The 108,605-nt window shown below is 44.4% G+C and overlaps 1 protein-coding gene across 3 annotated transcripts; it reads left to right on the top strand.

Moving 5' to 3' along the window:
* Positions 1-29,872: 29,872 nt before the first annotated feature.
* Positions 29,873-91,518, top strand: LOC140467976 (sterile alpha motif domain-containing protein 1-like). Of its 3 annotated transcripts, XM_072564075.1 has the most exons (8): positions 29,883-30,389; positions 43,744-44,191; positions 47,967-48,052; positions 48,697-48,757; positions 71,073-71,222; positions 85,201-85,294; positions 88,201-88,312; positions 89,883-91,518. In XM_072564075.1, exons 1-8 carry the CDS (start codon positions 29,964-29,966, stop codon positions 90,030-90,032), a joined length of 1,527 nt encoding a protein of 508 aa, XP_072420176.1. In that variant the 5' UTR covers positions 29,883-29,963; the 3' UTR covers positions 90,033-91,518. The 3 variants fall into 3 exon arrangements, with proteins under 3 accessions (XP_072420178.1, XP_072420177.1, XP_072420176.1); XM_072564077.1 differs by lacking the exon at positions 89,883-91,518 and having other exon boundaries at positions 29,873-30,389; positions 88,165-88,278; XM_072564076.1 differs by lacking the exon at positions 71,073-71,222 and having other exon boundaries at positions 29,877-30,389.
* The last annotated feature ends 17,087 nt before the right edge of the window (positions 91,519-108,605 follow it).

The raw sequence follows: 108,605 nt of genomic DNA, 5'->3' as shown, positions 1-108,605 counted from the left end.
TCTCCCATCCACCGCCTCCAACCTCATAGTCCCACAACTCTGCACCGCCCATTCCTACCTCCTGCCCAAAATCCACAAACCTGACTGCCCCGGCTGACCCATTGTCTCAGCCTGCTCCTGCCCCACCGAATTCATCTCTGCATACCATGACACTGTCCTGTCTCCCTTAGTCCAAGAGCTCCCCACCTACGTTCGGGACACCACCATGCCCTCCACCTCCTCCATGATTTTCGCTTCCCCGGTCCCCAACGCCTTATCTTCACGAAGGACATCCAGTCCCTATACACCTCCAACCCCCATCACGAAGGCCTCCAAACCCTCCGTTTCTTCCTCTCCCGCCAGCCTAACCAGTACCCTTCCACTCACACCCTCCTTCGAGTGACTGAACTGGTCCTCACTCTGAACAACTTCTCCTTCCAATCCTTCCACTTCCTCCAAACCAAAGGAGTAGCCATGGGCACCCGCATGGGCCCCAGCTATGCCTGCCTCTTCGTCGGATATGTGGAACAGACCATCTTCCGCAGCTACACTGGCACCACCCCCCACCTTTTCCTCCACTACATCGATGATTGTATTGGCCCTACCTCATGCTCCCACGAGGAGGTTGAACAGTTCATCCACTTCCCTAACACCTTCCACCCTGACCTCAAATTTACCTGGACCGTCTCAGACTCCTCCCTCCCCTTCCTAGACCTCTCCATTTCTATCTCGGGCGACCGACTCAACACAGACATTTATTACAAACCGACCGACTCCCACAGCTACCTAGACTACACCTCCTCCCACCCTGCCTCCTGTAAAAACACCATCCCATATTCCCAATCCCTTTGCCTTTGCCGCATCTGCACCCAGGAGGACCAATTCCAATACCGAACAGCTCAAATGGCCTCCTTCTTCAAAGACCGCAATTTTCCCTCCAACGTGGTCGACTATGCTCTCCACTGCATCTCTTCCACTTCCCGCACCTCTGCCCTTGAGCCCCGCCCCTCCAATTGCCACCAGGACAGAACCCCACTGGTCCTCACCTTCCACCTCACCAACTTCCAGATACATCGTATCATCTTCCGTCATTTCCACCACCTCCAACCAGATGCCACCACCAGAGATATATTTCCCTCCCCTATCAGAGTTCCGGAGAGACCACTCCCTCCACGACTCCCTTGTCAGGTCCACACCCCCCACCAACCCAACCTCCACTCCCGGCACCTTCCCCTGCAACCGCAAGAAATGCAAAACTTGCGCCCACATCTCCCCCCTCACCTCCCTCCAAGGCCCGAATGGATCCTTCCATATCTGTCACAAATTCACCTGCACCTTCACCTCCACACACATCATTTACTGTATCCACTGCACCCGATATGGTCTCCTCTACATTGGGGAGACAGGCCGCCTACTTGTGGAACATTTCAGAGAACACCTCTGGGACACCCGCACCAACCAACCCAACCACCCCGTGGCTGAACACTTTAACTCCCCCTCCCACTCCGCCAAGGACATGGCCGCCTCCATCGCCAGACCCTGGCTACACGATGCCAGGAGGAAGAGCGCCTCATCTTCCGCCTAGGAACCCTCTAACCACACGGGATGAATGTAGATTTCTCCAGTTTCCTCATTTCCCCTCCCCCCACCTTATCTCAGTCCCAACCCCCGGATTCAGCACCGCCCTCTTGACCTGCAATCTTCTTCCCGACCTCTCTGCCCCCACCCCCTCTCTGCCTATCACCCTCACCCTCACCTCTTTCCACCTATCGTATTCCCAGCACCCCCCTCCCCACAAATTCCCCTCCCCCACCACCTTTTATCTCAGCCCTCTTGGCACACCAACCTATTTCCTGAAGAAGGGCTTATGCCCGAAACGTCGATTCTCCTGCTCCTCGGTTGCTGCCTGGCCTGCTGCGCTTTTCCAGCACCACACCCTTCAACTCTGGTCTCCAACACCTGCAGTCCTCACTTTCTCTAAAGAAAAATGTCCTACCCTGTCCAACCTCTCCCTCTAATTCAGAACCTCGAGTCCTGGCAACATCCTTGTAAATTTCTTCTGCACTTTTTCCAGTTTAATAACATCCTTCTTTTAGCAAAGTGACCAAAACTGAAAACAATACTCCAAGTGCAGTCTCACCAATGTCCTGTACAACTGCAACATATCTCCCCAACTTATATAATCAATGCCCTGACTGATGAAGGCCAAAAACCTTTTTCACTGCCCTTTCTACCTGTGACTGCACTTTCAGAGAACCATGCACCTGAACTCCAAAATCCCTCTGTTCCACTACACTCCTTAAGGCCCAACCATTCACCATGAAATTCCTACCTTGATTTGACTTTCCAAAATGCAAGACCTCACACTTATCTATATTAAACTCCATTTGCCATTTCTCGGCCCACTCCCACAGCTGATTAAGGTCCTGCTGCAATTCCTGAGAACCTTCTTCACTGTTCACAACACCACCTATTTTAGTGTCATCAGCATAACTACTAATCATGCCTTGTACATTCTCATCCAAATCATTGATATAGATAACAAACAGCAATGGCCCAGCTCCGATCCCTGAGGTACACCACTAGTCACAGGCCTCCAGTCTGACAAGCATCCTTCCTCTACTGCTTCCTATCATCAGGTCAATTGTGTATCCAATTTGCCAGCTCCCCTTGGATTCCAGAGCAGCCTACCCATGTGGAACCTTATCACAGGCCTGACTGAAATCCATATAGACAACATCTACTGCCCCTGCCTTCATCTATCCTCTGGGTCACTTTATCGAAGAACTCTAACAAATTTGTGAGGCTTGATTTCCCATGCATAAAGCCCCATGCTGACTATTCCTGATGAAGGGATTTTGCCCGAAACGTCGATTTCGCTGCTCGTTGGATGCTGCCTGAACTGCTGTGCTCTTCCAGCACCACTAATCCAGTATTCCTATTCAAACCCTGTCTTTCCAAATGAATGAGTATCTTACCTCTCAGAATCTTCTCAAGTAAACTTACCTACCACAGATGTCAAGGTTACTGATCTAACCAGAAGGACCTCAATTTTCCAAATATCGATTATCCGAATTTCGGATTATCTGAAGAAGATTTCAAGGTCCCGCAAAAATGTCACATCAAAGAGGTAAGTGTAATCGACTTGCCTGTATTGAAGGAGATGTGAAAACACTGGCAAAGACAAAGAAACACAAGCAGCTCAAGCATCAGCAACTGGATATTATTTAGGTACGGGTTAGTTACACAGTCCTTTGCAAAAGTGTTTGACAGTACAGGGTATTCCCGTCACTTTACCGGGTCATTCATGAAAAGAAATGGCCGAGAACCTAAACGCATGTGCAAGACTAAGTTCCCGGAAACTGACAAATGCTCTTGTGATCATAGAAGCTGTTCGGGACCTTGTTTAATGCCGTCTTCACCACTCCTTGCCAAATGCTAACTACTGCTGCATTTTTACAAAGTTTTCTTGTGTTACCATTGCTTTATTTTGTTCATCATGTGAAATCTGTGTCCTCTTGCACTCAATACAATAAAATTATAGATTTATACAATTCTCCAGGACAGTACAGCGTTAGATCCACATGGCTTCCCTTGTTTAAGGTAAAATCAATTATCTGAATAATTAGTTATCCAAACAAAATAGTGCCCACCCATCTCGTTCAGATAATCGAAATTCCTCTGTATAGTTCCCAGGTTTTTCTTTGCAGCCCTCCTTGAATAAATGCACAACATTCACTATCCTCCTGTCTTCCTGGAGCTCATCTGTGATTAACAATGATGAAAAATATCAGCCAGGGCCCCGGCATTTTCTTTTCTATCCTCTTGCAGGGTTCTTGGATATATCTGATCAGGACCAGGAGGTTTATCGACCTTCATACATTCTAATACTTCCAACACCTCCTCTACTGTGATATGGACTCTCCCCAAGATATCACCACTAACTTCCCCAAGTTCCCAAATCTTCATGTCTTTCTTGCAGTAAACAAAGAGAAGAAATATTCCTTTTTTTTAGTGTTCAGTCCAAAATAAGAGAAATATAAATAAAGTGATCTTTACATCTCCCTTCCTTGGTCTGGCTTACATATGACTCCAGACTCACAGCAATATTGTTGACCCTTAATTACCCTCGGAAATGGCTTAACGAGCGACTCTGCTCGAGGGCAGTTAAGGATGGGCCAAAAATCCTAGCCAGCGATGCCCACATCTCATGGAAGAATTTTAAAAAGATTGTTGTATCCTTCCACTGGGTGCACAGGCTTATTGCAATTGATTAGTAAGGTTGACGCTAAATCACCCAGCAATAATAAGCACCACAAACGCTCTTTTAAGGCCATCACCAAGCCGAAAAGGTAAAGATGCCATAGTTCTGCTGTCTCATAAGACAGCAATGATTGTGGGAGTTTATTCTGAGGGTCACCATGCCTCAGGCTAGGGGTAAGGTTGAGGAGGAAAATCCTTCATGGTAACCTCAGCTGATGCAGGAATTGAACCCACACTGTTGGACTCAAACCATGTTGTTGGCATCACTCTGCAACATGTTATGGACCAGATCAAACCCTCTCAATACATTACGATAGCCTAGACCCTATGTTTTCTTATTTTTTTAAAGGCAAGTGTTGTTGTTACATACCACATGCAATTACACTGGTCAAACTACCAGGTTTGAAGCAAAACACATTTTATTTCTACACTATAGTTAAAATACAACAAAGAAAGAAGAATTGGAAAAACATCCCATAAACACACCCTAGGCAAATGAAAATTCAGTAAAATGGATTGTCTCACAGGCAATTCTCCAGTCCAGGAGGACAAAACATCAAGAGAAAACATCTGGTGGTACAGTGGCTCAGTGGTTAGCCCTGCTACCTTACAGCGCCAGAGACCTGGGTTCAATTCCCACCTTGAGCATCTGTCTGTGTGTGTTTGCACATTCTTCCCGTGTCTGTGTGGGTTTCCTACCACAATCCAAAGATATGCAGGTTTGTTGAATTGGCCATGCTAAATTGCTCATAGTGTCCAGGAATGTGTATGTTGGGTGCATTAGTCAGGTTAAATGTAGAGTAATAGGGTAGCATAGGGGAATGGGTTTGGGTGAGATACTCTTCAAAAGATTGATGTAAACTTGTTGGGTTGAAGGGCCTGTTTGTACACCGTGGGATTCTATACCAAAACTCTGAGAAAGGGACACCGAGAAAGAGAGAACCCAAGTGTTTTGCTGTAGCAGGGAGAGATGCATAGCAGCTTGCAAACCCCAACAACTACTTAAAGTTAAACCAAAATCCTGGGTCTGTGGGAGTTTAACCCCACCCATTCGGGCTGCTTCTATTGTTCCAACTTTTAAAAATACCAAGCTGTTTACTTTATTGACTTGGAACTGACCAGTCAGTACCTCTGATCTCAACCTTTCCTCATTAAGAAACACAGGATAAAATACACCTCTAAAAGCCATAATACTGCCTCAATCACACGGCAGCCATCCAGTCAACTAACCAATCCCCTGCCAGCAGTCCTGCCAACCTACGAGGCGTATATTTATGATGCAATCAAGCTAAAAGTATGAAAATAAGCAACAAAGATCTACCAAAACTGAACCAACTGAATAATAATACTACCAACATCACAAAAAACCTCGAATAGAGAGAGATGTAGAGGAATACAGGCACATATTCCAGGCTACACTGCCATTCCCCCCAGCGAGAGAGAGAGAGAGACCCATCACAGACCTTTAAATCAATATCTTGGCAAAATTTAATCTGCTTTTTTTCAAAGTCAGATGAGATCAGGTGCTTTCAAGCAGAAACATGGAAGTCAGCACCAAGTAAACACTTAACACCAACTTTTCGGTATAGGAACAGAAAATGCCAGAAATACTCAGCTGATCTGGCAGCAACCAAGGAGAGAGAAAGGAAGTTAATGTTCGGAGTCTGATGTGACTTTTGCAACAGCAAAAGACAAAGCTGAAACATTTGCAACCAGCTTCAGCCAGAAGTGGATACTCCATCTTGGCCTCCTCTGCAGGTGCCCGGCTTCACAAATGCTTCAGCCGATCATCTTCATTCCAAGTGATATCAGTAAATGGCTTAATACACTGGAAGTTGCCTCGGTTATGAGCTCTGATAACATTCCGGACAATTGTATGGAAGATTTGTCCTCCAGAATTAGCTAAGCTGCTAGTCAAGCTACAACGTCGCTCCCCTGGCCAATGATCATCTTATCAGTCTCCTCATTTCATCAGTGAAGCAATAGAAGGGGTCATCAACAGTACCATCAAGCAGCACTTGTTTAACAATAATCTACTGACTGACATTCAATATGGGCTTTGGATGGACCATTCAGCTGCTGACCTCATTGTCACCTTGGTCCAGACATGGACAAAAGAGCTCAATACCCAGCCAACAGCACTTCATTGGTGTTTGCCTTCCTAACCCCTAGGCCACCTCCTCATCTCCCTGTCAGCCAGGGTCCAACCAATCAGCACCCTCTTCCCATGCTGTATAAGTTGGTTTTCCCTTTCAAAGTTTCGTTTCTTGTGTCCCTGTACTGCTGAGTACTGAATGAAAAGCTTGGACTTTGAGTCTCTTTTTAGTGATCTATTTAGCGATTAGTTTGTCAAGCAATCGTCCTCAAAATGGCACAAAACACAGCCTGCAAAGAACACTGGATGCTGGAGATCTGAAACAAAAACGGAAATCTTTAAAAGCTTACCTCAAACATCAGAGCCCTCCATTTCTGTTTTTAGCAGCAGAAAGAGTGGGAACTTGGACCGGGGGCCTGCTGGGAAAAGTGAGTCACTAATTTAAATCTTTAAGAGCTTACCTCAGAGAGCAGAGGTTTCTGGGAAAGAAGGGACTTTGTTTTTCCCCTCAACTGAGTGTTTTCTAAACCAGAGACCCTACCCTTGTAGGGCCTCCCACCCAACCACCTCCTCTAACCTTATACACAAGGGACACATCAGGCAAATTTCTCTTCTTTTTTTTAACTTTCTGATAAGGGGACTAGCAGGGATGGCAGTCCAGGGAGAGAAATGTTCCTCCTGCAAGATGTTTGAGGTGAGGGATGTTTGAGTGCCCCATCCAAGTACATCTGCAGGTAGTGCACTGAACTCTCGCTCCCCCAAGACCGCGTTAGGAAACTGTAGCGAAAGCTGGATGAACTTCGGATCATTCGGGAGGCAGAGGCTGTGATAGATAAGAGTTACAGGGAAGTAGTTACTCCAAGGCAATGAAGAAAGCTGGATAACTATTCAAAGGGGGAAAAACAGTCAGTGCAGGGATCCTCTGTGGTCATTCCCTTGGAAAACAAGTATACTGTATTGGATACTGTTGGGGGGGATGACTTACCTGGGGTATGCAGTGGGGTGCAGGTCTCTGGCACAGAGTCTATCCCTGTTGCACAGAAGGGAGGGGGGTAAGGAGGAGAGTGTTAGTCATTGGGGACTTAATGGTTAGAGGGTCAGATAGAAGGGTTGTTGGGAACGTAAGAGACTCATAGTTAGTGTGTTCCCTCCCAGGTGCCAGGGTCCATGATGTCTCGGATCGTGTCTTTGGAGTCCTGAAAGGAGAGGGTGACCAGCCTCAAGTTGTGGTCATAGGTACCAATGGTCATAGGTAGAAAGAGGGATAGGGATGTAGGGCAGGATTTCAGGGAGCTAGGGTGGAAGCTGAGAGCTAGAACAAACAGAGCTGTTATCTCTGGTTTGTTACCCGTACCATGTGATAGCGAGACGAGGAACAGGGAGAGATATCAACTGAACACATGGCTGCAGGGATGGTGCAGGAGGGAGGGTTTCAGGTACATAGATAATTGGGGCTCATTTTTGGGAAGGTGGGACCTCTACAAACAGGATGGTCTTCACTTGAACCAGAAAAGTACTAATATCCTGGGTGGGAAATTTGTTAGTGCTATTCGGGTGGGTTTAAACTAGCTCAGCTGGGGGATGGGAACCTGTGGTGTATTACCAGTACGCAGCAGGATGGGAGTAGGGAGGACATGGATAGGATTTCATGGGCACAGGAGTGTGCTGGCACCCAGCAAGTTGGTTTGAAGTGTATCTGCTTGAACGCCAGCAGTATCCAGAATCTAGCTTGCAACATGGATAGTTACCTGGGACTTTGATGTTGTGGCCGTTTCTGAGACATAGATAGAGCAGGGTCAGGAATGGATGTTGCAGCTTCCAGGGTTTAGACCTTTCATTCAGATAAGGGAAGCAAGTTTGTAGAAGATTTGTCTGGGCATCCAATGAACACAGTCTGCCAGTTTCTCAGCAGCAAACCCAAACAAGCAGACAAAACCTGTCCAAAATCCTGAGCCAGTCTCCCCTACATCAAAGACATCTCGGAAATGACTGCTGGCCTACTCAGACCCCTTAGCATCATGCTAGCGCACAAACCCACCAACACACTAAAACAGCAGCTAATGAACTTGAAAGATCCTATACAGACAACGGGCAAAACTAATGTCATTTACAAAATACCATGCAAGGACTGTAACAAACACAACATTGGACAAACAGGCAGAAAACTAGCCACCAGGATACATGAACACCAACTAGCCACAAAACAACATGACCCTCTCTCACTAGTATCCTCACATACAGATAAGGAAGAACACCACTTCAACTGGGACAACACATCCATCCTAGGACAAGCCAAACAGAGACATGCACGAGAATTCCTAGAAACATGGCATTCCAACCAGAACTTTATCAACAAACACATTGACTTGTACCCCATTTACCACCCCCTGAGAAAAAGAACAGGAAATGACATCGCCATAGGAAATGACATCATCAACCCAAGGAAATCCAAACAAATAAATAGAAAGCAGGAAACAATAGCAGTGTTTTGTCCGGAGGCTCACATGAAATGTTACCGAGTATGGAGATGAAATGTCTGAAAATGAACCTTCCAGCTCAGTGAACAAACCTACATCAAGATCAGGGAAGGCAGTAAAAGAGGGGGTGGTGTGGCTTTATTAGTCAAGGACAGGAGAACAGTATCTGAAAGAACCTTCAATGAGGACTAATCTACTGAGGTGGTATGGGCTGAGGTTAGAAACAGGAGAGGAGAGGTCACACTGCTGGGAGTTTTTTATAGGCCTCCGCAAAATTCCAGGAATGTGGAGGAGAGGATTAGCAAAACGATTCTGGGCAGGAGTGAAAGGAACAAGGTGGTCATTATGGGGGACTTCCCTAACATTGACTGAAAATGCTCTAACTCTAGTCATAGAGATGTACAGCATGGAAACAGACCCTTCGGTCCAACCTATCCATGCTGACCAGATATCCCAACCCAATCTAGTCCCACCTGCCAGCACCTGGCCCATATCCCTCCAAACCCTTCCTATTCATATACCCATCCAAATGCCTCTTAAATGTTGCAATTGTACCAGCCTCCACCACATCCTCTAACAGCTCATTCCATACACGTACCACCCTCTGCATGAAAAAATTGCCCCTTAGGTCTCTTTTATATCTTTCCCCTCTCACCCTAAACCTATGCCCTCTAGTTCTGGACTCCCTGACCCCAGGAAAAATACATTGTTTATTTATCCTATCCATGCCCCTCATAATTTTGTAAACCTCTATAAGGTCACCTGGATCAGTTTTTGTCCAATGTGTGCAGGAGGGTTTCCTGCCACAATATGTCAAAGGGCTGACAAGAGGGGAGGCCACACTGCATCTGGTGCTTGGTTATGAACCAGGTCAGGTGTTTGATTTAATGATAGGTGAGCACTTTGGGGAGAGTGACCATAATTCAGTTATGTTTAGTTTAGCAAAAAAAAAGGGTTAGATGCCACAGGGCAAGTGTTAGAGATGGGGGAAGGGCAATTATAATGCAATGAGCAAGACCTAGGAGGCATAGGATGGGGTAGCAAAATTCAGGGGGTGGGGACAATCAAAATGTAGAGCTGGTTTAAGAAACAGATGTTGCATGTCTTTGATAGGTTTGTTCCTGTCAGGCAAGGAGGAAGGGATAAGGTGAGGGAACCATGGTTTACTAAAGAAATTGTATCTCTTGTTAAGCAGAAGATGGAGGCTTATGTGACGTTGAGACGAGATGGTCCAGGCGAGGCGATGGAGAGTTATAGATTAGCTAGGATGAGTTTAAAGAAGACAGTTAAGAAGAGTAAGGAAGGGACATGAGTAGTCTTTAGCAGGTAGAATAAAGGAGAACCCTAAAGCTTTCTATCGGTATATGAGGAATATGATGAGGATAGGAATAGAGCCAATCAAAAGACAGAAATGGGAAGTTGTGTTTACACCCTATGGAGATCGGAGAGATGCTAAACGAATATTTATCACCAGTTTTCACTCAGGAAAAGGAGAATATTGTAGAGGAGAAGACTGAGATATGGATTATTAGACTTAAAAGGATTGAGGTTAGTAAAGAGGAGGTGTTATCAATTCCAGAAGGTGTGAAAGTAGAGAAGTCCCCTGGGCCTGATGGGATTTATCCGAGGATTCTCTGGGAAGCTAGGGAAGAGATGGCAGTCTCTTTGGCCTTGATCTTTGAGTTGTCATTGTCTGCAGGTTTAGTACCAGAGGACTGGAGGATTGCAAATGTTGTGCCCTTCTTCAAGAAGGGCAGTAGAGATGACCCAGGTAATTATAGACCAGTGAGCCTTACGTCTGTTGTAGGAAAAGTTTTGGAAAGGATTATAAGAAATAGGATTTATAATCATCTCGCCAGCAACAATTTGATTGGAGATAGTCAACATGGTTTCGTCAAGGGCAAGTCATGCCTGACAAACCTCATTGAGTTTTTTGAGAAGGTGACCAAACATGTGGATAAGGATAGGGCAGTTGACGTGGTGTACATGGATTTCAGTAAAGCCTTTAGTAAGATTCCACATGGTAGGCTTTTGGAGAAAATGCAAAGGCATGGGATTGAGGGAGATTTAGTGGTTTGGACTAGAAACTGGCTTTCTGTAAGAAGGGAACGAGTGGTGATTGATGGAAAATATTCAACCTGGAGTCTGGTTACTAGGATCTGTTTTGGGATCACTGCTGTTTGTCATTTTTATAAATGACTTGGACACAGGCATAGGTGGATGGATTAATAAATTTGCAGATGACACTAAAATCAGTGGAGTGGTGGACAATATGGAAGGATGTTGCAGGGAGACTTGGATAAACTGCAAAATTGGGCTGCGAGGTGGCAAAAGGAGTTCAATGCAAATAAATGTGAGGTGATTCACTTTGGGAAGAATAACAGGAAGGCAAAATACTGGGTCAATGGAAAGATTCTTGCTCGTGTGGATGTGCAGAGGGATCTTGGAGTCCATGTTCAAGGATCCCTGAAAGTTGCCACCCAGGTTGGCAGTGCTGTTAAGAATGTATACGGTGTGAAGGTTTCATTGGTAGAGGGATTGAGTTCCGGAGCTGTGATGTCATGCTGCAACTATACAAAACGCTAGTGCAGCCTCACTTGGAATATTGTGTACAGTTCTGGTCACCATATTTTGGGAAGGATGTGGAAGCATTGGAAAAGATGCAGAGGAGACTTACCAGGATGTTTCCTGGTCTGGAGGGAAGGTCTTATGAGGAAAGGCTGAGAGACTTGGGTCTGTTCTCATTGGAGTGAAGGCGGCTAAGAGGGGATTTAATAGAGACATATAAGATGATTCCGAGGATTAGATAGGGTGGACAGTGGAAGTTTTTCTCCTAGATGATGATGTCAGCTTGTACAAGGGGCCATAGCTGCAAATTGAGGGGTGATAGATTTAAGCCAGATGTCAGAGGCAGGTTCTCTACTCAGAGAGTGGTAAGGGTCTGGAATGCCCTGCCTCCAATGTAGTCAACTCAGTCACGTTAAGGGCATTTCAACAGTTCTTGGATTATCACACGGATGACGATGGAATAGTGTAGGGGATGGGCTTAGATTAGTTCACAGGTCGGCGCAACATCGAGGGCCAAAGGGCCTGTTCTGCGCTGTATTGTTCTGTGGGACAAAAACAGAGTTAACATTTGGAGTCTGGTGACTTCATCAGAACTTAGCAGCTGGGAAAAAGTGGTATTTATGCTGCAGCCAGTTAGAGAGGGAAGGGCAGAGGTGAGCAGTGTGGTGGAGATGGAACCCAGAGAGAGAGAGAGAGAGAGAGAGATGAAAGGAGTAAGTAAATAATGGATAACAAGCCAGCTAGAATAAAAGCTGAATAAGTGATAATAACCAAAGAAGTGTTTTGATGTGTAGGCACTGTCAGAATGTAGGTGGAAAATATACAGCAGCCAATTTAAACACAGTAAGCTGTCATAAAGAGCAATGTGCTAGCCTGATAACCTGTTTCTGCCTATATGTAAAAGTCAGGACATAAGGGAGAAATCGTAACATCTTTTACCTCCACTGAATCATAGAGTCATAGGGTCATACAGCATGGAAACAGGCCCTTTGGTCCAATGAGTCTTGTGCCTACTATAATCCTGAACTAAACTAGTCCAATCTGCCTGCGCTTGGCCCACATCCCATCTTAAGCATGACCTTAGCCAAAAGTCTTTTAAATGATGTAACTGTATCCACATCCACCTCTTCCTCAGGCAGTTCATTCCACACATGAACAACTCTCAGTGTAAAAAATTGCCCCTCATGGTTTTTTTAAATCTTTCTCATCTCACCTTAAAAAATATGCCCCCTAGTCTTGACATCCACTCCCCTCTCCCCCACACCCCGGGGAAAAGACACCTGCCATTCACCTTACCAATACCCCTCATGATTTTATAAACCTCTATAAGGTAACCCCTCAACGTCTTACACTCCAGTGAAAAAGCTCCGTGCCTACCAAGCCTCTCCTTATCCTCAAACCTTCCATTCCAGGCAACGTCGGGAACACTCTTCACTCTTCTGAACACTCTCTAGCTTAATAATATCCTTCCTATTGCAGGCCAACCAGAATGGGACATAGAACTCCAGAAGAGGCCTTACAAACATCCTGCACTTGATGTTCATCTGATAGAAATTCCCTTCATAGTTCACTGTTGTGTCAGCTTCAATGTTTGTGCTGAATTACTGGAGTGGCATTAGAAGCCCACAAGTTACTACCTTGCAGCCATTGTTCCATAAGCAGCAGGCCTCATCCAGAATGTCTCCTCTTTTCCAAGGTCCCTTCTCTTCAAGGGAGTATAGTACTATTCTGGTTGTGTTACTGAACCAGTAATTCAGAGCTCTGGACTAATGATCCTGAGACGTGAGTTCAAGTCCAACCACAGTACCTGGAGAATTTAAATTCTGTTCATGTGCAATTAAAAAAAATGTATCAGTCATGGAGGCCATTAACTTACCAGATTGCCATAAAAATCCTAGCTAGTTCACAATGCCCTTAAGGGAAGAAAAACTGGCCATCTTTACCTGACCTGGCATAAACGTGTGTCCAGAGTTCATGTTGTGCTGCATGGGATTCCACCAAACTGTTCCATAAAACCTTCCTTACTCTCCTGTTTTGACACCATCACCTTGATAACGTGTTATGATCTCTCTAATTTATTAATTTGTACAGTTTTGGATTACTTGTTACTTTGGTTAGACCCTTGGCATGTGACTCTTACACCCAGCATATCGTTCTAGTCATTTAGTTTGCCTCCAGCACCACCTTATTCTTAATTCTTTGTAATTATCTCTCTGCCTCAATTAATCGGAATTTGGGTCATTCCTTCACTTGTTATTCGGCTGTTGACATTTTACTCACGCTGTCTGACACTTTTGATCACCTACAGAGTCCTATCAATATTCCATTCACACCATTTGTATGATCTTCTGATCTCTCTGATTATAAAGGCTGGGTGCTTCTCTTTATTTCACCTGATGAAGGGGGAATACTCTGAAAGCTTGTGATTTCAAATAAACCTGTTGGACTATAACCTGGTGTGATGTGACTTTTGACCTTGTCCATCACAGCCCGACACTGGCACCTCCACATTAAAGCTGTAATGGTGTTGCTGCCTCTCGACTATTTTCTGAAAGCTCTTGATTATATTGAAGAAGGCATCTCCTTCCTGCTTTCCAAGGGCAATAAACATTGGTCTTGCCAGCGATGCCAACATCATAATCATAAAAAACGTTGTCCACCTAACATATTCATAACTGCTGACATGATCACCATTTCAATTGTTAACTTCGATCATGCATTCACAATCCTTTCACCTGCTGTCAGACTTATTGTCTTATATAAATATTCCTGCCTCAACTTGCTTTAATCATCTAAGATGCCAATCTTTCCCTCTCATTTCATACTTTGAAATGCCTTTCTTAAAACACCCCCATTAACAAAAACTGTCCCAAATTTTCACATCTCTTTATATTTATACCACAATGTGGAGGAGCCAAGGTTGGACTGGGATGTACAAAGTTAAAAATCACACAACACCAGGTTATAGTCCAACAGGTTTATTTGGAAACATTAGCTTTCAAAGCGCTGCTTCTTCATCAGGTGGTTGTGGAGCAGGACCATAAGACACAGAATTTATAGCTAAAGATTACAGTGTCATATAGCTGAAATGATATATTGAACAAACCTAGATTACTGTTAAGTCTTTCATCTTTTAGAATGGGTTGCAGGTTTTTGTTCATTAATATGTAAATCCCAGATTCAAAGTTTGTGAGAAGATTTGTAGCTCGGGTGCTCGTTGTTGTGGTTCTGTTCGCCGAGCTGGGAATTTGTGTTGCAGGTGTTTCGTCCCCTGTCTAGGTGACATCCTCAGTGCTTGGGAGCCTCCTGTGAAGCGCTTCTGTGATCTTTCCTCCGGCATTTGTAGTGGTTTGAATCTGCCGCTTCCGGTTGTCAGTTCCAGCTATCTGCTGCAGTGGTCGGTATATTGGTTCCAGGTCGATGTGCTTCTTGATTGAATGTGTGGATGAGTGCCATGCCTCTAGGAATTCCCTGGCTGTTCTTTGTTTGGCTTGTCCTATAATAGTAGTGTTATCCTAGTCAAACTCATGTTGCTTGTCATCTGCGTGTGTGGCTACTAAGGATAGTTGGTCGTGTCGTTTCATGGCTAGTTGGTGTTCATGGATGCGGATCATTAGCTGTCTTCCTGTTTGTCCTATGTAGTGTTTTGTGCAGTCCTTGCATGGGACTTTGTACACTACATTGGTTTTGCTCATGCTGGGTACTGGGTACTTCATCCTGGTGAGTTGTTGTCTGAGAGTGGCTGTTGGTTTGTGTGCTGTTATGAGTCCTAGTGGTCGCAGTAGTCTGGCTGTCAGTTCGGAAATGCTCTTGATGTATGGTAGTGTGGCTAGTCCTTTGGGTTGTGGCATGTCATCATTCCGTTGTCTTTTCCTTAGGCATCTGTTGATGAAATTGCGCAGGTATCTGTTTTTGGCGAATACATTGTATAGGTGTTCTTCTTCCTCTTTTTGCAGTTCTGGTGTGCTGCAGTGTGTTGTGGCCCTTTTGAACAGTGTCTTGATGCAACTTCTTTTGTGTATGTTGGGGTGGTTGCTTTTGTAGTTCAGGACTTGGTCTGTGTGCGTGACTTTCCTGTATACCTTGGTGGTGAATTCTCCGTTCGGTCTTCTCTGTACCATCACACCTAGGAATGGGAGTTGGTTGTCCTTTTCTTCCTCTCTAGTGAATCGGATTCCTGTGAACTTGTTTCAAGTCACATTCTCAAGATAACTTAAGGTTTTATAAAAAGCAAGAGACATCTCAGCTCAGACAATGTATTAAAGGTGTGAGGTCAGAGTCTGTCTGTATCCCAGTTTTGAGTCAGACTGGTTCTATTTCCAAAGTAGAAATTTATAAAATATTACATGGATTAACTGCCTGCATTGACTGCCTGCAGGTTGTGTGCTTTTTGAGCAAAATAGAATGTCTCTGCAAATATAATTCTGCACATGCAAATTCACCCCATAGACTTATATCTGTATGTGAGTGCATGAGTGTGAGTGTGTGAGTGTCTATAAGAGAGTGTGTGTCTACCTGTATGCATGCTTAGTAAAGTGTGTGTGAGTGTAATGGAGTATAAGCCTGTGAGAGGGTGTGTTGCAGGGGTGTAAGTGTGGGGGTGCATGTGTGTGTGTATGAGACACATTATGTGTATGAGAGAGAGTCTGTGTGAGTGAGAGTTTGTACAGTGTAGTAGGGTCACCTGTAGTGTAACATGAACTCAAGGTCCCAGTTGAGGCCATTCTCATGGGTTCCGAACTTGGCTGTCATCCTCTGTTCGGCCACTCTGCGTTGTTGCGTATCCTGAAAGTCCAGCTTGGAGGATGGACACCCGAAGATCCGTGGCCGAATGTCCCTGACTGCTGAAGTGTTCCCAGACTGGGAGGAAACACCCCTGCTCCACAGTTACCTGATGAAGGAGCAGTGCTCTAAAAACAAGTGCTTCCAAATAAATCTGGACTCTAACCTGGTGTTGTGCGATTTTTAAAAAAATATATTTTTGTTGAAAAATAGATTTTTTATGTTACAACAAATACAAAACAATACAATTCAAAACAATTCAAAGAAAGAACGCCAAAAAGTTAAAAAACCAAACCACCCTCATGTACAAACGTATAAACATATATATAAATGTGCGTAATAAAAAATCCAACTACTTAACTAAATAAATAATAACTAACAACTAACTAATAAATAATAACAACACAGCTAGCCAAACAAAACACGAACTCTCGAATATCGAGAGCATTAATTTTCATCTATTCATACGTTCACAGTTTCCCCTCTCTGGATATTGGACTAGTAAAGAACAGTTGTTATGGCTATATAAAAGCCCTTATTAGTGAGGCAGACAAATCTGTGTCCAGGTATTCCAAAAGGGGCTGCCATGTCTTATCGAAGTTCTCAGTTTTGTGGTGTACCATACTCGTGAGAGAAAATCCAAGGGGATATGCTCCCTAATAATTTTCCGCCAACCCGCCAGGCTTGGGGGATTTCCGGATATCCGACCTAATAAGATATTCTTTCTTCCACAGAAAGTAAGGATATTGAAAAGTTTTTTCTTATGTGCATCTACAAGGATCACAATGGGCAGGCCAAGAAGCAGAGAGATTGGGTCCTTCTCCACCCAAAATCCCCTCTATTGCACCCACCACAGCACTCCAGTATGTTTGAAGCCTATCACAGGACCAGGGACAATGATTAAGATTGCCTGTACCAACTTTACACTTGGGGCATGTTGAAGATACCCTTGGTTTAAGTTTTGACAAATGGTCCAGAGTCGAGTGGACCCTGTGGAGAATTTTCATCTGTAAAGCATGGGTCCCATTGCAAACTGATATCTTTTTTGCGTTTTCGCAAATATCTTCCCATGCCTCTGAGGAGACCTCAACACCTAGCTCTCTCTCCACACCCTGTAGAGTCAATCGAACTCATCTGAGGAGCTGCCCCCCTCAACTGATGATATAAAGTGCTGACAGAAAATGTAATCTTAGCACCGAGTACCCTCCTCTCTATGTCAGATTTGTAGGGATCAGTCAAAAGTGTAGTCTTTTTTTTTGAATAAAATCCCTAACTTGAAAAAAGTGAGAGAGATCCCTATTAGATAGCTCGTATGTCCGTGCTAACTGATCAAAGGAAATCATTGTGTCTCCTTCAAATAAATCACCCATGCAAGACACACCCCTTGCTGCCCAATGTTTGAATCCTGAATCCATTATCCCTGGTTGAAAACCAGGCATACCCACTATAGGTGTAAAAAAATGTTGCTTTCCCCCTGCCAAATTGCCCTCCATGCTTTAACAGTATTGATAACCATTGGGTTATGGCAATCTTCCTTAACTGCCCTCATTTTGTCCAAAAGCAGCAAGCCACTAAGGGGTCACCTTGCCTGAGAGGTTTTGATATCTAACCATATTGAAAGAGGGTCCCCCACAAGGCCAATCACTCACGTAAGATAAAAGTGAGCTTAGTTGATAGTTTTTAATGTCCAGGAGATCCCATCCTGCCAGTCTGTGAGGCAATTGCAGTTTAGCTAATTTAATAAGGGGCAGCTTGCGACTCCAGATAAAAGAGCTGAACCAGCCGTTCAGTCTCCTGAATGTTTGCTTATCGATAATCAGGGGGAGCATCCGTATAGAGTACAACAAACGGAGGAGAATATTCATCTTAATAAGCGCTATGTGACCTAACCATGAGACCGGAAGCGCCTCCCATCTTTTAAGGTCTTGTTTGATTTTGAAACAACTGATCAAGAACTGGAGTAATGAATAAGCCCAAATGCCCATAAAACCCGGCTGTGATCACTTAAATGGGAATCAATATACACCCTCACGACCAAGCACCTTCATTAGACCACCCATAGGCAATTAATCTTGTACCCCGAAAAGGTGCCAAACAAGTAGGTGCATTATATCAGGTGAGGAACCTGAAACTGTTAGATTTGACAAAAAAAATGAGGACATAGTATCTTATTTAATTTGAGCCCACTTTTGAAGTTAATCTATTAGGATCCCTACGAATGACCTCCGCCAATGGTTCAATCACCAACATTAAAAGCAATGGTGAAAGGGGACAGCCCTGTCGGCTACCCCTAAAAATATTAAAATTGCTTGATCATACTCCATTGGTGAATGACAGCAGTGAGAGGGTCACTGTAGAGAACCTTTACCCATCTTATAAAGGCTTCACCCTTCACTCTATGTTCTAGAGTATAGAAAAGGTACAGCCACTCAACTCAGTCAAATGCCTTCTCTGCACCGAAGGAAATCACCAATCCCTGTTGTTGGCACGCTTGAATTACATTAAGCAGCCTCCTAACATTATTGGAGGATTTATGGCCCTTTATGAAGCCCATCTAGTCCTCTTTAACAATAGAAGGTAAGACAGTCTCCAGCCTTAACTCAAGAGTCTGAGAGAGGATTTTGAAGTCCATATTTAAATGTGAAATGGGCCTGTAAGAAGCACAGTCCTTTAGGACCTTCCCTTTATTAAGAATAAGCAAAATATTGGCCTCTCTTAGAGATGGCAGGAGACAATGATGACTGTACGAGTCATTGAATGTGTTGAGCATCGGGCCTGACAACATGTTTATAAATTCCTTATAGAATTCGCTGGGAAATCCATCAGGACCAGGCGCCTTTCCACTCTGAAGCTGCTTCACAACCTCCTGAACCTCTTGCTCTGATAAGGGGACATTGCGAAAAGACTCTTGTTCGGGGGTCACACCCAGGAGCTCCAGATCCTTCAAAAAGGACTCCATCTTGGCCCACCCCTCCTCACAACCCTCAGATTAGTATAATTCAGAGTAAGATCTCTGGAATGCCACATTAATCTTTTTGGAATCACGTTAAGTTCCCAGACCCTTCCCTAATCGACGTAGTGGCTTGAGCGGTGCTCCCTTTCCTAGCAAGATATACTAAGTATTTGCCTGGCTTGTCACCATGCTCATATAACCTTTGCTTTGCAAAAGCAAGTTCCTTCTTCACTGTCTGCATGAGCATGGACTTCAATGCAGACCATAGCACCGTAATCCTCTGTAGTTTGACCAACGAGGGCCTGTCAAAGTAAGCCTTCTCAGCTGCCTTCGACCGTGCTTTGAGGAGACATTGCTGCTCACTCTTCTGCCTCTTCCAACTGGCAGAGTAGGCGATAACTAACCCCCCCACACAGGCTTTGGCAGTTTCCCAAAGGACAGATGGACTGCTAACTAAGCCTGAGTTAATGTCTAGGAACATCCTAAATTACTTAGAGAGGTACTCCATAAACTTGTTATTGTTAAGGATAAAGGATATCCAGTGCCTCAGGCCCACTTAGTGTCCTTAATCTTAACCAGTAGGTACACTGGAACATGGTCAGAGATGGTAAATTACCAATCATACAAGATGCCAACAGTTCCAGGGTTGCCACAGGAGTCAGAAAAAAATCGATCCTGGTGTGACATCTGTGCGGAGTTGAGAAAAACGTAAAATCCCTGTCTGTAGGGTGGAGACACCTCCAGACATCCACCAACCCTAGCTCCATACGCAGATCCACTAATTGCTTAGTTTGTACGGAGGGTAACAGGGTGCCTTTGGCAATCTGTCTACTGTGGGATCCATGAGACAGTTAAAATCTCCCCCCGATAATGATATGCCGGGATTCAAGACTGATCAATTTAGAGAACACATCTACCAGAAATTTGAGGGGATGGGCCAGAGGGTAAGAGACATTTAAAACACCATATTCTTCCCTGTTTATCAGAGCTTTGAGAATTACAAACCGTCCATATGTGTTTTTAACAGACTCTAGTAACCTAAATGGGAGATTCCTCCTGACCAATATAGCCACTCCCATACTTCTGGTGTTAAAAGATGAAAAGTAAACCCAAACAAAACCATTCTGCTATAATTTCAAACGCTCCTTATCATCCAAGTGTGTCTCCTGCAACAAAGCAATATCCATGTTTTCCTTTCTAAGACACAAAAGTACCTTCTTCCTCTTAATTGGTAAGTGACTCCCCTTGATGTTCCAGGTACACCATTTAATCAAGTCATTAGCCATAACCTTCTGCAGTAACATTTAGATTCCAGAGAGGAGGAACTCGAATTACATATCACTGAGCCTTAGTGTCACATGATCCATCGAATATTTTTTAAAGACTACATAAACTAAACCCACTACAGTTAACAAACCAATAAAGCTATCAAAGACTATACACAATAAAAAACAAAAGACAAACCAACCTATAAAGCACCAGTAGCGCTGAATAGGGGAACGCACCCCCTGCCCAAAGGGGGCATCTATACATCCCTGGACCCAACTTCCCATCCCGCTGCCAATACAGCAGCCAATGCATTTAAATACCTGAACCTGGCATAAACTGCCCGTAAGTAGGCAGGGAGCCATCCCAACCATTTTACTGTCTCTAGCTAGATCCGCACCACAAACGAAAGCAGAAAAGAAAGAATATACACCATGAAATAACCATGTGAACAAAACAATTTTGAAAAAAAAGGGTAAGTATGCCACCCATCCTTTGGTATAATTTAACTTAGAAATTGAAAGTACACATCCTAACTGTCCCTGAACATAGTTTAAACCGGATTATTACCAATAAAAGAAAAGGAAAAGAAAGCCCAGACTGGACTTCCTTTTTTTTTGTAAAGACAAACATAGACATCCACAAACAACATTACTGTTTGTACATACTAAATTGTTCAGATTAAGTTACTTTGTCCACAAAGTCTCTTGCCTTCTCTGACATGTCAAAGAGATGTACAGATCCACCTAAGGTGAATCGGAGCACCACTGGATACCTCGGAGAGCACTGGATCCCAAGCTCCCTCAGTCTTCTCTTTATGCCATCATAGGATTTTCTTTTCCGGATCACTGCCGCTGAAAAGTCCTGGAAGAACATGATCTTAGAGCCCTTCGTAAACTAGGGCCTTTGGATCATTCACCTGGATTTTGGAAGCTTCCATGATTCTCTCCTTATCTCTACAGTGATGAAACCGCACCAAGAGAGGGCAAGGACGCTGGTCCAGACCTGACCTCTGCGCCATGACCTGGTGAATCTTCTCAATCTTCGAGCCTCACATTCCAGCCTGCAAGTTAGGGAATTTCGGCAACCAGTCCTCAATAAGTTCCACCAGCCAGTCACTTTCCTTACCCTCTGGCAGATCGATGATGCAAATATTTTTTCTCCTGCCCTGTTCTTGAGGTCATCAAGCTGGTCAAGCAAATTACGGACCTTTGTTGCCAGGGCCTGGATCCTATCCTTGAACGAATCGATATCAGGTTCCACCACCGTGACTCTGTCTTCTACTTCATCCGTCCTTTTCTCCAGGTATCCCAACTGCTGTTCATGCTTCTGTAGCATGATAGAGATCAGGGCCAGCTTCCCCTCTACCTGTTTGACCAACATCTCGCGAGATTTTGCGAGCTCCTTCACCAGGACCAGGTAAGAAATCGAGTCTGAGGATCCTGCAGACTGGGCTGCAGGCCCGGCCTTGGACATACCTCCTCCCTTCTTCAGCATCCTTGGGTGGTGAAAACCAAGGTAAGTTGCTCTCTAACCATTTCCTGGGGCTCCAGAGTCCCAGGATATTCCAGTGGTCCGGGTACGGCAGGCTAGGACTTTGTCCTGCAGTGCAGAGCTCTGCAACGTGATCTTCCTAGATCGCTGCCATCTTGGATCCCCTGTTGTGTGGTTTTTAACTTGGTCATACCACAGGCAGCACCCTTGTGAATACAGACAATGTCCTTTGAGGTCTCAGCATCCTGTGCCTCACAGCGCCAGAGACCCAGGTTCGATTCCAGCCTCGGGCGACTATCTGTGTGGAGTTTGCACATTCTCCCTGTGTCTGTGTGGGTTTCCTCTGGGTGCTCTGGTTTCCTCCCACAGTCCAAAGATGTGCAGGTCAGGTGAATTGACCATGTTAAATTGCCCATAGTGTTAGGTGGATTTGTCAGAGGGATGTGGGTCTGGGTGGGTTGCTCTTCAGAGGGTCGGTGTGGACTAGTTGGGCCGAAGGGCCTGTTTCCACACAGTAGGAAATCTAACCTAATCTCATGTAAACTTAAAATAATAACTCACTGCTGTGTACAGATTTGGTCTCCTTACTTGAGAAAGGATGTACTGGCACTGGAGGGAGTGCAGAGGAGGTTCACTGGGTTGATGCTGGAGTTGAGAGGGTTGGCTTATGAGGAGAGTTTGGGTTGAGTGGGACTATACTCATTGGAATTTAGAAGAAGGGGGATATTATAGAAATATATAAAATTATGAATGGAATAGATAGGATAGAAGCAGGGAGGTTGTTTCTTCTGGTGGGTGAAATTAGAGCGAGGGGACACAGCCTCAAAATAAGGGGGAGCAGATTTAGGACTGAGCTGAGGAGGAACCTCTTCACCCAAAGGGTTGTGAATCGGTGGAATTCCCTGCCCAGTGAAGCAGCTGAGGCTACTTCATTGAATGTTTTTAAGGCAAAGATAGATAGATTTTTGAACAGTAAAGGAATTAAGGGTTATGGCGAGCGGACAGTAAGTGGAGCTGAGTCCATGAAAAGATCAGTCATGATCCTATTGAATGGCAGAGCATGCTCGAGGGGCCAGATGGCCTACTAGTTCTTATGTTCTTGTGTTAATCTCTAATTATGTCCTTCTATACTTGTTACAGTGTACCTTTGGTTCATTTAGAGTGTACGTTCTTGGCTCCTAAAGGGCCTTTTTATTGCTTGGTTATATTTTATGCATTTCCTATGATTCAGATCCTTATAATATTCTCAATGTAATGTTCCATTGAAGGAAAAAGCACCAATTTGCTCCACCCATGAATGTTCTCAGAATTGGGATGACACTGGCAAAGTGACATGAATTACCTGCCACTGAGATACTGGTGACTCCTTGAGTCTTTGAAGTGATGATATTAGGTTGAGAATTTTAGGATTTGATCCAGAAGTAATGACACAGCAGCTTGGTGGAGAAGCTAAAGGCAATAAAGTTCCGTCTCAGTGTTAGAAGATTGCACAGGACGGAGGTTCTATCCAAGTAACTACCGTGGGCGGTTTCACCTATGAGGTGGATTCCTTCAACAGTTGTCCCTTGTTGAGTTTCTAGTGTCTTAACTCAAGTAAGCGAAGGAGGCCAATCAGCCACTCAAGGTCATTCCACTCTTCTTTTAGATCATGGATAACCCATAGTCAACTCATCCTTTTCCCACCCTCAATCCTTATCCCTTTATAGCTTTAGTTAATAAAAATCATCTCAATCTCAGATTGAAATTTCAATTCAGTTAGCATTTACAGCAACTAGAGAGACAAGTGTTATCAATTCTAGAAGGAGTGAAAGTAGACAAATCCCCTGGGCCAGATGGGATCTATCAGAGGATTCTCTGGGAAGCTAGGGAGGAGATAGTAGAGCCTTTGGCTTTGATATTTGAGTCGTCATTGTCTACAGGTTTAGTACCCGAAGACTGGAGGATTGCAAAATGTTGTGCCCTTGTTCAAGAAGGGCAGTAGAGATGACCCAGGTAATTATAGACCAGATAGCCTTACTTCTGTTATAGGAAAGGTTTTGGAAAGGATTATTAGAGATGAGATTTATAATCATCTAGCAAGCAACAATTTGATTTCAGATAGTCAACATGGTTTCGTCAAGGGCAGGTCGTATCTCACAAACCTCATCGAATTTTTTGAGAAGGTTACCAAGCATGTAGATGAGGGTAGGGCAGTTGACATGGTATACATGGACTTCAGTAAAGCCTTTGATAAGGTTCAACATGGTAGGCTAATGGAGAAAATTCGGAGGCATAGAATTGAGGGTGATTTAGCAGTTTGGATTAGAAACTGGCTTTCTGAAAGAAGGCAGCGAGTGGTAGTTGATGGAAAATATACAGTCTGGAGTCCAGTTACTAGTGGTGTGCCACAAGGATCTGTTTGTCATTTCTATAAATGACTTAGATGCGGGCATAGGTGGATGGACTAGTAAATTTGCAGATGACACTAACGTCGGTGGATTAGTGGACAGTTTGGAAGAATGTTACAGGTTGCAGGGGAACTTGGATAAACTGCCAAATTGAGCTGAGAGGTGGCAAATGGAGTTCAATGGTGGGAAATGTGAGGTGATGCACTTTGGGAAGAATAACAGGAAGGCAGACTATTGGTTCAATGGAAAGATTCTTGGTAGCGTGGATATGCAAGGGATCTTGGAGTCCATGTACATAGGTCCCTGAAAGTTGTCATCCAGGTTGATAGTGTTGTTAAGGTGGCATATGGTGTGTTAGATTTCATTCGCAGAGGGATTCGCAGCCGCAATATCATGCTGCAACTATACAAAATGCTGGTGTGGCCATACTTGGAATATTGTTCTGGTCACCATATTTCGGGAAGGATGTGGAAGCATTGGAAAAGGTGCAGAGGAGATATACCAGGATGTTGCCTGGTCTGGAGGGAAGGTCTTATGAGGAAAGACCGAGAGACTTCGGTCTGTTCTCATTGGAGAGAAGAAGGCTAAGAGGGGATTTGATAGAGACATACAAGATGATCAGAGGATTAGATAGGGTAGACAGTGAAAGTCTTTTTCCTAGGATGATGATGTCAGCTTGTACAAGGGGGTATAACTACAAATTGAGGGGTGATAGATTTAAGACAGATGTCAGAGGCAGGTTCTTTACTCAGAGAGTGGTAAGGGAGTGAAATACCCTACCTGGCAATGTAGTCAACTCAGCCACGTTAGGGAGATTTAAACAATCCTTGGATTAAGCACATGGATGATGGTGGGTTAGTGTAGGGGGATGAGCTGAGAATAGTTCACAGGTCAGTGCAACACCAAGGGCCAAAGGGCCTGTGCTGCGCTGTATTGTTCTATGTTCTGTGTTCTATGAGACGATGAGAGATTTCATTATCCTTTGTGCAAAACCTTAATTTAACTCAGAAGTGCCTCCTCTTGCAGTTCCCAGCATTACAGGTACCAATCTTCAGTCAATTAGATTCACTCCCTGTTGATACCAAGCTGATGGCACTGGATGTGAAAAGGCTATGGGCCCTGACAACATCCTAACTGTATATGCTGGAAACATTGAAACAGATTTTTTTTTTAGATTAGATTACAGTGTGGAAACAGGCCCTTTGGCCCAACAAGTCCACACCGACCCGCCGAAGCGCAACCCACCCATACCCCGACATTTACCCCTTACCTAACATTTAGCATGGCCAATTCACCTGCCCTGCACATCTTTGGACTGTGGGAAGAAACCGGAGCACCCGGAGGAAACCCACGCAGACACGGGGAATAAATCTGCAATGAAATAATGGTGATCACGAATTGGTTACCATTAAATAAAACCCTACCTAATTCTTTAGGAAAGGAAATCAGCCATTTTTACCTGGTCTGGCTGACATTTAACGCCAAATCCAATGTAGTTGGCTTGTTAATTCTCATAGGAGAAAGTGAGGACTGCAGATGCTGGAGATCAGAGCTGAAAATGTGTTGCTGGAAAAGCGCAGCAGGTCAGGCAGCATCCAAGGAGCAGGAGAATCTCATAGTTCATTCTCATAGGAGAGTAAGAAGCCACATACTATGACAAAGTCTGATAAGAAGAGAGGAAATCCTCACCACTCGTCCATGCCAACCATACATCCTAAATTAATCTGGTTCCTTTTGCCAACGTCTGGCCCATGTCTGTCTAAACACTTCCTATTCATGTATCCACCAAGATGCCTTTTAAATGTTGTAATTGTACCAGCTTCCACCACTTCTTCTGGCAGCTTATTCCATACACCCTCCCACTTTCCAACTGTCTTTTTCATGCGAATAGCCTCTCCCAATCAATTTTGGAAAGTTCTTGGATAATAGCGTCAAAATTGGCCTTACTCCAATTTAAAATTTTAAGTTTTAGATCAGGTCTATCCATTTCTAGCACTATTTTAAAACTAACAGATTTATGGTCATTGGCTCCAAAGTGCTCCCCCACTGACATCTCAATCACTTGCCCTGCTTCATTTCCCAAGAGAAGGTCAAATTTTGTTCCTTCTCGAGTAGATACATCCACATTTGGAATAAGGAACTTTTCTTGTATACACTTACCAAATTCCTGTCCATCCAAGCCCTTAACACATTGGCAGTCCCAGTCTATGATTGGGAAGTTAAAATGACAGCCCTATCATTCTTACAGGTTTCTGAGATCTCCTTACAAATTTGCTTCTCAATTTCCTGCTGACTACTATAGCACAATCCCAATAAGGTGTTCATCCTTTTCATATTTCTCAGTTCCACCCAAATATCATCCCTGGGCATATCCCCAGGAATATCCTCCATAAGCACAGTCATAATGTTATCCCTAACCAAAGACATCACTCACCATCGTTTTTTCTATACCCTGGATCATTGGGCTGCCAGTCCTGCCCTTCCCCAAGCCACATTTCTGTAATAGCTACAATATCCCAGTTCCGTGTTCCCAACAATGGTCTCCATTCATCTGTCTTACCTGTCAGCCTCTTGCATTGAAATAAGCGCAGTTTAGTTTATCAGTCCTATCTCATTCTCTGCCTTGCTCTTGCCTGTCTTGACTGTTTGACTTGCTCTTTTTCACAACTACACCAGTCTCAGACTGATCTCTTTTCTCACTATCTCTTTGCGCCCCAACCATGCCCCCCTTTATCTAGTTTAAAGCCTCATTAGGAGCTCTAGTAAATCTCTCTGCCAGGATATTAGTCTGCTTGCAATTCAGGTGCAAACTGTCCTTCTTATATGGTGGTATGGGAGTCTTAACTAGTTACTGTTGGGCTAGTGTGTTTCGAACCACACTCTCCAGTTCATGTGCAAATGCTACCTAGTCAGTTTAGGACAGTACCCACTAATTAGTCTTTGAGCCTTCTAATTACCAATTTCACTTAGTTAATGTAAGACTTGCTTACTAGTTAATGTGGGATTGCAATCTGGCCAAATATTGGATCATGCGAACAGCTTGTGGGACTTCGGACCAGTTAATGGCCATGAGTTAGTTTTAGCCAGTTTTGTAGAACTGTGTTTACCAAGGTAGTGTTGGAATATACCCATCAGTTGGTTTAGATTAGGTTACTTACAGTGTGGAAACAGGCCCTTCGGCCCAACAAGTCCACACCGCCCCGCCGAAGCGTAACCCACCCATACCCCTACATCGACATCTACCCCTTACCTAACACTACGGGCAATTTAGCATGGCCAATTCACCTGACCTGCACATCTTTGGACTGTGGGAGGAAACCGGAGCACCCGGAGGAAACCCACGCAGACACGAGGAGAACGTGCAAACTCCACACAGTCAGTCACCTGAGGCGGGAAATGAACCCGGGTCTCTGGCGCTGTGAGGTAGCAGTGCTAACCACTGTGCCACCGTGCCGCCCACAAAGAGTGACAGTTAAGTGTCAGACTGTGCCTAATATTAGTGTTGGAGTGCCAATTGTCAACATCAGAACGCACCTACTTGTCTCATATTCACCAGCTAGTCAAGGAGTGACAAATAGTTAGTCAGTGTCATGCTCACTAGTATTGTACCAGCATTAGTCAGAGGTCACTAGTGGGTCTTAGGGTTCTAGCTGGAATCATCCAAGACATTGGAAACAACAGCAGCAGCACATACTGCTCTGTCATCCCTGCATACTATCATGAAGGTTTGTGCCAAAAAAGATGACCAATCTATTTAGTGATACATTAGGTGGAGGAAGGTTATAACTCATTCCTGAATTATTGCCAGACTGCACAGTGGTGGTCAGGGAATCACATGGTTTAACCTACCATTGACCTGGAACCTAGCCTCATTTCAATGGATACTGTTCCCAAGGTTTAAAGTGTGGGAATGGCCCAAGGACTGAGCTTAGGGGCATTTCTGAGATGACAAGTTGGAGGTTAAGTCATTACAGCAGGAGCACTGGCCAACAACAGGCAACTAGGAGTAGAATACTGAAAGGAAAGTGCTGTGGATGCTGGAAAAGTGAAATGGAGAAAGTTAGCAGCATCTGAGGACAGAGAAACTGAATTAATATTTTGGGATTGATAGCTTCCCCCTATTCGAGACTAATGTTTCTCCCATTTAGGTTCAATATTTGCAGTTAATGGTTCCTTTTTCTGAAACTAATGGTTCTTCTATTTGGAGGTCAGTAGTTGTGCTTGGGGTGCCGCCTTTAACATTTCATGTGTTTGGGGTTAATGTTCCCTCCTATTAAATATGGGGAGGGTGCTCCCCATGGTTAAGGGGTCTAGAAAAAGTGACGTAGTCTCGGGGAAGGCCATTTAGGACTGAGATGTGGAAACTTGTTTTCATTCGCAGGGTGGTGAACCTATGGAATTTTCTACTACACATGGCTGGGGAGGCCAAGTCATTGAATATATTCAAATAGAGATAAATAGATGTTATATTTTAAAGACATAAAGTGTTGTGGAGAGAAAGCGGGAATGTGACTGTGAGACAGAGGATCAGCCATGATCATACTGAATAGCCTACTCCTGGTCCTAATTTTTGTTTTGGATTCCTTACAGTATGGAAACAGGCCCTTCAGCCCAACAAGTCCACAGCGACCCTCTGATCAGTAACCCACCCAAACATATTTCCCTCTAACTAATGCACCTAACATTACGGGCAATTTAGAATGGACAATTCACATCTTTCGACTATGGGAGGTGACCAGACCACCTGGAGGAAACCCACGCAGACACGGGGAGAATGTCCAAACTCTACGCAGACAGTTGCCCAAGGCTGGAATCAAACCTGGGTCCATGGCACTGTGAGGCAGCAGTACTAATCACTGAGTCAATTTCTATTTGAAGTCAATGTTTCTGCTAGTTATCATTAATGTTTAGGGTTAACATTCCCAGTATTCGAGACTATGGGCCAAGAGCAGGTAGGTGGGTCTAGGTTAATATGGGATTATGATTGGAATGGACTGTTTGAACTGAAGGGTCTGTTTCTATGCCGAATGACTCTATGCCTATGTTTTCCTATGTAGAGTTAATATTGAAATTAATATTTTCTTATTTAGGGTTAATATTCCTCCTTTTAAGACTAATGTTTTATTATTTCGGTCAATATTTGGGATTAATATATCCCAGTTTGAGACTAATGTTTTCCTATTTAGGGTCTGTATTGGCGTTAACATTTCCCCTGTTTGATTCGAATGCTTTGTCATTTGTGGGGTCTGTATTTGGAGTTAATCACACCCCGGGCTGAGAGAATGGTTTCCCATTTAGGGTTAGTACTTCGCCTGTTTAGGGTCAATATTCGGAATTATTGTTTCTCCGATTTAGGATCGATATCAGGGGTTTTAGAGTTTTCTAGTTTCCGCTCAGTGTTTGGAGTCAGCGTCCCTCTGGTTTGAGGCGAATATTTTGCAATCTGCGGTTAATATTCCTCCTGTTTGGGATCAGTATCCCACTTGTTTGGGGTGAACCTTTGCCCAGCGCTGGGGGAGAAGAGGCTGGCTGCTGCCGGGGCTCCGGGACAGGATGTTATCTGTCCCCTCCACCCCCCTACCCCAGCGCAGGCTGTCCCATGCGGGGAGCTCCGCCCGCTCCAGGCTGTCAGGGAGCGGCGCTTCCGCCTTTAAGTGAGCGGCGGGTGAAGAGGGGGGTAGCTCCGTCTGTCCCCGGGGATGTCGGAGGCCGAGTGCAGGCAGTGGATCCTGGACACGATTGACTCTCTGCGGAGCCGGAAGGCTCGGCCGGACCTGGAACGGATCTGTAAGATGGTGCAGCGGAGACACGGGCTGGCCCCGAGCCGGACCCGGCGCCAGCTGGACCGGCTGCTCCGCTCCCGCACCGTGCTCCGAGTCAGCTACAAGGGCTCCCACTCTTACCGCATCGCCGCGCAGTGGCAGCCCGGGGCCGGGCACGGCCGGGAGCGGGAGCGGGAGCGGGAGCAGCCGCAGCCCCAGCCCCAGCCCCAGACCCGCACCGTGCTGACCCGAGCGCGGCTCCGGGGAGCCCGTGAGCAGCAGCAGCAGCAGCAGCAGCTCCTCCGCCGGCCCGCGGGCAGGAGGAGGGTGGTCCCGGAGACAGGCACCAGCTCCGAGCGCAAGGCGAGTTAGTGACAACCAGGGACTGTCAGAGCGTCTCCCTTACTTACTGAGGGAGATAATCACCAGTTACTGTCAGTGACCTAGTTACTGTGGGCCTGACAACTGGTTAATCACAGTAATGCCTCTTTACTAGTTACTACGGGCCTGACAGCTGGTTAATCGCAGTAATGACTAGTTACTGTGGGAGTGAGTTAATAACCACTTACTGTTGGGGTGATCTAGTTACTGTGGGCCTGACAACTGGCTAATCATGTTAGTGAGTGAGAGTCACTGGTTAATAACTAGTTCCAGTGGGAGTGACTTCATGCTGTGGGCCTGACAACTGGTTATTTATAGTAACGACTAGTTACTGTGACAAAGTTAATAACTACTTCCTGTCAGTGACAAGTGGTCAATCATGGAATAATGACTGGTTATTGTGAACCTGATAATTGGTTATTCTGAGTAATTACTAGATACTGTGATAGCAAGTTAACTGGTTACAATGGGAGTGACAACTGCTTAATCACTGAGTAATGACTAGTTACTGTGGGCCTTACAGCTGGTTATTCACTGAATAATAACTAGTCATGAGTGATAGAGATAATTATCTAGTTATGGGAGTGACATCTAGTTAGGTAGTAAGTTTCTATGAGAGTGACAACTAATTACTTGGGTGTGACACTTGATTAGGGGATAATTAGTTACTGTGAGAGTTAATCAGAATGACAACTAGTCATGGGTATAACAGGTTAATCAGCGAGCAATAAGTTACTATGGAGTGATAATGTCAGACTGCACTCGTTGGTTACTGGGTGAGTTAAACTTTCACACTAGAAGTGACAACTAGTTGATCAGGGAGTAATAACTCATTATTTTGGGTGTGACAGCTAGTTAATCAGTGAGGGGGAAAAAGCTAGTTACTTTGGAAGTCACAAAATACTGTGATTGTGCTCACTAGTTACTGTAATGTGATGTTTTGTGTTTAACTTCAGCTGTTAAAGTGGGAATGCCAGCTAGTTGATGATAGAACATGCCCTGTAGTTAACCAAAGAGTGACTGGTTGGTGTTGTTGGCTAAAGCAACAGGGCCAGCTGGTTAGTATCATATTGTGCACAGTAGTTAGAATGAGAATGCCCAGTTAGTGTCACTCCCTGACTTACTAGCTGGTATTATCTGAAGCGAAATAGACAGCATTCTCAAAGTAATGTGCATATGTTTGTATACTGTCTAACTAGAGAGGGGACAGTTCAACACCAGCGATCCAAACTAATTATTGAACATAGTGCCACACACTTCCACTAAAATTGGACTAAATACCTGGACAACCTCACTGTCAGACTGTCGAGTACTGTCTAGTTAGTGTTGAATTATTCTCACTCATTAGTGTGGGAGTCTTAACTAGTTACCGCTGGGTGGTTTGTATTAGATTGATTACTTAGTGTGGAAACAGGCCCTTCGGCCCAACAAGTCCACACCGACCCGCCGAAGCGCAACCCACCCAGACCCATTCCCCTACATTTACCCCTTCACCTAACACTGGCAATTTAGCATGGCTAATTCATCTGACCTGCATATTTTTGGACTGTGGGAGGAAACCGAAGCACCTGGAGGAAACCCATGCAGACACTGGGAAGACTCCACACAGTCAGTCACCTGAGGTGGGAATTGAACCCGGGTCTCTGGCGCTGTGAGGCAGCAGTGCTAGCCACTGTGCTGCCCACCGAACCACTCTTCAATTAATGTGCAAACGCTATTATTCAGTTTTGGATTGTGCCCGCAATGTAGTCTTTGAACCCTCGAATGACCAATTTCAGCAAGTTAATGTCAGATCTTGCTTACTAGTCAACATGGGATTGCAATCTACTGAATATTGGATCACGTCAATAGCTTGTTGGACAGCTGACTGGTTAATGGCCTTGAGTTAGTTTTAGCCAGTTAGTGTTGGGCTGTGCCAGTTTTGTAGAACTGTGTTCACTTGGGTAGTGTGAGAATGTACCCACCAGTTGGTGTAAGAGTGAAAGCGAAGTGTCAGACTGTGCCTAATATTAATGTTAAAAATCACACAACACCAGGTTATAGTCCAACAGGTTTAGTTGGAACCACGCTAGCTTTCTGAGCGTCGCTCCTTCATCAGGTGATAGTGGAGGGCTCAATCCTAACACATAGAATTTATAGCAAAAATTTACAGTGTGATGTAACTGAAATTATACATTGAAAAATTGATTGTCTGTTAAGCCTTTCATCTATTAGAATACTGTGATAGTTTCACTTCTTTCATGTGAAAATTACAAAACCCTTTTTAACAAGTTGCATTCTCAGGTTAGCTGTTAACAATGGTGATAGCTAGACAATATGTTGAAGGTGTTAGCCCCCTGTGTTCTCTGTCTATGCCATGATGTTTAGATTGATTCTAATCTAAAAAGTGAGATAACGGAGTTTTACATGAATGCATGCAGTTTTTGAGCAAAGTACAGTGTCAGCCTGCAAGTACAAATTCACCCCACAAAATATGTGTGTGCATGTGGGTCTTCGTCTGTGTGTGTGTGTGTCTGTCTGGGTTGGGGGTTGAGAGTGTGAGAAAGTGTGTTTAGTGAGTGCAGAGTGTCTTAAATCTGTAAGGGGGTGCATGTGTGACAGGCAGCAGCGAAAAGTGGGCGAGCAGAGGCTGATAGCTAAGTTCGGTACCCATAGGGAGGGCCTCAACTAGGACCTTGGGTTCATGTCACATTACAGGTGACCACCATTGCACTACACACACAGATACTCCTGCACGGACACGAACATGCACCCACACACACACACACACACACACACACACACACTCCCACACTCTCACATGCACCCCCTCACATACTTAAGACACCCTGCATTCACATGCATACATATATTTTGTGGGGTGAATTTGTACTTTCAGGGTTACATTGTACTTTGCTCAAAAACTGCATGCATTCATGTAAAACTCCGTTATCTCGCTTTTTGGATTAGAATCAATCTAAACATCATGGCATAGACAGAGAACACAGGGGGCTAACACCTTCAACATATTGTCTAGCTATCACCATTGTTAACAGCTAACCTGAGAATATAACTTTTTAAAAAAAGGTTTTGTGACTTACACATGAAAGAAGTGAAACTATCATGGTATTCTAACAGATGAAAGGCTTAACAGACAATCAATTTTTCAATGTATAATTTCAGTTACATCACTAAATTTTTGCTATAACTTCTGTTGGGATTGAGCCCTCCACTATCACCTGATGAAGGAGCGATGCTCCGAAAGCTAGTGTGGTTCCAATTAAACCTGTTGGACTATAACCTGGTGTTGTGACTTTTAACTTTGTACACCCCAGTCCAACACCGGCATCTCCAAATAATAATATTAATGTGGCAGTGCCAGTAGATAGCATCAGAGTACACCTACTTGTCTCATACTTGCCAGCTAGTCAAGGAGTGCCAAACAGTTAGGGTCAGTGCCATGCTCACCAATGTTGTACCAGGCCAGCTAGTGAGCATCAGTCAGCAGTCACTATTGGACTCCTATATGGATAGCTTAAGAGATAGTGTTGAAGGACCAGCTGGTTAGTGTCAAACATGCCCACAGGTTATTCAATGCCAGTTGGCATCAGACTATGCCCACTGATTGCTCAGGGAATGTCAGGTGGTTCAGGATATATTGAGTCCATTTTCCTTTTTACAGGAATGCTATCTGGCATGTGTTAAGCTGTTCCCAGCTGCTCCGTGTCATACCATTGACTGCTAGTTAGTGTGGGGCACCATTACTTTATTCCAAGCTAAGCCCTATGCTAGTGTGAGTGCCTTTTAGTCGGTTTTGTAACACGAATACTGGTTAGTCTGACAATGCCACCAAGGAGTGAAGGATTGTCTGACATTAACTAGTTGACAATGCCTACTAGTGTCAAACAGTGTCTGCCTGTTGTGTGACAGTTAACTAGTTAGATTAGGCCATTAGTTTGTTGGGGATTGTTCAGGCCATGCCCACTAGTTTAGAACCATAACCAGTAATATTAAATTCTGGCCTCCAGTTCCTTTTTAGAGTGGAGCTTGTTACTGATTTTGTGTGCAAGTGGGTACTGGAGCATGTTTCCTGGTGGCTGTTGATGCATACCCACCAGTTGGTCTGTGTTTTAACTGTTGGTTAGACTGGAACATTGATTTATTTGGTGCAGAAAAGGCCATTCAGCCCATCAAGTCTGCACCGGTATAACTACCATGAAAGGTGTGTTAATCCCAATTCCCTGCACTTATACATGGTCCGAATACAAAATAGTTAGTATAATAAATTGTTGGTTAATTTCTGGCTGTACTTACCTAATGGTTAGAGCAGGACTGTGCCTAATCAGTGGTTAGTGTTAGACTCTGTCCTATTAGATTTGGACACTGTCTAGCATTGGCCCAGTAATTAGTAAAGGACCACCTGTACCTATCCATTAGACCCAATAGTCTAATTCGTGCCAGTACATGCCTAAATAATGGTTCATAATCGTCCTGGCTCAGTAGTTCGTCAAAGACGTTGTCCATAGTCAGTGTCAGTCTATGTCCAAGTAATGTCTAGTACAGAACTGTATCTACTTTTATGGGTAGTGGTAAGACTGTAACTAGTGGTTGGTGCCATACTGGACCCAGATGGTTAATGTTGGTATATGTCTAACCAGTGGTTCAGTTGGACTTTGCCCATTAGCTAGTGTCAAATTGTGTCTGTTGTTCAGTATCAGACGCTGCCAATTAGTCAATATATAACGAATGGTTATTGTTGAACTTCACCTGATAGTTAGCATGTCACTGTGTCTAATCTAGCTAATGTCAGATTCTATGTGTTTGTATTAGTCCATATTTAATGAATCATTAATGTTGGATTCTAGCCAAACACTGGTTCCAGCTGGATTGTGGCACCAGTTAGTATCATGCTGCATCTGTTCAGAGCTTGGTGTTGGACTGTCAGCGATGGAGGGAACCTTACTATTAGAGTCATAGTCATAGAGATGTACAGCACGGAAACAGACCTTCGGTCTAACCCGTCCATGCCGACCAGATATTCCAACCCAATCTAGTCCCATCTGCCCATATCCCTCCAAACCCTTCCTATTATACCCATCCAAATGTCTCTTAAATGTTGCAATTGTACCAGCCTCCTCTGTTTCCTCTGGCAGCTTATTCCATACATGTACCACCCTCTGCGTGAAAAAGTTGTCCCATAGGTCTCTCTTATATCTTTCCCCTCTCACTCTTAAACCTATGTCCTCTAGTTCTGGACTTCCTCCCCCCACCCCTAGGGAAAAGACTTTGTCTATTTATCCTAATCATGCCCCTCATGACTTTATAAACTTCTGACGTCACCCCTCAGCCTCTGACGCTCCAGGGAAACCAGCCTAGCCTGTTGGGCTGCACGGTGGCACAGTGGTTAGTACTGCTGCCTCACAGCGCCAGAGACCTGGGTTCAATTCCTGCCTCAGGCGACTGACTGTGTGGAGTTTGCACATTCTCCCCGTGTCTGCGTGGGTTTCCTCCCACAATCCAAAAATGTGCAGGTTAGGTGAATTGGCCATGCTAAATTGCCCATAGTGTTGGGTAAAGGGGTAAACGTAGAAGAATGGGTCTGGTTGGTTAACGCTTCGGCGGGTCGGTGTGGACTTGTTGGGCCAAAGGACCTGTTTCCAGACTGTAAGTAATCTAATCTATTCGACCTCTCCCTATAGCTCAAATCCTCCAACCCTGACAACATCCTTGTAAGTCTCTTCTGAACCCTTTCAAGTTTCACAACATCTTTCCGATAGGAAGGAGACCAGAATTGCATGCAGTATTCCAACAGTGGCCTAACCAATGTCCTGTACAGCCGCAACATGACCTCCCAACTCCTGTACTCAATACTCTGACCAATAAAGGAAAGCATACCAAACACTGCCTTCACTATCCTATCTACCTGCGACTCCACTTTCAAGGATCTATGAACCTGCACTCCAAGGTCTCTCTGTTCAGCAACACTCCCAAGGACCTTACCATTAAGTGTATAAATCCTGCTAAGATTTGCTTTCCCAAAATGCAGCACCTCACATTTATCTAAATTAAACTCCATCTGCTACTTCTCAGCCCATTGGCCCATCTGATCAAGATCCCATTGTAATCTGAGGTAACCTTCTTCACTGTCCACTACGCCTCCAATTTTGGTGTCATCTGCAAATTTGCTAACTATACCTCTTATGTTCACATTCAAATCATTTATATAAATGATGGAAAGTAGTGGGCCCAGCACCTAGTCCATGTGGCACTCCACTGGTCACAGGACTCCAGTCAGAAAAACAGCCCTCTACCACCACCGTCTGAATTCTACCTTTTTTGAGCAAGTTCTGTATCCAAATGGCTAGTTCTCCCTGTATTCTGTGAGATCTAACCTTGCTAATCAGTCTCCCATGGGGAACCTTGTTGAATGCCTTACTGAAGTCCATATAGATCACATCTACTGCTCTGCCCTCATCAATTATCTTTGTTACGACTTCAAAAATCTCCATCCAGTTTGTGAGACATGATTTCCCACACACACAGCCATGTTGGCTATTCCTAATTAATCCTTGCCTTTCCAAATACATGTACATCTCATCCCTCAGGATGCCCTCCAACAACTTGCCCACCAGCAATGTTAGGCTCACTGGTCTATAGTTCCCTGACTTGTCCTTACCACCTTTTTTAAACAGTGGCACCATGTTAGCCAAACTCCAGTCCTCCAGCACCACACCTGGGACTATCGATGATATAAATATCTTAGTAAGAGGCCCAGCAATCCCTTCTCTAGCTTCCCACAGAGTTCTAGGGTACACCTGATCAGGTCCTGGGGATTTATCCACTCTTGTGTTTCATGACATCCAGCACTTCCTCTTCCATAATATGGACATTTTTCAAGATGTCACCATCTATTTCCCTACACTCTAATTCTTCTGTGTCCTTTTCCACAGAAAACACTGATGCAAAATACTCACATAAAATCTCCCCCCATCTCCTGCAGCTCCACACAAAGGCCACCTTGCTGATCTTTAAGGAGCCCTATTCTCTCCCCAGTTACCCTTTTGTCTTTAATGTATTTGTAAAAACCCTTTGGATTCTCCTTAATTCTATTTGCCAAAGCTATCGCATGTCCCCTTTTTGCCCTCCTGATTTCCCTCTTAAGTGTACTCCTCCTCCTCTCTTCTAAGGATTCACTCGATCCATCCTGTCTATACCTGACATATGCTTCCTTCTTTTTCTTAACCAAACCGTCCATTTCTTTAGTCATCCAGCCTTCCCTACACCTACCAGCCTTTCCTTTCACCCTGACAGGAATTTACTGTCTCTGGATTCTTGTTATCTCATTTCTGAAGGCTTCCCATTTTCAGCCGTCCCTTTACCTGCAAACATCTGCCCCCAGTCAGTTTTTGAAAGTTCTTGCCTAATATCATCAAAATTGGCCTTTCTCCAATTTAGAACTTCAACTTTTAGATCTGGTCTATCCTTTTCCATCACTATTTTAAAGCTAATAGAATTATGATCGCTGGCCCCAAAGTGCTCCCCCACTGACACCTCAGTCACCTGCCCTGCCTTATTTCCCAAGATTAGGTCAAGTTTTGCACCTTCTCTAGTAGGTACATCCACATACTGAATCAGAAAATTGTCTTGTACGCACTTAAGAAATTCCTCTCCATCTAAACCCTTGACACTATGGCAGTCACAGTTTATGTTTGGAAAGTTTAAAATCCCCTACCATAACTAGCCTATTATTCCTACAGATAACTGAGATCTCCTTACAAATTTCTTTCTCAATTTCCCTCTGACATTACTGGGATTGTATTATAGACCCCTTAAAGTGATCATCCCTTTCCTATTTCTCAATTCCACCCAAATAACTTCCCTGGATGCATTTCCGGGAATATCCTACCTCCGTATAGGTGTGATGCTATCCCTTCTCAAAACTTTCAAAGCCTCCCTATTGATTAACATCAAAATGTTACATTCATTAATGTGTGACCACATCGCATGATTTGTGCCAGTCTATATCATCTAGTCAACGTAGGACTATCTAACAGATAGCGGATGCCAAATCTGACGCTGAAAAGGAGGGACATTATGACATTGGCAGACTGTGTTTAAATATTTAGGCTCAACTAATGATTAGTGTTGGACTTTCTAGTGTAAGAACAATTCAGTTTGTCCTGTTTTAATCCCCTCCACCCATTCCCTAAAGTGGGGTTTTCCAAATTGCAGGTCCTTACTGCACTTACATTTTTAATAAATATTATCTCTTAAATGACCTCCAATCTGTGGCCTACAATGGAAGAAGCTGCTTTTTTTTTTTAAACCTAGCAAGCTAATGGTTATTTAAGTAATGGTTGATGCCAGACTATATTGAACAGATTTGATGTTGCATTGAGCATATTAGATATTGCAGTTCAACTAACTAGCTAGATCCCCATAGATAGTGTCTATTTTTAGCTAACTAAAGATTAGTGCCAGACAATGCTCGCTAGTAACGGAAGGCTGTATCTAACTAAAGATTTGACTTCAAATAGCCCACTAGTATCTGCAAGAATCTATCGAAGTCTTTGACAAACTATTAACTAACCAGTAATCCTACTATCACAGGAACGTTGGTACAAATACTCTGTGGTAGAATTTAAATTCAACTAATGAATTTGGAATGTAAAGGACTGGTAACCATTATGGAGACTTTATGTAGCAATTGTTGTAAAAACCCATTTGGTTCACTCAGAGTTGGGCATTTGCCATGTTTATCTGGATCTCTGGTACATGTGACTCCAGATCCCCATGAGTGTGCCATCCGAAATGGCCTAGAAGCCAATGAAGGAAGGACACCAGTGACTCCATCCACATCTGACGAAAGAATTTTTTAAAAAATATGCTTGTCCAATGAAAGATATTCCATTCAGTCCCCACCATTGAAGCAGAATAAGACTCTGTCTGCAAACTGGCATCCTTGTCTCTGTCTCTGAGTTGAGCTTATGATGAAATCACCACAAAGACTGAAAGAAATGTGGATGCTGGAAATCAGAAACCGAAACTGCTGCAAAATCTCAGCAGCTCGAGCAGCACCTGTGAAGAGAAATCAGAATTAATCTTTTGGGTCTGGTAATCCTTCCTCTGATCACTGGACCCAAAATGTTAACTCTTTTTGATTTCTCTGTGTGTGCTGCCAGATTAGCTGAGCATTTCCAGCAATTTGTTTTTGTTCCATCACAAAGACTGTCCTTTTCACTTGTGTGTCATTGCAGTTTGATACTCCACCTCAGCTTTCCTCCTGTTGAAACTCTTTCATGCTATTTTTAGCCTTCAATGTGTTTTATTCAAATTGTTTTCTTGCCAGCCTGCTATCCTGCACCCTTCATAAACTTGAACTCTCCCAAATCTCTCCTCTTTGCCCTTGCTTTCACTAAGTTCCATCCACTGGTTGTCCCTTTGCACAGCAACCAGCATTGGCTTCAGGCCATCAACGTCTTGTTTTTAAAATGCTCATCCTTGTTATCAAATGCCTTCCTAGCCTGGACTTTCACTGCCTTCGTAACTTTAGCCAAACACAACCCTCTTAGACACCATATCTTGATGGTGGCTGTATCTCAGGCTTTGAAATTGCTGCCCTAAGATCATCTTTCCCTTTCCTTCCTCCTTTTATGACTGTTCCTAAAACTGACCTGTTTCATCAAGCTTTTTGTCACGTGTTCCAGTATCATCATGTGTGGTTTGGTGTTGAATTTTGTTTGCTGATTGATTCCATGAAGCCTCATGATGTGTCCATCTAGTAAGACAATAAATTTGTCTGTCCCCTCAAGTGGATGTGGAAGTAACCAAAGACACTATTGCTCACCAAAGAGACCTAGGTTCATATTGCCTTGAAAGTTGAATTGTGGGTAGACAGGATACTGAAGGTGGTGTGTGGTACACTTGCCTTTATTGGCCGGTGCATTGAGTATTGCAGTTGGGATGTCATGCTCTGGTTGTGCAGAACATTGGTTAGGCCACTTTTGAAATATTGCATTCAATTGTGGTCTCCCTGTTGCAGAAAAGATGTTATGAAACTTAAAAGGGCTCAGAAAATATTTACTAGCATGTTGCAGAAGTTGGAGAGTTTAAGCTATAGGAAGAGGCTGAATAGGTTGGGGCTAGTTTCCCTGGAAGGTCAGAGACTGAGGGATGACCTTTTTTGAGGTTTCTAAAATCATGAGCGTGGATAAGGTAAATAGACATGTCTTTTTTTCCTCCAGGTAGGGGAACCCAAAACTAGTGGTCATGGGTTTAAGGTGAGGGGAAAGATTTAAAAGTGACCTGAGGGGCAACTTTTTCACGCAGAAGGTGGTGCATGTATGGAATGAGCTGCCAGAGGAAGTGGTGGAGGCTGGTACAATTGCAACATTTTAAAAGTTATCTGGATGGGTTTATGAATAAGAAGGTTTTAGAAGGATATGGGCCAAATGCTGGCCCGAATGGGACTAGATTAATTTAGAATATCTGGTCAGTACGGATGAATTGGACTGAAAGGTCTGTAGAAGAGGAGGGAAGTTAGACATACTTGACTTCAAATATTAAATTTGGCTCTTCTTTGGATTACTGGATTCGAAACATTAACTCTTTCGTTCTCCACAGAAGCCACCAGACCTGAGTTTCTCCAGTGCTTCCAGCTTTTATTTCAGGTCACCAGCATCTGCAATTTTTTTCTTTAATAGTGATTGGCTGGCAATGAGAAAAGTGATGTTTAACTAAGTTTGGATCAATTTGTTGTCAGTGGTCAGCTAAATTTTGTAAAGAAATCCTTCTCTGTATGAATGCAGTAACTATTGGCTATTCAAGCCTGTTTTAAGCCTGGAGTTTAAATCATGGCTATCTTTTATCTATCTACCTTCGTTGGGTTCACCACCTTACCCAATAAAACTGTATCTATCTACATCTGGAAATTTTCACTTGAGGCTCACTCAACCCGGTCCTTCACCATCACTGCCCAAGCAGGATTTTAGGAGAAAGAGTTCCAGAGTTCCATGATCCTTTGTAGGCAGAGAGCAGATGAACACAAACGAACTGATGGTCTGAAGTGCATATGCTTTAATGCGAGGAGTATAGTGGATAAGGCAGATGAACTTAGGGCTTGGATTGATGCCTCGGAGTATGATGTTATTGCAATCACAGAGACTTGGTTGAAGGGCATGATGCATGATTGGCAACTAAATGTTCCAGGATGTAGATGCTTCAGACAGGACAGGGAGGGAAGCAAAGGGCGGGGAAGAAGTGTGGGGGGAGGAGTTGCATTGCTGGTCAGGGATAATATTATGGCTGTGCTAAAGGAGGACACTATGGAGGGCTTGTGCAGTGAGGCATTATGGATGGAGCTGAGAAATAAGGGTGTAGTTAGTGTTGGGGCTGTACTACAGGCCTCCCAACAATGAATGCAAAGTAGAAGAACAAATAGAGAGAATGGGTGAGATTCTCAATGATTACTTTGCATCAGTGTTCATGGTGGAAAGGGATATGATGAATGTTGAGATTAGAGATAGAAGTTTGTTTAGTCTGGACCTTGTTGACATAGAGGGAGAATATGTTAGGTAGACTAAAGGATATTAAGGTGGACAAATCCCCAGGACTGGATGCGATCTATCATAAGTTGCTGAAGGAGGTGAGAGGAAATAGCTGAGGCCCTGACATATCTTTGTAGCATCCTTAAATACAGGTGAAGTGCTGGAGGACTGGAGAGTTGCGCATGTTGTCCCCCTTTTCAAGAAGTGTAGTAGGGATATTCCAGGTAAATACAGACCGGTAAGCCTGATATCAGTGGTGGGAAAGCTGCTGGAGAAGGTACTGAGGGATAGGATCTCTTTCCATTTGGAAGAGAATAGGCTTATCAGTGATAGGCAACATGGTTTTGTGTGGGCGAGATCGTGCCTTACCAACTTAATAAATGATTTTTGAGGAAATGACCAAGTTGATAGACCAAGGAAGGGCTGTAACTACATGGACTTTAGTAAGGTGTTTGATAAGGTTCCCCATGGTAAGCTAGTGGAGAAAGTGAAGTCACATGATGTGCAGGGTGTTCTAGTAGGTGGATATAGAACTGGTTGAGCAACAAGAGACCATAGTAGTTGAAGGGAGTTTCTCGATGGAGGAAAGGTGACCAGTGGTGTTCTACAGGGATCAGTGCTGGGGCCACTGTTGTTTGTGATATATCTAAATGATCTGGAAGAGGGCATTGGTTTTATCAGTTAGGTTTGCAGATGATACAAAGATTGGTGGAGTAGCGGAAAGCATAGGGGATTGTCAAAGAATACAGGAGAATATAGACTGGGGGGTTGGGCAGAGAAGTAGCAGATGGAGTTCAATCCAGGCAAATGTGAGGTGATGCATTTTGGAAGATCTAATTCTAGAGTGAACTATACTGTAAACAGAAGAGCCTTGGAAAAAGTTGATGGGCAGAGAGATCTGGGAGTTCAGGTACCCTGAAGGTTGCTGCACAGGTGGATGGAGTGGTCAAGAAGGCTTGCCTTCATCGAATGGGATCTTGAATATAAGAGCTGGAAGGTCATGTTAAAATTGTACAAGACACTGATTCAGCCACATTTAGAATACTGTGTACAGTTCTGGTCACCACATTACTTTAAAGGATGTGGGTGCAGAGAAGGTTTAAGAGGATGGAAGGTGCTAGCTACGAAAAGAGGTTGAGGAAGTTAGGATTGTTTTCATTCGAAAAAAAGGAGATTGAGGGGGGACCTGATTGAGGTCTATAAAAATCATGAAGGGTATAGACCGGGTGGATAGAGACAAGCTTTTTCCCAGGGTCAGGGATTCAATAATGAGAGGTCACATGTTCAAAGTGAGAGGCAAAATGTTTAAGGGGGATACATGCAGCAAGTACTTGACACAGGGTAGTAGGTGTCTGGAACGTATTGCCAGCAGAGGTGGTAGAGACCGGCACGGTAAATTCATTTAAGGTGCGTCTAGACAGATGCGTGAGTAGGGGGGGGAGCAGGGGGATACAGATGTTTAGGAATTGGGCGATAAGTTTAGACTGGGGAATTGGATCCGCACAGGCTTGGAGGGCCGAAGTGCTTGTTCCTAAGCTGTAAATGTTCTTTGTATGACAAGTGCTTGTTGACATACCCTCTTAGACTCTAATTTTAGCACTTATATCCTCTTATTCTGGACTCCCATTAGAGGAAATCATTTCACCCATCCGCCTTGTCAAATCCTTCAATCCTCTCTCTACCTCCAATTTAAATTACTCTTTAATTATTAGTCACTGAACCCACACCGGCTATTCAGTGACAGGCATTGAAGAGTGAATTGGGTGTCCTCACTGAATCCTCTGAGTGCTTGTTGCTTTGTATCTTAACAGAAGACCAGGAGATCAAAAGAAGCTGATTTGACAGATGAAGGGACCGATGACGATGCTTCCGTGGAGGATCAGGAACTCTGGGACCAAGCTTTTGATGGTCCCAACATGGAACAGTCTATTGCTGACTCTGTGAGCGAAGACCATAATACCAAAGAGACTCCTGACAAATTGCCTCAAGGTTGTCCCACTGAAGAGATTGCTGAGGAATTGTCCACTGGCAAACTGGCTGAAACCTCTTTGGATGTGGAGCGGAGCCCTTCGTATCATCCCACCATTGAGTGCAAGGATGTTATTGATGCTGAGATGATGCTCAATGCTGAGGATCTCAAGACTATGCAAGAGCGACTCTCTTCAGATGATGCCAGAGATACTGTCTCTTCTGAAGAGCCAGCTGCTATACAGGAGGACTACAGTGAAGAACGCTCCCAAGAAACTTGCACTATTCGAGGTAACTTGGGCTTAACGTTGTTCAGATGTAATATAACAATGCAATCTCTGAGTAAGAGGCAGACCACTTGGATTTTGAAGTTTGCATTACAGGTAGAAAGGGTGGTTAGCATGCTTGCCTTCATTGCTCAGATGCTTCAGTATAGGAGGGCCATTCCTGATGAAGGGCTGATGAAGCACTGCTCTAATCTTGACTCTGCCTCAGAGGAATTGGGATGTCATATTGAGGTTGTACAGGACATTGGATGAGGCCTTTTCTGGAGTTGTCTCCAATTTTGGTTGCCCTCTTAAGCTGGAGAGGGTTCAGAGGAGATGTTATCTGGAATGGAAGGTTTGAGTTATCGACAGAGGCTTTTTATTTTGCTGCTGAAGTGTAAGAGGTTGAGGAGTGACCTCATAAAGGTTTATAAAATCATGTGGAGTATAGATAAGATGAATAGCAATGGTCCTTTCCCTCGGATAGGGAGTTCAAAACTAGGGGGCATTTTTTTTTAAGGTGAGTGGAGAATTTTTTTTTTAAAAGTCATCGGCAATATTTAGTGGATTGACTGTGGAATGAACTTCCAGAGGAAGTGGTGGATCCAGTGCAGTTACAACATTTAAAAGATATTTGGGCAAGTACATGACTAAGAAATGTTTGGAGGGATATGGGCCAAGCCGAAGCTGGTGGGATGATGGCTGGTGTGGACTGGTTAGATTGAAAGGTTTGTTTCTGTGCTCTGACTAGATATGAGACTAACTTCACTCTGTGTGCTTCACTGGGCTGTGCAGCCTCAGTCACTGAATACTTTTAAGATTCAAAGTATATCAATTTCAAATATTAAAAATATCAAGAGAGCGGAGGGAAAGATTTGAAGTGGAAGATTCTGCATGATCTCATTGAAAGGTAGAGCAGGCTTGTAGGGCTAAATGGCCTACTCCTCCTAATTCTTAGGTCTTGAACCCAGCTCAACCTCATAGAAAGTTAAAATCCATTCCACAACTAGCGAATTCCATTTGAAGGTTAATACCAATATGCAAAGAGCAGGGACATGAGTTATGTTGGGTAAGGCCCTCTCAAATCTGAAGTGACGACATTCCCATTCCCACACTGGATCATGCTGGACTGGAATGTCCTGAGGTTGCTCGGAGTCAGTTATGGCTTTGTCTCAAAAATTAAAACCTATGTATTTATAGATTTTTATGAATAATGTATGTGTTCTAAATACTGTCTGTACAGTGTTTGCAGGAAAAAAAACCTAAACATTGGAATTTTGAAATTTCTCTAACTTCTCTACAGTTGCAAAAAACCAAAAGTATTTCCTACTTCTGTTGGTAACCTAATAATGTTCATTGTGAGGCACCAAGAGAGTCTGTCAACAGAATGGACCCCCATTATACTTTGGCAGAAGGATGTCGGACAGTGGTCTTTTCCCACTGTGCCTTGGCAGTAGCTGCCCCAAGCTTTAGTACATAGCCCTGAATCTTGGAATGTGCCAGTCTGCAAAACTCTGTTGGGGTCAACTCCTTGCTCTACAAGACCAAGTTTTGGGCAGATCAAAGAACGTCTTTTACTGGGTTAATGGTCTTTCATGCCTACAGTGTGGAAACAGGCCACTTGGCCCAACAAGTCCACACTGACCCTCCGAAGAATAACCCACCCAGACCCATTTCCCTACCCTGTTACATTAGTGTGGCTTAGTGGTTCTGCGATTAGCACTGCACCAGGGAACCAGGTTCAATTCCAGCCTTGGGCGACTGTCTGGAGTTTGCACATTCTCCCTGTGTCTGCGTGGGTTTCCTCCGGGTGCTCCAGTTTCCTCCCACAGTCCAAAGATGTGCAGGTTAGGTGAATTGGCCACACTAAAATTGCCCATATAGTTTTCAGGAATGTGTAGGTCGCTGCATTAGTCAGGGGAAATCTATCTTGAATCATAGAATCCCTATAGTGTGGAAACAGGTTATTTGGCGCAACAAATCCACACCGACCTTCTAAAGAGTAACCTGCACTGACTGACTCCTTTAGACTACAATTCCCCTGACTAATGCACCTAACCTACACGTCCCTGAACACTATGGGCAATTTAGCATAGCCAATTTACCTAACCTGTACATCTTTTGACTATGGCGGGGGCGGGGGGGGAAAAACCAGAGCACCCAGAGGAAACCCATGTAGACACAGAATGTGCAAACTCCACAGTGCCTCCCCCGAGCCCCTCACAGGCTTGGTGTCTGTGCAAAATTTAAGCTGATTGCTGAACTTGAACTCTAACATACCTTATAGTAGGGGTTACAATAGCTAAAGGCAGGATGGCCGGCAAAGTGAGTTAGTGCTGTCAAGCTTCGAAAAACCAGACAGGTTTTATTTTTAAATAACAGAACAAAGTTTACACCCTGTTGTTAAATCGGCTGTTTGGCTTACAACCTCCTAAACCCCAATTTCAGGTCAAGCTTTTAAATGAGTGAATTAACAGCAGATTGGATAGGTCAGGAACTCATTGATTCCAGACCCACGTGCCTCCACTGGGAAATACATTTGAAGTTCAGATTAATTATCCAGGAGTGTAGGGTAATTTCTCAGAACAACCTTTTGAGTTTTAAGGTCATTACTGAGGTTTTACAATCTTTATTATGTGACCTAGCAAGCTTAAAGAACTCTTGTCACCTGCTGCTGTTTGCTGTTTCTTATGAGAATGCTGCCCATTTTCCTGGCTGACGGCTTATCCCTTAAACAATAGTAAAACAGACTAGCTGTTGCCATTTGAGAGACCTTGTATGTAAATTGACTGCTGTTTGCCCTGTAACTTAATACATTTCAATCAAGTGCTGACTATGTAAAATAGTTTGTGGCATCCTGAGGTCAGGGGGTGGCAGAGTGGCTCAGTAGTTAGCACTGCTGCCTCACAGTGCCAGTGATCTGGGTTTGATTCCACCCTCCAGCAACGTTTTTAAAAAATGGCACAACACCAGGTTCTAATCAAACCGGTTTATTTGGAAGCACTAGCTTTCGGAGCACTGTTCCTTTTATCAGGGGACCATGACCCTCCAGCAACACTCCATGTGGAGATTGCACATTCTCTCCCAGTGTCTGTGTGGGTTTCTTCCAGGTGATCCAGTTTCCTCCCACTTTTCAAAGATGTGCAGATTAACCATAGGAAGTGCAGGGTTACAGGGCTAGGGTAGAGGTTTGGGTCTGGTTGAGATGCTCCATAGAGGGTCGAATGACTTCTTTCCATACTGTTGGGATTCTACATAGTTTCCCTCCCAGCCCTGCTCCTTACTGATCTGAAACTATATTGCTGAAGTCCATGTGCCATAGGGACACTGGGCTATTAAGAATGAAATTCTAGGATCTTGGCCTAGCAATACTGAAAAAAAAACTCAACTCCACACTATCACCTGAAGAGAAGCTAGGGATGGGAGATAAAATGATGCAACCCTTAACAATATTGGGGAAGGGGGAAACAATAGGATTTGTGGGAGAAGGTTAATGTGGGCTGAATGACCTGTCAATCTGGAAGTATTCTAACTCTCTAACCACCTCCTTACAAAATGAAGGGCAACAGTGTTCTGTGGAACTCCCCTGGAAGTTTTGAACAAAAGCGCTACGGTCCAAAGAATAAGATCCACCCTCCTCCCTCGCAGGCCTGAGCAGTCGAGATTTGATTCATTTCGTGTGTTCCTGACTGACCTTCCTGTGCCTGGAAACACGTGTTGCCACGTTTCAACACTTGGTTGTGCTGTAAACCCAAGGGTCCACATTCTGCATCTTACGTTTGTTTTCTTTCACGTCACAGGGGAATCCGAACTTGAGCCTGTGCCAAGTGAACAACTGAGACCTGAGCTCTCTGATTCCGGTGAGGGGTCACAGCAGATGGAGGATGTGAGTACTGGTTCACTGATTTGTGATTCACTTGTCGCTTGGCTGGGAATGAATGGTGGTGTCTTTCCACTATCTCCTATAATTCTGCTTACCCCTGTCCACCCATGGGAGACGGTTCACTAAATGAGATGGACGTTTGGGCAAAGCACTGGATGGAACTGTTTGAGAGGGAGTTGAGGGAATATATGGCATAGATGGAGAGATGGATCAGGTGGATAGAGCACAGGAGGGAGATGTGAATGGTACAGGTGTTCCAGTGGATGGAAGTTTCAGGGAGGTGGGAGACGAAGGCATGGAAGTTTTGTGCGGAGGTGAATGTGGGTGACTAGGTGCTGGTGAGGCACGAGAACCCATCGTTCCTTTCCTCTGAAACATGATCATTCCCCCTCTGTCTGCCTCTTCCAAAGTGGCCTTGATTTTTGCCTCCCCTCTCAAGAATTCCCAACCTGTAGATGGCCTTTGAGTCCAAAGAGGGTAGGGTCAGACTGTAGACACCGAAGGGGATTGAAGTCAGGTTAGTGGATGGGAAATAGCCACAGGTGTCAGAGGTCGGGTCCATGTGAGTATCTAAGGAAACAAGATCAGCTCCCTCTGTGCAGTGATGGTGCTAAGCTGCTATGACACATTTCTCCTCCTTTTTTCAGAGACACCACAATGAATGTGACCAACTGACCTGCCAGCAGGGAGTAGCCAAAATGACTGAAGGTAGGAATTGTTCCACTCCATATCCGTTAACCTGACCTTTGGTGAAACACTTTAACATTTGCTTTGCACCCTAATGTGGAACTCCGTGGATATCAGTCAGTTCCTCCACTAAATCTCCAATATTCCAAGGGGTGCCTTTCCATGCTTCCCCACTGATCCAAAAGGATGACTTCCTCCTGACCAGTGTTCCCATTGGTCATTGGTTTGTTTGGGAACTTAGAATCAAAGAATTCCTACAGAGTTGAAACAAGCCAACCCTCTGCAGCTCATTCTATACTACCCTGACCCTTAAACCCCGCATTTCCCAAGGCCAATCCATTTAATCTACACGTGCCTGGGCAATTTGGCATAGCCAATCCACCGAACCTGCACACCCTTGGATTGTGGGAGGAAGCTGGAGCACCTGGAGTAAACCCATGCAGACACTAGGAGAATGTCTGCACAGACAATCCTCCAAGGCTGGAATAGAATCAGTGCCTGGTGCAGTGAGGCAAAGTTTAGATTAGATTAGATTAGAGTGGAAACAGGCCCTTCGGCCCAACAAGTCCACACCGCCCTGCCGAAGCGTAACCCACCCATACCCCTACATCTACCCCTTACCTAACACTATGGGCAATTTAGCATGGCCAATTCACCTGGCCTGCACATCTTTGGACTGTGGGAGGAAACCGGAGGAAACCCACGCAGACACTGGGAGAACGTGCAAACTCCACACAGTCAGTCGCCTGAGGCGGGAATTGAACCCGGGTCTCAGGCGCTGTGAGGCAGCAGTGCTAACCACTGTGCCACCATGCCACCCACTGATTTTATAATTTCTGAAGATTTTGGAGAAGGATTAGGCTCTTTGGCCTTTTGAATCCACCACACTATTTTAAAAGCTTAGCTGATCTGATTGGGGTCTTAACTGTACTATTCTCTCTGAACCACCACCTTGTAACCCTTGGCTGCCTATCTATTAAAAATTAACCCAACTCGACCTTGAATATACTCAATGACCCACTGGTCCCTCTAGTTTCTCACAAAGAGAATCCCACAGGCTAACAACCCTCTAAAAGAAGACATTTTTCTCCTCTGTTTATCTTATTCTTAAACTGCGTTCCCTTGCTCTAGTCACCAAGAAGATACATCTTCCATCTCAGAAGCAATCCAGTTCACTCAATCTTCGCAATTTCAGTAAAATTGCACCTCATAACTCCAATGGGTGCAGCCTCAAAGGTTTAATCCTGCTTATCTCGGGTTGAGTCAAGTGAACTTTCTGAGAACTGCAGTCTTTCAACTAAGAAGGCCAAAACTCTACTCTATCCTCCTAGACACAGTGTTACCAAGGCCCTGTACAGCTACAATAAACTTTCTTACCTTTTTTATATTCCATTCCTCTTGTAATAAACAACATTGTGAAGGCCATCAGAATCAGTTATGTGTCTGCAGATTTAACTTTTGAGATTCATTTTCCATGACACCAGGATTTTCTGTACCTCACTTCTTCAGCCAATCTCCTTCTAAAGGACATCTTACTTTTCTGTTCTTCCTGCCAAAGTTGACAAGTTCACGTTTTCCTACCATATACTCTCATCTGCCAGATTCTTCATTTAGGCTAGCATGAGAATGGGAACTCCTGAAGGGGTGGGCCTGAGACCATTCCCTTTGATCTATCACAGTTTTAAACATTGGAGACCAGAGATGTCCCAACATTAAGACTCCTGAGGCCATCGACTTCATAAAAGGCCTTAAGTTGTTTTAAAATAGTGATGGAAAAGGATAGACCAGATCTAAAAGTTGAAGTTCTAATTTGGAGAAAGGCCAATTTTGACGGTATTAGGCAAGAACTTTTAAAAGCTGATTGGAGGCAGATGTTCGCAGGTAAAGGGACAGCTGGAAAATGGGAAGCCTTCAGAAATGAGGTAACAAGAATCCAGAGAAAGTATATTCCTGTCAGGGTGAAAGAGAAGGCTGTTAGGTATAGGGAATGCTGGATGACTAAAGAAATTGAGGGTTTGGTTAAGAAAAAGGAAGTATATGTCAGGCACAGACAGGATAGATCGAGTGAATCCTTAGAAGAATATAAAGGAAGTAGGAGTATACTTGAGAGGGAAATCAGGAGGGCAAAATGGGGACATGAGATAGCTTTGGCAAATTTGGAAACAGACCCTTCGGTGCAATCCGTCCATTTGGATGCAGAACTGGCTCAAAGGTCGAAGACAGAGGGTGGTGGTGGTGGAGGAGGGTTGTTTTTCAGACTGGGGGCCTGTGACCAGTGGAGTGCCACAAGGATCAGTGCTGGGTCCTCTACTTTGTCATTTACATAAATGATTTGGATGAGAGCATAAGAGGTACAGTTAGTAAGTTTGCAAATGACACCAACATTGGAGGTGTAGTGGACAGCGAAGAGGGTTACCTCAGATTACAACAGGATCTTGACCACATGGGCCAATGGGCTGAGAAGTGGCAGCTGGACTTCTACACTAGAGAATGTTGCTGAACAAAGAGACCTTGGAGTGCAGGTTCATAGCTCCTTGAAAGTGGAGTCGCAAGAAGATAGGATAGTGAAGGCGGTGTTTGGTATGCTTTCGTTCATTAGTCAGAGCATTGAGTACAGGAGTTGGGAGGTCATGTTGCGGCTGTACAGGACATTGGTTAGGCCACTGTTGGAATATTGCGTGCAATTCTGGTCTCCTTCCTATCAGAAAGATGTTGTGAAACTTGAAAGGGTTCAGAAAAGATTTTCAAGGATGCTGCCTGGGTTGGAGGATCTGAGCTATAAGGAGAGGCTGAACAGGCTGGGGCTGTTTTCCCTGGAGTGTTGGAGGCTGAGGAGTGACCTTATAGAGGTTTACAAAATTGAGGGGCATGGATAGGATAAATAGGCAAAGTCTTTTCCCTGGGGTGGGGGAACTCCAGAACTAGAGGGCATAGGTTTAGGGTGAGAGGGGAAAGATATAAAAAAGACCTAAGGGGCAACTTTTTCACGCAGAAGGTGGTACATGTATTGAATGAGCTGCCAGGGGATGTGGTGGAGGCTGGTACAATTGCAACTTTTGAGGCATTTGGATGGGTATGTGAATAGGAAGGGTTTGGAGGGATATGGGCCGGGTGCTGGCAGGTGGGACGGATTGCACCGAAGGGTCTGTTTCCATGCTGTACATCTCTGACTCTGACTTTGTCTCACTATATTTTTGAAACTGATCTAGATCAGTTATGTTAGATTTTCAAAGTATTGTGTGTTGCTTACTGGTCTGTTCAATACCAAGCTGAACACTATAGGCAAAGCCCAAGTAGCTGAGGCAAGAAGTAACTGATGACACTACATGCTCAGTTGCTACTCAAACACTGGAAATTATGGAATATAAATAAACATAGGAACGTGACTCCTTCCATTGCCTTCTTCTGTATATGGACATGTCAATGAATCTTACCCTCTTTAAGGATAATCGAGTAACCAAGAATAATGTAATCCTGCGTTCCTGTGATGCATACATACCCCAGCCAGGCCAAATATTGTTGCTATTGGCTGTACTGTGCAGGAAGGACTTCTTCAAACTTAAGATCTATCTCTTGATGCAGTTGTTGATCCAGTTACTGGCCATGACCAGTTTTGAAGTACATGAATAGGAAAGGTTTGGTCCAAATGCAGGTACATGGGTCTAGTTTAGTTTAGGATCATAGTTGGCATGGACTGGTTGGACTGAAAGGTCTGTTTCCATGCTGTGACTGTATGACTCTGGTAAAAACAATGACTGCAGATGCTGGAAACCAGATTCTGGATTAGTGGTGCTGGAAGAGCACAGCAGTTCAGGCAGCATCCGAGGAGCAGTAAAATCGATGTTTCGGGCAAAAGCCCTTCATCAGGAATACAGGCAGAGAGTCTGAAGGGATAAGTGAGAGGAGGGTGGGGGTGCAGAGAAAGTAGCATGGAGTACAATAGGTGAGTGAGGGAGAGGATGAAGGTGATAGGTCGGGGGGGGGTGGAGTGGATAGTTGGAAAAGAAGATAGGCAGGTCGGAGTGCTGAGCTGGAAGTTGGGAACTGCGGTGAGGTGGGGGAAGGAAAAATGAGGAAACTGGTGAAGTCTACATTGATGCCCTGGGGTTGAAATGTTCCTAGGCGGAAGATGAGGCGTTCTTCCTTCAGGTGTCTGGTGGTGAGGGAGTGGCGGTGAAGGAGGCCCAGGACCTCCATCTCCTCGGCAGAGTGGGAGGGGGAGTTGAAATGTTGGGCCACAGGGTGGTGTGGTTGATTGGTGCGGGTGTCCCAGAGATGTTCCCTAAAGCGCTCTGGGGAGACTGGACACCTCCTAGCAATGTAGAGGAGACAGCATTGGGAGCAACTGATTCAATAAATGATATTGGTGGATGTGCAGGTAAAACTTTGGATTTGGAAGGCCCCTTTAGGGCCATGGATGGAGGTGAGGGAGGAGGTGTGGGTACAGGTTTTGCAATTCCTGTGGTGGCAGGGGAAGGTGCCAGGGTGGGTTGAAGGGGGGGGCGTGGACCTGACCAGGTAGTCACTGAGGGAACGGTCTTCGCAGAAAGCGGAAAGGGTTGGGGAGGGAAATATATCCCTGGTGGTGGGGTGTGGAGGTGGCTGAAATGTCAGTGGATGATTTGGTTTATGCGAAGGTTGGTAGGGTGGAAGGTGAGCACCAGGGGCGTTCTGTCCTTGTTACGGTTGGAGGGGTGGGGTCTGAGGGCAGAAGTGCAGGATGTGGATGAGATGCGTTGGAGGGCATCTTTAACCACGTGGGAAGGGAAATTGCGGTCTCTAAAGAAGGAAGCCATCTGGTGTGTTCTGTGGTGGAACTGGCCCTCCTGGGAGCAGATACGGTGGAGGAATTGGGAATACGGGATGGCATTTTTTGCAGGAGGTGGGGTGGGAAGAGGTGACTCTGACCTCTGTCTGTGTCTCTCTGACCGAGAGACAGGACAAGATCTGGGATTTTGGGCCAGTGACTGTGAAAGAACAAAATATATTTCCAAGTTAGCATGATGTAAAGCTAAGGGGGATTTTTCTCCCATGTTTCTATTGTCCTTCCCATTCTAGACAGAGGTAGTGTGCTTGGAAATGTTTTTATCAAAGGAACCTTAGCATCTTTCTACAGTACATCTTGAAGATGGTATAAAGATTCCAGATTTCTACCATTTTTGTGTAGAGGTATTGCAAATTTAATTTGTAATTCTATTCAATTTTTAAACACTGCCCCTAATTTTAGACACCCAACCAGCAAAAATAATTTATCTCCGTCTACCATTGTTTGTTTTTTTTTCCCTTGTCTCCATCACTACTTTTCCCAATTCTTGCTTGTTCTCGATCCTTCCACTAAGGGGATTAATTTTTTCCCTAATCACATTGTCCAGACCCCTCATGATTTTGAACAGCAAGAAAATCTTTTTTTCTTATTTCAAAGAAAACTGTCACAATTTTATCCGAGTCACTGAAGTTCTTCATCCCTAGAACCATTCTCAGGAGTCTTTCTACACTGTACGGTAATGCCATTGTCATCCTTCCCGGTATGGCACTGAACTGAATACAGTTCTCCAAACCTGTGTTCCTTTGGTATTCCATACCCTTAATAATAGAGCCTGGGATTCTGTTTACTTTAACTACACTCTCTAACTGTCCTGCCATCTTCAGTGATTTATGCACACTGTAGAATTGTGTAACCTTTACCTACTGTTTCACTTTGTTTATTGCCGAGCAGGTAATGAGGAAGGCTAATAGAATTTTGGCTTTTATTTCAAGGGGTGTGAAGTATAAGAGTAGGGAAGTCTTGCAGCAACGGTACAAGGTGCTGGTGAGACCAGATTGGGAGTACTGTGAGCAGTTTTTGTCCCCCTTGTTTGAGGACTAGATTAGATTAGACTACACAGTGTGGAAACAGGCCCTTCGGTCCAACAAGTCCACACTGACCCTCCGAAGAGCAACCCACCCAGACCCATTCCCCCACATTTACCCCTTCACCTATCACTACGGGCAATTTAGCATGGCCAATTCACCTAAGCTGCACATTCTTTGACTGTGGGAGCATACTGGAACACCCGGAGGAAACCCACGTGGACACTGGGAGAACGTGCAAACTCCACACAGACAATTGCCTGAGGCAGGGATTGAACCCAGATCTCTAGCGCTGTGAGGCAGCAGTGCTATCCACTGCACTACTGTGCTGCCCACTAAAGGAAAGGTATCACTTCATTGGAGGAAGTTCAGAGAAGATTCACTGGGATGATCCCTGGAATGAGGGATTGTATTATGAGCAAAGGCTATTGGGACTGCACTCGAGTTTAGAAGAAATGAGAGATGATCTCATGGGAACATATAGGATTCTATGGGTAGCATGGTGGCTCAGTGATTAGCACTGCTAGCTCACAGTGCCAAGGACCAATTCCATCCTTATGTGACTGTCTGTCTGTGGGGAGTTTGCATGTTCTGACCATGTTTTGGTGGGTTTCCTCTGGGTGTTCTGGTTTCCTCTCAGTCCAGGGATGTGCGGGTTAAGTGCATTGGACATGGGAAATTCAGGATTACAGGGATAGTGTAGGGAGATGGGTGTGGTTGGGATGCTCTTCGGAGGGTCATGGACTGGTCTCCATGGGCTGAATGGTCTGCTCCCAAACTATAAGAAATTTTGATTTTCTTTAAGGGGCTTGACAAGGTAAATGCTGAGGATGTTTCCCCTCGGTCTAGGACCAGAGGGCACAGTCTTAGAATCAAGGGGAATCATAGAGATGTACAGTACGGAAACTGATCCTTCAGTCCAACTTGTCCATGCTGACCAGATATCCCAACCCAATCTAGTCCCACCTGCCAGCACCTGGTCCATAACCCTCCAAACCTTTCCTATTCATAAACCCATCCAGATGCCTTTTAAATGCTGCAATTGTACCAGCCTCCACCACTTCCTCTGGCAGCTCATTCCATACACGTACCACCCTCTGTGTGAAAAGGTTGCTGCTTAGGTCTCTTGTATCTTTCCTAAACATATGTCCTCTAGTTCTGGACTTCCCCCACCCCAAGGAAAAGACTTTGTCTATTTATCCTATCCGTGTCCCTCATAATTTTGTAAACCTCTATAAGGTCACCCCTCAACCTCTGACGCTCCCCATAGCTCAGATAGACCAATGGGCTGAGGAGTGGCAAATGGAATTTAATTTAGATAAATGTGAGGTGCTGCATTTTGGGAAAGCAAATCTTAGCAGGACTTCTACACTAGGGAATGTTGCTGAACAAAGAGACCTTGGAGTGCAGGTTCATAGCTCCTTGAATGTGGAGTTGCAAGTAGATAGGATCGTGAAGGTGGCATTTAGTATGCTTTCCTTTATTGGTCAGCGTATTGAGTAGAGGAGTTGGGAGGTCATGTTGTGGCTGTACAGGACATTGGTTAGGCCACTGTTGGAATATTGTGTGCAATTCTGGTCTCCTTCCTATCAGAAAGATGTTGTGAAACTTGAAAGGGTTTAGAAAAGATTTACAACCATGTTGCCAGGGTTGGAGGATTTGAGCTATAGGGAGAGGTTGAATAGGCTAGGGCTGTTTTCCCTGGAGCGTCTGAGGCTGAGGTGTGACCTACACTGTGGCAGTCCCAGTCTATGTTTGGAAAGTTAAAATCCTCTCCCATAACCACCCTATTATTCTTACAGATAGCTGCGATCTTACAAATTTGTTTCTCAATTTCCCTCTGACTATTAGGGGGTCTATAATACAATCCCAGTAAGGTGATCATCACTTTCTTATTTCTCAGTTCCACCCAAATAACTTTCGCGGATGTATTTCTGGGAATATCCTCCCCAAGTACAGCTGTAATGCTATCCCTTATCAAAAATTCTACTCCCTGTCCACTCTTTCCTCCCTTTCTGTTCTTCCTATAGTATTTGTATCCTGGTTCATTAAGCTGCCAGTCCTGCCCATCCCTGAGCCACGTTTCTGTAATTGCTATGATATCCCAGTCCCATGTTCCTAACCATGCCCTGAGTTCATCTGCCTCCCCTGTTAGGCTTCTTGCATTGAAATAAATGCAGTTTAATTTGTCAGTCCTATCTCGTTCTCTGCTTTGTCCTTGACTGTTTGACTCGCTTTTTTGTTCTCAATTGTACCAGTCTGATTGAAATCTTTCCTCACTATCTGAGTCCCACCCACCCCTCACTAGTTTAAATCCCCTGAGCAGCTGTAGCAAATCTCCCTGCCAGTAGATTAATCCCCTTCCAATTTAGGTGCAATATGTCTTTGTACAGGCCACGTCTACCCTGAAACAGCTTTCAATGATCCAAAAATGTGAATCCTTTTCCTGTATGCCAGCTCCTCAGCCATGCATTCATCTGCTCTATTCTCCTACTCCAGCCTTCACTAGCTTGTAGCACCGTACATAACCCACATATTAAAACTCTCGAGGACCTCCTTTTTTAAATTCCTGCCTAAATCTTTATAATATCCCTTCAGAATCTCAACCATTTCCCTTCATTGTACACATTGGAACCAATGACCTCCTGATCCCTCTCTCCCTTGAGAACATTCTGCACCCTCTGAGACATTCTTGATCCTGGCACCAGGGAAGCAACACACCATTCTGATTTTTCGCTGTTGGCCACAGAAACATCGGTCTGTACCTCAGACTGGAGCGTCCCCTAACACAATCAATTGCTAGGAACCCGACGTACCCCTTGTTGCATTACAGCCAGTCTCAATATCAGAAACTTGGCCGTTTGTGCTACGTACCCCTGAGTATCCATCACCCCCTACATTTTCCAAAACAGACAGTTTAAGACTGAGATGACGAATTTCTTGAGGGTTGAGAGTTGGAACTCATTACCACAGAGCTATGGGGGCAGAGTTCTTGTGTATTTTTAAGGCTGAGATAGATCTTGATCGGGTTATGGGGAAAGAGGGAGGGAAGTGAACATGAGGAATGTCAGATCAGCCATAATGCTATTGAATATTGGAAAGCTGTATTTTCAACTGGACAGCTTACTCTTGTTTCTCTTTCTTATGGCCATGTTTTACAATGCTCTGCATCAAATTTCATTTGCCCTATTTTGTTTTTCACCCATTCCACTAACCTGTCTGTCATTTTGAAGTTCTAGACTTCTCACAGTCACAACAGTTCTATTTTTGTATCATCTGCAAATGTTGAAATACTCCCATGTCTGTCATTATACATAAGAAAATAGTGGAGGAACTCGCTTGACTTCAATGTGTTTTGATAGCCATTTTGGTTGTACAGAAGCTGAGTACGACTTGAAAATGGAGACTTTGAAGCTTTTCATCTTGTACCCATCAGGAGGTTTTATAAAATAACTTAAAGAATAAACAAACACTTATTTATACTACTGAGTAATATGTTGATTGGTTGGCATTGTTCATAGCAATGACATGAAGAATGCACCCAAAATTTAAACAAAGCTGTTAAAAATATTGTCAATCACTACTATTTACTGCATTCTCTGTAGCACTGCTACTAACCAGAGTCCACTTGCCAACCAATCAGCACTACCATCTCGTGCAGTATAAATGTTGGTTTGCCACTTGAATTTGTAGTCATGCAAAGCGTCCTGATGAATGCAATATAAAACGTTTTTAGAGTTTTTTTTTAAGCAATACTGCTCCGATATTGTTCCTTTGACCCAATCTGGGTCAAAGTCCTTGATGTACACTTGAACTGTTCTTTAGAAAGGTCACTAACAAAAACAGGGTGATCGTTCTCTATTCCAAAGCAGCAACCACTGTCCAGCTTGTGGCCAGCAGTTTTTGTGGAGATGAATGGAGCAACAAATTGGTTGTACATTCTCCTTGAGGATGGCCTGATCTTTCTTTTAAAAGAAGTAGTGGAGTGGATGAGAAATTTGCCTCTTTTAAATAGCCTTTTTCAGTCCAGAAGTAAGGAAAAAGTACGATCCTAAGGGTCACATCATGACATCCCTCAGAAACAGGTGGGACTTCAACTTAACCCCCCTGGCTCAGAAGTAGGGACACCTGGAGTCCTTTTAAAGCAATAATTTTCAGTATATGACTCGAAGTATAGAATGCAAATTGAAGGAGACTAAGTTGATGCTGGAGAATTGATTCACTTTTTGCCTCCATACTCTCCTCTGATTCACTAATGGAAGGAAATCTTTTGTCCTTCCCTAATCTGAGGTGAGGTGCTAGTTTTGGACTGGGGGTGGCACAAAGTCAGAGGTCACATCGTACCAATTTATACTATAAACAGGTTTATTTGAAATCACAAGCTTTTTGAGTGCTGCTCCCTTGTCAGGTGAAATCTGGTGGTGTTCTGTGATCTTTTACCTGATCTGGGCTATATGTGACTCCAGATCCATAGCAATTAGGGATGGGTAATAAATGTTGGCTTGGCTAGTGATACCAAGATGACATATTATCAAAAAGGTGTAATGTTAGGGTCTTTTTCTTCCTTTTTTCAGTGAGAATGTAATACTGGCTACAACCTTTGGGGAAGTGCTTGCTCCCTTGTTTGGAGGGAGCATCTACAGGCACTGAGGGGGCACGCATGCGCGCAAGGGCCCGCCGCGCTGTGTGCCGGGTAGCCAGGGAAGTGAGGGGAGGGGAAAGTAACGGTTGGGGGCGGTGTCCATTCCCCGGCTGCAAGCGGGGACGCACTGACGCCGGAGGGTGACCGGGCGCCATTCAGGTAAAGGTGAAATACCGGCGGTGGCCTGTCCGGGGTGGGGGGGTATTGTCAGCGCGGCTGCTGAGCGACCGGGAAGCGGCGGAGAGCCGGGAACGTGTTGAGGGTGGGTTCGTGATGGTTGACCGGCCCCTAACGGCGTGAGGGACTGCCCGGATGGCCAATTGGGGACGAGGGTTGTCTGATTGACAGCCCGTGCTCTAATCGGGTGGCAGATGGATTGATGGACAGCTCGGGTGGTCAATACGGATGGGCTGTCAGAACAAATGGCAGCCTCGGTGACCAAACAAGGTGGTGATCGGCTTGATGGGCAGTTCGAGAGACCAATCAATCCATGGGATGATGAATTAGTGAATATCCCGTACAACCAATGAAAGGGCGGGTTGTTGACTGACGGGCGGTAAAGTGTCGGTGGGCGGGGGAACGTGCCCCAATGTGGCGGGCATTTCCAGTAGGCGGGGTTAAATGCACCTGGAGTGTTGTGGGCATTGAATGTGTTGTTGGGGAAAGCACAGCAGGTCAGGCAGCATCTGAGGATCGGGAGCATCGACGTTTGGGGTATAAGCCCCTCCTGATGTTGATTCTACTGTTCCTTGAGTGCTGCCGTGCTTACACTCAGATCTCCAGTACCTCCAGCCCTCACTTTCTCCTCCATATTTGTTAATATCAGACTTAAACCAAAAAAATATCCTATGTACAGGAGTAAGCCAGTCAGTCCATCAAACCAGGTCAAACACTCCATACCTTTTTGCTCACCTAACCCCCCACATCATCATGTATGGCAATTGATTTTATATCCCAGAGTGTGGAAACAGGCCAACTGGCCCAACAAGTCCACACCGATCTCCAAAGAGTAAACCATCCAGACCCATTCCCTTTCCCTATTACTCTACATTTAACCTACACACCCCTGAACACTGAGCAATTTAGTGCGGCCAAGACCTGACCTGCACGTCTTTTGGACTGTGGAGGAAACTGGAGCACCCGGAGGAAACCCAAGCAGACGCTGGGACAATGCAGACTCCACACAGGCAGTTGCCCGATTGTTGGAATTAAACCCGGGTCTGTGGTGCTTTTGAGGCAGCAGCGCTAACCACTGAGCCACCATGCTGCTCTTGCACGTCACGTCAGATTCTTCAAATGCAAATTCTTTGGAGTAAGCATCCTACCCTCACTTGCTGAATTAGACCATAAGATGTGTAGAGCAAAAATAGGCCTTGAAGCCATTCAGGTCTGCTCTACCATTCATTTGAGATTAATGCTGATCTGATTATCCTTGATTCCATTTTCCTGCCTTACTTCCATAGACTTACTTTTAAATCAGTAAGTAGTCTATCTCAGCCTTAAATTTATCAAGGCCCCAGGCTCTGTAGCTCCCCTATGGTAAAGACTTCCATAAATTTATTGTTTAAGAGAAGACTTAAATGGGTGATCTCCTATGTTGAGAAGATGCCCTCTGGTCCTAGACATTTCCACAAAGGCAAATCAAGTCCCCTAAGTATCCTGAATTGCTTTTCCAGCAATTTGTGTTTTTGTTTGTCCCTAATAAGTTTAATAAGTTAAATGTCACAAATCATAGACTAAGTTTTAAAGTTAGATCACATAGGATTCAGGATGAGTTTGCCAATTGGACACACAATTGGCTTGACTGGGAGGGGACAGAGGGTGGTGTGGACGGTTGTTTCTCGAATTGGAGGCCGGTGACCAGTGAGATTCCATTGGGATCGGTACTTGGTCCACTTTTTTTTGTAATTTACATAAATGATTTGAATGAGAATAAAGAAGTCATGGTTAGTAAGTTTGCAGATGACGCCAAAGTTGGTGGGTATAGTAGACAGTGAAGATGGTTTTCTAAGAGTACAAAGTGAACTTGATCAATTTTATATTCACGGTCCCCATTTGCAAGTGCTTTTGGATACGTTATTTTGAATGACCAATTAGCTTGATTTGATTAGATTAGATTCCCTACAGTGTGGAAACAGGCCCTTCAAGTCCACACTAACCTGCCAAAGAGCCACCCACCAGACGCATTTCCCTACGTTTACCCCTGACTAATGCCCGTAACACTCTGTGCAATTTAGCATGGCCAATTCACCTAACCAGCACATCTTTGGACTGTGGGAGGAAGCCCACACAGACACTGGGAGAATGTGCAATCTCCACACACGGTTGTCTGAGGTGGGAATTGAGCCTGGGTCCCTGGCGCCGTGAGGCAGCAGCGCTAACTACTGAGCTACCATGCCACCTGGTAAACTTGATTTTTATTATTGTCACTTTTTTATTCATTCATGGGATGAGACCAGTGCTGGCTAGGCTGACCTTTATTGCCCATCCCTAATTGCCCAGAGGACAGTAAAGATTCAAACACGTTGCTATGGGTCTGAAGTCACTTGTAGGCCAGACCGGGTATGGATAGCCATTTCCTCCCTGAAAAAATATTAGTGAACCAGATGGGTTTTTCCAACAATCAACAACGGATTCACGATCATCATTAGACTTCTAATTCCAGATTTTAGAGTTCAAATTACACCATTTCCCATAGTGGGATTCGAACCTGGTCCCAAAAACATTACTTGGGTCTCTGGATTAACAGTCTAGCAATAATACTACTGTGCCATTGTTGTCACTTGCATTTGATCAATTGGGTCAATGGCCTGAGAAGTGGCAGGTGGAGTTTATTTTGGATAAATGAGAGAATTTGCATTTTAGTAACACAAACCAGGGCAGGTCTTATACAATTAATGGTAGTGTTGTAGAACAGAGTCCTATGGGTTCAGGTAATTCTTTGGAATTTGCATCATAGGTAGACAGGGTGTTTAAGAAGCATGCTTACCTCCATTGCTCAAACCTTTAAGTATAGGTGTTGGAATGTCATGATGAGATTGTACAGGGTGTTGGTGAGCCCACTTCCAGAGTACCATGTCCACTTCTGGTCTCCCAGGCAGGAGAGGGTTCAGAAAAGATTAATCAGGATGTTGGCAGGAATGCAGGGTTTGAGTTATAAAAGTAGTCTGGGACTTTTTCACTGTATGGGAAGTTGAGGTTTATAAGGGGGATAGATAAAGTGAAAACAAGGGTCTTTTTGCTAGGTTGGAGAGGTTCAAAACTAGCGGACATATTTTTAAAGTGAGTGGAGAAAGCTTTAAAGACATGAGGGTAGTTTGTTTTTACATAGTGGTTCATGTGTGAAATGAACTGCCAGAGGAAGTGATGGATGTTGCTGCAGGTGCAGCATTTAAAAGTACATCAATAGGAAAGATTTGATGGGGTATGGGCTATACACAGGCATGTAGGATTAGTTTGGTTTGGGAACATGGCCAGCATTGACTAGTTGGGCCAAAAGGTCTGTCTCTAGGCTGTATGACTGAGTCTCTCATCTGTGGAGAGACATTATTTTATAAAGTGCAATGTTGGTTCTGTCTCCACAAATGCATAAGAGTTTTGTACTGAAGAGACTGGCACTGGAGGTTGGTCATACATTATCCCTGACCTGTTCTGACTCCCTGTCATACACCGGAGCCCCAGAAGAAGCAAATAACACACTCAGCAGACTCCATTCCAAATTGAATAACCCTATGACTTCCAAAGCCAATTAGTTATTTAAAATTGCAATAGTCAATGTTTTACTGCACAAGTGTGGCAATTGGTTTCTGCACCGCACCATCCGTCCCCATGACAGCATGGTAATGATCAGCTTATCCTGGTTTTAGTTGAGTTGTTTAGTAGCTCGCCCACCTGGCTTAATCCGAGTCAGAAAGGTGCAGCTTCCGTCCTGTGACAGAGACGTGATCCATGCTCATGGAACTGGTGACGTATTGGGAAGCATTACATTGACCAAAGCGCAGATAAAGTACTTATCTTACCTTGCTAGGGTGCTTTAGAACAAGGACAGGAACAGGTCCTTTTGGCCCACAGTGTTGTGCTGAAAATGATGCAAAGTTAAACTAAACCCTTTTTCCTGCCCATGGTCCATATCCCTCCATTCCTTGCTTATTTGTGTTCTTATTAAAAAGGCTTATTAAATGTTCCTATCACATCTGCCCCTGTCACCACCACAGGCACCTACCACTCTGTTTTTTAAAAAAAAACTTGCCCCTGACATTTCATTTGAACTTTCCCCTCTTAAATGCACGTCCCTTAGTTTTTCCCCAGAGTTGAAAAACTATTCTGACTGTCAACCCTATCTATGCCGCTCATAATTTTATAAGCTTCTATCAGGTCTCCCCTCAGCTTCTGTCACTAGAGGTTAGACTTTCTAACCTCTCCTTTATAGTTCATACCCTCTAATCCAGGCAGCATCCTGGTGAGTGGTGTTCCACAAGGCTCTGTCCTTGGGCCTCTACTATTTGTAATTTTTATTAATGACTTGGATGAGGGGATTGATGGATGGGTCAGTAAGTTTGCAGACGACACAAAGGTTAGAGGTGTCGTTGACAATATAGAGGGCTGTTGTAGGGCTGCAGCGGGACATTGACAGGATGCAGAGATGGGCTGAGAGGTGGCAGATGGAGTTCAACCTGGAGAAATACGAGGTGATGCATTTTGGAAGGTCAAATTTGAAAGCTGAGTATAGGATTAAGGATAGGATTCTTGGCAGTGTGGAGGAACAGAGGGATCTTGGTGTGCAGGTACATAGATCCCTTAAAGTGGCCACCCAAGTGGACAGGGTTGTTAAGAAAGTATATGGTGTTTTCTCTTTCATTAACAGGGGGATTGAGTTTAAGAGTCGTGAGATCTTGTTGCAGCTCCATAAAACTTTGGTTAGACCGCACTTGGAATACTGCGTCCAGTTCTGGTCGCCCTATTATAGGAAAGATGTGGATGCTGTGGAGAGGGTTCAGAGGAGGTTTACCAGGATGCTGCCTGGACTGAGGTAAGGTGGGGGGAGGGGAAATGAGGGGAGAGAGAGGAAAGTGAAGTTGAAACCATGACCAGATCAACCACAATCTCATCAAATGACCTACTCCTGCTCCAAAGTTCGATGTTCTTATCAGACCCCTCAAACATCTTGCAGCCTCCTCCATTTTCCTCCCCCTTCCCTTGGCCACCTCCTTGCAACCCAAAGCAGCCTCTGACCTTCCCAAATCACCCTACAATAGCCCCACCTGTTTTGACTGACACTCCTACCTGGGAGAAAGTGAGGACTGCAGATGTTGGCGAGTCAAAGTCATAAAGTGTGGTGCTGGAAAAGCACAGTAGGTCAGGCAGCATCTGAGGAGCAGGAGAGTCAACGTTTTGTGCAAAGCCCTTCAGGAATGTGGAAGGGGACTCAGATAAAAAGGGGAGTAGGGCTAGGGGTAGGTAGGTGGGCCAGCAGTAGCTGGATGCAGGTGGGAGGTGATTGTGATGGCTCGGTGGGGAGGTTGCAGAGGGGAGATGGTAAGGAAGAGGGACAGGTAGGACGGGTCAAGAGGGCGATGCTGAATTGGAGGGTTAGATCTGGGATGAGGTGGGGGGGGTGGAGGATTTTAAAACTGGTGAAGTCAATTTTTGATGCCTTGTGGTTGTAGGATCCTGAGGCATTCTTCCTCCCATTGGCAGATGGCTTTGATTTGAAGATGGAAGCGGCCTGTGTCCTTGGGGCAGTTGAAGTGGTTGGCCATAGGGTAGTGGGGTTGTACTCCTTCCTGGGACCAGCAGATGGAACTCCTCGTGGCCCTGTCCAGCGGCAGCTCTGTGACCTCAGTCTGCCTCTTATACGCAGACACCTCTCCATAAATTCCCAGATTCCACTCTGTGTAAACTTCTAGACTGTTTGGTACGCTGCAAGCTCTCCGTTCCCCAATCCAGCTCTAGCGCCTCCAGGAACCTCCGTTCCCAGCCTCCAAATAAAGGCGCTGACACACCTGATGACTTCTGTGATGCCTTTCCTCAGTGCGCCTCCAGTTGCAGGTCGTTCCTCTCTGATTTGCTGTTAATAGGCTCAGCAGCAAGTTCAGGAGCAAAGCAGCTTGTGACTCCTCACTGCTTCTTCCATTTGACGTACAAGGGTAGTGTTTCTTTGGTGTGTGAATTTTCCCAAGCAGTTTGGTGCTTGCAGGAGCCAATTCCCTGTAATTGGCTGGATTTAAATTCCACTTTAAGTCTGTTGTGGTGCTGTTTAAAGAATCAATTGAAATCTTATCCTTGTGTTGTAATGTTCTATATTGCTATGTCAGAAAATGGGTTCGTGGCTTGGTTGATGCCCCCTCCCCCCGAGAGCTCTAAACTACCTGCCCTTCAAAACTGAAGTGCCCCCTCTCGCAGAAAGCACACTTGTTGCCAGAATGACTTCGAAAGAGTGCATACGTTTTCAAAGAATAATGCAAAGTAAACAGTCCCGGCTATTTCCACCAACCTCTGACGTGATTTAATGGTTCCCAGTGCTTGAGTCAAAATCTCTGAGAACCCGCTAGACCCCAAAGGCACAAGTTGGTGTAGTGCAAAAACATACTCCAAAGTATGGAACAGAGAGAGCTAAGGGTTCAGGTACACAATTCTTTGAAGTTTGCGTCATGTGTAGACAGGGTGGTTAAGGCAAAAGTGAGGACTGCAGATGCTGGAAACCAGAGTTTAGATCAGAGTGGTACTGGAAAAGAATACAATAGGTGAATGGGGGTGGGGATGGAGGCATAGGTCAGAGAGCAGGGTGGGGGAAGGTAGCAAAGAGCGCAATAGGTGAAGGGGGCGGGGATGGAGGTGATAGGCCAGAGGGGAGGGGGGAAGGGATAGGTGGGAAGGGAGATTGGCAGGTAGGACAGGTCATGAGGACAGTGCTTAGCTGGAAGGTTGGAACTGAGGTAATGTGGAGGGAGGGGAAATGAGGAAACTGGTGAAGTCCACATTGATGCCCTGGGGTTGAAGTGTTCCGAGGCGGAAGATGAGACGTTCACTGCCTCACAGCGCCAGGGACCAGCCTCTGGTGACTGACTGTATGGAGTTTGCACATTCTCCCGGTGTCTGCGTGGGTTCCCTCCGGGTGCTCCGGTTTCTTCCACAATCCATAGATGTGCAGCTTAGGTGGATTTGCTAAATTGCCCATAGTGTTCAGGGGTGTGTAGGTTAAGTGCATTAGACAAGGGTCAATATAGGATTATAGGATAATAGGGTAGGGGAATGGGTCTGGGTGGATTCCTCTTCGGTGGGACAATGTGGACTTGTTGGGCTAAAGGGCCTGTTTCTACACTGTAGGGATTTGATGATTCCAGAGGAAGTGGTGGATGTAGGTACAGTTATAATGTTTAAATGACATTTTAGATAAGTAAATGAATAAGAAATGCTTGGAGGGATATGGATCAAATGCAGTCAGGTGGGACTTGTTTAATTTGGGAACATGATCAGCACAGACTGGTTGGAGTTGAAGGGTCTGTTTCTGTGCTATATGACTGTACACAGTCTAGGGATTTGGAAGGCTGCCTTTGGAATTTAAAAGCTGAAAATGTGTTGCTGGAAAAGCGCAGCAGGTCAGGCAGCATCCAAGGAGCAGGAGAATTGACGTTTCTGGCATAAGCCCTTCTTCAGGAATGAGGAACGTGTCCAGCAGGCTAAGATAAAAGGTAGGGAGGACGGACTTGGGTGAGGGGTGTTGGAAATGCGATAGGTGGAAGGAGGTCAAGGTGAGGGTGATAGGCCAGAGTGGGGTGGGGACGGAGAGGTCAGGAAGAAGATTGCAGGTTAGGAAGGTGGTGCTGAGTTCGAGGGATTTGACTGAGACAAGGTGGGGGGAGGAGAAATGAGGAAACTGGGGAAATCTGAGTTCATCCCTTGTGGTTGGAGGGTTCCTAGGCGGAAGATGAGGCGTTCTTCCTCCAGCCGTCGTGTTGCTATGGTCTGGCGATGGAGGAGTCCAAGGACCTGCATGTCCTTGGTGGAGTGGGAGGAGGAGTTGAAGTGTTGAGCCATGGGGTGGTTGGGTTAGTTGGTCCGGGTGTCCCAGAGGTGTTCTCTGAAACGTTCTGCAAGTAGGCAGCCTGTCTCCCCAATATAGAGAAGGCCATATTGGGTGCAGCGGATGCAATAAATGATGTGTGTGGAGGTGCAGGTGAATTTGTGGCGGATATGGAAGTATCCCTTGGGGTCTTGGAGGGAAGTAAGGGGGGAGGTGTGGGCGCAAGTTTTACATTTCTTGCGGTTGCAGGGGAAGGTGCCAGGAATGGAGGTTGGGTTGGTGGGGGATGTGGGCCCTTTGGAATTAAAAGGTTGCGTTTAAGAGTGTGATTAAATGGTGCTGAAGTGCCACAGCGGAAGAAGAAGGACTCCCCCAGCACTATTGTTCGCTTTGTGACATCCGCGATTTGTTTTTAATAGCAGTTGCATCTTTAAATAACTCCATCTCAAGGTGTGGTGCTGTTGGCTGGGCAGCATTTATTGCTCATCCCTAATCATCCCTGATAAAGTGGTGAACTGCCTCCTTGAACCGTTCAAACAAGTATCGAGTAAGCTGGGTATCAGAAGGAGATTGATACATGTTTCTGATTCCAATGGGACCAACTGGCTGAAAATTCTGTCTCCCCAATATACCCAGCTGCCCAGTGAAATATGAACCCTTGTTTCCAAAGATTCCTTGTCCCCTGGTTTTGCCCCATGACGTTAACTGTGCACCACCATTCCCCACAAATATGCTGAGCATGAAGTACAGAGAGAGATAAGTCAAGCCACCGCATCTAGTGGTGTATCCTCCACACAGGCCGTCTCCACTTATACTTCATCTCACCTTATCCATGTAAACCTCTAATTCTTCCTGTCTCCTTGTCTCGTCAGAGTGCTCCCTATGGTAGCACTCCGATTGCTGGGTAGATTAGATTACTTACTTAGAGTGTGGAAACAGGCCCTTCGGCCCAACAAGTCCACACCAACCCTCTGAAGAGCAACTTACCCACACCCATTCCCCTACATTTACCCCTTCATCTAACACGATGGACAATTTAACATGGCCAGTTCACCTAACCTGCACATCTTTGGACTTTGGGAGGAAACCGGAGCACCCGGAGGAAACCCACGCAGACAGTTGCCCGAGGCGGGAATTGAACCTGGGTCTCTGGCGCTGTGAGGCAGCAGTGCTAACTACTGCCACTGTGCCGCCCCTAAATTAAGTTCCTTTTGACTTCCCCCATTGAAATTATTAATGACTGTCTTTACAATTGTGGCCTCTACTTCTGGTTTCCCCGACAAGTGAAGTAATGTCCTACCCTCAATCTTCAGCTGCTTCTCTCCATCATAAGGTCAGAAGTGGGCACATTCTCTGATTATTGCACAAAGTTTGGCACCATTTGCGATTCCTCAAATGCTGAAATAGTACGTGTCAAAATGCAACAAGATCTAGACTTGGGGCTGACAAGTGGCAAGTAACATTAGCACCACATAAATGCCAGGCAATGACTTTCTCTCAATAAGAAACCATCTCACCATCACCCTTGACATTCAATGGCCTTGCCATCACCAAGTCCTCCACTAGCAACACCCTGGAGATTATCACTGACTAGAAACTGAACCAGAATAGCCGCATAAATACAGTGGTTGCAAGAACAGATCAGATGAAAATTATATCTCCCCAGTATACCAGTGAATAACTCACCTCTTGACTTCCCCAACTCTGTCCATCATACAAGGTGCATATCAGCAGTGTGAAACAATACCCCCCATTTGCCTAGATAAGTGCAGCTCTAATAACACTCAAGAACTTGACACCATCCAGAACAAAGCAGCCCACTTGATTGTCAACACATCCACAAACATGTACACCCCCCCCCCATCATCAATGCTCGGTAGAGCAGAATGTGCCATCTACAAAACGGAGAAACTTACCAAGTTCTTTAAGCATATCTTCCAGGCACATGACCACTACCATCTAGAAAGACAAGTGGCAGTACATACATGGGATTGTCACTACTTGCAAGTTCCCTCCAAGTCACTCAACATCCTGACTTGGAAATATATTGCCGTTCCTCAGTGTCAAAGAGTCAAAATCCTCCTCCTTAACAGCATTGTGAATTTGCCTCCAGTTCATAGACTGCAGTGGTGCGAGAAAGCAGCTCACCACCACCTTCTCAAGGGCAATGAGGGATGAGCAACAAATCTTGGCCCAGCAGCAACGCCCATTTGCCACGATGAATAAAAAAAAATTATGTGTTGTTTACCTCATTGTTGTTTGTGTGTGCATATTTCAAAAAGTACTTCATTGGCTCTGAAGCATTTTGGGAAATGCTGCGGGTGTGAAAGGTGGATTATAAAAGCTCTTTTCATTCATTCAGTCATATATATGTGCGTGCACATCATCTTGGTATAAGCACAGCGGACGATGGTGAGATCACACCTGCAGTAGTGTGCAGCTTTGGTCTCGAGATCACATTCAGAAAATTCACTAAATTGGTTCCTGGAATTAGAGCTTGGCTTATGATGAGGGGTTAAATAGCCACATCTGATATCTTCTGGAGCTCAGTAGCATGATCTCATTTAAACTGTACAAGATTCTGAGAAGCTTGTTGTGAGTTTGTTTCCCCCTGTCTGAGGAGCCTGGGACTTGGGGACACAGCCTCAGGAAATGGGGCCAATTATTTAGGGCTGAAATTAGAAAACATTTCTTCACTCGGAGAGTTATGAATCTTTGGAACTTTCTCACCCCAGAAACAAAATGGAACACCTTAATCTTTTTGCATACTGACTGTCTTTTGAAGCTTACACATTTTGTAAACAGCGAGAAATAATTTTTCTGATTTAGTGTCATAGAGATCTACAGCATGGAAAAAGGCCCTTCGGCCCAACTTCCCCATACTACCCAGTTCTCACAATTTAAAGTAGTCCTATTTGCCTATGTTTGATCCATTTCCCTCTATACCTATCCCATCCATGTACCTATCTAAATGACAAAATGTTACTCTCCTCCACCACTCCCTCTGGCGGCCCGTTCCAGACATTCACCACCCTTTGTGTGAAAAAATTGCTCCTCTGGACTTTTTTTGCATCTCTCCCCTCTCACCTTAAACCCGTCTCCTCTAGTTTTAGACTCCCCAACCATGGGGAAAAGCTGTTAGCTATCTACATTATCTATGCCACTCATGATTTTATAGACCTCTACAAGGTCACCCCTCAGTCTCCTACGCTCCAGTGAAAAAAATGTCCCAGCCTATCAAACCTCTCCTTAGAACTCAAACTTTCCAGTCCAGGTAGCACCTTAGTAAATCTTTTCTGCACTCTTTGTGGTTTAATAATTTCTATATTAGGGCGACTAGAACTGCAACCTGTAGTCCAAATACAACCTCACCAATGTCATGTACAGCTGCAATAAGACACCCCAACCCCTATACTCAGTGCTCTGACCGATGAAAGCTAACATGCCAAAAACCTTCTTCACCACCTGTGACTGTACTTTCAAGGAGCTATGAACCTGTACTCCTTGACGTCTGTTCTATAACACTCCCCAGGCCCTATCATTGACTGTGTAATTTATTTTGTGTGCTTACTCTTCTGTTGAGTATATTCAAGGCAGGGTCAAAGTTTTTGATCTTCTAGGGATCTGAGGGAGAAGGCAAAGGAGGTGGGGAGAGTGGAGTTGAGGCGGAGGTTCAACCATATTGAATTGCAGAACAGACTAGAAGGAGCTACATAGCCTACTTCTCTTTATAGCTGAGATAGCCTGAGCTGCTTTTAGAGAGCTTGATTTCCAAATATCATGCACATATTGACTGATCTATGATGTATGTCTCTGCCCAGATCCTTCGCTGTCCAAAGACTGCAGTTCCACCAACGCAGACAATTGCTTGGACACTATGCTGCTAGACCAGACTCCTGCAGTCAATCCAAACCCGAAACATGAAACAGTGGAGAAAGTGGTAGATTTAAGCACTGACCCCAGAGACTCGGGTAAGTTTAAAAACTCCACTCTGACAATGAATTAGCAGCTGTAGATGCTGGGATATTTGAAATAAAAACAGAAAATGCTGGAGAAATTCAGCAAAACTGGCAGTATCCATAGGGAGAGAAGCAGGGTTAGCGTTTCGAGTCTGATATGACTCTTCTTTGGAATGTGTTTTTTCCGTGGTCAGTATGTCGTTTTCTGGATGTTGTTGGCCAACATTGCAGCACAGAAAGTCACAGGCACCTCTTGCCATCTTGAGGCTGGAAGAATATGCTCATGATCGGAGATAATCTTAGAAAATATTGCAACATGGCTGCGATGTGTGAGGACAAATGGAAAGGATGTTCAAAGTGTGACCTGAACACGGTTTATTTAGGCCTTTTGTAAATAAACCAAGAGCTGAAATTCATTTCTAGAGAGTTAGAGTTGAAAAGCGGAGAGATTATATTGAACTTGCAACCTTGGTTAATCTATGTTTGGGGTATAACAAGGATATAGAGGCACAGAAGAGGAAGTATATAAGATTTACAAGATTGGTGGCAGAACTGAGGAAACAACGCTTATACTTATTTGGAATACATGAACAAGCTGAAGCAGTTTTCTACAGAAAAGAAAAGTTGAAGTTGTTAAGGAGGGTTTTTTTTGGGGGGAACACATAAGATAAAATGCTACCATCTTGGGCTAATCCAAACTTGAGGGTTTAAGGTAATAACCTCAATTGTGAATTCCAGGAGAAAATCTTTCCCAGTTTGAGTGACAATAATGTGAACCAAGATGACATTGTTTTTAACGAGAAGCTAGATAAACACATTAGAGAGCAAGGAGTGTGGGATAAATTGATGCGGTTTGATAAAGAAGGGTGGCTGGAGGCTCATGTCAAATATCAATGGTTTGTGGATTGAAACTGCAGGTTTTACCATAGTGGAAGTAAGGCCATTCGGCCCATCGAGTCCACTCCGCCATTCAATCATGGCTGCTGGGCACTTCAACTCCACTTACCCGCATTCTCCCCGTAGCCCTTAATTCCCCGAGACAACAAGAATCTATCAATCTCTGCCTTGAAGACATTTAGCGTCCCAGCCTCCACTGCACTCTGCGGCAATGAATTCCGCAGGCCCACCACACTCTGGCTGAAGAAATGTCTCCGCATTTCTGTTCTGAATTTACCCCCTCTAATTCTAAGGCTGTGTCCACGGGTCCTAGTCTCCTCACCTAACGGAAGCAATTTCCTAGCATCCACCCTTTCCAAGCCATGTATTATCTTGTACGTCTCTATTAAGTCTCCCTTAATCTTCTAAACTCCAATGAATACAATCCCAAGATCCTCCGCCATTCCTCATATGTTAGATCTACCATTCCAGGGATCATCCGTGTGAATCTCCGCTGGACACATTCCAGTGCCAGTATGACCTTCCTGAGGTGTGGGGACCAAAACTGGACACAGTACTCCAAATGGGGCCTAACCAGAGCTTGATAAAGTCTCAGTAGCACAATGGTGTTTTTATATTCCAACCATCTTGAGATAAGTGACAACATCGCATTCGCTTTCTTAATCACAGACTCAACCTGCATGTTGACCTTTAGAGAATCCTCGACTAGCACTCCCAGATCCCTTTGTACTTTGGCTTTACGAATTTTCTCACCGTTTAGAAAGTAGTCTGTGCTTTTATTCTTTTTGCCAAAGTGCAAGACCTCGCATTTGTTCACGTTGAATTCCATCAGCCATTTCCTGGACCACTCTCCCAAACTTATTGCATTATAATAATTACCAGCATGGTGAGGTCATTGTCCAAAGAGAAAGAAAGGAAAGACTTTCATTTATATAACACCTTTTTAAAGATGTCGACGACCACTTCACAGACAATCCTATACTTTCGAGGTGCAGTCATTATTGTGTTGTAGGAAAAATGGCAGCAAATTTGTGCACAGCTAGCTCCCACCAACAGCAATGTGATTTGACTTTATAATCTGTTTCTTTGGTGTTTATTAAAGGATAAATATTTGACCATCATCCCAGGTAGAACTCACCTGCTCCTCTTCAAAGTAGTGCCACAGGATCTTTTACCTCTACCTCATAAGGTAGACAGAACCTTCACTTATTTTCTCATCCAAAAGACAACGTCTCCACATTGGGCCACTCCATCCATACTGGACGAGAATCAATCTGGATTTTTGTGCATTAGTCCTGATGTGGAATAGAACCTATGACCTTTTGATTTGGATTTTACTAAAAGAACCAAAGCTGCGAAACTAAAGCTGCCTTAGCCAAAGACTAGCCCAGGTTTATATGTTCAACTTGCATTTCAGATGGAATGTGAGGTTGATTGGCTCATGAGAAAAAAATCCCACAATGTTATCTCCAGACTTCAAAGCATTAAGCAAGGCTGATTTTTTTTTCCCCCACTGCATTCCATTCTTCCCTGGATTTTATAGCATTTCCTGAAATTAAACTTTGTTCATTGCAAGTCAGAAGCTGCACATTCTCCATTGCTGGACTCTCGGATTAACAGCTGAGTTTTAATCCTCTGTTCTTTGGAATTGATGTATCAAGGTATGAAATTACCTCTTGTATTGTTCTTAAAACATAGAGATCTACCTCTTTGCACCAATTTAAGGTCTTAAAGAGCGGCATGAAATGTTTTCTAGAAGTAGCATCATGCATTATGCTTCACAAAGCATGTTGTTCCTACCACATTATTATAAATGAAAACAGGAAGGATTGGAATGGAGTTTAGAGGAATGGATAAGGTAGAAGCAGGGAGGTTGTTTCCACTGGCGGGTGAAGCCTATTGTCATGTGTACTCACGTACAGGAGTTCAGTGAAAAGTTAGAGGTTGTGGGTTTGGATAGTGCCATCAAAGTTTCACTTAGGCCAGACTGGATAAAGACTGCAGATTTCTTTCCTTAAAAGATATTTAGTAAACCAGATGAATGTATACCACAATTGACAGTGGTTTCATGGTCATTATTAATGAGCTTTCAATTCCAGATTTTTGAAATGAATTAAGTTTAATTTCCACCAGCTACTGCGGTAAGATTGGATCCCATGTTCCCTAAAGCTTTAGTCTGGGCTTCTGGATTACTCATCATATTACACAACACCACCGTCCCCTGCGAAATCTCTTGGATAAGCCCTTGAACTGAATCTAATGTGCCTGTGTAGGTGCACATAAGAATTTCAAGTGATACTGCTCAAAGAAGAGAATTTTCCAAGATTCCTGCCAATATTGCTCTCTCATTCCTTTTGGCAAAGGTTCAGATCCACTGGCCTGCCATTTCATTGATCTTTGTGGAACCTTGTCAGTTGCTGTGAGGAATCTGAAGCGCTACAATGGAGGCAGTCCAGAGAAGGTTCACTAAGTTGATCCCAGGTACATGGAAAGGTTAACATAGAATTCCTACAGTGTGCAAGCAGGTCCATCAAGTCTGCACCAACTCTCTGAAAAGCATCCCACCCAGACCCACCCCCTGACCCTATCCCTGTAACCTTGCATATCCTATGGCTAATCCATCTAACTTGCACATCTTTGGACTGTGGGAGCAAACTGGCGCACATGGAAGAAACCCATGCAGAGACGAGGAGAATATGCAAACTCCACACAGACAATTGCCCAAGGCTGGAACCAAGTCTGGGTCCCTGGCGCTGTGAGGCAATAGTGCTAACCACTGAACTAAAGTGCTGCCCCAGGCTGAGTAGGTTGGGCCTGTATTCAGTGGAATTTAAATGAATGAGAGGTGATCATATATACACACACACTCAAGATTCTTAGGGCACTTGTCAGGTCATTGTGGAAAGGGAAAGTCTAGAACCAGAGGGTATTGTCTCAGAGTGAGGGTCATCCAGTTAGGACAGAGGTGAGGCAGGTTTCTTTCAGAGCGTACTGAATCTCTGGAATTGTTTTTACTGCAAACAACTGTAGAAGCTGGGTCATTAAGTCAGTATTCAAATTTGAGAAAGACAGATCTTTAATCAATAAGGGTAGCAAAGTGGAGTTGAGGATCAGCAGACTGGCCATTGAATGGGGAGCAGTTTCAGTGGGCTGAATGGTCTACATCTGTTCATACATTTTATGTATTTGAGAGCCCTCTACCTTGAACAAAGTTTGTTTAGGTTCCTATGAAGTGCTTTGGATCAGTTTACTGTATTAAAGGTGCTACATGAATTGTAGGTTGTGTGGTTGTTGCAAAATTAGCTTTCCGGCCAACCGGCCAAAGGGTCTTCCAGGATTCTAATATAATCTCAGAGAGTGGAATTTGATCCTTTACTTCCCTTAGAAATAAGCATTTAAAGGAACTTGATAATCACTACATTCATAAATGAATTTATTTGGTTGAAATATCTGAATTACTGCATTTAAGTGTAGATCCCAACAAATTTCAGGTGCAGGCAATCCCCCTTGTTCTTTTCTTTTCCAAGAACCAATTTTTCCATCTTTTCTGAGATGACTAGCTAATGTTTAACAAGACCTTCACTTTGGACAAAAGCAACCCAAGCTGATATGAGGATTGGCAATGTGGATGCATAAATCTGATCTAGACTCAAAAGAGATTGCTAATTTTTAATTACAAATAAAATGGTAAATTCCACACAGTTTGATATGAGAATCCATATCTTGTCTTTGTATCGTATCTTTGGGAAACAGCTGGATTACCTCTGGTTAGTGGTTCAGGATTGAGGCACATTGCTGGTGAGCTGCTTTTAGTACTGCGTGTTACTGTGTCCTGTGGGGTAAAGGAGGGGTAACAGGAAGTGAGTGAAATACCCGTTTGTGCCGCCACCATCTCATCACCCGAATGGAGAGTCAGGTGACCAGCTTACGGCTTTCTGGCAGGAAGGCAGCCAATTTTAACACAACAACATCCATACACCTTCACTGCCTCCAACATTAGTGGCAGTGTGTACTATTTACAGAATGCACTGCAGAAATCCACCAAGGTTCCTTTGACAGTACCTTTCAAACTTACAGACATGAGCATCTAGAAGGACAAGGATAGCAGATCCATGGGAACGCTATTTCTCTCCGTTCCCTCTAAGCCACTCACCATCCTGATTTGGAAGTATATTGCCGTTCCTTCAGTGTCGCTGGGTCAAACTCCTAGACCTCCCTCCCTAATTGCATTATTGGTGTGCCTAAGACAAATGGAGTTTAGCATTTTGAGAAGGCAGATCACCACCACCTTTTCAATAATAATAATAATAAAGATGCAGTAAATATTGGTGCCCCCAGCATTCTCTCAAACTTTAAATTTGATGTTGATCTCGCTCTTTGTACACCTTCTCGGCAGCCATATTCATTATATTCCTTGCTCTGTTACCCTTTGCGATGATCTGTGGTATGATCTATCTGCACTGCATGCAAAACGAAACTTTTCATTGTACCTAGACATATGACAGTAATAAATCAAATCAAATCGAAGTCTACATCTCTTGAATGAAAGAAAAATTAACCAGAGCATTGGTGAGACAGCATCTTGAACACTTGTGTGCAGTTTTGGTCTCCTTATTTAACAAAAGATGTAAATGCATAAGAGATGGTTCAGGGAGCATTTACTGAATTAATGCCTGGAATTTATGAGGAATGTTTGGACAGGCTGGCTTTGTTTTCATTAGAGTTCATAAGAAGGGGTGATTTGGTTAGGGTTTATAAGGTCCTGAATGGCATTGATAAGGTAGATAAGGATGTAAGTGAGCCAGAAGTAAGAGATATTGTTTTAAAATTAAGGATTGCCCTTTTAGGAAAGAGATGTGGGAATCTTTGTTCCTTTCAGTGCAATACAATTTTGGACTTCTCTGCCTTAGCAGGTAGTGGGAATAGGATCATTGCATATTTTGAAGGCAGAGGTGATAGATTCTTGTAAAGCAGCAGAATCAAAGATTCCCCGGACTGGAATTTGGAGCACTAGCAGGTCAGCTACCAACTTATTGAATGGTGGAGCAGGAATGAAGGGCCCAATGGACTACTTTTCTCCTAATTCATAAATTTGTATTTCAGTTACCTTTGCTCAGTAATCCACGCTGTTACTATGTGACATTTCCCTGTTGCTGGATTTAAAGTGTCTATTGGTACAGCTGTGTGAATGATGAATGTCAGCCTTAGTAGCTGACAGATTTAAATTCAGCAGAAAAGTCCAGTTGCAGTACTTTTATAGATGGACTGTTGCAAAGAAATTGTGAATGGCAAACAACAACCACTTGCATTTATATAGTGCCTTTTTATGCAATGAAACATTCAAAGTTGCTGTGCAAAAGGGTGTTGACACTGAGATGGAGGGATTATCGGGTCATTTAGCCCATAGCTTAGTGACTTTTCAGGAGAGTCCACCTGTGTTCTTCCTTTAGAATTTAAAACCTATTTCTTTGACTGAACTTTCAACCATGTAACCTAATATCTCTTTATGCCGCACAGTGCCATACTTTGCTTTATAATACTCTTTGGGACATTTCATTATAATAAGTTGCAATATCAACGTACGTTGTTCCTGGTCTACCCTAGTAAGAGATTCAAACATGGAACCAATAATACCATACGTTAATTTGTCACTTTAGATATTCAGCTATTCAAATCCAGGTCCCACTCCAAAGACCTGAGCCCACAACTGTACTGAAAGAGTGCTGCACTGTTATGTGAAGGGCTGTTAAATTAATGCTTTATTTGGCAAATCAGGTGCACGTAAACTACTCCACAGCAAGAAAAACAGGAAATGTTTCCAGTATCTTGACTCATTATCTCTCAATCAACATTGCTAAGGAAGGGATTATCTGCTTATTTACCACTTTCCTGTTTGTGAGAGCTTGACGTGTACAAACTGGCTGTTTCCTTCATTACAGCAGTGACCACGTTTCAGAGGTATGCTTCATTAGTTATAAAATGCTTATGATGTCCTGAGGTGATAGGCATTTTATAACTGTGCTGGCCTCCTCACTTGCTTTCTGGCTGCTTGTCTTTCTTTCTTTTCTCTCGTTTCTCTCCCTCTCTTGGGTCAGACAGAGTATGTAAGGTGAAATTGTTCCCACTCTTGAAAGGATTAACAATGAGCAGACATCATTTTAATGTGAATGGTGAAAGAAGCAAAAGTAATACAGGAAAGAAAACTTTCTATGTAACAATTTGTGAAGGTCTGGAATGTACCGAGGCAGCTGAAGGGGCTCTCGCATCTGCTTGTTTAGAACTTCAACATCCAAAGAGAAAATTGATGTCAACTTTCCTATTAAGAATGGCTTTTGGAGGCTTTGTCTCTGCAGCCTGCTCCCTTCACGAGTTTATACGGCAGTGTTTCCACCTGCACCTCTTCAAAGGGCTTTGCTGAGAATCCCTCTGCATGCTGAACTTGACCCACTATGGTCAAGAAATTCTGTGAATCTTAATTCAGTCCAGAAAGGAAGAGGTTCCATAGTGGCACAGAGCTGGAGGTTGTATATTCTCCCAGATATTCAGAAGAGACAGCGATCACTCTAGCCTCCGCAGACCTTTTGCATTTTTACAATTTTCAGCTTGCTCTTCTTATTTGGCGATCACAATCAAATAAACAGACACTTGTGCGAGGCAGGGTAAATTTTACCTTGACTGACCTACCTGTGGCTGACTTTTCTATAATGGACTACGTAGCAAAGACATAAATCAGCCGTTCCCCATTCCCCAACCAAGTTTGCCAATCAATCGGCATTCTTTATGTATTGTCCATCCCAGTGTCGCTAGCATGTAACCGGTCTTTCCCACAAATCAGCATTGCAGCCTCAGACATTGCCCTGTACCATAACCTGTGGGGGAACAGCATTGAACAGACAGTCTTGCTCACTGTTATGCTTCAGTGGGATATACCTGACTGAGCAGGCTACTGAATTCCCTTATCAGTTCATTTGATGATGCAATATGCTTGGAAATATTAATGCTATGCCAGATTGTTACTGGGAGTGGAACAGGTGCCTCAGTTATCATCTTGTTATCACATCTCCTCCCATCTCTTCCAGACCTACACTGTTCCAAAATCAACGCGCAATCTCGGTTCTGGCCTTTATCTATTCTCAGTGGCTGCCATGCCTTCAATTGCCAAGATCGTAATCTTTGGAATCCATGCACCCCCCCCCCCCCCAATTTTTCTTTCTCTCTTTAATACACTACCTAGCATTTTGACCATGCTTTTGATCAACTATAATAATATGTGGTTCAGTGTCACATTTTGATAGAACTCTCTCTTGTAAAGTACCTTGTGATGTTTCAATGCAGTATAAGAGTCATGGAATCCCTACAGTATGGAAACAGGCCATTTAGCCCAACAAGTCCACACCGATCCTCCAAAGAGTATCCCACACAAACCCATTCCCCTACTCTAATACACTACATTTTCCCTGACTAATGCACCTAGCCTACACATCCCTGAACACTATGGGCAATTTAGCATGGCCAATTCATCTAACCTGCACATCTTTGGATTGTGGGAGGAAACCGGAGCACCCGGAGGAAACCCACATAGACACAGGTAGAATGTGTAGACTCCACACAGACAGTCGCCTGAGGCTGGAATCGAACCCGGGTCCCTGACACTGGGAGGTAGCAGTGCTAACCACTGAGCCACCGTGCTGCCATTACAAAATTTGGATTACTTTGTAAATGCAAGTTATTTTTTAAATTTGATTTATTGTTGTTACATTACCCAAGTACAGTGAAAAGTTTTGTTTTGTGAGCAGTGCAGGCAGATCATAGCAAACAAGCACATACAGATCACTGGGTGCTGAGACAGCGAGACACACCGGTTACAGCTGCACAGGAGCTGCACAAAACAAGGTCAACATTAGATGTGAAATTAAAAAGATCCATTCAGCAGTCTAATAACAGCGGAGAAGAAGTTGTTTTTGAACCTGATGGTACGTGTGTTCAAGCTTCTATATCTTCTGTCTGACGGAAGAGGTTGGAAGAAAGCATTACCAGGGTGGGAGGGGCCTTTGATGATATTGGCAGCCTTTCCACAACAATGAGAAGTGTAAATGGAGTCTGTGGATGGGAGATTGGCTTCTGCGATGGTCTGGGCTGTGCGCACAACTTATTGCAGTTTCTTACGGTCCTGGGTAGAGCAATTGCCAGACTAGACCATTATGCACCCAAGTGAAATGCTTTCTATGATGCATGTATTAAAAGTTGGTGACAGTCTTTATGGGCATGTCGAGTTTCCTAAGCCTCCTGAGGAAGAAGAGGTGTTGTTGTGCCTTCTTGACCATTATATCAACATGGATGGTCCAGACAGGTAGTCGGTTATTGTCACTCCTAGGAACTTAATGCTCTCGACTATTCTCCACCTCCGCTCCATTGATGATGATAGGAGCGTGTTTCTCCTCCTTTCTTCCTAAAGTCAATGATCAGTTCTTTTGCTGACATTGAGAGAGAGGTTGTTATCATTGTTGTTGTATATTCTGTAGTTATTCTCCTCTTGTGACTTTCTCTTTAGCTGAGGTTCCTTTCTGATCCCATTACTTGATGATAATTGAATATGATATAAAACTAGCCATATACACAGCTTTCTTGAGCAAAGAAGGTTACCAGCTATTATTAGAAGCTTTTGAGTCAGTAACAGTGTTTGATCGTTTCTTCTACTTCTGTCTTGCTGCATCCGGAGTATTTGTCTCTGATTAATAATGACAGCTTTAGAGCAGATTAAAATAAAGCTGTGTTTCTATAGCAGACTGTGTAAGTGACAAACATTTCTCTTTAGTACTTCTCTTGGTAGTTTTAGATGTGGTCCAAATGGCCTGTCACCCACTGTTGAGCAAGAAGTGATATGTTTAGATTAGATTACTTACAGTGTGGAAACAGGCCCTTTGGCCCAACAAGTCCACATCGACCCTCCAAAGAGCAACCCACCCTGACCCATTCCCCTGCCCTAACACTACGGGCAATTTAGCATGGCCAATTCACTTAACCTGCACATCTTTTGGACTGTGGGAGGAAACCGGAGCACCCGGAGGAAACCCACGCAGACACGGGGAGAATGTGCAAATTCCACACAGACAGTCTGTCCAAGGTGGGAATTGAACCCAGGTCTCTGGCGCTGTGAAGGAGTAGTGCTAACCACTGTGCCACCGTGCCGCCCACAACCATTGGGTTTATTACACTGGTGTTAGGAAGCCTATGCTGCAGGAGAATTGGAAGGCAGTATTCAACTGAAAGTGCTTGATTTTTCCAACAGATGTCGTGCAAAATTTCATTAACTTCTGAGCCGAATTATACATTTTTAAGAACTGGGATTTGAATATCTGTGTAGGTTGGCACTTTGAGCTCAGGTTATTCAATTTGTGCATTCTATTCAATAAATTCAATTTAATTCAATGCTTTTAATTATTGCCTTACTCTTTGGGCCTGCCTTCATCTTCCCCAAAGTTCTCACGGCTTGAAACAGTGACCTAGTGACCTAATCTGTGGCCTGAGTGTGACCTTCCACTGATGGTTATACAGGAACCAGTAAGGCAGCGCAGTGGTTATGTCAAAGGCCTGGTAATCTGGAAACCTGGACTAATCTGTGAGTTCCATTTCCATCAGAGCAGCTCCCCAATTTAAATTCAGTTCATTAAAGGAATCTGGAGCATGAACTTTATTTTATTCATTCACAGAATGAGGAACATCACTGGCTGGGCCAGCATTTATTGCCCATCCCTAATTGTCCAGAGGGCAGTTAAGAATCAACCACATTGCTGTGGAGCTGGAGTCATGTGTAGGCCAAACCATGTAAGGATGGTAGTTTCCTTCCCTAAAGGACATTAGTGAACCCGATGGGTTTTTCCTAACGATCAGCAATGGATTTATGGTGGTCACAAGACTCCGAATTTAAGGTTTTTTATTGAATTTAGATTTCACCATCTGCTGTGGCGGGGTTCGAACACTGATCCCCAGAATGTTTCCTGGGTCTCTGCGATAATACCACTAGACCTTTGCCTATCCTCGGGAGCATTAGGAGTAGGTTGTTCAGCCCCTTGGGCTTGCCCCACCAGTCAGTAAGGCCTTGGCAGATTTAATGGTGGCTTCAAGTCTACTTCCTTGCCTGACATCCATTACCCTGTGACTCCCTCATTGGTCAAAAATCTGTTTATCTCAGTGTTAAAAATATTCCATGACCCTGCAGTCTGGGGAAAAGAAATTCCACACACCTCTGAGAGAAAAAGAACTGGAATTATGTTTATAGTCACATGTACTCAAGTGCAGGGAGACGGGAGTACAGTGAAAAGTACAAAGCCGCAATTCCTGTTGCCATTCTTAGCTACAAAGGTATCAAGGTACAAAATCTTAGGTACAATATAGAAAAATAAATAAGTTAAAAGTTAATCGTAATAGTCCTTCTTAATATGAAGTTGAAAAAGTAAAGATAACAGTCTTTCCTTAGCCATGGGCCTGCAAATGTTTGCTCTTTCTTGCGCTGTTAAAGAAGAAAAAGTGTGTTCTTTGACAAAGATTCTTATAAATCCACCCTTATATGACTCATTGTTAAAGTTTGCTTTGAAGCATTTCATTCAATTCACGGTACTATATTGACACAAACAGTTGTTGTTGTTGTTGTTGTTAATCGCCATGGATCTGCAATGTTCAATTCTGTTCCATTTTCATGTGAAGTAGGAGATCCCTTATTTTTAAAGCTTCTCCTAGTTCTAGTCTCTTCCACAAAGGAGAGACATCCTTTCAGCATCGGTCACCACAAAACTATCCAGATTGTCATAAAAACCTAGTCAGTGGGAGGTAAGTCTGGTATCCCATCCCATTGAGGCGTATCTATGACTGCAGACCCACAGCAATGTGGCTGACTGTTTGAGGGTAAATAGGGGTGGACATAAATGATGTAGCCAACATTGACTCCAGCCTGTGAACTGATACAAAAAAGCCCAGTGTGATTTCCCCTGTGTTTCTGATTTACCTTTAGTATTTTGTTTGCCATTGGAATGTGGTTGAGATTCAAAACTTGCTTGGTTGCTGACACATGCCAGACTTACTCATACTCTTCATACTTCGATAGTGTCAGCCTCGGCACAGGAGGTGGTGCATTCACATCTGAGGTTGTGGGTTCAATCCCACTTTATAGACAGGAGCACAAAACCTAGGCTGACACTCCAGTACTAGGGTCATCCTGAGGGAACACTGTCAGAAGTGTCACTTTTCAATGAGATATTAGGTGGAGAGTTCGCTTCCCCTCTGGGTGAGTGTGAAAGACTCCATGGTAATGTTTGAAGAAGAGCAAAAGAGTTTACTTTGGCCATTATATACCCCTCACTCAATATCACCTTGTTAAATACGACCTTACTTTTTAAAAATAAGATATTCTGATCATTTCTCATTACTGTTTCAAACGGCTTGCTATAAGCAAATTGATTGCCATGACCATTGATAATCATAAAACCCATCTTGTTCACTAATGTTTTTGATTCTTAATTAGTGAAGGGACCAAGGGTTACAGGGAGAAGGCAGGAGAATGGGGTTGAGAAACACATCAAGCATGATCGAATGGCGGAGCTGACTCAGTAGGCCAAATGCCCTCATTCTGCTCTTATTACAGTCCTTTCGGGAAGGAAATCTGCTGTCCTTTCCTGGTCTGGTTACTCTTAGCTATCCATTAAAATGGCTCAGTGTACCAGACTTCATTTGTACCAGACAGACTGTATTGGTTCAAGAATGTGGTCCACCATCATCAAAACCACCAGCTTCAACAAATACTGACTTTGCCAGCAATGTTCATGCCTCATAGTAAACAGTTTAAAAATCAACAGGAGAGTGCGGAGATTGAAAGTATTTTTACCCCATCTAATCTGGTTTTATTGAGATCCAGTACCATTTTTCTGAGTTATAAATCACACAACACCAGATTATAGTCCAACAGGTTTAATTGGAAGCACACTAGCTCAGAGTTCTACATGAATGCATGCAGTTTTTGGGCAAAATACAATGTAACCCTGCAAGTACAAATTCATCCCACAAAATATGTGTGTGCATGTGGGTCTTTGTCTGTGTGTCTGTCTGTCTGAGTTGGAGGTTGTGTGTGTGTGTGTAGTGAGTGTAGAGTGTCTTAAGTCTGTGTGTGTGTGTGTGTGTATATAGAAGTGTGTGTGTGTGTGTATATAGAAGTGTGTGTGTGTGTGTGTGTGTATAGTGCAATGGTGATTAACCCAAGATGCCTGTTGAGGCCCTCCCTATGGGTACCAAACTTAGCTATATATATTTTGTGGGGTGAATTTGTACTTTCAGGGTTACATTGTACTTTGCTCAAAAACTGCATGAATTCATGTAGAACTCCGTTATCTCACTTTTTAGATTAGAATCAATCTAAACATCAGGTCATAGACAGAGAACACAGGGGGCTAACACCTTTAACATATTGTCTAGCTATCACCATTGTTAACAGCTAACCTGAGAATGCAACCTTTTAAAAGAAGGTTTTGTGATTTACACATGAAAGAAGTGAAACTATCATGGTGTTCAAACAGATGAAAGACTTAACAGACAATCAATTTTTCAATGTATAATTTCAGTTACATCACACTGTAGATTTTTGCTATAAATTGTGTGTGTTAGGATTGAGCCCTCCACTATCACCTGATGAAGGAGCAACGCTCTGAAAGCTAGTGTGCTTCCAATTAAACCTGTTGGACTATAACCTGGTGTTGTGTGATTTTTAACTTTGTACACCCCAGTCCAACACCAGCTCCTGCAAATCATTTTTCTGAGGCTGTGAAGAGGAACAGCAAAGAAAACAACCACTCAGTCCAGCTCTGAATTAGTTGCATTTCCTTATTCTCCTCTCATTGCCATGAAGGTTTTTTCATCTTCCAGTATTTGTCCCACTTCCTCATAAAAAAACAACTTTTGAGTGAGTTTTCACCACCCTTTCAGGCAGTGCTATCCAGATCATAAGTTGCTGCCTGAAAAAATGTCTCTACCAGGTATAAGTTTTGTGTTTTATCATTGTCCTGTGGCTGTAAGTGTATGATATATGTATTTTACTCTTGCTGAACAGTTCCTGAGGTTAGTGGAGCCTCGTGTCTTCTAACACCGTCAGCATCGCCAATAGACATGATCCCTGAAGAGCATGGTCCCACAGACCGAAGCCTGTAAGTACCTGACTTGGATTGTCCACAATGTCCAGTCCCTCCATTTCTGTGCTTGATCCCTCATAACCTGGTCCAGAAGCTTCCTGTTCACTGCACGTTCTGCTCTGCCTTCTGATCTTCCTTCTCCTTAAAGGTGACAGTTCCAACACAACATCAAGAAAACTACAGTGGCTCCAGCAGATACCCCAACTTAATTGTAATCAACATGAAAACTCAGAGCAAACCAAGCTGATTTCCTCTGACCCACAGCCAGGAATTTACAAGTAGCTTTCACACTTCTTTCTTCAACACCAATTAACATCTAAAGTTATTCTTAAAGGGATATGTCACAAGAACACAACTGCACTGCAGTGGCACATCAATACCGTGCATCTGTAAAATGCATTTGTTATAAAATAGTTTGACTTGCTTACTTTCGGTTCAGAAAAATATACTAATTAAAACCATTCTCCTTCAGGATCATAATCATCACAAAGACAGTTGCTCTACCCTTTTTTTCCCACTCCCTACCCTGGCAATCCTTCCTCTTTACATTTTAACTGACTGCCTAGTGCTGAAGGAAGTGCAGCCATTATATTTCAACACCTTGAAGAGGAAATTACAGTGTGTCTTGGTTAACAGCTTGAGGAGAGAGTGATTAGATTAGATTACGTACAGTGTGGAAACAAGCCCTTCGGCCCAACAAGTCCACACCGACCCGCCGAAGTGTAACCCACCCAGACCCATTCCCTTACATTTACCCCTTCACCTAACACTACGGGCAATTTAGCATGGCCAATCTACCTAACCTGCACATTTTTGGATCGTGGGAGGAAACCGGAGCACCCGGAGGAAACCCACACAGACACTGGGAGAATGTGCAAACTCCACACAGTCAGTCACCTGAGGCGGGAATTGAACCTGGGTCTCTGGCGCTGTGAGGCAGCAGTGCTAACCACAGTGTCACCGGGCCGCCCACGGTGTATCTTTTTTAACAGCTTGAGGAGGGAGTGATAGATCGTAAAACAGTACAGGCCTTTCGGGTAGAAAGTGAGGACTGCAGATGCTGGAGTACCAGAGTTGAAAAATGTGGTGCTGGAAAAACACAGCAGGGCAGGCAGCATCTGAGGAGCAGGAGAATCAACATTTCGGGCATAAGCCCTTCTTCAGGAATGCTTCGGCCTACAATTTATCTTAATCTAAGGTTAACCTAACCTCCGCATCCCTCAACTTACTGCCGTCCATGTGCTTGTCCAGCAGTCACTTAAATGTCCCTAATGTCTCGGACTCTACTTCCACCACTGGCAGCACATTCCACCCACCACTCTCTGCATAAAGAGCCTAACTCTGACATCTGCCTATGCCTTCTTCCAATCCTTAAAATTATGACCCCTAGTGACAGCCATTTCTGCCCTGGGGAACAGTCATGACTATCTACTCTATCTATTCCTCTCATTACCTTGTACACCTAGAACATAGAACAATACAGCACAGAACAGGCCCTTCGGCCCACGATGTTGTGCCGAACATTTGTCCTAGCTTAAGCACTTATCCATGTACCTATCCAATTGCCGCTTAAAGGCCACCAATGATTCTGACTTTTTTCTTCGTTGGCGTCGAGGTAAGTTCTTAAATAAAAATAACTTACCTTCCGGACCAGCTCTGCACTCCGACTTCACTTCCGCCTACCTCCCGCCACTCTCTGCTGCAAAAAGACCGTTGGCGTCGAGATAAGTTCTTAAATAACAATCACTTACTTTCCCGACCAGCTCTGTGCTCCAACTTCACTTCCGCCCAGCTCCCCCTGCCCCGGTTCAATTCCCACCTCTGTTAAGTCACCTCTCTTCCTCCTTCTCTCCAGTGTGAAAAGCCCTAGGTCACTCAACCTCTCTTCATAAGACAAGCTGTCCAATCCAGGCAGTATGCTGGTAAAGCTCCTCTGCACCCTCTCTAAAGCATCTGCATCCTTTCTATAATGAGGTGACCAGAACTAGACACAATATTCTGAGTGTGGTTTAACCAGGTTTTATAGAGCTGCAGCAAAACCTTGCGGCTCTAAAACTCAATCCCTCTGTTATCGAAAGCCAAAACACCATGCCCTTTCTTAACAGCTCTATCAATATGAGTGGCAACTTTAGGTGATCTATGTACGTGCACCCCAAGATCCCACTGTTCCTCCACACTGCCAAGAATCCTGTCTTTGACCCTGTAGTCGCCATTCAACTTCGACCTTCCAAAATGAATCACTTCGCATTTATCCAGTTGAACTCCATCTGCCACTTCTCAGCCCAGCTTTGCATCTTGTCAATGTCCTGTTGTAGCCTGCAACACTGTCTACAACACCACCAACCTTTGTGTCATTAGCAAATTTACCAACGCACCTTTCCCACTTCTTCATCCAAGTCATTTATAAAAACAACAAAGAGGAGAGGCCCAAGATCAGATCTCTGTGGAACACCACTGGTCACCGAGCTCCAGGTGACTTTCCATCTACTACCACTGTCTTCTTTCGGCCAGGTAATTCTGTAGCCAGACAGCCAAATTCCCCTGTATCCCATACTTTCCAAATGAGCCTACTGTAGGGGACCTTATCAAATGCCTTACTGAAATCCATATACACCACATCCACTGCTCGACCTTCGTCAAATTGTCTTGTCACATCCTCAAAGAACTCAATAAAGCTCATGAGACATTACCAGCCCCTAACAAAGCCATGCTGACTATCTTTAATCAAACTATGTTTATTCAGATAGTCATAAATCCTATCTCTCAGAGTCTTTTCCAGTACCTTGCTGATCACAGACATAAAACTGACTGGTCTGTAATTTCCATGGTGGTCTGTGTTTGTTCACAGTTTGAGGAGGGGATGATGGTGTGTGTTTGTTTAACAGCTTGAGGAGGGGGTGATGGTGTGTCTTTGTTAACAGCTTGGAAGAGAATGGGAAGCCTGTCGATCCGACTGAATGGAGCATTGCTGATGTGGTGAATTATTTTAAAGAGGCAGGATTCCCAGAGCAGGCTGTTGCTTTTGAGGATCAGGTGAGTGTGGAACCACTCTGGTGCCTTGTATTCCTGCATATCAGTTTGATTTTAATTAAGTCTACATTTCTGAATCCGAGCTCTGTAATGTGGAAGAGCATACTTTTTAAAAATGGGTGTTTGAAATAGCTTTAACAACAAAGTACGTGTCCCACATTTGTCACTAACTCCAGTAGGATTCTGAACAGTGGAATGCTGTCTCCATGTGGCATTGTTTGGGACAATGATTTCCTGCAGGTCAAGTTCCAGAATGAAGGGTTCCAGCTCTCAGTAATCTCTACTTCCAGGATTTGAGCCACTGGTTCTGATTGTGGATCCCACGTAGCTGCATGGAACTCCAGGAGCCAACCTGCTGCATACTCTAAATACAGCGTTTATAAAGACAGCTAACAAAATGGCTTTTCTTGGGAGCTGGCTCTTGGTAAATGTAGCCAGGATTCCATCCAGCTCCGGCTGACCGTCTGAACTTGCCCAAGTTTTTAATTGGTTTTTGACTCATTGTCTCAGCGCTGCCTTACTTGGCCAAGGGACCATATGTCAGAAATAAATCAATTATTTTTCTGTGGTTGGTAAAAAGTAAAGTCGGCATCTTTCTGCTGGACTGCTCTTTCATTAGAGAGAGAGAGACCGAGAGAAATGACTGGTGGTTGTTTAACTTGAGGGTCACCACGCCTCAGGAGAGAGGAAAGGTTCAGGGGGAGAGTCTGTCATGGTAACCTTGGCTGGTGTGGGATTGAACCCACACTGTCAGCATCACGATGTATTACAAGCCAGCTATCCAACCACTGAGCTAACTGACCCCTTTGTGGTAAATAACAGTTGCTGGGTCAAATAGAAACAGAGCAGCATGTTGAACCTAGCAAAAGCTGACAGGATGGAATGGTGACTCAATGGTTAGCACTGCTGCCTCAGCGCCAGGGAACTGGATTGGATTCCAGCCTCAGGCGACTGTCTGTGGGGAGTTTGCACATTCTCTCCATTTCTGCGTAAGTTTCCTCAGTCTGCTCCAGTTTCCTCCCAGAGTCCAAAGATGTGCAGATTAGGTGAAATGGCCATGCTAAATTGCCCGTAGTGTTCACAGATGTGCAAGCTAGGTGGATTAGCTGTGGTTGTACAGTAAACCAAACGGGGCCACCATCTGGACTCCAGGCACTGTCAGTAACCATTGGACCACTCTTTTAGAGGGGTCTGATACTCCCAGAAGTGAATGTAGGCTTCCCGATCTGGAAGGAAGCAAAAATAAGACTTGTGAATGATGCATGCAGGTCCGAGTTGCCATGTTTACCTCAAAACGGTAGTCCAGTACATTGATTTCCAAGTATGAAATTTTTTAAATGACCATTCTCTTTTTGGGAAATTGGAGGAATCTGGTACCCCGACAGTAGATGTCAGGCTTCCACTGAAAGGATCTCCAACCTCTCTTTGCGTGTACATTTCAGGAATCCTGAAACAGTTTGATGCTATAACTGAGGGCAAACGTACACTAAGCCTGGGGAAGTTAGTGAGCAGCTGATTCCAGTGAAACTAATAATGTCAATTAATGGAAAATCTTTCATCTTCCATATTCCAGGAGATTGATGGCAAGTCTCTGCTCCTGATGAAGAGGAATGATGTTTTGACGGGATTGGCGATTAAACTGGGCCCTGCACTAAAGATATATGAATATCACATCAAGGTGTTGCAGTTACATCATTTTAACAATGAGGCTCCTTCGTCCTGATGAGTGACTGCCTTTGGTAGCAGATTATATGTCCTGCACACCCAGCTTCCATCTGTACACATTCCACTGCAGCCTCACTTTAACATATTCCCAAATTGAATTCATTTTATTTTTTTTAAATGAACGGAGGAATGCCAGCTGGAATGAGATGTTTGTTTAAGAAGTAAAAGTGTTGGTCTTGTATAAAGTAGGGCTGGGGCGTTGTTTGAAGCCTTTCTACCACTGTCTGACCCACCCTGCACTCAAATCTCCCTTCCCCCACGGTGTAGCTGAGCTCTGAGTGCCGGGCTTATTCCAGGACCTTGCCACCTTGCCTGACGGGAAGAAATGACCTTGCTCCCCAGTGTGACGCGAGTGTGCCATTCTGCAATGGGACTGAAATGCTGCTCAAACAAAGGAGTGGGGCTGTCAGCAAAACTCGCCCTTCATCCTGTTTGACAGGATACAAGAAGCACCATGGTTCACATGAAGAGGGAATATGTATTTTTCTTGCACGCGTCCAGAGGATTGGAAACTAAGAAGCAAAGGTTTTTGAAAAGCTCAAAAGAAGCAGGAAGGGATTCAGCAATAAGTACTGGAAAACAATGAGCAACTCCGTGCACTTGGGTAGTAACTGGCAGTTCAGTTGTAGCTTCCCAAGGTGACTGTTGAGCCCATAGCTTATGGAACAGTTGGATTGTTATAAATGTTGTCCCCATGTTCTGTCTTATTACAATTGCACCCTCTTGAATTAATCACGTGGGAGTTTTGCTTTAAGCTGTATAGTTGTTACTGGTGCTAGGAATGTTGTATACTTTAAAGGTTTTATTATATGAGACATTATTTGTATGTTCCAAGATGCAACAAAAGCCTTAACTTGTAATCCTGTGAGCTGGAGTTCTAACTGCTTGCTCACACTTGCAGGACTTCGTATATTGGCAAATGAATCTGCAGAACAAAAAAGACTATTTAATTCAGGACTTTGCACTTCAGGTCAACTTTTACATTCAAAAATTCTTTTGTCCGTGCTTTCAGAGAATCTTGGCTGATGTAATCCAGTCATTTTGTTAACGTATGTGTGCACTTGTGTTGCAGCATCACCACTGGCAGGGAGATGTGATTACAATGTGACATGTTTACATAGTCAGTTTCCATTGTAAGTGTGGGCATAAGAATTTATAATACAATAAAATACAGCAAAGGATCAGGCCCTTCAGCCCATTAAGCCTTTACTGATTCCTAATCATTACATAGACCCGCTACATATTGTCCACGCGCAGTATCTGTCCCTCTGTTTGCCTCAGAGAGAAAAGATTAACTCTGTATTGGGGACTGCGTTAACTTCTGTGTGCTCTGATCCTGTTAATCCTCCAGACGCTCACCCTGTGGTGCTGAAAAAGCACAGCTGGTCAGGCAACATCCGAGGAGCAGGTGAATCGACGTTTCAGGCATAAGCCCTTCATCAGCAATGAGACCTGTGGGCCTGGGGGCTGAGAGATAATTGGGAGGGGGCTGTGACTGGGGGGAAGGTAGCTGAGAATGCAGTAGGAAGATGAAGGTGGGGGAGAAAGTGATAGGTCGGAGAGGAGGGTGGAGCGGGTAGATGAGAAAGGCAGTGGACAGGTCAAGAGGGTGGTGCCGAGTTGGAGGCTTGGACCAGGATAAAGTAGGGGGAAGGGAAATGAGGAAACTGGTGAAATCTACATTAATCTAGTGTGGTTGCAGGGTCCCAAGGTGGAAGATGAGGCGTTCTTCCTCCAGGCATCCGGTGGTTAGGATTTGGCGATGGAGGAGGCCCAGGACCTACATGTCCTTGGAGTGGGAGGGAGAGTTAAAGTGTTCAACATGGGGCAGTGGGAAGTGCAAAACCTGTGCCCACACCATCCCCCCTCACCCCCATCCAAGGCTGCAAAGGATCCTTCCTCATGCGGCAGATATTTCCCTCCCGTCCCCTATCAGTATTCCGGAGAGACTATTCCCTCCGCAATTCCCTTGTCAGATCCACATCCCCCACCATTCCACACACCACTCCTGACACCTTCCCCTGCCACTGCAGGAAGTACAAAACGTTCGCCCACACCTCCCCCCTCCCCTCCGTCCAAGGCCCCAAAGGATCTTTCCATATCCAACAGAAACTTACTTGTACCTCTGCAAATGTCATCTACTGTATCCATTGAGCCTGATGTGGTCTCCTCTACACCGGGGAGACTGGATGCCAACTTGCAGGTCGTTTCGGAGAGCATCTCTGGGACACCCGCACCAACCAACCCCACATCCCGTGGCTGAACATTTCAACTCCCCCTTCCACTCCACCAAGAACATGGAGGTTCTGGGTCTCCTTCATTGCCAAACTCTAACCTCCCAACGCCTGGAGGAAGAATGCCTCAACTTCCCCCTTGCAACCACATGGAATTAATGTGGATTTCAACAGTTTCCTCATTTCCCTCCACCAACCTTATCCCAGTCCCAAGCTTCCACCTCAGCACCACCTTCTTGGCTTGTCCATCGTCTTCCCCATCTTCCGTTCCACCCTCCTCTCCGACTTATCACCTTCTCCCCATCTTCATTTGCCTATTGCATGCTCCCCAGCACCCCCCCACCACCCCCAGTTTATCTCTCAACCCAGCCCCCCAGCCCATAAGTCTCATTCCTGATGAAGATCTTATGCCCAAAACATCAATTCTCCTGCTCCTCGGATGCTGTGTTTTTCCAGCACCATGCTCTTGACTCTGATGTCCAGCATCTGCAGTCCTCAGCTTTCTCCTAGACTCTCATCCTGCTCAGTTTGAAACTAAAAACTAAGCTCTTGTGTTATCTGGTGGATGAACTTGAATTCAGTTTTGCTCGGGGAAAGTAACTGATATAGCCACTTCGTTGTTTTTTAGGGATTAATTTCTCATAAGTCTATTTTTGGCGTGAGGAGCCATTTTAAATTTTAAACCATGCCTGAGCAAAATTTGACTTTAAAGTGGTTCTGTTCATGTGCATGATTTCTACCCTATGTTGAGATGTTCGTTTGAAAGTGTGACTCATTTGTTTTAGACTTTTTCTGTTTAGTAAACGTTTGAGTTGAACAAGTTATTCTGTGACCTTCCACTGATTTCCCCATTAGTTCTTTCCACACGTTTTGGCTTATTCTCTACTTACATTGCAGCAGAAACCCTTTCACAGGCTGTTACCTCGGGCGGTGGTTCATTTGCAAATCCGAGGAATGGGTTTGAAAATTACTAAACCAGAAGGTGCCTTTGCTCGTTCAGCTTGTAAAAGTTGAAGATTACAGGGTATTTTGTTACGTTCGATTTAACTGGCTGCTGTTCATCAACTGTCCTATGTGGGAATTGCTTCTTTAAAGCTACAGAAATGGGGAACCAATGTGTGGTGTCAGGGCCACAGGTTTCCTCACAGTACATTTGCAGAATCCATGGAGTTGGACTGGCGCAGGGAAGATCTTGACTTGAGAGTAATCCAACTGGGTTCAGGTACACACACCGTTTAGCATCTTTATGGCAGCAAGCACTCTGCTTGTACAGCACATGACGATGTGACACGATGTATGGCTAAGCCAGGGGCTGTTTGTTGGTGGGTTCATGGGGCAGCTAATATCTCATTAGTCAGACTGCATTGGAACAGGCGGAGGCTGTGCAATTAAATGACAATGGATCTGTATCCTGACCCACATCTACCCACCATGGTTCCACGTCACTTAATAATTTTAATCAACTAATGTCTCCTTTAGTTTCAGTCCCCAGTGAGCTTTTTGAGGGAGCGAGTTCCAAATTTATACCACCCTTTGTCTGAAGAGTTACTTCTCAACGTCACCACTCTGATGTTAACAAAATCCCTTGTTCTGGACATTCGCCAGCAGAGAATGTAGTCATGGTGGTCATGACTTTTACCAATGAGGGCAGTCTGACCCAAAGTTAGGACCCAGGCTGGAGGTGGGTGTTTTAAAGGTAGGAGACCAAGTTGAAAAACTGCACACATATTTTAGGAATTGTTGAAAGGGATTCGAAATGAAAAGTTTGCTGCATTTATTCCTGTGCATTAAAGCCTTGTCTAGCTGGAGAAAGATCAGCTTTCTATTTGCACTCCACGTGTGCTGTGCTGTTTTCAGAATTGTTGCTCTCAGCCTCCATACTTGAATTCCTATGGTAGTAGGGCTCTATCCCAGGTGCTCACACAGGTATGTCTTTTCATGCTGAACTTCATTGCTCAGGAGTGCTGCGGCAGGGACAGTAAGGTACACGCCTGCAACAATGGCCTTCCACATGACCCCTTGGACCTTTGTGGAATCGTCCACGGATACTGTTCCCTTTGTGTAGGGATGGCATTCCAGGCTGGTGCTGAGACACAGCCCTGCAAACAGCAGCTGTCAATGCGCTTTACAGAATATTTTGTGTGTTTAAATTTAATTATTTTATAATAAAGGAGTAACTAAAAGCCATGTGTTTTGAATCGAATGCATAAAATGAATGATATAGGTTTTTAGAGCTTGTCCTTGCTAAACAAGATGTTATCCAGCAATAAGTAACAATGTTGAAATGAAAAGTGTTTAATAAACTTGTTGATTCAAAACGATTCTTGTCAGTTTCTTGGCGTGGCTTTGCATGTTCACTTTGGAACAGAACTCACATTGAATATGGCATTACACTTAGATGCATAATGTTTCAAAATTAGATTACTTACAGTGTGGAAACAGGCCCTTCGGCCCAACAAGTCCACACCGCCCCGCCGAAGCGTAACCCACCCATACCCCTACATCTACATCTACATTTACCCCTTACCTAACACTATGGGCAATTTAGCATGGCCAATTCACCTGGCCTGCACATCTTTGGACTGTGGGAGGAAACCGGAGCACCCGGAGGAAACCCACGCAGACACGGGGAGAACGTGCAAACTCCACACAGTCAGTCGCCTGAGGCGGGAATTGAACCCGGGTCTCAGGCGCTGTGAGGCAGCAGTGCTAACCACTGTGCCACCGTGCCGCCCACTTCTTCAGAGAATCCCTTTTAAACTCCAGCATTGAGCTCTGTGAAATGGGACAGGTATTGATGGGAGGGCAGGGAATAAACTATAAAGGCAGCGAAGGTCCATTTTAGTATCTGGCTGACCCTGGTGACTATCCCACCATTCCGAACTGGGCAGAGTGTGTGTTAATTTACCACCTCCCAGAACATAGTGCTAAGTGCACATGGCTGTGATAAGTGAGGCCAGGACTTGGAAATGGTGCCCAACCTATGAGCATGTAATATGTCTGGAAGATTCAACCAGAGATGGTGCACAGAAGGCCACTCAGCTCGTCCCTCCTCTTTGAAAGATTGAAATTAAAATTTGTTCTCTTCAAATACCTATCCTTTTGAAACTTCTAAAAGAACCAGACTCCCCATTTTTTTCAGAGAGTTTTTCAGATTTCTGTGTGAAAATATTTATTCTTATTTCTATGCTAATTCTCTTAGTCCTGTTTTATGTGGTTCCTGCTCCTCATTTGGAATATCTCTGAGGGCTCCCTTTAACCTGTTTAGTATCAGGGTGAACTACCACAACTTCCCTAATCTCTCCATGGAACCAAACTCCCTTATCCCCGGTAGCTCTTCTGTACTCTTCCCAAGGCCATGACATTCTTCCTAAAATTTGGAGCCCAGAATTGATTGCAATGCTTAGGTTAAAGGTTTACATAGAAATTCATAGGATATAAAGTACAGAATCAGGCCATTTGGCCTAACCAATCTAGATTAGATTAGATTACTTACAGTATGGAAACAGGCCCTTCGGCCCAACAAGTCCACACCGACCCACCGAAGCGTAACCCACCCATTCCCCTACATTTACCCCTTTACCTAACACTACGGGCAATTTAGCATAGCCAATTCACCTGACGTGCACATCTTTGGACTGTGGGAGGAAACCGAAGGAAACCCACACAGACACGGGGAGAATGTGCAAACTCCACACAGTCAGTCGCCTGAGGCGGGAATTGAACCCGGGTCTCTGGTGCTATGAGGCAGCAGTGCTAACCACTGTGCCCCACTTGAGTCTCCTCCAGCCATTTCTCAACTAAATCTACGATTGCAGCCCAATGGCCCTTCTGCCTTGTGCTTGTTTTATTTCTCCTTCAATACATTTGGATTATTCACTTCAAACACTCCTGGGTTCCACAGTCTCACTGCTGTTTGGGTGAAGAGGTTTCCCTTAACTAATGAAGTGTAAAGTTTTCACTTAATTCCCTTCATTTTATATTCACAGTCCCCATTTGCAAAGTGCTTTGGATACACTTTTTTTGACTGACCAATTAGCTTGTTTTGTTTTGATTTGATTTATTATTGTCTTTTTTTATTATTCATTCATAGGATGAGAACAGCACTGGCTCATCCAGCATTTATTGCCCATCCCCAATTGCCCAGAAAGCAGTAAAAATTCAAGCACAGTGCTATGGCCCTGGAGTTGCATGTAGGCCAGACTGGATATGGATAGCAGTTTCCTTCCCTGAAAGACATGAGTGAACCAGATGGGTTTTTCCCAACAATCAACCTCCTGATCATCATTAGACTCCTAATTCCAGATTTTACTGAGTTCCAATTACGCCATCTGCCGTAGTGGGATTCGAACCTGGTCTCCAGAACATTACTTGGGTCTCTGGATTAACAGTCTAGCAATAATACTACTATGCTATTGCCGTCCCTGCAAAGGTACAGTGAAAAGTTCTTTTTGCATGCAACACAGTCAGGTCCTACAGTGCAAAGTTGATAGGATGATAGAACAGGGCAACGAATACAATGTTACAGCCGCAGAGACGGTGCTCAAAAAGCAAGATCAGCATTAAGTTTGAAATTGGAGAGGTCTATTCAGCAATCTAATAACAGAGGGAAAGAAGCTGTTCTTAAACCTGTTGGTACGTACATTTAAGCTTTTGCATATTCTGCCCAATGGAAGAGATTGGAAGAGAGTATAACCGGGGCGGGAGGGGTCTTTGATGATGTTGGCTACTTTCCCATGGCAGCAGGAGTCAATGGATAGAAGGTTGGCTTGAGCTGTGTTCACAACTCTCTGTAGTTTCTTGCGGTCCTGGGCAGAGTAGTTGCCACACCAAGCTAGCATCCAGATAGAATACTTTCTATGGCGCATCTGTAAGCACTGGTCAGCATCTTAATGGATACACCGAATTTCCCTAGCCTTCTGATGAAATAGCAACATTGTTGTACCGGCCCTATCATCTTCAAGCAGTTTGAATATGTGCCCACCCAATCCCATTCCCATATCATCTGTCTTTAATGTTGACATTTAATATTGAAAAGAAAAGACGCATTCTGTTGAGGCTTTTCATCTTGCACTCATCAGGATAGTTCACAAGGAATACTAAAGGGAAAACAACATTTATAATGTATGCTAAACAATCCTGAATGTGTGAAACATTACATTGACACAACCGGTTTCAGATGATAAGTGAAGCTCACAGACTTTGTGTACCAAAGCTGCACATGTTAATACACAGGAACCAGTTGTTTGCAAATGGAAAGAAAGATGCGTGTTTCAACTCCATAAATTAGATGACAACTATTCCTTGGTTTATTTTTGGGCAATTTCTTGACTAATCAGTGTCAACCTTCCTGGTTTAAGATTTTAAAAACTTGTAGTTAACTGTCAGCCATCATTGAGGTAAAAACAATGACTGCAGATGCTGGAAAGCAAATACTGGATTAGTGGTGCTGGAAGAGCACAGCAGTTCAGGCAGCATCCAACGAGCAGCGAAATCGACGTTTCGGGCAAAAGCCCTTCATCCTTTATTCATGATGAAGGGCTTTTGCCCGAAACGTCGATTTCGCTGCTCGTTGGATGCTGCCTGAACTGCTGTGCTCTTCCAGCACCACTAATCCAATATCAGCCATCATTAACTAGTATATCACAATAGCTGCATCTCTATCTATCAGAGTGCTTTAGCCAACCAATCAGCATTCTCTTGTCATACAAAGTAAGTATTGTTCTCATATGGTATTTCTTGCAAATAGTCTGAATCAGTGCATTGCATAGACCATTCCCTCATCACTGTTCCAAACTTACAAATATGGAGTCATTTGTCACATCCATGCCATCACCAAGATCATCTATTGCACCACTTGGAGGAAGCACTGAGGGTGGCAAGATCATAGAATGCAATGTGGTTGGGGGAATCTTCAATATCTGCCACCAAGAGTGGCTTGGTAGCTGCTGACTAAGTTGGTTGGCTTCAAAAGGATATAACAGCCAGACTGGGTCTGCAACAATTGGGGAGGGACCAAAAGGGAAAAATATACTTGACCTCATCCTCACCAATCTGCCATCTATAGATACATCTATTTATGACAGTATCAGGAAGAGTGACCACTGCACAACCTTTCTGAAGACAAAGATCCACTTTCACATTGAGAATACCATCCATCATGATGGAGTCATAGAGCTGTACAGCATAAACAGTCCCTTCAGTCCAACTTGTCCATGAAGACCAGATATCCTAAATTAGTCTAGTCCCATTTGCCAGCATTTGGCCCACATCCCTCTAAACCCTTCCTATTCATATACCCATTGTGTGTGTCCCTGCATTAAATCGACAGCAGTGTTTCAAGAGGCAGGTCACCGCATTCTGCATTCTCCACAGGAGCTAGTGATGGGCAATAAACACTGGCCCAGCCATTGATGCCTCACCTCATGAATGGATAAAAAGAAACAGACACAGACACACACAAACCTACACATATACCCACATTCAAAAGCACACAAACACACACACTCTCACGCACACATTCATCAGGAAAAGAGAAGCAAACAACAGGTTTCTCCGCTAAGGTTGGTCAAGTAGGGGAAATAAACACTAGCCAATGGGTTATTCTTAAAGGCAAAAGGATAAAGTGTGAAATGTTCTGGAGTGTACCACACAGATGTTCTAGCTGGTGTGGTCAGGTCACTTTTTCAAAAGAACAAATAGGTTCACCCTGGACTTTTCAGAAAGGAGATATCAGCTTGTTCTTAGCAGGCTTTCCTCCAATTGAATGAAATAAAATAATCACCTCTCCGATCCAGTTGCTGCTCATATCAGCTCCAGCAGGGAAATATGGGAAACAAGCAGATATCATCAATCATGGGATTTACAGGAAGCCTTGCAAATTAAAAAAAAATCTTTCATTGCCCACTTGAGCTTTGAATTACCTCTTTTAAAGACATCACCCCAGATATTTGCAATTATTCCATTTTCCACAAGCCTTCATAATTTAAGTCCTCCAAGTAATATTTATGTTATGTGTCTTTGTAACAATGGCTGACATGAATCACACCAAACAAAGAAAATGCAACGAACTGTGGATCTGGACATCAGAAACAAAAACAGAGTCAATGTTAACTGTGTTTCTCTCTCCAAAGATGCTGCCAGACCTGCTAAGTTTTCCCAGCAATTTGTGGCTTATTTTTGAACAAGAATCACATGTTTGAGTGCACCTTCCATTCGCTACTCTTATGGCTCTGAATGTTCAATACAAAACTCACTTTACAGTGTCTAAAATGGCAATACACTAGAACTATATTAATTCTGGATTTGTGCTGGAACAAGTCTGTATTTTCCTTTGTGACATGCCCTTTAAGCCCAAAGTAGGTTTCAGAGTATTCTGAAAGAGGGTTACTTGGATTCCTGATTATTAATCATTAGCTGGAAGAAGTACTCATATGGGCTGAAGCTGCCAAGAACAGCCAAGGATGCAGCAAAATGTAAATACAGAGCAAGTTGCAATTGGCTTAGGAACCTAAGCTTTCTATTTGGCAGTTGAGAGCACACTGAGAATTCATAAGAGAGAAAACAAACATAGGTCTCTCCAAAATGAGCAGTTATCCATTTGGCAGTTTCCAACCAGATCTTGTGTAATAGAGCAGAGAATGTGTTACTGGAGATCTCATCCAGTTAGAAAGGCCTGAATTGTGCTGCTCGTTGGATGCTGCCTGAACTGCTGTGCTCTTCCAGCACCACTAATCCAGTATTTGGTTTTCAGCATCTGCAGTCATTGTTTTTACCCTGAATTGTGCCTTACTTAGTTTGGATAGTCTCTGGGGAGTCAGGCAGTGAGTTACTTCCATAGAACTCCCAACATCTGATCTACTCCATCAATTGCATATTTATATGGCAAGTCCATTTCAGTTTCTGATCAATGGCAAATATGATGCTGATATTTAGGATAGACGATCAGGAGGCTGGAAGAAAACAGCAAGCGAGGCAGCATCAGGAGGTGAAGAAGTTAATGTTCCGGGTAACCCTTCTTCAGGACTGGCGATGGGTGCAAGGGGAGCTGCAGATAAAGGGGGGTGGGCTGGGGGGGGAGAGGTTTGGGTGGACAGAGGGGCAGGGTGGTGAGATAGGCTTAGGTGAACACAGGCAGAGGGTACGGCCTGGTTGGTCAATGGGAGAACTGAATCCAGTCGGTAGGTGGAAGGAAGGGTCGGTCAGAGGAATGGAAGGGAGGGGAGGGGCTGGAAGGGAGCTGGGGATGGGAAGAAAGGCTATTTGAAATTGGAGAACGCGATGTTGAGTCCTCTGGGCAATAGGCTGCCCAGGCGGAAGATGAGAGGTTGTTCTCCCAATTTGCAGTCTGATTCACTGTGGCAATGGAGGAGGCAGAGAATTCAAATGGGCAGTGACTGGGAGGTCCAGTTGGCCCCTGTGGACCCAGCTGAGATACTTGGTGAAACATGCCCTGAGTTTATGTTTGTAGAGAAGACCAGATACAGTAAACTAGTTTGGAGAAGAGGTAGGTGAACCTCTATCTCACCTGGAAGGACTGTTTGGGGCCTTGGATGGAGGTGAGAGGGGTGGTGTACTGGCAGATTTTGCATCTTTTACGGTTGCAGGGGAAGGTCCCAGGGAGTTGGTGGGGAAAGTGGCACAAACTAAGGATTGGCGTAGGGAACGGTCTTTGCGGAACACAGGGAGGGGCGGGGACGGGAAGATTGGATTCTCTCTAGCAAGACATGATCATTGTCTGGCATGTGTACAGCGTGAATGTTATTTGCTTTGAGGAGGTGTTCAAATCCCTCAATGACAGATGGTGGAATTTGAATTCAATAAAAAGAAATCTGGAATTAAGAGTCTCATGAATCCATGAATCCATTGTCGGTTGTTGTAAAAAAAATCTAGTTCACTAATGTCATTTTGGGAAGGAAACTGCCATCTTGATTTGGTTTGGTCTGCATGTAACTCTAGACCCACACCAATGGGGTTGACTCTTAAATACCCTCTAGCCAATTAGGGATGGGCAATAAATGCTGGTCCAGCCAGCGATGCCCACATCCTGTGAATGAATAAAAAAACTTATCAGCTGAATGCTGTCCAGGTCTAGCTGCTTTTGAATATTTTGCCAAGAATGTATGGCATCTGGCCCATTTCAGTTAAACAGCTAAACAGCCTCACACCTCAGATAAAATGAAAATGAAAGTCTGACAGTGAGGAACGTAGGAAAAGATGAAGGCCATTCAGGCTATCGGACGTACTCTACCATTCAGTGGCAGATTTGCAAATCAAAATCACACTGCTGCATACCCACTTAACTAGCAACAATAGCTCAAACCCTGTGTTGAAATTTTCAGTTGTTAGTACTCTTGGGAAAGAGATTGCAGATTACAAAATATCTTTTCTTCTGCCTTAAGCCAAATGATGTAACTCTAATTTTAAGTTTCTTCCCCATTCTTCTGGTCTGACCCGTGAGAGGAAATTGTCTCCATGTGTCTATGCCATTTAAATCTCTTTATTCTTTTAAAGACTTCAATTAGATCACTCCCAGCCTTATAAACACATGCTTTGTTTATGGAACGTGTCCTAATCATTTACCATTAACCCCTAATTATTGATTTACGCATATGTTCTCTCCGACTTGTCAGGAGCAAAATGTAACAGGCTTTGTGGTGGTCTAGGGTGGTGCAGTGGCTCAGTAGTTAACACTGCTGCCTAATGGCGCCAGAGACCTGGGTTTGATTCCTGCCTCGGGCAATTGTGTGTGTGGAGTTTGCACATTCTCCCCGTGTCTGCATGGGTTTCCTCCAGGTGCTCCGGTTTCATCCCACAGTCCGAAGATGTGCAGGTCAGGTGAATTGGCCATGCTAAATTGCCCATAGTGTTAGGTGCATTAGTTAGTGGTAAATAAAGGGTAGGGAAAGGGCCTGGGTGGGTACTCTTTGGAGGTTCGGTGTTGAATTGTTGGACCTGTTTCCATACTGTAGGGAATCTAACCTAGAGTCAATCAAATGTTGAGCCTATGCTAAAGAATGTGCAATGATTGCCGGTTGGAATGGCACCCACATACTTTACTATTGCTGTCTTACCTTAACTATACATCCTCACGCCCTGCTTCCAATAAAGACTCCTTTCCATTCTCCCAGTTTTTCTGTCTCCATTGCACCCATTCACAGGAGCTGCTCAGAAATCTCCATCCGCTTCCCCATCACATGCCGGACAGGGTCCTCAATTGTTTCCAACTGTTCTCTCCCTCTTCTGCCCTCATCCCTTGCCCTCACCTACCATCCCAGTAGCATCCACATCCAAAGGATCATCAGCTGCCACTGCCATCACCTCCAGCAGAATGCCCCCACCAGACCAATATTTGTCTGCCCTCCCTTTTCATCCTTACACAGGGACCATTCCTCTGGAACACCCTGGTTGAGTCCTCCTTCACTCCCAACACCTCCTCCCAAAGCCCCATGGCACCTTCCCCTTCAATCACAAAAGGTGTAACACTTGCCTGAATACTTCCTCCCTCCTCAGTATCCAAGAGCCCAAATATGCCTTCCAGGTGAAGCAGCACTTTACCTGTATATCACTCAGTCTAGTCTACTGTATTCACTGCTCAAAATGTGGGCTCCTATACTTTGGAGCATAGGAGCATAGACTGGGTGACAGCATTGCAGGACACCTACGTTCTGTCCGCAAAAAAGAGCCTGAGCTTCCCAATGCCTGCCGCCTGATCACACCACCATATTCCCTTGCCAATATCTCTGTCTCAGGCTTGCTGTAGTGCTCCAGTGAAGCTCAGCGCAAGATGCAAGTCTCTAGGACTCAATATCAAGTTCAAAACTTTAGGGCCTGAGCACCTTCTCTCAAGTCATTTAGCCAACACCCACACATCCTGACATGACATGAGCTGCTTTCATAGAATCATAGAGTCATACAGCATGGAAACAGAACCTTTGGTCCAACTAGTCCATGCTGAAAACATTATCCCTGCTCCTGGCCTATATCCCTCCAAACCTCTCCTATTCATATACTTATCCAAATGTCTTTTAAATGTTGTAATTGTGCCCAGATCCAATAATTCCTCAGGAAGTTTAGTCTATATGTGTAAAATATTTGCCTCATGTCTTTTTTTAATCTCTCTCCTATCACCTTAAAAATGTGTCCCCTAATCGCGAAAGCCTCCATCCTTGGGAAAAAAAACATTAACTTTATCTATACTGCTCATTATTTGATAAACGTCTATAAGGTCATCTCTCAACCACCCATGCTCCAGTGAAAAATGTCCCAGCCCATCCAGCTTCTTTATAACTGAAATCTTCCAAAACTGCTAAATCTCTTCTGAACCCTCTCCAGCTTAATAATGTTAAAAACCACATAACACCAGGATATAGTCCAATAGGTTTATTTGGAAGCACTAGCTTTTGGAGCGCTGCTCCTTCAGCAGGTGGATATGGAGTATAAGATCGTGAGACACAAAATTTATAGCAAAAGTTTACAGCGTGATGCAACTGAAATTATATCTTGAAAAAGACCTGGATTGTTTGTTAAGTCTCTTGTCTTTTAATTGACCATGTTTGTTTCAGTTCTTTCATATATAAATCCCCAAACTTTTTTTAAAGTTACGTTCTCAAGTGAACTTTAACAATAGGTGCCATGTTGGCCCAGATAATGTATTGAAGGTGTGAGGTGCCCTGTGTGAGGCTGTCTGTACCTCGGTGTTCAGACTGAATCTAATCTAAAAAAGGGAGTTACAGAATCTTACATGGATTCATGCAGTTTATGAGCGAAATAAAATGTAATTCGGCAAGTACAAATTCATCCCACAAACGTGTGTGTGTGTGTGTGGCCAACGTTGCCAATTTCATATGCTGTAGGCAAGGATGCCCTGAGGCATGGTACATTGGGGAAACCCAGCAGAGGCTACAGCACCAGATGGATGGACACCACACAACAATCAATAGACAGGAGTGTTCCCTCCCAGTTGGAGAACACTTCAGCGGTCCAGGATATTCAACCTTAGACCGTCCTCCAAGGCGGACTTTGGGACAGGCAACAGTGAAAAGTGTCCGAGCAGAGGCTGATAGCAAAGTTCGGTACCCATAGGGAGGGCCTCAACTGGGACCTTGGGTTCATGTCACACTATAGGTTAGCTCTCTGCACCATACACACACACACACACACACATACACACACACACACAGACACACACACACACACTCTCCAACAGACCCTCTCTCATATACTCACACATACACACTCACACTCCTACTAACATATGCCACCCTCTCAGAGACACTCATGCACCCCCACAAACACCCACCCACATGCTCGCACACAGATATAAGTTTATGGGGTGAATTTGTACTTGCCGAATTACATTTCATTTCGCTCACAAACTGCATGAATACACACACACACACACACCTACAGAACCATACACTCACACAGACCCTCTCTCATACACAAGCTCTCTCTCATACACACATACACACCACCCACACTCACACCCACACAAGCACCCTTTCACAGACTTATACCCCTTTACACTCACACTCACACACATACACACACTCGCTCACAGATGCTCATACCACCCAACACACACACACACCCCCCCCCACACACACACACACACACATATATCTAAGTTTGTGGGATGAATTTGTACTGGCGGATTACATTTTATTTTGCTCAAGAATTGCATGAATTCATGTAAGGTTCTGTAAATCCCTATTTTAGAAATAGAATCAGTCTGAACACTGGGGCACAGACAGCCTCACACAGGGCACCTCACACTTTCAATGCATTATTTGAGCCGACATGGCATATATTGTTAAGGCACACTTGAGAATATAACTTTTTTAAAAAGTTCTGGGATTTACATATGAAAGAACTGAAACCAACATGGTCAATTAAAAAAACAAACAATCCCGGTATTTTTCGATATATAATTTCAGTCAGATCACGCTGTAAACTTTTGCTATAAATTCTGTGTCTCGCGATCTTATACTCCACAACCACCTGATGAAGGAGCAGCGCTCCAAAGACTAGTGATTCCAAATAAACCTGTTGGACTATAACCTGGAGTTGTGTGATTTTTAACTTTTTCCACCCCAGCCCAACACCGGCATCTCCAGATCATCAGCTTAATATTATCCTGTCAGGACAGCCAAGCCATTTCACCCACTCATGGGCCCCAACTAGTTTCTCCCCTTGCTCACTATTATCTATGCCTTTGTCTGCCCAACTGCTGTTTTTTCTCTCTCTCTCTCTCTCTCAATCTTTCTCTCTCTCTCTCTACAGGTTCCATCTCCACCAATCATTCAATACTCCCCAAACAGACACAGGGAGAATGTGCAAACTCCACACAGATAGCCACCCGAGTTTGGAATCAAACCCAGGTCCCTGGAACTGTAAGGTAGCTGTGTCAACCAATGAGCCATCATGCCACTCTAAGTTTATTCACAGGAGGTGAGTAGTGTTAGCTACATGTCATGTATTTCCCTATCCCTAATTGCTCTTGAGCAGGTGGTTGTGAGCAACCTTCTTAACCATTGCAGTCCATGGGGTGTAAACCCAGGGTCTGGTATGGGGGGGAAATCAGGGCCCAACAACCAGAGGCCTGCTGTACTTGGGTCAAGGGGACCAGGGCAATTACCCACAGGTCACAAGGGCAAAGCCACTGTGCTGGTGGAGGGGAGGTGGGGGTGCAGCGCTGGTGTGCTTTGGTTGTGGTCGGTGCCATGGTCCTGGAGGCCAAGCTGAGGATTTCAGGCCAGGAACAACACCAGAGCTGTGATTTCTGTGCCTGTCTCCATGTAAACCCACAATCCTGTTAGGGAGGGAGTTCCTGGATTTGGACCCAGTGACAGTGAAGGGACAGCAGTATATGTTTCCAAGTCACTGTGGTGAGTGGCTCAGTGGGAACCTGCAGGTGGTAGTGTTCCCATGTATCTGTTGCCATTCTTTTTCTAACTGGCAGAGGCCACAGGTTTGGAAGGTGAATTGGTGAATTTCTGCACTGCATCTTTATACACTGCTATTACTGAGTGTCAGAGGTAGAGAGAGTTGTTCCAGTTAAGCAGACAGCTTTCTCCTGTATAACATCAAGCTTCTTAAATTGTTAGAGCTGCAATCATCCTGACAAGTGGGGAGTATATTGTTCTTCATTCCTGGCATGTGGGCATCGTTGGCTAGTCCAGCATTTATTGCCCATTCCTAAGTGCCCAGAGGACAGTTAAGAGTCAATCACATTGCTGTGGTTCTGGAATCATATGTAGTTCAGACCAGGTAAGGATGGCAATTTCCTTCCCATAAGGGCATTTGTGAACCAGACAGGCTTTTCCTGACAATAATAGTTTCATGGTCATTATTAGACTCTTAATTCTGGAATCTCTTTTTCAGTTCAAACTTCATCCTCTGCCATGGTGGGATTCGAACCCAGGTCCGTGGAACATTACCTGTGTCTCTGGATTAATAGTCTAGCTAGGCCATTGCCTCTCTTCACATCACACTGCTTCATAGGGTGACATGGTGGCTCAGTAGTTAGCACTACAGCCTCATAGCACCAGGGACCCAGGTTCAACTCCTGCCTTGGGTAACTGTCTGTGTGGAGTTCGCACATTTTCCCTGTGTCTGCGTGGGTTTCCTCCAGGTGCTCCAGTTTCCTCCCACAGTCCAAAGATGTGCAGGTCAGGTGAATTGGCCATGCTAAATTGTCCGTAGTGTTAGGTGCATTAGTCAGAGAGAAATGGGTCTGGGTGGTTACTCTTCGGAGGACCAGTGTGGACTTGTTGGGCGAAAGGGCCTGTTTCCACACTGTAGGTAATCTAATCAACTCTTTAGGGTGGCATAGTGGTTAGTACTGCTGCCTCACAGCATCAGGGACCCAGGTTCGATTCCAGCCTCGGGCAACTGTCTGTGTGGAGTTTGCACAATCTCCCCGTATCTGCGTGGGTTTCCTCCGGGTGCGCCGGTTTCCTCCCACCGTCCAAAGATGTGCAGGTCAGGTGAATTGGCCATGCTAAATTGCCCGTAGGGTTAGGTGCATTAGTCAGAGGGGGTCGGGTTACTCTTCGGAGGGTCGGTGTGGACTTGTTGGGCTGAAGGGTCTGTTTCCACACTGTAGGGAGTCTAATCTAATCTAATCTTTGTAGATGATGGACAGATGATGGATTGGGGAGCAGGATGTGAGTTACTCGCTACAGGATACCCAGCCCCGATCTGCTTTTGTAGTCACAGTGTATGTGACAAGCCGAGTCCAATTCAGTTTCTGGTCAATGGTAACCTCCAGGATGCTGATCGTGGGGGATTCAGCTATGATAATACCACTGAATTTCTTTAACCAAGGTTTTGATCAGCTGACCTGATTGGGATCTAAGCAGGCACACAAGAAGGAGGGAAACAAATTTGGAAAAGAAAGGTAGAAAAGACAAAAGCAAAAGTGTAAGCTTGAGGAAACGAGGACTAGTGGTGTAAAATAATGTGACAAAATGTCAAGAAGACAAGTTTAAGGATGCTATACCTAAATGCATGGGGCATTTGCAATAAGGCAATAACTTTGGTCTACTTACCTAAGAAAAGATATGCTTTCCATGAACGGAGAGCAGTGAATACTCACCAGACTGATTCCTGGGATGGCAGGCTTGTTGTACGAGATAAGGCTGGCTTATCTGGATCTGGAGTTGACAAGAATGAGAGCATATCTCAATGAAACGTATAAAACCCCAACAGGGCTAGACGAGCTGGATACAGAGTGATGATTCCCCTGGTCTCGGAGTTCCAGAACAAGGGAGCTTGGACTCATGATATGGCACAGGTCCTTCTGACTGAGATAAGAAGAAATGTCTTCACTCGAAGGCTGGTTAATCTCTGGAATTCTCTACCGTAGAATACTGTGGCAGCTAAGACAATTTAAGAAAGAAATAGATGGGTTTCAAGAGACTAAAGGTGTCGGGAAAGAGGCATTGGGAGAGCATGTAGTATGGTATTGAGATAGAGGATCAGCCATGATTGTTTTAAATCGTGCAGCAGGCTCAATGGGCTGAATGATCTATTGCTGTTCCTGTTTTCCATGTTTCTATGATGGAAATATAAAGGCACTGTGCAAATACAAGCTGTTGTTGCACGGATGTGTACATTCAAAACTAGCCAGCATTCATCTGTACCGTGTACAGATTGTAACAAGGTCAGCCAGATGGACCTCAGAGAATATGAATTCCCTGATTGGACCTGTTAAACTGGTCCAATCAGGGAGTCCTGGCTGACAGATATAAACAGGAGTGTTAGGGGTTCTGCTCACTCTGAGAGCTGGCTCTGAGGGAGCTGGATCAGCATCAAAGACTCTCCACATGTAA

The sequence above is a fragment of the Chiloscyllium punctatum genome, chromosome 46 (assembly GCF_047496795.1).
Source record: "Chiloscyllium punctatum isolate Juve2018m chromosome 46, sChiPun1.3, whole genome shotgun sequence".
Taxonomy (NCBI): Eukaryota; Metazoa; Chordata; class Chondrichthyes; order Orectolobiformes; family Hemiscylliidae; genus Chiloscyllium; species Chiloscyllium punctatum.
Note: the sequence above shows the minus strand (reverse complement) of the source record. Positions and strands in the feature narration are given on the sequence as shown.

Excerpts from the sequence above, each read along its gene's own strand:
- LOC140467976 (XM_072564075.1), top strand. The coding sequence starts at position 29,964 with ATGTCGGAGGCCGAGTGCAGGCAGTGGATCCTGGACACGATTGACTCT. Across the intron at positions 30,390-43,743 it reads GCACCAGCTCCGAGCGCAAG|AAGACCAGGAGATCAAAAGA; the intron begins GCGAGTTAGTGA and ends GTATCTTAACAG. Across the intron at positions 88,313-89,882 it reads CTGTTGCTTTTGAGGATCAG|GAGATTGATGGCAAGTCTCT; the intron begins GTGAGTGTGGAA and ends TCCATATTCCAG.